The sequence below is a fragment of the Tinamus guttatus genome, unplaced genomic scaffold (assembly GCF_059628265.1).
Source record: "Tinamus guttatus ecotype Peru unplaced genomic scaffold, ASM5962826v1 Tinamus_guttatus_pri_ptg000095l, whole genome shotgun sequence".
Taxonomy (NCBI): Eukaryota; Metazoa; Chordata; class Aves; order Tinamiformes; family Tinamidae; genus Tinamus; species Tinamus guttatus.
In genome coordinates, this window is record NW_028288629.1 from 337,969 (window position 1) to 476,823 (window position 138,855).

The window sequence follows — 138,855 nt, forward strand, 5'->3', positions numbered from 1 at the left end:
GCAGGTGTCCAACTGGGCTCTGTGCCACTGATCACAATCCTAAAGCCTAAACCCCAAACACAACTGCTCACATGGAGGTGACCTCACAGGTGCAAACCCACCACATCCCTGCTGCTGCCTGTGGCCTTCAGAGACAGCAGCTTCCTCAAAGCCCTTCCCCACACAGGAACCACTGCTGCCCTCTCAGCTCCTCTCACCACAGAGACCCCCCACCCACCGCCCACGCCTGCCTGCCTGCTGCCGGCCAATCAGGCACTCACAAAGACATGACGTCACAGCGCCGTCCCGCCCAGCTCTCTGGCCCTGCCCTCCAGGGCAGCAATGGCCTCCCCAGCCCTTCCCCGCCAGGAGCCCAGCCCGGGCTCAGCAGCTGCTCCGCGGAGATGATCTCAGCAGCGCAGAGCCCCGCAGGGCCCGGCTGCTGCCCAATGAGGCGCTGCGGGAGCGGTGACCTCACAGTCACCAGGCAGAGCCAGCCCTGCTGCTGCCCAATCAGCTCTGCCCGCAGCGGGGACCTCCCAAGCAGCAGCCACGCCCTCTCCCTGCAGCTGGCCTATCAGGGGCTGCGGCAGCAGTGACCTCCTCGTGCCCAGCGCAGCCATTGGCTGTGAGGCCCCGCGGGGTTCCTGGCTGTGCTGGGGGCTGTGCGGGGCCGGGGCAGGGAGGGGAGCCCAGCTCGGGGCTGCGGGTGCTGGGGGTGCTGGTGTGGGGGCCTGGGGGGCTGTGTGAGCTGCTGTGTTGGACTCAGCCAGCACTGCCCACCCCGGCGTGGGGGAGAAGAGGGGCAGCCAGTGCCAGGGAAACCTGCCCTGGATTCTGTCCTTCTGCCCCCAGCACCCACACAAGGGTTGGAGCTGCCCCACGGGAGCCTTGGGGCTCGGGGAAGCTCCAGGGGTCCTGGCTGCCACGTTGTCCCCTGAGCAAGGTGGGACCCTCAGGCAGGACTCCTGTGGCAGCCTCCAACCCTGAGCAGCCACTGCCACAGCCCGGGATCCACAGGGGTCTTTGCAGTGACAGTTTCTGTGTGACACCTCAGGAAGGAGCTCCTGAAGCTGGGAGCCTTGGTGGAGAGTGGCAAGATCACTGGGAACAAGAACTGAGGTCCAGGCTGTGGGTGTTGATCCAGCAGTCCCCATCTCACTCATCAGTCCCCATCTCATTTGATTCTATCAGCAGTTTGTGAGATGACCAGCTCCCTGCTCTGCAGCTGATGAAGCTGGCGAATATCCCTGCAACCTCCCTTCATGCTCGTCCTCATCTCTGCATAGTCCTGAGGACCATCTTAAAGAAGAGAAACCCCATCTCCTTGGAACCCTGCCAGAGATGTGGCTTTCCAAGTCACTGCCAAAGGAAGGACTTCTTTGAGTTGCTTATTCAGTCTGTGGCAGCTCATCAGTGATGCTGTGAGCCCAGCTCTTCATGCTGGGGGTCTTGGCCCATGCTCTCTCCTGTCTCCTGTGCATCCACCTAAGTCTCCCATTCCCACATGTCCTTTTTAAAGTGACAATTTCTAACATCCTCTTTAGGGCACTATCTGGACACATTGTGACTCCTCCTGATACTCTGTTCACTCAGAGACCCAGCTACTCGTTTGCCCTTTAGGGAGGTTAAAGCTTGCGCTGTCTTTCTGCAGTCTGTCCCATTAGCCAAGTCCTAATTTTATGTACGGATTGTATGGATTTAGCATACATTCAAAGAGTGTCATTATTTTCCATGAAACTATACACTGCTTTATTTTTTTTATTTCCTTGTAACTAAAAGAAGATCCCCGTGTGCCTGTTGGCAGCCAGTTGTCTAAGTAAAGCAGATGAGAATTGGGGCAGGTGAGCTATAACATTGACTGCAGACTTAGGTGGACTAAGGCCAGCTTTCAACGCGAGTGATTTAAATTCCTGAGAGGCTGATGAGGAAAATGGTAAGGCTGGGTTGATGGGGAGGAAGATTGTGCATACAGTGCCTGATCTCTGGGACACTGCTTTTCCTTCATGTGCTGACTTCATTCCGAGTCACTCTGGATGGCTATGAATTGGACGGTGTGCTGTCACCTGTTCTTTAGAATAATAATAGAAAACTCTACAAAGATGAAATACTTGTATATAATTGTTGTCTTCAGCGTTTAGCTACACTCCCCAAACCTCTCCAATTAGCCATGGACACTTGAAGGAAATTGCAGGGAGAGTCCTGATTTATCAGGGGTTTTGCTTTTTAATGAGCTTCTTGCCGTACATGGAGCCGAGTCCATGAATTGCAGCTATTGAAAGGAGATTGAAGAAATCTGTGAAGAAGTCAAAGTCAGAAGGAAACCCTAAAGTTTTGTAGAGCATTAATGGATCCCACTGAGGCCATTAACTACAGCAACTCACCAGGGGCTGATTAAAGCTAAAAAATATAATCATTCGTAGTAGTTAGGTAGAGGAAATACTCAGGTGGCGCTGATGCTGAATACACCCCTGATGTGTTTTATCAACACGCATTGGCCAAGCACAGGCAGAGAAACCCTGGGAAGGGAGATCCTTTCCTCCATGTGTTGCCCACATCATCTCTGGCATCAGTGTTTGGGTGAGGATGTGCGATGCTGAGTGCAGGACAAACACACGACACCTCCCAGGGTCCCCAGAAGGATAAAGGGGACAAAGAAGTCCTGATGATTTGGGGTAGGCCTCGGTGCCAGGCACAACAGCCATAGTCAAAAGGATAAAGACCTCCATTCTGTTGGGGCCTTGGCAGCGCCCTTGGCCATCTCTACCACGGGTCATCCTACACCTGCTCCTGTGTCCCTGCAGACTATGGACACCCAATCTGCTTCCCCAGCAAGTTCTCACAAGAGGTTCTCCTTCCCTTCCTTGATGGCTTTTCCATCCTCAGTGGCTGTTTCTTGAAACACAAAGCCATTGGTGGTGACAGACTCGCTCTGGGTGCCCTGTAGCACCACTGCTCTACCCCTCAAGTGATATTTCTTCATCCTCTTGCCCAATCTGAGCTTCCCAAGCTGTATTTTGGCCCTGTTTCCTCTTTTCGTGCTGCTTCCCACTACCAAGGAAATCTCTTGGCAGCCCCACAATGTGGGGACGAATATAACCTTGTGTTTCATGACAGAGTGGAACGTGAGGAACTGAAGTGCCAGGGCCTGAAGGACAGGCCCGAGTCGGGGTTGACTTAGAGATGAATACGGCACTGCCTTTGCAGTACACAACACTCGCCTGTAGAACTGCTCATGCCAGCTTGTTAAACTGTAGATTTTTAAGCTCTCATGTGGCTCTTTTTGACCTTGAAGGAAACCCTCCCATCTGAGGCCTGGGTTCTGTCCAGATCCCCATCCCACATGATAGGGAAAGTATGCCACATCAGATGTTGCCGCTCACAAACAAAATGCAAGTTATCATGATTTGCTGATTTTACTCCATAAAAGATGGACACACTTGCTGCGATTTTGGAGACCTCATGGGTGGATGCACCACGTAAGACTTCCCAGTTGCCAGGAAGGTTCTCCAAATCCTTGCCACAACAGGGACTCCCCAATGACTGTCGACTGTATGACAGTAACATATTTTGGCAATTGGTGATGTATCTTTTAATCACTATTCTCTTTCTCATATAGTAATGGTTAGGTGCATTAGCTTTCGTACTTTGTCTGTTGCTAAACCTGAGTGTGTAATAAGCTTATTTTGTTAAATGTGTCATTCTATACTGCCTTAATATTAATAGTGAAATAAGACCATTCTTTCCAGTGGCGTCTCGTTCTTTCCGTCTCCCCATGTGCCGACTGCCCCAGAGCTGTGCTGGTGCTCTTCTTTCTCATCGTGCTCCTTTGCATGCCCCAAGCCCCCGGCCCTTATGGCCCTGAGTAGCAAGTGTGTGTTACAAGCAGAATGCAAATTATTGTCTGATGACTTTTAAAAAAAGGGAAAGATGCCTCTTCTCTTGCTGCTCTCCAAGAAAAAGCAGCCCGGCCTGAACCAGGCAATACCTGTAACAAGACCAAGCAAGGTAGAGCAAGGTCCTTCCTTGCGCTCAGCTTCTTCTATTCCCAGTTGTCACTTTGACCATGCAGGTGGCAGGTGAAGTTGTCTGAGGTGTGAAACACAGGAGTAACACCAGAGAAGAAATTGCCACTTGTGCACTTTGAGATGTGATCATGACACATGCAATGGTGCAGTGTGACAAACAGAGAAGGGGTAAAGGGAAGCAAGCTAACCATCAGGAGGCATGAAAGCAGTGCGAGATGCAGTGTCTTAAATGCAGCATTCCAATGTGAGCCCCTTTTTGCATCTATCAGGCGGTGCTCAGAGAGTCTCTGATGTGTGAAGGTCGCTTGCCAAGGGCCAGAGGTACAAGCAGTGTGACTGGAGGGACTCGATTTCTCCAGTTCATGGAGCTCTGTCAGACATGGACATTGAACAGTGCAAGAGAGTCCCCTCAGAGCCCATGGATTTGTGGGTGTCCAGTTTGCTGAAGTGAGCCCTACCCAGATCCTCCTCCATCAAGGGAAAGTCTTCCTTTCTCCATTTCTCCATGGTCTCCAGGGCCTAGGATTCCTGAGGGTCACTCTTAGCACTAAAGCCTGAGGCAAAGGTGGCCTTTTCTGTGTCCTCTCTCACCAGGGCTCTTGGCCCATTTGGCAGCAGGCCTGTGTTTTCCCTAGCCCACCTTTTGTTCCTGCTGTAGTGCTGTATTGTATTTCAAATAATTATGTTTTATTATTTTATCAGGAAGGTAAGAGTAAGAATTCATAAAGAAATAAATGAAGAGCACATGTTTCATGCCAAGTACATGGGAATGACAAGTGACTGCACACAGGACAGGTTTTGGCACTGACATGGTACCCATTGAGGAAGTTTCCTCAGTGCCTCCTTGAGCTCCTTGTTCCTCATGCTGTAGACAAGGGGGTTCAGTGCTGGAGGCACCACTGAGTACCCAATGGCCAGTACAGAGAGATCCAGAGCTGGGAAGAATATGGAGGGGGTAGGTGGGGGAATAAAGTGGCTAAGGGTGACATTTCAGTACCCCTGTGACCGGGGGTAGGAGTCAGACCCAACCAAAGGGGTATCACGACCTCTAATCCCTCCGGGGGACTGCAGATGACTGAACAGTGCAGGGCACCTGGACTGCAGAGCATTTCCAAGGGTGCTCATTGTGTCCAGTTGTGCCTATACATCCTCCGCCTGGTATTTGATAGATGGTGACCCAGAGGGCTCTCCATTCTCCCTTCTTCCTGGCAGTTGAGTCCTCACTGCCTCTCCTGAGACTGCAGAGTCCTCTTTTGCCTGCAAATACCCAGTGCTTTACCTCTAAGAAACTCCGTCTTTGAGGACCTCTCCCTTTATGAGGCTCTACTCACAGTCCATCCCAGGCAGATGCTGTCCCTGGAGGTTCTCTGTGCTCTCCTGAGACCGCCAGCTTCCCCTGCATGAGAACAGCCATCTGACACTGTGCCTTAATACGTAGGAGAGCTGTGCATGTGTAAATCCATGCCCATTCAGCATCTCCACTATCCTAGGACTCTGATAGGTGAATTCCCAAACCAGCCCTTGGTCTCTGAAAGATCATTACATGATTCTGAGCTCTGTGTTGCTGAACCCATGGAGAATCCTGTGCAGCAGGCCCTTGAGGGGTGCAAGTCCTTGGGCCTATTCTTGACACCAGCTTTGGAGGAAAAGCCCAGCTTTCACGCACGGTACTGATAGAAATTACTTTATTACAGAGATACTGTTAGGGAGCCAGTCCTTGTCCAGCATTCAACACAATTTAGGGTATCAAGTGAGACAGAGCAGACAATGTAAAAAGGGGAATGAATACAAGTAGTTGTGTAGCAACATGATAAAAATTATTATCACTAGTAAAAGTCATAATAAAAATATCATGAAGAAACAATGCTCAATCCAGTTATGGGATACAGAAAGAGTCATTTGGGGAGAGATGTGGAAAAATGACCACTGCTTAAAAAGGTCCATGAAATTACTTTCCTAATGGCGTCCTTGAGCTCCTTGTTCCTCATGCTGTAGATGAGGGGGTTCACTGCTGGAGGCACCACCGAGTACAGAACAGCCAGCACCAGATCCAGAGATGGGGAGGAGATGGAGGGGGGCTTCAGGTAGGCAAACAATATAGTAATGACAAACAGGGAGACCACGGCCAGGTGTGGGAGGCACATGGAAAAGGCTTTGTGCCGGCCCTGCTCAGAGGGGATTCTCAGCACAGCTCTGAAGATATGCATGTAGGACACCACAATGAAAGTGAAACACCCAAAGGCTAAACTAAGGCTAACCCCAAGAAGCCCAACTTCCCTGAGGTAGGAGTGTGAGCAGGAGAGCTTGAGGATCTGGGGGATCTCACAGAAGAACTGCTCCACCACATTACCTTGGCAAAGTGGTAGGGAAAACGTGTTCCCAGTGTGCAGGAGAGCATTGAAAAAGCCACTGGCCCAGGCAGCTGCTGCCATTCTGACACAAGCTCTTCTGCCCAGCAGGGTGCCGTAATGCAGGGGTCTGCAGATGGCAACGTAGCGGTCATAGGCCATGACTGTGAGGAGATAAAACTCTGCTGAAAATAAAAAAAGGAAGAAAAGGACTTGTGTTGCACATCCCAAGTAGGAAATGGCCTTGGTGTCCCACAGGGAACTGGCCAAGGATTTGGGGAGAGTGGTGGAGATGGATCCAAGGTCGAGGAGGGAGAGGTTGAGGAGGAAGAAGTACATGGGGGTGTGGAGGCGGTGGTCGCAGGCTACGGCTGTGATGATGAGGCCGTTGGCCAGGAGGGCAGCCAGGTAGATGGCCAGGAAGAGCGAGAAGTGCAAGAGCTGCAGCTCCCGCCTGTCTGAGAACAGCAGGAGCAGGAACTCATTTAGGGAGCTGCTGTTGGACATCTGTTCTATTGGGCTCAGGAAAACTGTGTAGGGAAAAAAAGGCAATAATAGCTTAGAAGAATTTTCTCTGAAATAAACTTTCCATTTTTCATAGAAATGCTTCTCGACCCTGTCCCAACTCCCAGTCATTTCTTCTTCTCACCGTCACTTTCAGTCAGCTCCTCAGTCTCTGCTCCAGCTGAGTGTTCTGGGAGGAGTCAGAGCCTGAGTTATTCTACATCAATGTGTATAGAGGACTGGTTCTTGATATCTCTCCTTTTCGGAGTTGATGTCACAGGATATCCACCTTTAATATAAAGGGTCTTTTCATTTTCCCACACACACTTCCAAGGAGTTTGGGGTGCCGAAGGGGGTTTTAGCATTTTGTTTTAAAATTACTTATTTTGGAAATTTTTAGATTCTGTCACCATATCTGGTCAGGTTCTTTGCACGTCTTTATTGGCATGCAGATAATGACAGATGTCTCTTTTCCTGCAAATGTGACCATTAAGCAGATTGGAGATGGAAATGGGCTCTCTGCTGCTTAGGGAGCAGTGAGGAGTGCTGTTAAGTCCATCTGCCTTGATCCTCCAGACAACCCTGGACTCTGTGGAGATCATCGAAGACTGGTTTCAAAGCACTCATTTAACTTTACTCTCCCTCTTAGCTCAAGGTGGATATGTGATGGAGACAACAGGACACTGCTACTGACATGGCAAAGACTCTGTACACTGAGTCCACTTATGCAGGGCACCTCACAACCCCAGCAGGACAACAGAGACAGTCACGTGTCCTGACAGTCACAGGGTCTCCTAAAGGGAGAGTCAACCCCTTTGCAGCCCCTCCAATGACGCTGCCCAGTACCCTGGGCACATTGCCCCTCTTCAGACACCTCCATGGCAGGACCTCAGGGTGAGTATCTGAATTTGTAGCTGAAGCCCCAGCTGACTGCCAGGACAAGAGCAGAAAGGAGAGGCAGGGAAACGAGGAGAAACACTGTGACTGCTGCCAAGGGAGGACAGAGAGACAGAGCAGCACCGTCCCCAGGTTGCACCTCCCAGACAGTGTGGACTCCCAGGGCAGTGGTTCTCAGACCCTGTGCCTTGCAATGGGAAATGGGCACATGGCAGGAGAGAGGCAGCTCTGCTGTTCTGGAAATCTGACTGCAGAGGAGGTCAGAAATACCCTGGAGCCCTTCCCCTTGAGAGCAGAGTGAGACTAAGCACAATGAGAATGAGGAGAGCTGCAAAGGGGATATTGCTGCTGCCCACAGGTGAAAAGGCAGTTGAAGGAATATTCTGGGGTCCTCGCAGACCTATTGATCCCTCAGAGCAGCACTGCAGAACTCTTCTTCACGCATCTAAGCCTAAACTGTCCCATTCATTTGCTGCCTTGTCAAAGATACAAAACAAAATCCTATCCTCTGGATATTGCCTTCCCTTCCATAGAAGCTTCCCAAGAGTGTCCTCTTGAAAAGCCCCTTCCAGATATGTGGTGTGGGTGAGGCTGAGCTGTGAGCAGCCCTGACCCCACACAGCAGCCTCTCAGCTGGAGAATGAACCTGCCCAGGGGGGATCTCTCCTCCCACCCAGAGCTTCTCCCTGCAGCGCCCTGGCAGGCTGAGTGCTGATCCTCACAGAATCACTGCCCCGGGCACACAGCACCCTGGGGTGCATGGACACTGCTCTGAAGAACAGGGCTCTGAAGAACCTGTGTGCCCACATTGCCTTCACTGTCCTGCACCAGCTCCAGAAGAAGCAGCCATGATGCCCTGACCTTGTGATGCTGGGACAGGGAATTTCTGTTCTGAAGCATCTCCTCGTATGCAAAGTAGAAGCAGGGAGAACAGTCCTCAAACAAAAAAGTCATCAGCTTGAGGGGTGCTGCAGACCCCTCCAGAAACCTCAGCAGCATTACCCTGCAGCCGGCGACTTACCATGTCACAGATTGCTCCCACCATGATCTCTCCTCTGTCCTCCCACTCCACGCTGCCTTTCACCTCTCTGTCCTCTCTCCTCTGCTGTCTGCAGCAGCAGGCAGTGCCCGCAGCCCTGCTGCTCTTGGCACAGGAGCTGCTCCTGCACTCGGCTGTCTCTGGCAGTGCTGACAGGCTGCCACGAGCTGCGGCCCAGCTCAATTCATGAATTACTCTGTCCCTTGGGATTCCTCCCTCTGGGATATGTTCCATCAAGTAGAGTAACCTGTTTTCCTTCTCTAAAGAGTACAGGGATACAGATTCCAACATTGCAGTTTATTTCATCAGATAATGATTATCTACCAAAGTTAGAAATGTCCCACAGGAAGTCCTGATTCACATCTCTTAACTAGGCAGGACACCCAGACAGGGATAAGAAGGGAGCTTGTTGATACATGGTGCATATATGATTCAGATGACTTATTCAGATGGCTTATTGGGGCTCCACATGTCTGTTCAGAAGTGCCAGGTTTGGAGAAGGATTCAGCTGACTCATGATCTTCACAAGTACATGGCAGGTGGGATTCCCCCTTACCAGGCTAAGCATGCACATGGTCTGCTTGCAAGCTCCTGGCCTAAAGGTCCTAATGGAATCACTGGAGATAGAGCTTCAGTGGGAGGCCAGGTCAGGAATTTCCTTGGACATCTCTAATGACCCTGGATGCCTTCTATCCTACTAGAGCAGCACTCACAAGAAAGCTGAGAGACAGGCAGATCCCTACAACTCAAAAAGCTGATCTATTCCAGTGGAGACCATTTAGGGAATCACAGAATGGTTGAGGTTGGAAGGAGCTTTGCACATGATCTAGTTGAAACCCCTTGATCAAGCAGTGTCACCTACAGCACGATGCACAGGATCCTGTCCAGGCAGGTCTGGAATATCTGCAGAGAAGGAGACTCTACAACCTTTCTGGGCAATCCATGCCAGTGCTCTGTCACCTTCACAGTCAAGATGCTTTTGCTTAAATTCAGGCAGAACTTCCTGTGCTTCAATTTGTGTCTGTTGCCTCTTGTACCATCACTAGTCACCACTAAAAAGAGTCTGGGCCATCCTCTTCTGCTCTTGGCATCCTCCCTTCAGGTATTTGTATACACTGATAAGATCCCCTCTCAGCCTTCTCTTCTCCACGCTAAAACAGGCTCAGTTCTCTCACCTTCTCCTCACAGGAGGGATGCTCCAGCTCCCTGATCAACTTTGTAGACCTATGCTGGTCTCTCTCCAGTAGCTTCATGTCCCTCTTGTACTGGGGAGCCCAGCACTGGACACAGGACTCAAGGGGTGGCCTCCCCAAGACCTAGTAGAGAAGGAGGATGACCTCCCTGGACCTCCTGGCAACAATCTTCCTACTGCACACCAGGACATCATGGACCCCCAGGTCCTTCTTTGCAGAGCAGCTTTGCACCCCTGTGATCTTCAGGGCATGTTCTGCCTATAAGCAACCTTTGGCCTCAGGGGCTGCTCTGCCAGCAGTCTGCAGGTGGGTAGGCAGGCTTCAAGGAGGCTTGAGTGAGAGAAGGCACCTTTCTCTGGTTGCAAGGGACGTTTGGAGATCATCTAGTCAGATGTTGGTCAAGTCAATGTTTGTAAGCACCTGGGAGGCCAGCAGCAGGCACATGGCACTGCTCCTGCTTGGGAGGGGGGTCACATTGTCTGTGCTCCTGACTGGACAGCACCAGGCATTAGCAGGTCCATCCATGTCTGTGAGGGTGAGCGTGAGCTCTGCTCTGTGCTGAGTCCCGGGCAGGCCAGCAAGAGGCGCCTGGCTGGGCAGTTCCTTGGGAGGTCCCTGCTGGCAGAGCAGCTGCGAGGCCAGCGCTGGCCCATGGCTGGGGACGGGCTCTGAGGCCGCTCCTGTCCCAGCAGCAGCGCGGCCGGCAGCGGGGTCTGGTGCAGACACGCGGGGAGGTCCCTTGTGTGCGCGGAGCTGCCGGGGCAGCAGCAGGCGCTGCCTGTGAGGCCAGGGGTGTCTCAGCAGCGGGCAGGGACACGGAGGCCATTGCGGGGACGCTGCCGGGAGGCCCCTGCTCTCTGCAGGGCTGGCTCTGTGCTGACGCGTGGGCGTCGGCTGGTGATGTCACTGCTGCCGCAGCCCCTGATAGGCCAGGCCGCGCAGCTGGTTGTGACGTCAGCAGCCCCTTCCTGGCCGGGGCGGCTCTGCCGAGGAACCTGGTGTCCCTGCAGCCCGCGGCGGCAGCAGCCCACGCTGGGCTGTGCGCGAGCGAGGTCCCCCTGCCCGAGGAGCTGCTGGGCCAGCAGGAGGCTCACGGCGGGTGCTGGCGCTGAGGTCGCTGCTGCCAGAGCAGTGAGGGGCCAGCAGCAGCGGCGGGGACGAGAGGGTTTGCTGAGGGTGCCCCGTGGAGGGGCTGACACCTGCGGAGCTCTGCAGCCCTGGAGAAAGGCAGCTCCTTAATCAAGAGGAGGGAGATGGAGCACTTAGCACCAGGAATTTGTGCCGCTGAGAGCATGATCTTCTCCGTCGAACATGGACAAGGAGTAGAGACTTGCGGCCAGCTACCAGTGGACCAGGGAGTCCAGCAAGATCTTTTAGGCTGCTAATGAACCCAGTGCCTAAGTGAGCATGGTGTAACAAGAGCAGTGGCATTAGTAATTGATGACTGCCAGGCTCTTTGTGCTGCAGTAATTCCCCTCCCTGTCTGATGGGTGAGTTAATGTAGACTCGGCTGAATTGCACTCTGAAGATATGGTAAGGGAAACGATGGGCACTGTCTCCAGCAGCAAGTTCACAGAATCACAGAGTGGTTAACATCGGAAGGGATCTCTAGAGATCATCTAGTACAACTCCCCTACTCAAACTGGGACACCTAGGGCATGTGGCACAGAGCGGCATCCAGGCGGGTTTTGAAGATCTCTAGAGGAGGAGATTCCACAATCTCTCTGGGCAGCCTGTTCCAGGACTCTGTCACCCACACAGTAAAGTTCTTCCTCACATGGAGATGGAACTTCCTGTGTTTCAACTAGCACCCTTTATCCTGTCAGTGGCCACCACCAAGAAGAGTTTGGCCCCATCCTCCCTACAGTCACCCCTAAGGTACTTACTTCTATGTGTTGATCAGATCTCCTCTCGGTCTTCTCTTCTCCGGACTAAACAGACCCAGCTCGCTTAGTCTTTCCTCATAGGATAGAAGCCAGTATCCCATTAGCCTTCTTGGCCACGAGGGCACATTGCTGACTCATGGTTAACTACTTGTCAACCAGGATTCCCAAATCCCTCTTTGCAGATTTACGTTCCAGCAGGTCAACCTCTAATCTATACTGGTGTTTGGGGTTATTCCTCCCCAGGTGCAGGACCCTGCACTTGTCCTTGTAATGAGATGCTGGGCAATATTTCTAAATGCCTCTGCCTTTTTTCTCCTCTACATTGCCCTATTAGCCTGGAGATAAGTAAGGAGATCCCAGTCTACCCAAGGGGTGTTTGCTGGTTTGAGTGCCCTGAGCTATCTGATAGTTTTAGTGAGTATTGGAATGGCCCATCCTTATGCTTGGCAGGTCTGTCCTTAAAGACCTACTGGCATTCCTGAGCTCTGATGTCCTTGAGAGCTGCCTCCCCTGGAATCCCCCACCACTCCCCTGAACAGGCCAGGAAGTCGGCTCTTCTGAAGCTCAGTCTCCATTCTGCTACTGTCCTTCTGCACTCCCCTCAGCATTAGGCACTCCAGATTCTCATGGTCACAGGAGGCAAGGCAGACACTGGCTATCCCATCCCTGATCAGTTTGTCCTTGTTTGAAATGTCCAGATACCAGAAAGCATCATCCTTATCAGCCCATCTGGCAGCTGTGCAAAAAAGTTCTCCTTGATGTCCTCCAGAAGCCTCCAAGACTGCTTGCACCCTGCAGTTTGCCTATCCAGGTCGTGATAGGGGGATTAAAGTCTGCCCAACAAGAACCAGGGTCAGTGATCCACAGACTTTTTTTATACTGCCGGGAAATAGGAGAGCTTCCTCCTGAGATGCTCACCCACAAGCTCTCACTTCAAACCTTGCCTCTTCCAAGGAAGAGCTCCACACATGCAATTTGCTCCTTCACACAAAAGGCATCCTCCCTCATCTTCCATTGATCACCATTCCAATGATATTTCTGGCCTGTGACAGTTTGCACATCTTCACATGCTCCTGCCTCTACTTCAGGCTGCCTACACTTGCATATATTTGGGCTATAGAGCTTGAGATGTGGCACAGAGAACAGAATGGTCACAGAGAAACCTGTTACTAAGAGGCAAAGACACTGGGTGTTCAATGGCCCAGTTCAGAGCAGAGCCATGCTGTCATATATAGCAGGAACAATGCAATGGTGGCAGCAGCTCCACACTAAGAAAGTGAATCCAGCAGTGTTTGAGGCCAGGAAGAAACAGAGCTGGGCCATTGAGAAACAGCAGGAAAGGGGGTTCTGCCTGAGGTGACTCTGTGGCTATACTGGACCTATGACAGACTTCTTGCACAAATCTCCAGGAAGGACAAAGTGTCCCTGAAGATGTCCATGCACCTTGAGAGCCTGTTATCCAGACATGCTGAGGTCCTCATTAGCCCAGTCCCTGTTCATATCATATGAAGAAGAGAGCAGATGTGGAGGGGAGGAGAGCAAGAAGGGTTTGAGAGTGCAAAAAATCTCAAGATACCTCGGTGTGATGTGCCTCTCATTTACGCAGCACACATGCATGTAGACAGGATGGACTTTCCCTACAGACAGTGCTGGATTTCATTTGTTTGGGTTCAGGATGGAAGCCTAGGATTCCCTGGAGTACTTGCCCAGCAAGTGCTCCAAAGGGAATAGTTTCCCTGCAGGTCCAATCTGCTAGAGACATATGGTTGAGCTGGACAAGCCAGGCATCTGACAAGGCTCTTCCAGCACTTTTCAAGGCCATCAAATCAAGTGTCTGCATTGAATTACAAGAGCTGCTGGTTAATACTGGAATCTTCCTATGCCTCAGCTGGAGTGAGTGGGGCTCTAGTTGTGTTTGGCACCAGGAGGTCATTTCAGATAGCCAAGACAATTCCCCACCTGATCCTCACCTCATCCTCTAGGATGATGCAGGTCCCCAGTTCCTGCATCAGAGTAAGCAGACACTGACACCACATCTGTGTGTGGCACATCTGCTTTGGACCACATCTGTCTCTTCAGCTGTCACCAGATATCTGTGTGTAAGAGACTGACTCTTCCATCTCCAATGATTAGAGTGAGATCTTAGAGCACACACAAACACCTCTGTGTTGTGCTCATTTTGTTTTTGGCAAGGGGAATCCCACCAATGGCGTCTGTGGAGTTTACAGGAATAATCTGAATATCACTTCAGACCCAGGCCTCGGGGTCTGAATTCTGTAATGCCCAGATTGATTAATCCTAATCAAAACCTGAACTATGTCTAAGTGATTGGCTTTTGTCCCATCCAGATGTCCCTGTCTGGTTGAGAGATGAAAATCATTCTTCCAGAGTGGGACATTCACAACTTTCATAGCTCCTCATCCTCTGATGAAATAAATTGCAATGTTGGAACCTCTCTCCACTCACGAGAAAAGGAAAACAGATGATTATTTTAGTTTGCTTGAGGGAACATTCCCCAGGAGGAGGGAGCACAAGGGACAGAGAAATTGGTGAGTTCAGCTGGGCCTCTGCTCCTGAGCGGGTCCAGGCTCCTGGGACGGAGGCAGCTCGTGGCAGCCTGGCAGCACTGCCCGGAGACAGCCGAGTGCAGGAGCAGCTCCTGTGCCAAGAGCAGCAGGGCTGCGGGCACTGCCTGCTGCTGCGGACAGGGGAGGAGAGAAGGCAGCGAGAGGGGAACGGCAGTGTGGAGCGGGAGCAGAGCTCATTGTGGGGGAATCTTCACAGCCCTTGAAACAGTGAGTCTCTGTCTGCAGGGCAATGCTGCTGAGGTTCCTGGAGGGGGTGTCTGCATCCCAGCCAAACCATGGCTCATAGGATTTTTAATGGTCTCTCTCCTGGAATAAGCAGGACATAGCAGGAGGAGGAGATGCTTCAGGGCAGGGATTCCCTGACACATGGTCAGAGGATCAGGGTATGCTCCTCTTGGGTATGCCACTTGAACACAGGGCTGCAGGGCTGTGAAGGCAGGGAGTGCACCAAGGTCTGCCTGGGGCTGTGATTCAGAGCAGTGTCCCTGTACCTCATGGTGCTGTTTGCCCAGGACAGTGACTCTGCCACCCGTGAGGGTCAGCACACAGCCTCTCCAGGGAGCTCCCTGTGGTGCTGTGGGGAGAAGCTTTGGGTGGGAAGAGAGATCCCTGGCAGGGCAGGTTCTTTCTGCCTTTGAGAGGTGCTGCAGGGCTCAGGTTCTGCTCACAGCTCCAGCACATGCACAGGACATGTCTGAGGGGTCCTTTCAAGAGGAAAAGCAAGAGAAGAGCTGCTTGAAGGAGAAGGAGCTTTCCTTCAGGTCTCTGCACTTTCACTTTCCTCATTTCGATAGGGAGAATGAAGGAACAAGTTTTCTGTTTTGGCAATGAGCTGGGAGTTGTAAACCTTCCCTCTGAGAGATTAATAGGTCTGTGAGAAACGTCAGTGAGCTGCTTCATCCCCACTTTAGCCTAAAGGCAGCATCAGCATCTTCTTTGCAGCATGCTAGGACTTTCTGTGACCTGCTCATTCCAACCTGCAACCACAGAGCTGGCCCTGGATATTGCCAGAGTTTTCTGCAGGTTAGAACTGAGCACCCAGAGGGTGACATGGGATCTTTGAGCAGTGACAGGGACAAGACACTGGGACAGAAAAAGAACTGCCAGCAGGGACAGCTCCAGGCAGCAGAGATGGGCAGGGAAGGAGAAGGAACTGCAGGGCATGGGACTCTGGCTGAACTCTGCAGCCAGAGCTGTGGCAGAGGAGAGGGGCATCTCTTTGGTGCCTCGCCACCAAGGGGCAGAGAGGGGCAGTGCTGCAATGCCCCCCTCTGCAAGGTGCCATATCCTGCGGGTAAAGTGAAGGTTTTCCAGAATGCCTCTCTGTCCCTCTCCTTGCCTCCCTTGGCAACAGGGTCATGGTGTTGTTCCTTAATTCTTTTCCTGTCAATACTGCTCCTGTTCTTGCTCTCTGCTTCCTGTGGTTGGGAGGATTCAGCTGCAGTTCAGGCACCAAAGCTACAAGTAGCGGAAAAGAGGGATTTTCAAGGGAGTGAGGTCTCCACAGCCCCATTCTGTCCTGTGGAGCTCCGGGAAATGCAGTACAGGGAAATGACTTGACTGCTCCTTAAGGAAAGTCCGTCTAAAATCCTGACAATCATTTGGCTGTTACCCTGTGGTGTCCTGCAGGCTGCCACTTGCCCTCCAGAAAGCCTCTGCTGTCTCATGGCATATCTGTGGTATCCCAGTGACCCATGGGGAACCTATGGAAATCCTGATAGTATGGAAGTGATGGTGGGAGGCTGTAAATGGGCAGCAGAAAAGGGTCGTATGTTTTGTTTGCTAGAAGGGGAGTGTGGAGACCTCCCTCAGGTGCATGTAGAAAGGGTCAGAGATGGGCACTCTGAAACCAGACTCTGCTCTCAGCAGGGGCTGCTCTCTTTTTAGAGTAACATCATCCTCTAGCTAGAAGAGGCAGGAGCCTCAGAGATCTGGGAATGAGACAAATAGATAGATAAGAAAACTTCATTAATTTGTTAATTTTCCTTTTAAGAGTGTCTCCTAACTTGTCTCTGTTTTTTTCCTTGATATGTTTTGGGAGGAAATGTCCAACAGCAGTTCCCTCAAAGAATTCCTCCTCCTGCCATTCGCAGACACGCGGGAGCTGCAGCTCTTGCACTTCTCGCTCTTCCTGGCCATCTACCTGGCTGCCCTCCTGGCCAACGGCCTCATCATCACAGCCGTAGCCTGCGACCACCGCCTCCACACCCCCATGTACTTCTTCCTCCTCAACCTCTCCCTCATCGACCTTGGCTCCATCTCCAGCACTGTTCCCAAATCCATGCACAATTCCCTGGTGGACAGCAGAGCCATTTCCTACTGGGGATGTGTTGGGCAGATATTAAGTTTTACTGCTTTCATATCAACAGAGTATTCTCTCCTCACAGTCATGGCCTATGACCGCTACGTTGCCATCTGCAGACCCCTGCACTATGGGACCCTCCTGGGCAGCAGAGCTTGTGTCAAAATGGCAGCAGCTGCCTGGGCCAGTGGTTTCGTCAATGCTCTCTTGCACACTGCGAACACATTTTCCCTGCCCCTCTGCCAAGGCAATGTGGTAGAGCAGTTCTTCTGTGAGATCCCTCAGATCCTCAAGCTCTCCTGCTCACACTCCTACCTCAGGGAAGTTGGGCTTCTTGTTGTTAGTGCCTATTTAATCTTTGGGTGTTTCATTTTCATTGTGGTGTCCTATGTGCAGATCTTCAGAGCTGTGCTGAGGATCCCTTCAGAGCAGGGCCGGCACAAAGCCTTTTCCATGTGCCTCCCGCACCTGGTCGTGGTCTGTATGGTTGTCAGCACATGTGCATTTGCCTACCTGAAGCCCCCCTCCATCTACTCCCCAGCTCTGGATCTGGTGCTGGCTGTTCTGTACTCGGTGGTGCCTCCAGCAGTGAACCCCCTCATCTACAGCATGAGGAACAAGGAGCTCAAGGATGCCATTAGGAAAGTGATTTCAAGTGATTTTTAAGCAGTGGTAATTTTTCCACATCTCTCTACAAATGACTCTTTCTGTATCCCGTAACTGGATTGAGCATTGCTTCTTCATGTTATTTTTATTGCGGCTTTTATTAGGGATAATAATTGTTATCATGTTCCTACACAACTACTTGTATTCATTCCCCTTTTTACGGTGTCTGCTCTGTCTCGCCTGATACCCTCAATTGTGTTGAATGATGGACAAGGACTGTCTCCCTAACACTATCTCTGTAATAAAGTAATTTCTATCAGTACAGTGCATGCAAGCTGGGCTTTTCCTCCAAAGCTGGTGTCAAGAATAGGCCCAAGGACTTGCACCCCTCAAGGCCCTGCAGCACAGGATTCTCCATGGGTTCAGCAACACAGAGCTCAGAATCATGTAATGATCTTTCAGAGACCGAGGGCTGGTTTGAGAATTCACCTATCAGAGTCCAAGGATAGTGGAGACGCTGAATGGTCATGGATTTACATATGCACAGCTCTCCTACGTATTAAGGCCCAGTGTCAGATGGCTGTTCTCATGGAGGGGAAGCTGGCCGTGTCAGGAGAGCACAGAGATCCTCCTGGGACAGCATATGCCTGGGATGGACTGTGAGTAGAGCCTCATAAAGGGAGAGGTCCTCGAAGATGGAGTTTCTTAGAGGTAAAGCACTGGGTATTCGCAGGCAAAAGAGGACTCTGCAGTCTCAGGAGAGGCAGTGAGGACTCAGCTGTCAGGAAGAAGGGAGACCGGAGAGCCCTCTGGGTCACCATCAATCAAATACCAGGGGCAGGATGTATAGGCACAACTGGACACAACGAGCACCCTTGGAAATGCTCTGCAGTCCAGGTGCCCTGGACTGTGCAGTCATCTGCAGTCCCCCGGAGGGATTAGAGGTCGTGATACCCATTTGGTTGGGTCTGACTCCTACCCCCGGTCACAGGGGCAGTGAAATGTCACCCTTAGCCACTTTATTCCCCCCTCTCCTCCCTCCATATCCTTCCCAGCTCTGGATCTCTCTGTACTGGCCATTCTGTACTCAGTGGTGCCTCCAGCACTGAACCCCCTTGTCTATAGCATGAGGAACAAGGAGCTCAAGGAGGCACTGAGGAAACTTCCTCAATGGGTATTATGTCCATGCCAAAATCTGTCCTGTGTGCAGTCTCTTGTCATTCCCATGTACCTGGCATGAAACCTGTGCTCTTCATTTATTTCTTCCTGAATTTTGACACTTACCTTCCTGATAAAATACGGGCCTGCTGCTAAATGGGCCAAGAGCCCTGGAGAGAAAGGACACAGAAAAGGCCACCTCTGGCTTTAGTGCTAAGAGTGACCCTCAGGAATCCTAGGCCTTGGAGACCATGGAGAAATGGAGAAAGGAAGACTTTCCCTTGCTGGAGGAGGATCTGAGTAGGGCTCACTTCAGCAAACTGGACACCCACAAAACCATGGGCTCTCTTGCACTGTTCAGTGCCTACGTCTGATAGAGCTCTATGAACTGGAGGACATCAAGTCCCTCCAGTTACACTGTCTGTACCTCTGGCCCTTGGCAAGTGACCTTCACACATCAGAGACTCTCTGAGCACCGCCTGATAGATGCAAAAAGGGGCTCACATTGGAATGCTGCATTTATGACACTGCATCTCGCACTGCTTTCATGTCTCCTGATGGTTAGCTTGCTTCCCTTTACCCCTTCTCTGTTTGTCACACTGCACCATTGCATGTGTCACGATCACATCTCAAAGTGCACAAGTGGCAGTTTCTCCTCTGGTGTTATTCCTGTGTTTCACACCTCAGACAACTTCACCTGCCACCTGCATGGTCAAAGTGACAACTGGGAATAGAAGAAGCTGAGCGCAAGGAAGGACCTTGCTCTACCTTGCTTGGTCTTGTTACAGGCATTGCCTGGTTCAGGCTGGACTGCTTTTTCTTGGAGAGCAGCAGGAGAAGAGGCATCTTTCCCTTCTTTTAAAAGTCATCAGGCAATAATTTGCATCCTGCTTGTAACACACACTTGCTACGCAGGGCCATAAGGGCAGGGGGCTTGGGGCATGCAAAGGAGCACGATGAGAAAGAAGAGCACCGGCACAGCTCAGCACTGAAACTGAGCTCTTTTTCCCCTTGGGAGGTGGTCGGGAGGGGGGATTAGCGGGTGGTGTCACAGTCACCCATGGGATGGAAAGCCATGCTGTCACACACAGCATGTGGCCCTTCCTTTACAGTCCTGCACTCCTGCCTTTCACAGGATGGGGAGGTGTGTGCTGAGAGGGATTTCTGGCTGAAAATGAGCCCCGGCAGGATGAAGAGGGTCACAGGGGAAGAGGACTGCTGCTTCCAGGGCTTGTCTGAACCTACAGCAGCTCGTGGATGTTACTAAAGCACAGGTGAGCCACGAGACACTGAACAATCTTGACGTGCAATTAGAACAAAACCATAAGGACTGCTCCTGCTCTTTGTCCTCCTTGACCCTGGCAAAAGGAAAGACAGTTTTACTTGCCGCCAATGCCCACTGCATTTTAAGTGAATAGGCTTTGAGGCAGGACCTGAGGTGACAAGATCCACACCTCCAGGCCATCTGCTGACCGCTAGGCAGAGCCCAGAAATCAGGTTTGGACAAAAGAAAGGACAGAAAGCATGGAGCTCTGGAGAGTTTTCCTTCTTTCTTTACACCACAGCATCCAGGAAGGAGGAATTTGCGACCCAACTAAGAAACATTGCATGAAAACCAGAACGCCCATTTACCAAATGAAGAGTACAGTAACGTCACCAATTGCCTAAATGTGTTGCTGTCATACAGATTGGCAGTCACTGGAGAGTCCCTGTTGCGGCGAGAATTTAAGAACCTTCCCGGCAACTGGGAGTTCTTATGTGGTGCATCCACCCGTGAGGTTTCCAAGATCACGGCAAGAGTGTCCATCTTTTATAGAGCCAAATCAGCAAATGATGATAACTTGCATTTTGTTTGTGAGTGGTAACATCTGATGTGGCATACTTTCCCTATCATGTGGGATGGGGATCTGGTCAGAGCCCAGGCCTCAGATGGGAGGGTTCCCTTCAAGGTCAAAAACAGCCGCACGAGAGCTTAAAAAAGCTACAGTTTAATAAGCCTCCATGCAAGCTGGCATGAGCAATTCTACAGGCGAGTGTTGTGTACTGCATAGGCAGTGCCATATTCATCTCTAAGTCAACCCCGACTCGGGCCTGTCGTTCGGGCCCTGTCACTTCAGTTCCTCATGTTCCGCTCTGTCGTGACGCACAGGGTTATATTGGTCCCCACATAGTGGGGCTGCCAAGAGATTTCCTTGTGAGTGGGAAGCAGCATGAAAAGAGGAAACAGGACCAAAATACAGCTTGGGAAGCTCAGATTGGGCAACAGGATGAAGAAATATCACTTGAAGGGTAGAGCAGTGGTGCTACAGGGCACCCAGAGCCAGTCTGTCACCACCCATGGCTTTGTGTTTCAAGAAACAGCCACTGAGGATGGAAAAGCCCTCAATGAAGGAAAGGAGAACCTGTTGTGACTCGGGCCTGTTGTTCAGAGGAAACAAGACCAAAATACAGCTTGGGAAGCTCAGATGGGGCAATAGGATGAAGAAATATCACTTGAAGGGTAGAGCAGTGGTGCTGTCACCACCCATGGCTTTTTGTTCCAAGAAACAGCCACTGAGAATGCAAAAGCCATCAAGGAAGGGAAGGAGAACCTCTTGTGAGAACTAGCTGGGGAAGCAGATTGGGTGTCCATAGTCTGCATGGACACAGGAGCAGGTCTAGGATGACCCATGGTAGAGATGACCAAGGGCACTGCCAAGGCCACAACAGAATGGAGGTCTTTATCCTCTTGACTATGGCTGTTGTGTCTGTCACCGAGGCCTACCCCGAATCATCAGGACTTCTTTGCCCCCTTTATCCTTATGGGAACCCTGGGAGGTGTCGTGTGTTTGTCCTGCACTCAGCATTGCACACCCTCACCCAAACACTGATGACAGGGAGGACGTGGGCAACACATGGAGGAAAGGATCTCCCTTCCCTGGGTTTCTCTGCCTGTGCTTGGCCATTTTCCTTGACAAAACACATCGAGGGTGTATTCAGCATCAGAGCCACCTGAGTATTTTCTCTACCTAACTATTAACAATGATTATATTTTTTAGCTTTAATCAGCCCCTGGTGAGTTGTTGTAGTTAATGGCCTCAGTGGGATCCATTAATGCTCTACAAAACTTTAGGGTTTCCTTCTGACTTTGACTTCTTCCCTGATTTCTTCACTCTCCTTTCAATAGCTGCAATTCATGGACTCAGCTCCAAGTATTGCATGAGGCTCATTAAAAAGCAAAACCGCTAATAAACCAGGACTCTCCCTGCTATTTCGTTCAACTGTCCATGGCTAATTGGAGAGGTTTTGAGAGTGTAGCATGAAAACTGAAGACAACAATCATATACAAGTATTTCATCTTTTTAAAGTTTTCTGTTATTATTCTAAAGAAAAGGTAACAGCACACCGTCCAATTCATAGCCATCCAGAGCGACTCCTAACAAAGGCAGCACATGCAGGAAAGCAGTGTCCCAGTGATCAGGCAATGTATGCACAATCTTCCTCCCCATCTCCCCAGCTCTACCATTTCCCTCATCAGCCTCTTGGGAATTTAAAACACTTGTGTTGAAAGCCAGCCTTAGTCCACCTAAGTCTGCACTCAATGTTATAGCTCACCTGCCCCAATTCTCACCTGCTTTACTTAGACAACTGGCTGCCATCAGGCACAGGGGGATCTTCTTTTAGTTACAAGGAAACAAAAAAAAAAATAAAGCAGAGCACAATTTCACAGAAAATAATGACACTCTTTGAATGTATGCTAAGTCCATACAATCCGTACATACAGTAAGGACTTGGCTAATGGGGCAGACTGCAGAAAGACAGAGCAACCTTTAACCTCCCTAAAGGGCAAACCAGCCGCTGGGTCTTGGAGTGAACAGAGTATTGGGAACAGTCACAATGTGTCCAAAGTGGATGTTAGAAATTGTCACTTTAAACAGGACATGTGGGAAAGACCCCCAGCACGCAGAGCTGTGCTTACAGCATCACTGATGAGCTGCCACAGACTTAACAAGCAACCCAAAGAAACCCTTCCTCTGGCAGTGACTTGGAAAGCCACATCTCTGACAGGGTTGCAGGGAGATGGGGGTTCTCTTCTGTCAGATGGTAACCAGGAATCTGCTGCAGAGATGAAGAAGAGCATGAAGGGAGGTTGCAGGGATTGTTGTTCACCAGCTTCATCATCTGCAGAGCAGGGAGCTGGTCATCTCGCAAACTGCTGATGGAATCAAATGAGATGGGGACTGGTGAGTGAGATGGGGACTGCTGGATGAACACATGCAGCCTGGACCTCAGTTCTTGTTCCCAGTGATCCTGCTGCTCTCCAACAAGGCGCCCAGCTTTGGGAGCTGCTTCCTGAGGTGTCACACAGAAACTGTCACTGCAAAGACCCCTGTGGATCCCAGGCTGTGGCAGAGGCTGCTCAGGGCTGGAGGCTGCCACAGGAGTCCTGCCTGAGGGTCCCACCTTGCTCAGGGGACAACGGGGCAGCCAGGACTCCTGGGGCTGGGGCTTCCCCGAGCCCCAAGGCTCCCGTGGGGCAGCTCCAACCCTTGTGTGGGTGCTGGGGGCAGGAGGAGAGAATCCAGGGCAGGTTTCCCTGGCACTGGCTGCCCCTCTTCTCCCCCACGCCGGGGTGGGCAGTGCTGGCTGAGCCCAACACAGCAGCTCACACAGCCCCCCAGGCCCCCACACCAGCACCCCCAGCACCCGCAGCCCGAGCTGGGCTCCCCTCCCTGCCCCGGCCCCGCACAGCCCCCAGCACAGCCAGGAGCCCCGCGGGGGTTTAGGCTTTAGGGGTGTGATCAGTGGCTCAGAGCCTAGTTGGAGACCTGCAACTGTTGGTATCAGGAGTCAGTCAAAACCTGTTCAGTTTATTAATCAGTGACCTGAAGGGACAGAGCGCACCCTCAGCAAGTTTGCTGAGGATAGAAAGGTGGGAGGAATGGCTGATAGCCCAGAGGTCTGTGCAGGCTTTAAGAGGGACCTGGGCAGCCTGGAGAGTTGGGGGTAGAGGAACCTCGTGAAGTTCAACATGGGCTAGTGCAGTGTCTTACAGATAGGGAGGAATAACCCCATGCACCAGGCCTGTTCCTCCAGGGTACGAGGAAAAAAAAGCCTATCTCTACCAGGTTATGAGAGTTCCTTGGCAATATCCACAGAATAAGGCATGGAAGGACAGCACGGAAATGAGGAGGGCAACTCTAAATAGAGGAAGTCCTGCTGCCCTCCTGGAATGTGTCTTCAGGAAAGGTGAACTGCCATGGGAAGGCTGCCTCTAGACTTTCCTTCAATTCACTCATGTTTAGTTTTGTGTGTTGGAGCTTTGCATGGAACCATGGAAAGATGTGCTGACACTTGGTTGCCATTTCTCTCATATTAGAGAGATTTGAGATCACACTCTAACCATAGGCACGAGAGCTGAGATCTCCTAAACAACACTGGACCCCTGGTCTCCCCCCACCTGCCCTTGTCCCGCCGTGACTCTGTACCCCAGAGGTCCCTTGGTGTCAGTGCTGGAAAAGACGCTGCAGAGGGAAACTCTCCTCCCTGCACTGGGCACATCCAAGGGAGTTCAAAGAAGTGGCGCAGAGAATCCCCCCTCTCTGCTAGTGAAGGGGGAAGCCTGGCTTCCTGCTTTATCATGGTCTGTGTTTAAGTGATAACGAAGAGATTCCTGTGCAGACGTGACAAAAACTAGGTATCTTTATTTTAGTATTTATTAGTTTAAGATGGATGTAAAAGAGAGAAGTAAAAGAGAAAGAAATTGATAAAATACAGCCTTGATGCCAGATATCCCGGTGAGTGAATGAAACAGTTGTTATCATTGACCTTGTACCCACTGGATGAGTTTCTTCAGTGCCTCCTTGAGCTCCTTGTTCCTCATGCTGTAGATGAGGGGATTCAGGGCTGGAGGCACCACCAAGTACAGAATGGACACAACCATATCTAGAAGTGGGGAGGAGATGGAGGGGGGCTTCAGGTAGGCAAACAATATAGTAATTACAAACAAGGAGACCACGGCTAGGTGCGGGAGGCACATGGAAAAGGCTTTGTGCCGGCCCTGCTCAGAGGGGATCCTCAGCACTGCTCTGAAGATCTGCACATAGGACACCACAATGAAAACAAAACACCCAAAGCCTAAACAGACACTAAGCACAATAATTCCAGCTTCCCTGAGGTAGGAATCTGAGCAGGAGAGCTTGAGGATCTGGGGGATCTCACAGAAGAACTGCTCCACCACATTGCCTTGGCACAGTAGCAGAGAAAATGTGTTCCCAGTGTGCAGGAGAGCATTGAGAAAGCCACTGGCCCAGGCAGCTGCTGCCATTTTGACACAAGCTCTGGTGTCCAGGAGGGTCCCATAGTGCAGGGGTCTGCAGATGGCAACGTAGCGGTCATAGGCCATGACTGTGAGGAGAGAAATCTCTCCTCCAAGTGAAACGATGAAGAAAAATATCTGTGCAGCGCATTCTGAATAGGAAATGGCCCTGGTGTTCCACAGGGAATTGGCCATGGCATTGGGAACAGTTGTGGAGATGGAGCCCACGTCGAGGAGGGAGAGGTTGAGGAGGAAGAAGTACATGGGGGTGTGGAGGTGGTGGTCACAGGCTACGGCTGTGATGATGAGGCCGTTGGCCAGGAGGGCAGCAAGGTAGATGGCCAGGAAGAGCGAGAAGTGCAAGAGCTGCAACTCCCGCATGTGTGAGAACAGCAGGAGGAGGAACTCATTGACGGAGCTGCTGTTGGACATTTCACTGTCTCCAAGTCTTGTGAATTGTTCAGAAAAGAAAAGATAGTGAGCAGTTATCCTAGATTTTTGAAGTTAAATATCTCCCAACTTGTTCCAGTTCTAACACAGTCCCCATATTGCCTCTCTTCATGGAGATCTTTGTGCAGCTCCCTTCCTTGAGCCTCAGGGTGGGGTGGCTCAATGTGCTGTGAGGAGCAGGGGCATCTCCGCATGGGCTCCAGAGAAGTCTGTCCAGCTCTACAGTAGTGGGAAGGAGACAAGAGGGGTGATGAGCTCTGAGATTCACAGTTTTTAAGGTGAAATCCCCCTGGTTTGTAAAAGGGCTTTTCAGTATCTACAGCACCACTTCTAATGAACATGTATTGAGAGCACAATTTGGGGATTTTTGACATTTATTTTGACATATATTTTCTTTGGGATGCCCCGCTCACCTCTGCAGAGTGTTCCTCAGAGGAAGAATTTTTCAGCATTTCTACTGGAAATTGTGAGAAAATGGATTTATAGTCACGCTATGCAGAGTGAGGAGAGCTCCTCTGCCTATTAGCCTTGATTGCAGCTGTTCTGTGCCCAAAGCCCATTGAGGTGCATGATGATCACCCTAATCAGTTGCCTGAGCAAGAACCCAGCCCCTCCTAAGAGCAGACAAGTCCAGTTTCCAAACCTCCGATCTCCAACATCTCTCCCTTTCTCAGGGCACCTGAGGGAGGTCTCCAAGCTTCGCTTCTAGCCAGGAATATGCAGGGCTCTTTTCAGCTGTCCATGTGCAGTTTCCAAACCATTTTTTCATACTCTCAGTCTCAGTAACAGATTCTTCAGAGGTCTCCTGGACATCACAGAGATGGCAGGAGGCAGCAATGTCCCTCCTGAGGGCACCTCCAAGTCTGTTAAGACATTACAGGCAAAAGGGTCAAATGAATTTGCATTGAAGATGGATTCTGCTTAAGGGAGAGTTAGCTCAGTTCCTAAACCCCTGGGCTGCATTTCCTGGAGTTGCACAGGTTAGAGGGCACTGGAGGCGCCTCAGTCTCATCCATATTCCTCTCTTCCACAGCTTGCAGGGTAGGTGTCTGAACTGCATCTGGCGACTCTGCAACCCCAGGGAGCCCAAGAGAAGAACAGGAGGGGAAACAAGGAGCAATCCTGTGATCCTTTTGCCAAGGGGAGAAAGGAAAGACAGGCAGAGGGGCACGCAGGAACACCCATTACCTCACCTATGTGGGCATGCTACCTCACAGATGGTGGCATTGCAGGCCATGCATCTGAAGCCCCTATACTGGGCAGCAGGAAATGTGCCCATAGCAGGAGGGATGACCCTGTCCTTTGCCAGGGATCTGGCTGTAGTGGAGTGGGCTGATACCCTGGACCCCAAGGCTGTCAGCGCAGAGAGGCTGCTGGGTGGCAGAGGAGACGTGGCAGGGCTTGCTCAGAGGAAGGTGTCTGCATTGGAAGGACTGAGCATGACTTCCCCAAATCCATCCTCCCATCATGGTGGGCACTTCCCTCTCCTTCCCTGACCATCTCTGCTGCCCACAGCAGTCCCTGATGGCACCTTACTCTGTCCCAACAATTTTTGTCAGTCTGTGCTCACAGAGACATCACTTTTGTGTGCTCAGTTCTGCCCTACACAAGCCTCTGGGGACAGGGCACTGTCCAGGGGCAACGCTGTGCAGGCACTTTACGGAGCAAGTAAAATAAATTGCACAAAGGCGATGCTGATGCTGTCTGCAGACTAAGGTGGGTTGAAGAGACTCTATAAAATTTCTCACAGACCTGTTGATCTCTGAGAGGGAAGGCTTGAGTCCACTACCTTGGCAAAACAGAATACACTCCTCTTTTCTCCCTGCAGCAGTTAGGGAGATAACGGAAAGTGCAGACAGGAAGAGGAAAGTTCCTGCCCTTGGAAGTAGCCCTTCTCTTGATCTTCCTTTTGAAAAGACTCTTGGGACATGTCCTGTACATGAACAAGGTGAGCAGACTTGACCGAGGCAGCACAGTGTCAACAGGAAGATGATCCTGGCTGATTGGGAGCCAGCCCTGTCAGAGCTTCTCTGGGCAGCACTGACCCTTGCAGGCAGCAGAGTCACTGCCCAGGGTGCTCCCTCGGGTGCAGGGATGCTGCTGCTCTGATTCAGAAACCTGGGGAGACCTATGTGCACACCCAGCACTTGACACCCCTGCAGCGATACCTGGAAGAAAGGAGCAGCATGCCCTGCCCTGTGAAGGTGCCTCAGGGAATCTCTGAGCTGGATCAGCTCCTTCTCCTGCCATGCCCTGGATACTCCAGGAGAGACAAGTCCTATCAGTCATGGGGTGGGATGGGTTCAGAAGATCCCTCCAGGAACCTCAGCAGCATTGCCCTGCAGACAGAGACTTACCACGCAAGGGCTTGTGAAGATTTCTTCCTTCAGTGAGCTCTGCTCTGTCCTGCCGCTCCACACTGCCGTTCCCCTCTCGCTGCCTTCTCTCCTCTGCTGTCCGCAGCAGCAGGCAGTGCCCGCAGCCCTGCTGCTCTTGGCACAGGAGCTGCTCCTGCACTCGGCTGTCTCTGGGCAGTGCTGCCAGGCTGCCACGAGCTGCCTCCGTCCCAGGAGCCTGGCCCCGCTCAGGAGCAGAGGCCCAGCTGAACTCACCAATTTCTCTGTCCCTCGTGCTCCCTCCTCCTGGGAAATGTGCATGAAGCAACCTAAAAGAATCACACTTGTTGTCCTTTCCTAATGAATGGAGAAAAAAGAATTCCAAAATTGCCATGTGTTTCATCAGAGGATGACTATGTATGAAAGTTGGAAATGTCCCACTCTGGAAGGCCCTAGTTATGAAGCCCCTAATAGGCAGGACATCCAGAAAGAGGCGAGAAAGGGGAACTATGTGAGCACCACAATACAGTGCAGTATAATATAGAGACCCTGATGGATCATTACAGCGCAAAAAGTTCATACAATTCAGTGCAGACATTTAATTCAGTGACATAGAAATAGGCTGCAGGGCCAAGATAGATGTCTAGCTTGTCCAGCATAACCAGATGTCTCCTCTAGGAGGCACAGCCTGGGATCTATGGCAAACCATGTCCAATCCCTCCGACAGCTGAGCGTGCTTCATCAGTGGGAGAGGCACCTCACACCAAGGGGTCTGCACTGGTCTCTGCTCTCCTAAAAGCTTCTCGCTTTGTTCCCACACAACCCCTTTGCACCCTGGAAAACACGATGGGGCTAATGATGACCCCAGGATTGGTGGATCACAGTTGGCTCAAGCCCAAGGACATCTTCAGGGGCACCTTCTCCTGCCTGGACATGGGCTCACCTCTGTCCCAGGCCCCAAGGTGCTACAAATCAGCTCCGGCAACAAAACCCTCTCCTGTCGTTCCCTCACAGCCCAGCTCTGTTTCTCCCTGGTCTTGGGCACTGCAGCCTTGGCTCTCTTAGTGGGAACCTCCTCTCACCATTGCATTGACCCCTGCTCTCCACGCCAGCATGGCTCTGCTCTCAAGTGGGGCCATTGCACACAGTGTCTTTGGCTCTTGGTAACAGGTTTCACCAGGACCAATCTGTCTTCTGTGCCACATCCTGATATTTTGCAGCCCAAATATTTGCAAATGCCTGTAGCCTGGCGTGGAGACAGAAGCACAAGCTGTCACAGGACCTCAACATCATTGCAATAACTGAGATGCATTATCACCACTCACACAACTGGAGGCCTGCGCTGCTGGGGTAAAAGCTCTTCAGGGGAGGCTGTGAGGGAAGAGGTGGAGGGGGCAGGTCCTTTGTGTGGAGGGGCCGCTTGGATGGACAAAGTGCTTCCATGGCATGGACAAGGTTTGGGTATGTGCTTGTGGGTGAGCATCAGATGAAGGGTGACATCATGCTGGGAGCTACAGACCATGCATCAGGCTGATGGCGTGGATGACATCTTTAAGCAACATGACAAAGTCTGTGGATCATAGGCCCTGGTTCTTACTGGCAGAACAGGTTGGAAGGCTCTTGAATCCCCCTAACATTCCCTGGAAAGGCAAAGACCAGGATGTAAACAGGCTGTGAGGTTTCTGGAGTGTGGAGACCAAATGCAACAGAGAAGTCTCAGTGAAGGTGGAAGATATGCAACAGTTTGGGTAGCAACAGGATATAAAATACTACTACTGTTAATAAAAAATGAAGTGAAAAAATATTAAAAATGTAATATAAATATTAGGAAAAATAGTGAAGAAACAATGTTCAGCATTGGTATGGGATGCTGAGGGAGTCCTTTTTTAGAGAGGAGTGACAATTTCCCAAGGCTGGAATATATCTGTGAAATTATTTTCCTCATCCTCGAGTGCCTTGTTCATTGTGCCGTAGATGAGGGGGGTTCAGTGCTGCAGGCACCACCGTGTACAGAACAGCCACTACCAGATCCAGAGCAGGAGAGGAGACATAGGGGACCTCAGGTAGGCAAAGATGCCAGTGCTAAGAGAAAAACAGACAATGGGCAGGTGTGGGAGGCACATGGAAAAAGCTTTGTGCTGGCCCTGCTCTCAGCACAACAGCAAAGATCTGCTCGTAGGATAAGACTGTGACAATGAAACAATCAAACATCAAACTGGCACTAATAATAAGATGCCTAACATGGCTGAGGTAGGAGTGTGAGCAGGAGAGCTTGAGGGTCTGAAGGCCTTGGTCTCCCTGTTTGTCACCACTGTCATGTTTGTCTGCCTGGAGGCCCCCTTCCATCTTCTCTCCAGTTCTGGATCTGGTGGTGGCTGTTCTGTATCAGTGGTGCCTCCTACACTGAACACCCTCATCTACAGCCTAAGAAACAAGGAACTCAAGAATGCCTGAGGAAACTTGTCCAATCGGTCTAATGCCAGCAACAATAGCCTTACCCGGAAATTTGACATCAAATGCATGTGTTGTTCATTTCTTTCTTTCTTCCTTTTTTTTTTTTTTTTAACATGCTATTTCTCCACAGGTTTCTCGCATTTGAATCTGCCACAGGGACCATGTTGAAGCAGAACGCCAAACCTCCCCCTTCACCAGCAAGGAGCGGGGAAACTGAGAGCCCACTGCTCTGAGCAAGCTCAGATCCCCCATGATGTGAGGAGAGTTTCCCTGTGCAGTGTCTCTTCCAACATTGACCCCAAGGGAGCTCAGGAACACAGAGTCAGGCTCACACGAGTACAGACAGGGCAAGACCAGGGCTCCCGTGTCCATTAGGAGAACTCAGCTCACCTGGCCACAGTCGGGGGGTGATTTTACATGCCCTGCCGTGGAGGTCAGAGACTCGTGTCGCTGTACGCTGGTCCCTTCCCTCTACACTGCTCCAACAGTCCAAGTGGGGCATGAGTGGAGGGGAGGAGAGGCTGGATGCAGGCTGTAGGGACAGAGCTCTGCTGCTCTGGGCCATCCCCACACTGCCATAGCAGGTATTTCCTTGCTACCCCCTTCTATGGGGGATGCAGCTTTTCTGCCAACATGCCCACCAACAGCAGCAGCTCTTTCTTTTTTCAAGGCTCTTCTCATTTCCACACTGTACTGCTGTGCTATCTTGTGTTTATTTGCCCTAAGTGCTCTTGTAACATGGGGCTTCCTGGTGCATTTCTGTGCTCTTCAGCAGCACCAGGCCCTCGGCACCCTCATGCCAAACCTGGCCTCCACAATCACTTTTCCTCTAATAAAAGAGCATCTCCGCTGTGATCTGCCACAAGTGTGGCCTCTATTCAAAGATTCATCTCAAAGAATTGCACAAAAAGGGTTCTTGGTGTTCTGTTTGTGAACTCCATGGAATCCAGGGGATGAGCTCTGGGGATGTTTGATCTCTGTCATCTCCTAGGGACCGAGGGCAGCGCTCAGAGTTCATCTCTCCATGACCAGTGCCAATGGAGGTGGGAAATGGTTTCTGAATCACCCATACCAGGCTGTCCCACAGCTGACAGTGCTGATGGGAGATCCAGGGGATCCCAGGAGAGCTCAGGAGACCTCCACAGCCCAGGTGAGGGCAGTGAGTAGAGCCCCCAAAAAGAGGGATGCTCAACCAAGGAGTAACCAGAAGGTAGAGCTTTCAATCCAGGCGCACGTGGGGAAAGAAGGGCTCTGCAAGTGCAGGAGAGGTACTGGGGAGCCAGGAGGCCCAGGGAAGGAGCACTGCAGGGTCAACCCTGCACTCACTGTGAAACAACAGACCTGTCAAGTCAGGAGCAGGCCCTTGGCCTGGATGTTGGTTATGAGGTCATTGCTGGGCCAGTCCCTAATAGGCCAGCAAGAAGCACATGATATGAATGTTGATTATGAGGTCAGTGCTGTGCTAGTCCCTGATAGGCCAAAAGCAGGGACATGGTTCTGATGGTGACTGTGAGGTCACATCCTTCTCTACAGACCTCATGCCATCTCTGTGTTGCTGAGGTTTCTTCTGACGTCACCTCTGTCCCTGCTGCTGATAGGTCAGAGCCAGCTGAAGGTTCCAGAGCACATTGTGAGGTCACTGCTGCCGCCGTGCGGGATTGGCCAGCAGCAGAACCAGCCCCAGCCAAGGGCCTGTGAGGTCCCCTCAGAGTGAGCAGCTGATCAGAGGACAGGGCTGTGACACGGACTGTGCGGACGTGTCTGTCTGTGCAGAGGACAGGCTGGAAACGCGCTGGCTGTGCAGGGCTGTCCCCAGAGCGAGTCCTGGAGATGGAGAGGGAGCAGCAGGTGAATGGCTGCTCCTCATCCATGGATGGGATCCATGGAGTGCAGGAGTGCACGAGGGAGGTGAGCGGTGGGGCTGGAGGGAGAGGTGGGCGGCAGGGATGGGACCTGCACGGAGAGCATGAGGATGGTAGGGAAGGACCTGGGCCAAGATAGCCAGGCTGGAGCTTCTCCAGTGAGGGGACACCTATTCCTGGCCATGGACATTTCCTCTCACACAAAGCAGCCCAACGGGCACTCTCTCCTGTGCCTGACGCTGGTTCAGGAAGAACAAGGTGCCACCAAAGATGTCCATGAGCCTTGATAGCCTTTGATGCAGCCACCCAGAGGTCCTTATTAGCCCATTGCCTGTTCATGTCATGTGATGGGATGAAGGGGAGTTCAGGGGAGGAGAGCTAGAAGGGTTTGAGAGTGCAGAGCCTGGAGCAGAGACGTGGCGGGGTTGGGGTGCCTCCCATTTATGCAGCACCCTGGATGTAGACGGGATGGGCTTTCCCTACAACCAGTGCTGGAATGTCTGTGTTTGGGTACAGCATGGAAACGCAGGATGCCCTGGGGCACTTGCCCAGCAATCACTCCAAGGGGACATGGTTTTCCTGTGGTGCCCTGATCTATCTGCTAGAGACGTGTGGTTGTGCTGGACACTCCAGGCTTCAGACAAGGCCCTGCCAGCACTTTTCTGTGACATAAAATCAAGACTCTGCATTGAATTACAAGAGCTGTTGGTTAATCCTGCAATCTTCCCATACCTCAGCTTCATGGGGAGTGTTGCTGTTGTCATAGTTGGCATCTGGGGTCATTTCAGATGGCCAAGATGGCCAATTCCCCAACTCGTGCTCTAGGATCATGCAGGTCTCCTAGTAGCTCTATCAGAGCAAGCAGGCACTGACACACGCCTTGGACCTCCTCAGTCTCTTCTGCTGTCACCAGGTGTTTCTGTGGGAACTGCTGACTCCCACCCTGCATCTCCAGTGATTGTGGTGGAGCTTTGACAAGGACCTCGTGGGCAGATCTCTGTGCTCTGCTCACTTCAGTTTTGGCAAGGGCAATCCCACCATTGCTGTATTTGTGGAGTTTACAGGAGGGATCTGAATACGACTTCTGACTCACACCTAAGCAGGTACAGCCCAGATTGATATTTCTGAATCAGCACCTAAACCCTGTGCCAATGACCTCCCCACTTGTTCACTCCTCAGTCTCCTGTCTAGTTAAGGGATGTGAAATGAGCCTTGCAGAGTGAGACATTTCCAATTTTGATAGATCTTCATTCTCTGATTAAATAAATTGCAATATTAGAATCTCTCTCTCTCCACTTGTTAGCAAAGGACAACAGGTGATTATTTTAGTTTATTGAAGTGCACTTTTCCCAGGAGGAGGGGGCACGAGGGACAGAGAAATTGGTGAGTTCAGCTGGGCCTCTGCTCCTGAGCGGGGCCAGGCTCCTGGGACGGAGGCAGCTCGTGGCAGCCTGGCAGCACTGCCCAGAGACAGCCGAGTGCAGGAGCAGCTCCTGTGCCAAGAGCAGCAGGGCTGCGGGCACTGCCTGCTGCTGCGGACAGCAGAGGAGAGAAGGCAGCGAGAGGGGAACGGCAGAGTGGAGCGGGAGCAGAGCTCATTGTGGGGGAAATCTTCACAGCCCTTGAAAAAGTGAGTCTCTGTCTGCAGGGCAATGCTGCTGAGGTTCCTGGAGGGGGTGTCTGCATCCCAGCCAAACCATGGCTCATAGGATTTTTAATGGTCTCTCCCCTGGAGTAAACAGGACATAGCAGGAGGAGGAGATGCTTCAGAGCAGGGATTCCCTGACACATGGTCAGAGGATCAGGGTATGCTTCTCTTGGGTCTGCCACTTGAACACAGGGCTGTAGGGCTGTGAAGGCAGGGAGTGCACCAAGGTCTGCCTGGGGCTGTGATTCAGAGCAGTGTCCCTGTACCTCATGGTGCTGTTTGCCTAGGGCAGTGACTCTGCCACCTGTGAGGGTCAGCACACAGCCTCTCCAGGGAGCTCCCTGTGGTGCTGTGGGGAGAAGCTTTGGGTGGGAAGAGATCCCTGGCAGGGCAGGTTCTTTCTGTCTTTGAGAGGTGCTGCAGGGGTCAGGTTCTGCTCACAGCTCCAGCACATGCGCAGGACATGTCTGAGGGGCCCTTTCAAGAGGAAAAGCAAGAGAAGAGCTGCTTGAAGGAGAAGGAGCTTTCCTTCAGGTCTCTGCATTTTCACTTTCCTCATTTTGACAGGGAGAATGAAGGAACAAGTTTTCTGTTTTGGCAATGAGCTGGGAGTTGTAAACCTTCCCTCTGAGAGATTAATAGGTCTGTGAGAAACATCAGTGAGATGCTTCATCCCCACTTTAGTCTAAAGGCAGCATCAGCATCTTCTTTGCAGCATCCCAGGACTTTGTGTGACCTGCTCATTTCAACCTGCAAACACAGAGCTGGCCCTGGACATTGCCACAGGTTTCTGTAGGGCAGAACTGAGCACCCAGAGGGTGACATGGGATCTTTGAGCAGTGACAGGGACAAGACACTGGGACAGAGAAAGAGCTGCCAGCAGGGACAGCTCCAGGCAGCAGAGATGGGCAGGGAAGGAGAAGGAACTGCAGGACATGGGACTCTGGCTGAACTCTGCAGCCAGAGCTGTGGCAGAGGAGAGGGGCATCTCTTTGGTGCCTCCCCACCAAGGGGCTGAGAGGGGCAGTGCTGCAATGTCCCCCTCTGCAAGGTGCCATACCCTGCAGGTAAAGTGAAGGTTTTCCAGAATGCCTCTCTGTCCCTCTCCTTGCCTCCCTTGGCAACAGGGTCATGGTGTTGCTCCTTAATCCTTCTCCTGTCCATGCTGCTCCTGTTCTTGCTCTCTGCTTCCTGTGGTTGGGAGGATTCAGCTGCAGTTCAGGCACCAAAGCTACAAGTAGTGGAAAAGAGGGATTTCCAAGGGAGTGAGGTCTCCACAGCCCCATTCTGTCCTGTGGATCTCCAGGAAATGCAGTACAGGGAAATGAGTTGACTGTCCCTTAAGGAAAGTCCATCTTAAATCCTGACAATCATTTGGCTGTTACCTTGTGGTGCCCTGCAGGCTGCCACCTGCCCTCCAGAAAGCCGCTGCTGTCTCATGGCGTATCTGGTATCTCAGCGACCAATGGGGAACCTAGGGAGATACTGATAGTATGGAAGTGATGGTGGGAGGCTGTAAATGGGCAGCAGAAAAGGGTCTTATGTGTTGTTTGCTAGAAGGGGAGTCTGGAGACCTCCCTTAGGTGGAAGTAGAAAGGGTGAGAAGGTCAAAAATGGGCACTCTTAAACCCCACTCTGCTCTCAGCAGGGACTGCTCTCTTTTTAGAGTAACATCATTTTCTAGCTAGAGGAGGCATGAGCCTCAGAGATCTTGGAATGAGACAAATAGATGAGAAACCTTTATTAATTTGTTTATTTTCCTTTTGAGAATGTCTCCTAACTTGTCTCTGTTTTTTTCCTTGGTGAATTCCCCATATGTATGGGGAGGAAATGTCCAACAGCAGCTCCCTCAAAGAATTCCTCCTCCTGCCATTTGCAGACACGCGGGAGCTGCAGCTCTTGCACTTCTCACTCTTCCTGAGCATCTACCTGGCTGCCCTCCTGGCCAATGGCCTCATCATCACAGCCGTAGCCTGCGACCACCACCTCCACACCCCCATGTACTTCTTCCTCCTCAACCTCTCCCTCCTTGACTTTGGCTTAATCTCCACAACTATCCCCAAATCCATGCACAATTCTCTGATGGACACCAGAGCCATTTCCTACTTGGGATGTGTTGGGCAGGTCTTAAGTTTTACTATTTTCATATCAGCTGAGTATTCTCTCCTCACAGTCATGGCCTATGATCGCTACGTTGCCATCTGCAGACCCCTGCACTACGGGACCCTCCTGGGCAGAAGAGCTTGTGTCAGAATGGCAGCAGCTGCCTGGGCCACTGGTTTTCTCTATGGCCCCCTGCACACCATGAACACATTTTCCCTACCCCTCTGCCAAGGCAATGTGGTGGAGCAGTTCTTCTGTGAGATCCTCCAGATCCTCAAGCTCTCCTGCTCACACTCCTACCTCAGGGAAGTTGGGCTTCTTGTGGTTAGTGGCTGTTTATCCTTTGGGTGTTTCATTTTCATTGTGGTGTCCTATGTGCAGATCTTCAGAGCTGTGCTGAGGATCCCGTCAGAGCAGGGCCGGCACAAAGCCTTTTCCACGTGCCTCCCGCACCTGGCCATGGTCTCCTTGTTTGTCAGCACAGGTGCATTTGCCTGCCTAAAGCCCCCCTCCATCTCCTCCCCATCTCTGGATCTGGTGCTGTCTGTTCTGTACTCTGTGGTGCCTCCAGCAGTGAACCCCCTCATCTACAGCATGAGGAACAAGGAGCTCAAGGATGCCATTAGGAAAGTGATTTCATGGACCTTTCTAAGCAGTGGTAATTTTTCCACATCTCTCCACAAATGACTCTTTCTGTATCCCGTAACTGTATTGAGCATTGTTTCTTCATGCTGTTTTCATTATGCCTGTTACTAGTGATAATAATTGTTACCGTGTTGCTACATATCTACTTGTATTAATTCCCCTTTTTACGGTGTCTGCTCTGTCTCACCCGATACCCTCAATTGTGTTGAATGCTGGAAAAGGACTGGCTCCCTAACAATATCTCTGTAATAAAGTAATTTCTATCAGTACAGTGCGTGAAAGCTGGGCTTTTCCTCCAAAGCTGGTGCATACATATAGGCCCAAGGACTAGCACCTCTCTAGGGCCTGCTGCACAGGATTCTCCATGGGTTCAGCAACACAGAGCTCAGAATCATGTAATGATCTTTCTGTGACCAGGGCTGGTTTGGGAATTCACCTCTCAGAGTTCAAGGATAGTGGAGACACTGAATGGTCATGGATTTACACATGCACAGCTCTCCTACATATTAAGGCACAGTGTCAGATGGCTGTTCTCATGGAGGGGAAGCTGGAGGTGTCAGGAGAGCACAGAGATCCTTCTGGGACAGCATATGCGTGGGGTGGATTGTGAGTAGAGCCTCATAAAGGGAGAGGTCCTCAAAGATGGAGTTTCTTAGAGGTAAAGCACTGGGTATTCACATGCAAAAGAGGACTCTGCAGTCACTGGAGAGGCAGGGAGGACCCAACTGCCAGGAAGAAGGGAGAACGGAGAGCCCTCTGGGTCACCATTTATCAAATATACCAGGGGCAGGATGTATAGGCACAACGAGCACCCTTGGAAATGCTCTGCAGTCCAGGTGCCCTGGACTGTGCAGTCATCTGCAGTCCCCCAGAGGGATTAGAGGTCGTGATACCCGTTTGGTTGGGTCTGACTCCTACCCCCGGGCACAGGGGCAGTGAAATGTCACCCTTAGCCACTTTATTCTCCCCTCTCCTCTCTCCATACTCTTCCCAGCTCTGGATCTCTCTGTACTGGCCATTTGGTACTCAGTGGTGCCTCCAGCACTGAACCCCCTTGTCTACAGCATGAGGAACAAGGAGCTCAAGGAGGCACTGAGGAAACTTCCTCAATGGGTACAATGTCAGTGCCAAAACCTGTCCTAGGTGCAGTCACTTGTCATTCCCATGTACTTGGCATGAAACATGTGCACTTCATTTATTTCTTTCCCAAGGTTTACTCTTACCTTCCTGATAAAACAATAAAAAACAATTATTTAAAATACAATACAGCACTACAGCAGGAACAAAAGCCTGACTAGGGGAAATACGGGCCTGCTGCTAATGGGCCAAGAGCCCTGGTGAGAGGGGACACAGAAAAGGCCACCTTTGCCTCAGGCTTTAGTACTAAGAGTGACCCTCAGGAATCCTAGGCCCTGGAGACCATGGAGAAATGGAGAAAGGAAGACTTTCCCTTGCTGGAGGAGGATCTGAGTAGCGCTCACTTCAGCAAACTGGACACCCACAAAACCATGGGCTCTGAGGGGACTCTCTTGCACTGTTCAGTGCCCACGTCTGACAGAGCTCCATGAACTGGAGAAATCGAGTCCCTCCAGTTACACTGCTTGTACCTCTGGCCCTTGGCAAGCGACCTTCACACATCAGACACTCTCTGAGCACCGTCTGATGGATGCTAAAAGGGGCTCACATTGGAATGCTGCATTTATGACACTGCATCTCGCACTGCTTTCATGCCTCCTGATGGTTAGCTTGCTTCCCTTTACCCCTTCTCTGTTTGTCACACTGCACCATTGCATGTGTCACGATCACATCTCAAAGTGCACAAGTGGCAGTTTCTCCTCTGGTGTTATTCCTGTGTTTCACACCTCAGACAACTTCACCTGCCACCTGCATGGTCAAAGTGACAACTGGGAATAGAAGAAGCTGAGCACAAGGAAGGACCTTGCTCTACCTTGCTTGGTCTTGTTACAGGCATTGCCTGGTTCAGGCTGGGCTGCTTTTTCTTGGAGAGCAGCAAGAGAAGAGGCATCTTTCCCTTCTTTCAAAAGTCATCAGACAATAATTCGGATCCTGCTTGTAACACATATTTGCTACTCAGGGCCATAAGGGCAGGGGGCTTGGGGCATGCAAAGGAGCACGATGAGAAAGAAGAGCACCGGCACAGCTCAGCACTGGAACTGAGCTCTTTTTCTCCTTGGAAGGTGGTCGGAAGGGGGGATTAGCGGGTGGTGTCACAGCCACCCACGGGATGGAAAGCCATGCTGTCACACACAGCATGTGGCCCTTCCTCTGCAGTCCTGCACTCCTGCCTTTCGCAGGATGGGGAGGTGTGTGCTGAGAGGGATTTCTGGCTGAAAATGCGCCCCGGTAGGATGAAGAGGGTCACAGGGGAAGAGGACTGCTGCTTCCAGGGCTTGTCTGAACCTACAGCAGCTCATGGATGTTGCTAAAAAACAGTTGAGCCACGGGACACTGAACAAACTTGACTTGCAATGAGAACAAAACCACAAGAACTGGTCCTGCTCTTTGTCCTCCTTGACTGTGGCAAAAGGAAAGACAGTTTTACTTGCCACCAATGCCCACTGCATTTTAAGTGAACGGGCTCTAAGGCAGGACCCGAGGTGACAAGATCCACACCTCCAGGCCATCTGCTGACTGCTATGTAGAGCCCAGATACCACGTTTGGACAGAAGAAAGGACAGAAAGCATGGAGCACTGGAGAGTTTTCCTTCTTTCTTTACACCACAGGATCCAGGAAGGAGGAATCTCTGACCCGATCAACAAACATTGCATGAAAACCAAGACACCCATTTACCAAATGAAGAGTACAGCAACACTTGCCTCCTCACTATCCTGCAGCAGGCAACTGCTGCCTGAGAGAACTCCAGGTGCAACTTGTGTCCTTAGTCACCTCTTCAGAGCTGGCTCGAAACACTTGTGGCCCCCTCCAACTGGTCTTGATTTGAGGGTGACCAACTGCAGGAAGCAGCACCAGACCAGAAGTACAGCTGCCTTCAGAAATGCTGTGGCCTGCAAGACTGAAAATCAGAGGCCAACCTTGCATCCTGAGAGCTGCAGTGGGCATCTGCAAAGAACATGGTGTTTTGCCAATTGACTGGGGCAGACGGGGCGACGGAAAGAACCAGACGCCACTGGAAAGAATGGTCTTATTTCACTGTTAATATTAAGGCAGTACAGAATGATACATTTCACAAAATAAACTTATTACACACTGGTTTTAGCAACAGACAAAATAAGCAAGGTAATGCACCTAACCATTACTATATTAGAACAGTGATTAAAAGATACATCACCAATTGCCTAAATATGACATCATCTGTCATCATCATCCAGATCTGCACTCGCTGGGGAGTCCCTGTTGTGGCGAGGATTTGGAGAACCTTCCCGGCAACTGGGAGGTCTTACGTGGTGCATCCACCCGTGAGGTCTCCAAAACCGTGGCAAGAGTGACCATCTTTTATAGAGCCAAATCAGCAAATCATGATAACTTGCATTTTGTTTGTGAGCGGTGACATCTGATGTGGCATACTTTCCCTATCATGTGGGATGGGGGAGGGTGTGGGCGGCTCCCTTTACACATTTTTATGTTGTTCTAGAGCTTTTTCACAAGCAGCATCTCTGCCCTGTGAGTACTTGTTCTCCCTTCTTGTCCAGAAAAGCCAAAATATTTGATTTCAAGGGGGAACAAGTCAGCTTTCCTAGTGAAAGGCAAAGCAAGCACATCTCCAAGACTCTTTTCACTTGGTAGATCCAAGTTCGTCTTGCCCACAGGGCTTTAAAAACTTTGCTAGAGTGGGAGGAGCTGCGGACGGGAGCGCGGCTTGAGCAGGGCAAGCATAAAGGAAGAAGTGGTGAAGGGGCCTCTCCATATGAGCTTTGAAAGGGGGGACACGCACAAAGCAGGAAAGCAGAAATACAGCATTTCCTTGCTCGACCTGGAGATAATCAATCTCATGCAGCAATCTCATGCAGACAAGAAGAAGCCTCCCCAGCCTTCAAGAACAAGTCCTCTGCCAAGCAACAGAGGAGTGATGTGCTTTCAGGGTCCGTTTTGCACGGTGGTGGACGTGGGGCCGCAGGCAGCAGCGTGGGGTGAGCATGTCCCAGTTTGTCATCTCACTAGGACTGATGCCACCTCATGGGCTTCTGTGAGCTCACAGCCAGATGCCCTTTATCAGCCCACACGGCCGCAGCCACCCTCAGTCCGCTGCAGGGACCTGGCTGTGGCTTCACGGCTCACTGGCCCTAGCGGACGTGCTCCTCTGCATTCTGGGTGCCGTCTTTTTGCCCAATTGGCAAAGAGCCCCTGCCTAGCAAGGAGCAAGTGATTGGCAGCTACCGGTTTGTGCCCAGCAATGGGCCCAAGAAGGGTTGCCCCGTGGCGAGCATGCCGCTCCAAGTCACGGGCAGCCGCAGCTGAGCGGGACTCTCCGCTGCTGCTGGAGGCCCAGGTGACCGGGGCTGTTGGCAGTGCGGTGGGCGAGCTGCCCGCCACCAGGAGCCAGGAAACCAGCAGTGTCGCTGGTAAGTGTGCGCCACAGCGCCCTTTGGCTTGATTCTGCCTCAGTGCTAAGTCGGCTATGCCGCTGCTTCGGGTCCCCTCTGGGAGGCTCCACATCTGTCCAACCCATCCCACCTTGCCCAGGCCAAGCGGCCCTCAAATAACAATGCAGTCATGTTCAGAGAGGGAATTCTGGAGACACCACATGTGCTACCTACAAATGGCATGTCCTTGTGCGGTCTGGTGGCACAGCCGAACTGCTGCTCCGGAGTGGGGCTCAGGACATTCCTCCCGAGGGCACAGGGCTACACGCGAAGACCCTGCTCATGGCACCGTAGCAGCCAGACCTCACTTCCCTCTGCTTTGCTGCCTCAGGGAGGATGTTCCACCTTCCGGAGCGCCTGGCCATGCTGCTGACGGTTTTATGGAGCTGGCTTCTTGCGTGTCTTTCGGCCATGTGAGTATCATCCCTTCTGCCCCTCTGGAGCACAGAAGAGCCCTTTGCTTTGATTTCAAGGGCAAGCTGGTCTGCTATCCATCTGCTTGTCCGTGTCTCTCCACGCTTTGCCTGGAGCCCTGGCTGCCAGCAAGCTCTGCCTGTGCTGATGGAGGCAGATCACGGAAAGCAGGGGTGTGCTGCCCCCAGCTTGAAACTTGTCTAACCCACACAACTCCCCCTTTTCTAGGCAAAAATCCATCTGCAAGAAGAGGAAGCTCTTCGGAATCCTCATGGCGCTGATCCCTGTGGCTCTTGGTGAGTCTTTGTGAGCAAAGAGCTGTCAGCTTTGCTGTTCTGCACTCCAGGGAGCTCCAGGCGTGCTCTCCACAGTCCAGGGACTCACCCTTGCCCTAGGCCATGCTCCAGATGCTCTCAGCATTAGGAAGCGCCACCCCCTTGGGCACAGAGCTCCCTCCTCCTGTGCAGCTTCCCTCTTTGGTTGGCATGTGCAACCTCGCGTGGCCCAACGCCTGCCTCAGGATGTCCAAATCAAAGCTAGGCTCCTCATCTCCCACCCGTGCCTCCAAGTGTTGCAACACGGGGGGACTGTGCCAAGCCTGCAGGGCTGCAGCCACGTCTCTCACATGCCACTGTGCCTCTCTCTGCAGCATTTCCCTACCGACTCCCTACCGCAAAGCTCTTGGCACCCATGGTTGGCAGGAAGCACCAGGCCTCTAGCAATCCATTACCATTACTCTAGCGGTCATTACCAAGACCATTACCATTAATGGTAATGACCAAGGTCATTACCATTTTTTGGTGCTCCGAATTGCAGTCGCTCTTTATTGGCCCGTGAGTCCTGAGAGTCTCCATGGCTGGACGACGTGGGCACAAGACAAGCCACAGGTCAGTCAGTGCGGGACAGGCGCCTCCTGCAAAGGCCACTCAAGGCCCAAGCGCTCCAGAGACTTGCAGAGTGAAGCTCTGCAAGTTTCCCTCTGCCAAAGGCATGCAACAGCTTCTGCTGGGCCTTCCTCCTGAAGGCTCCCTGCGAAGCCCCACAGCTCTCCCAGGATTTCTGTTCATGGAGACCTTTTGCCTTCCAGGAGATCTTGAAATTGTTTACACCAGCACCGGACCCAAAGGCCAACGGGTGAGACGCTTGCTGGCGCAGGACTCGTGGCATGCACTAGTGTCAGCGGAGCGTGCGCCGCTTGCCCTCCCAGGCTGTCTCTCTTTTCCTTGCCTCTGGCTTTTGTTTAGGCTGGAGGGAGTGGGGAGGGGAGCACCACAACATCAAAAGGGCACAAAACAAAAGGCACCAGGCACGGGCCCCTCTCCTCTTCTCCAAGCTCGCACGTGCTCCTGGCAGGGGTGACACCTCGCTAACAGCTGCTGCTCCTGTCTGCAGGGACTTGCTGAATAGGCTGCAGGAGCAAGACAGGGAGATGCAGCTTCTCAGGGAGGAGCTGTCTCTCCTCACCAGGCAGCTCGGACATATGAAGCAGGTGATGCTCCATTTTGTGCCTGAAGCCTTGCATGGGCAGACTTTGTTGCCTTCTTGCTTGGGCTGACTCTGCTTAATGCAAGGAAACCTAGTCTCTGGAAGTTACCTGAATGCATGGGGATGCTCTAGGAGCATTTCCTGCCTGCCTTTCCTGCACGTATGCCTGGCCCTCCTGCTGCTGCAAAGTTTTCTGCAGCGGCACCTGCTCTTGCCTTTTGCTCTGCTGTGTGGCCTTGTTCAGAATCAGCCTTGCCTCTGTTGCTTGCTTTAAGAATGGGCCGCTCGTAGCTCGTAGCTCTGGCCTGGCCCCGGGAGCAGTGGGGAGACACAGGCGCCCTCGTGTGCCCAGTTGGCCCTGGCAGGGCCTAAGTCCATCTGCAGCCTGAGCGTGGAGGAGGCTGGAGAGACGGCTGGGGTACCTGGCTTATGGGGCACAAGGCTTGCAGACAGGCACATGCTTGCCGAGGGCTCGTGCTTCTCCTCAGGAAGCCCTGGGCCTTTGGGCTCTAGCCACAAGGTCTGCATTGGCCTTGTGGACACAGGCTCTCCCCTCACATCTGTGCTAGGACTCAGGAGTCGTGCAGCACTGCCTGCTGATGTGGTCCTTTTCTGTGTTCCCTTGTGTCTTTGCCAGCAAGTGCAGCAAATGAGGGAGGCCATGGTTGCGGAGCCTGCAGGACATGGCTTGCCGATGGCAGACTGGGCCCTGCAAACCTCAGGTATGGCGCCACAAAGGCAAGGGTGCCAGGGCTGTGCTCGTGTATGGCACTTGCCAAAGGGTGCTGTGCTGCAGGCTCTGCTCAGCAGTGCCCACTCCGATGCCGTGAGCCATGGGAGCTCAAGAGACAGGCGGTCACGACTGCCGCCCTGTGCCGCCTTCGCGTCCTTTGCTGCTGCCTCTGGCACCGCCCTGCCACATTTCTGTGCTGACATAGGTTCTCCTGCTTTGTACAGCATTGCCCTGGGGATCAAGCGGGAAGGGCTGCCCTGTCCTCTGCTGCCCACACAGCAGGCCCCGCGCTTTGCTCTGCTCTCCTTCTCACTGGGATGAGCCCTTGCTGTCTGCCCCCACCTGCAGAGCTCTCTTTTCCTGCCTCTGTGGGAGACAAGCTGAGGCTGCTCTCAAGGAATCTCCCTTCTCCTAGGCAGCAGAGCCCCTCACAAGGGATGTAACTGCGTGCAACAGTGACAGGCACAGCTGGCACGCAGGCTCACAAAGACCCCTTGAGCACCAGGCGTGCGTGCCCCACGGTGAGCACATGGGTCTCCTTTCAGGTGCCACGATTGATGTGCAGAGAACCTCCAGCAATGCCGCACTGACAGAGAATTGGCTCTGCAGCGTATTTTGGCTGCTCTGCACCACCAACCCTCCCGAGACTATTCTAAAGGTACTGTAGCAGAAAAACCACATCCTTGCTGCCCGAGTTGCTTCCTCTGAAGTGGCGGAAGAGCAAGGCCCAGGGCATTGGCCCTCCTTGCAGCACTCTTGCTCGACTCCCTGCCATTGCTCGTGCTCCTGGCACGTCAAGGCTGACTTGCTGGAAAGCAGCGCTCCCCTCTGCGGCAGGACTCACATGAACTCATCTGTGTGGCCGCAGCATGCCCACAAGCCTTGTGGCCCTGGCTCACAGCTGGGGGAAGCCGTTTTTCCCTACATTGCCCGCTTGCCTACCTGCTCTCTGACAGTGCCTTGGAGGATGTTTCTGTGCCCGGGCCCAAAGTCAGCTGCATACTAGCCCCTCTTCTATGCCCTACCCGGCTTCCTTTTGTAAGCAACACTGAGAGTGCACTTAAGCAGGTGGGGAAAAAGGCCTGCTGCTTCTGCCCCTTGCCTCCCACCCACGGGGCAGCAATACGAGCCAGTGACAAAGGGTTGCCGTCTTCCTGCCTGCAGGAGCAGGAGCAGGTGCTGTTGCTGGCACTCCTTCACCATTCATTGCTGTTGCCTTCTGCTTTCAGACGGACCTCGCTCCAGGACAGTGCTGGCCCTTCCAAGGCTCTCAGGGCCACGTGGTCATTAGGCTGCCTGCACCAGTCTGGCCCACTGCTCTCGCTGTGCAGCACATTGCAAAAGCGCATTCACCCTCTGGCAGTGTCAGCAGTGCCCCCAAAGACATCGCTGTCTCGGTAAGCGCCTGTCGTGCAGAGCCGCCTGCCAGCTGGCTGTGGGGAAAGGGCCGAGCAGGGGCTGTCTTGTCCCTGCCCCCCTGCTAGGAGAGGCTACGCACTGCACCCTGCTGAGCCCGGCACTGTCCTAAGGGCACCTTTCAAGCCCTGGGCTGCCTTTGGGCTCTCAGGATGTGCAGCGCTTTGCGGACAAGCCTCTGAAGGGAGGGCTGCAGGCGAAAAGGCCCTCGGGAGGGGCAGCTGCATCGCAGCCCATGGGCAGGCTGCTGCTGCAAGCGAGGGTGAGGGCAGGGACGGGGCATCCCGGGCCCTGAGAGCGCTGCGCCTTTGCCCTTGCTGGCGTCGCGCCTCACGTGCTGCCCTTGTGCTTGTCTCGCAGGGACTGGACGACGAAGGACACGCCACTCTGCTCGGCACCTTCGTCTACGACATTGAAAGAGAGGTCCTGCAGCTCTTCCCACTGATGGTACGGCAAGGGTGTGCAGACGACACCGGGGAGAAAGGCGGCTGTGTGGGCAAGTCTGTGGCAGAACGAGGGCCCACAATGGGTGGCTGTAGGGGCAGAGCATGCTGAGTCCTGGATGAGAGGGACACGTGCCACTGCAAAGGCTGAGCAGAGGCCAGCTGTGTTAAGGAAAGTGAAAGCAGATGGCAAACAGGGCCAAGGCATGGGCACCCACATCCCCGGAGCTCCCCAGCTGCGCCCATCACTTTTGGCAGAGCCAGTGGTGCCCGTGGTGCTTCACCCGCAGGGAGCCTGTGCTCTGTCCAGAAACGTGGGTGTCTGACAGGAAAACGCAGTGCGCAGCATCACTGAGCCTCAGGTTTCCACAGGTGCTCTTGCCACCTTCCTGAGAGCAGGAATTTGCTTTTGAGCTGCAGGGGAGTCTTTGCGAGCCCGAGGAAAGGAGGGCCAAGAGGGAGTAGGAAGCTCCCTCTCTTGAGAGCGTTGGCCTCATTTCCTGAGCACAACTGTGGCTTAAAAAGGATCTTTGCTGCTTGCTCTTATTGCTCTTTATGTCCCAGTAATGCTGTTTCTTTTGCTTACTTTCTTGTTGCAGAGTCATCATCACAAAGTGTTTCAGTACATAAAAATCCAGGTGGAGAGCAACTGGGGAAATCCGGACTACACCTGTATCTATCGAGTGCAGGTGCATGGAAAAAGAGCATTGCAGCACTAATGCTGCTGGCTTTTCTTCAAAAGAATAAAATAAAGAAAAGGAGAAAAGAAAGAGTGTTGTGTCTCTTGTGTTTGGGGTGGAGCAGGGCATTTCCTAGGTGCTCTCCAAAGGAGCAGGTTGCCTCCTTTCACGCGCCGCTTGGTCTGTTCTTGCTGTGGACGGGAGTGCAGCTTGAGCAGGGCAAGCATAAAGAGAGGAGAGGTGAAGGGGCCTCTCCATATGAGCTTGGAGGACACATGAGCTTGATCGACATGCGCAAAGCAGTAAAGCAGAAAATACAGCGTTTCCTTGCTTGGCCAGGAGATAGTGTCATACAGCAATCTCATGCAGACAAGAAGAAACCTCTCCAGCCTTCAATAACAAGTCCTCTGCCAAGCAACAGAGGAGTAATACGCTTACAAGGGGGACTTCGACTGTGTGTCTTGCTGCCCAGCAGTTCTGTTCTTCGCCTGTTTGTTCTTCATTGCACCCCTGCTCCACAAGGATTGGTCCCAAAACAAACAGATGGCGTCATGCTAGGAAATGTGTTGAAGCTTGGAGCAGCCCTTTCTCTCGTAGAGAGAAAAGAGTGCATGTGAGCTGCGTGCAGGATGCTGGAGGGAGCATCTGTTGGCAAAGGAAACCTTGTGGTAATCTTCTCCTCACTGCTCTTCTTCCCTCTTGTAGGAGCATCTCTTGCTGGAGAAAAAAAATGGCCTTTCAGCTCCAGAAAGGGCAAGCTCTTCTTGCCCTCGGTGCAGAGCGTGAAGTCAATGTGAAATCCTTGGGCAAGCATCTGTCTCAGGACCCATCACCTGAAGCCACAGATAGTGGTAACGCCAATGGGATGTGGAACAAACTCTTCCTCATGGGTGCCTGGTTGCCAGCTCTCACTTGCAAAGCTTTAGCCTCTGGAGGCAAGGAGTGAGTTGTGAGTGGTTGGGACTGCAGCTCTTTTTTGGACTTTCTTTGACTTTTTAGGTGTGCGGTGCTGTATGTTGCCTTGAGCAAAAGGATATGTTTTCCTTGTGGAGGGACATCAGGACATGCTCATGTCCCTCTCACCTATGAATCCAGAAGCGACTCTTGGGGAGCACTCAGGACGCACAGGTTCATGCTGTAGTCATTCAGTGTTGCCTGACAGGACGAGCATTTTGTGGCCAATCTCTTTGTGTGCTTCTATGTTGAGCATTTGCTGTGCCAGCCCCTGGCATGGGACAGTGCTGGCCTCCAAGGAGAGCCCGCCATATTAAAAGCCTCAAAGAAGCAAGCTGCAGGGGTTCATCCTGCTTGGTCTGGGTACAAGCCCATGGCAGTGCTCTTGCAGTCCCAGGAGAAGCCTCCTGATGAGCCCCCAGAGTTAAAAGTTCTTTGCTACGTAAACCTTAACATATTGAAGCTTGATTTCTTTTTCCCCATAGGAGCTAAGCAGCCTGGTCTATCGCTTTGGGTCGCGCTGGTGTCGGTTCTGGCTCGGGGCTGGGGCGGTGCTGTGGTCCAACCGCATGCTGGTCGTGACGCGGCTCTCCGCGGGGACCCCCTGCCTGGCGACCGCGGCGAGGAGGCCAACCATGAGCTCCCCCCGCCACGCAGCAGCCCTCGTGCCTGGGCCCACCAGGGCCCGCCGCTGCCGCCACCTCGGATGGCGCCACGGAGGAGCCAGCGCCGAGAGCGGAGGAGCAGGGAGTGAGCACGGCAGAGTGCGGGCGGCTGCAGGAGGGCGTCCCAGAACGTGCGGAGGGGCCATGGCGGCTCCAGGGCAGCCCCTCGCCCGCCCCCTCTGGTTGTGGGACCCCAGGGCAGGGCTGCCCGTGAGGGAAAGCGAAGCCTTTAAAGGAAGTTTCCACAGGGCTTGAGCGCCTGCAGCTGGAAAAGCCCCTGTTCTGCATCCGCCTGGTGCAGAGGGCATCAGCATCACCCAAACGGATGCAGTTTTGCTGCGCAAGGAGGGCAGCTCCAGGCAGCCTGAACTGATCCCTGCTGACAGGCAGTCCCTGAGCTGCCTGCAGCGGCAGGAAATGCTCCAAAGCAGGTCTGAGTACCGTAATTCAGTGTAATTTGCTTCCTGATCACAGCTTGCTTTGGTTAGCTTCATTCCTCGGTGGGGGGAAAAAATAATAAAAAAAAGTAATCATCCTGAAAAGACCTTAGAAACCTTTTAAGATAACCAAGGTGACACTTACAGGGAGAGTTTGTATCATTTTAATGGCTTATGTACATCAAAAATAATGTTTGACATGGGGTGTTTTATCTGTAACTGCTTTCCGGTGGGCAATGGGAGTTAGGTGTGACACACGCTCCAGGGAAAAGTGTAGAGTTACCATTGAGGGGCTTTTAAAGCAAAGCAGTGCTTAGAAATCATGTTTACTTTGTACTTAATTACATCAGCCATTTGCATAGCCCAAAATGGTTAAAGATTTTTTCTTCTTATTATTTTTTAAACAACCTAAGGGCAAAACCTTGGGAATCACCAACTTGCGCAGTTCTAAAGGGGGTTACGTGTCTGTGCTGTCTACATCCCAGTGCTGTTACCACTCCTAAGTGAACAATTTCAGGTGAAAAAGCTCGTTGATTTTAATGCATCTTTCAAAATCTGCCACCTCCCTGCGTTCTTCCCAGGCAGGGCTCTTCCCAATGGGATGTTCCACACTGCCGAGGCAACAGAGGGCCCATCGGATACAGACCGAAACCCTGCTCTTCCGGGGAGCCCTGCCCTGGAGCCCTGCTTGTTGTGCAGCCCAGTTTCCACACAGCAGAACTAGAGGGGTTTTAGTTGCTTACATTGGTTGTGAGCTGATAAACAAACTCCTCCTTTAAATGTTGCTCCTCATTTGAAAGTTTGTCAGGAGTGGTTGAACCTGGGTGCCCTATGGAGGTGCTGAAGTTTTTTCCTTGGAAAAGCTGAACAGGTTTTCCTGCTTACTTCATCTACAAGAAAAGCTGAAGGGGAAACACTAACTTTGAAAGATTTTTTTTAATGTGTTGTTTTTCTGAAAGCTGCTTGTAGGTGCAGAAGTGGATCAGCATTTACCAGCTGTTAGTTGCCCCTCTACCAGTCAGGAGAATTTTAGAACCAAAGTGCCTCAGTCAGGCAGAAATTCCTTCTCAGCTGACTGTACATGATTCAGATAAATATATTTGAATGTCCTTCTTTTCTCAGGAACCTTCATTAAGACAATATCTCAATGAAAATACGTCATCATCAATGGAAGAAATGATTCCATCTCTTTCAGATACGTCATTGTCCTCAGACATGCTTCCACCCTTTTCCTTTGTGATGAAATTTAACTTTACCAGGTAATATATTCCTATGTTTCCTATGTCTGGTCATTTAATACCTTCAAAAAGGAAGTGTAATAGTATATACAGTGAACGGCATGGCCACGTAAGGATTCCTGCTTGAATTCTGGCTGATCAGTCATGCCCTGCGGGGTGGGGAGAGACCACAGCATGGCCTTGGAGAAGAAGGGCCTTGTAGGAGAGAAATCACCAGGTGCCAAAGCCTCATCTGAAAGGTGTCAAATCTCTGGGCAAATAATGCAAAGGAGAGACTCCAGCATCTTCCTGCTGGTACATTTGGCTTCTGCAGGCAGTGGCAGTGAAGAGTTTCCTCCATGGAGGCGCTGGAGCCTCCAGTGCCCGGTCAGAGCTCTAGGCTGTGATGCACAAGTGTCTGCAAATTCTAGGAAAGTTCTGTGGTGCCGAGCCACAGGCACTCGCAGCCCTTGGTGTGCAAAGGAGAGCCCAGCGGCTCCTGCTCTCGCAGTGCAGGAGGGGAGGCTGCAGGGGAGAGCAAGGGGCACAGCCTTGCCTCTTGCCGCAGAAAAGTTTCTCAGCATGGGAGCTGGCTTGGCTGCTGTAGCCAGAGCACTGCAACAGCCTGCTCCCCATCCTGGGCTTGGCCACTGTAGAGGGATGGCTAGAGAGCCGCGTACATGGCTGCCCAGCAGGCCTGCTCAATTCCAGCCTTCAGGTTTCAGTGAAAGAACAAAGCGAGTGCTAACTAGGAGATAAGGAAGTAGACCAAGGTCAGAGGGAATAAAAGAGCTGTTGAACTAAAAGGATGAGCTAAACAAGTAAGGGGGGCTGTAAGGGTCTGAGTTAGATCATTGTCTACCAATTAGGAGCCTGTGTAATTACATCACTAATTGTTAAGAATCATATAAATGTACTGCATGAAAAGCTAATAAACGAAGTCAGTTCCAGCTTCTATGAAGTTGATGTCTGGCATTCCTGACCCGCTCCAAGCTGCAACAAGTGGCGCCCGAACAGGGACCAGATTCCGAACAGGGACTGGTACAGGGACCTGGCACAACGGTGCGGGATTCCGGAGGAACAGGGACCAGATTCCGAACAGGGACTGGTACAGGGACCTGGCACAACGGTGCGGGATTCCGGAGGACGACGTACGGGTGCAGCCGAGTGATCCGACCAAGAAGGGGACCGGAGCGGGTAAGCCGGCCGTGATTGCGCACACGGGAAGACGGTGTGGGGTAACAGTTAGAAGCAGAATTCCCAGTGCACGTGTACATGGAGCGAGAAGCTGCTGAACAACTGCTGCTGGACTTATTAGCAAAAAGGGAAGCAGCAGTGAGCACGAAGAAGCTGTATGAGTTGATTAAGTGGGCAAGGGAGAAAGGACATTTAAAGGAGCCACAATTTGTTTTTAGTATAACAGAGTGGCGTGAGATAGGGAACTCATTATGGGAAGCCACTCTGGAGGGCAACAAAGCTGCCAAAGAACTGGGTCAAACTTGGTGCGAGGTGGCGAATCAGCTCAAGTGTATGCAGGCTGAAAAGAAAATGGTAGCAGCCGCGACGCAGATGCTGCAAGGGGAGGAATCAACTCCTGAGGGATCGGCAGTGCAGAAGGGCCCCCTTGGACGAGGCGCCACTGCAGTCCCAAAGAGCACCGCCAAGGAGTTGATCGATAGCGTTCTCGGAGGTGGGTCGTCGCAACTTCAGCGTCCCTTGGAGTCATCACCTCCACCACCGGAACCTGCGCCAGCCGAATCGACCGCGACTCCCGAATCGCCACAGCAGCCATCGGCGCCATCACTCCCGGCAGGGGCAGCTGGAAATAGACCACAGGAGCAACCACCAGAGCGAAGCCGGGACCGACCCTCTGATAGGCTGTTCCGAGAAGCCTCTAGAGCGCTGGTTCAAGCCCAGGCAGATGGGCGAGCCACAGATGGGGGGTGGTCGGGGGCTTCCGGGGGGCTTTCGGGTCCGCGGGTTTCCTCTTCGCGTTGGTCTGGGGTTATCAGGGATGCAATTCTGGAGGGTCAATGGGAGCCGGCTATGAGGGTAGCGTGCCCGGTAACCTTTGAGCCGGATGGTCAAGGGGGGGCAGCGGGTAAATGGGATCCGTTTGACTGGAAAATTCTGAGTCAATTGAGGGATACGGTCGTGCGTTGGGGGATCAAAGGCGAGCCCTCCAGACAAATGCTATCCTACATTTTTAACAGCGATATGCTTCTTCCTAGTGACTGTCAACAAATTGCAAAATTAATCTTGACACCAGGTCAGTTACTGTTATGGGAAAGAGAGTGGGCAGCTCATGCGGCACGGGAATGCGCTGTGCCGCGGGGGCAGGATGATCCGTTGTTTAATTTACGGCCCGAAACGGTCATCGGACAGGGAAACTTCGCGGATGTGGGATTCTTCGGTCTAGATGGACTAACGGACTGGTTAGGAATTGGGGGATGGATAAAATCATTGATGAAATCGTTGTTAATGTTGTTACTATGGGGACTGTTGTTTGTAATTGGCTTAATGATTGCTTGTACCTGTTTGCGCGCTTTAATGTCACGGTTATTAACTGCTTTTTCACGCAATCCGAATCTGACGCCTCAAGGCTGGCTTGCTTCCCGGCGTCACCTAATCTAAAGAAAAGGGGGGATTTGATTTCTCTTTTAAAGTGGGGGTTGAAGAATTGTAATGCTTTAGACGAGGATAGCAACCGCTAGTAGGGCTAGTATTTCTATTTGCTATGTTCCTCTTTATCATGTGTTTCATCCTATGTATATTGATGCTGACATGAGGTATGGTTGAAGGCTGGAAACTTGTACGATCCGTAGAATCATAAAACTGTTGTACAAAACAGAACCTAAGACCTTGAGAAAGAAGATGTTTGCCTGCCCGGGTTGAGAGATAAGGAGTGCGGAGGCGACTGCTTAGCCAGGCTCACAGCCGACCTCCTCAGAAAAGCAGTTGAAGGCGACTGCTTGACCGGGCTTGTAGCCAACTTAACTGCAAACATCCTCTAAATTAATTTGAAGGTAAAACATCCGAGAGGGAGGGAGATGAGAAAGGCAGGACCCTCGGACTGACGGCTGGGACCACTTACTGGCATGCGCACCTGTGCAGCCAGGAGGGATGGTTATGTGACTGAAGGTGGAGTTTGTCCGCCCCCTGGTCTGCCTGCTGGCACGTACTGGCCCTACGTGGCAGGATGCACCGGGCATAAACAGATATTGCAGAGAGAAAGGGCGGGGGGGGGTGAGACTCCTAGCACCGAGACCCACGTTGTCTCTGCGGGGACGCCCGCCGAGTTAGGAGCCTGTCAGCAACCCTCCAATCTGCCAACTCGAGAGAATGTTCAGTCTCAGTGTCCTGCCAGCAAGTATTACCTCACAAGTAATTAGGCATACTTTGCTTCTCTAACGTGCTTTCACCTGAATAGCCGTAGCCACTTTGTTCTGTGTGATTATTGCCGAATCCCAAACCCATTTGCAACCTAATTGGCAGCGAGGATGGGATTAGGCAATTGAGACAGTGGAACTCACTAGTGGAGTGCACAGCTACGTGAGGTCGTGCCACTGGATGGAAATTGTGTTTGTGCTGTTTGTATCTGTGGTTTTTAGATCTTTATTGTGTAATATATATATCAGCAGAGAGGGCTAAATAAGACAACAAGAAAGTCCAGAATTTGAAAGTGGGAAAGTCAGGAATAACTCAGACTACGACGTCCCCCCCCACCTCCCCCGCCCACCCACCCCACCGATGGAGGACTGGGAGCCGTACTCTGACTTGTATCCTTGGAAAGAGACTAGGGAAGTACTTCAGCATGGGAAACAAGAATGAAGCGATGGCCACGCTCCAGTGCAACTGACACGGAAGGACCTGCAACAGTCCTTACAAATTGTAAAAGCCTCAATGCTACTGGAGCGGGCGCCTCCTTAATATACAGAAATCCCAAGCAATTTCTGGGGAGGAAACCAAATTGAAGCTATGCAAACATAAATAGAAATGGAAATCGAGAACCTTTCAAAATGATTTGGACATCTTAATAATCGATTTAAAAGATTGTTTTTTCACCATACTATTGCATCCTGAGGACCATGACATAGTGGAACATATGAACCAAACGCTGAAACGCCAGCTACGAAAAACGAAAAATTGGCAAGAGCAGAATATGTTTTAAAATTTTGAGATTGCCCCAGGATAGCCTAGTCCCTCTGATGGTCAAACACAGGGCTGGGCTAAAGGGAAGCCTGACAGAAGTAAAGTCGGGTCCGAGTAAGGTGATGCTGAGAGACTGGAACACGGGAAACTGGATGGGACCCTTGGGCTTAATAACCTGGGGAAAAGGGTATGCTTGTGTCATTACAGATACTGGAACCAGATGGGTGCCAGCAAAAATGGGCGAGACCTTGGCTGGAAGCAAACTCGCATACATCAAACGTAGCAGGCAGGCAGCTGGTACCCTAGCTGTGGAAAGTGTGAGCCTGCAGAAGAACAACATGGGAGGAAGAAGTGTTACTGTTATTATTAGCTGTATATTGTGGCTTTTAGGAGGTAATATTACTTTTAACGCTATTATAGAAGCTGATGCTACTTTTAACACTAATGGATATGTTATGCTACTTAGGCGTATTGTTAATTATACCCAAATTAAGAGTTGTTGGCTTTGTGGGCAGCGGATCAATTGATGCACTGGTGTTAGGTATTCCTCAAAGCAACTGGACAGACCTGAATCCATATAGCCTACTCAATACATCATATCAGTGCACACAGGAGAATGTATGGGTGGGCACGCCAATAGCCATCATGCTGGAGGAGGCGCTGCAACAGCGCAGCACCACAGCCTCCATAGTCCATGTGAGAAGTCATGCCAGTATACAGGGATATTATCAGGAAGGCAACAATAAAGCTGATGCAGCAGCCAAGGGTGTACGGACAATAACACAAGCTCGTGCTATACACGAGCACCTCCACATAGGAGCGAGAACCCTCGCAAAGCATTGCAACATTCCCCTTGCAGCAGCCAGGGATGTGGTAGCCACTTGCCCGTATTGCCAACGATCGACTCTATGGGGTGCTGGGGTGAATCCCCGTGGCCTAAAGGCAAATCAAATCTGGCAGTCAGACTTCACATTATGCCCTTTATTCAAACCACGACCCTGGTTAGCAGTTACAGTGGATACATGCAGTGGACTGATCATAGCCACACAACACCAGAGGGTTACTGCGCATGCAGCTCACCAGCATTGGATAACGGCTATAGCATGGTTAGGTGTTCCGCGAATAATCAAAACAGATAACGGCTCCTGCTTCACAGCCCAATCTACGCAAGACTGGGCTGACAAATGGGGAATTCAACTGCAACACGGAATTCCTCATAATAGCCAAGGACAGGCAATTGTAGAGAGAGCAAATCAAACCCTCAAACAAAAAATCAAGATCCTTGGGGAGGGGGAAGGTCATACCCAAAGAATTCCCAGTATGAAGCAACCAGAAATTTTGATGCGAGCGCTATATTCGCAGAATCATTTCATTCGTGGAAATGAGAACAAGGCACCAGTGGATAAGCATTGGGCGGTCACAGCTATAGGGGATGGGCCCCCAGTTCTGGTCAGGTTCCCAGAGAAAGGGATATGGGAGTCTGGGTGGAACTTGGTAACCCAGGGAAGGGGCTACGCGGCCGTAAGACAGCAGGAGGTAGTGAAATGGGTACCCGCAAGGTGGATAAGACCGAACCTCAAAACTCATGGCAACTATGAGCTTACCCCTACAGGAACAGCTGATGGGACGACCCCCACAACCCATACACCTCAGTGATGGAGGATTCGACTGGACCCCGACCTCCTAAGAAAGCACCTTGTCCGGTTGAAAAGGAAACAGCAAAACAAACAATCGACATGGCAAGACGAGGAAAGGCTCTCTTTGCATTACCCTGCTGATACAGGTTGTATGGAGTCGACCAGGAAACACAGAATCCTAGGCCCGACAATGGGCGAGAGGCGCATCCCATTATTGCCTCCCCACCGGGGTGGAAAAAGGGGAAAGTCCTGATCTCAACCTGTGTTGAAAATGTTGCAGTTTGAAAGCCGTAGTGGTAATGGTGGGGGGGGGGAAGGAGGTATCAAAAAAGGTCTAGGCTTTCATGACTAATTGGAGAGGTTTAGGGACTGTAGCTGAAAGGTGGAGACATCAATAATATACAAGTATATCTGATTTTACAGGTTTTTATTGTTACTATTAACATCCAGCTTTCAGAGTAATCGACAGCAATATTCTGCAATTGGAATCAATCCAGAATGACTGTCTGTCAACTGCAGGTCCGATTGCCCCCCCGCAAACAAATAGTCGAGTTCACAAACAGTATGATTTATTCAAGTGCAGCATTTACAAAGCAGGTTTCGATGTTAGTACAGGAAATTCTCTACTAGAGCATGGGGTTTTTAGCTAGCTCTGATGTACAAATGTGCAATCATCACTCACCCCAGAAAATGGGAGAAGACGTCCAGTCTCGAGTCTCCTCGGGCAGCGTCCCGGCGCAGGGGGAGGGAAGGGGGCTCAGCCTCTCGACTGACCCAGGAGTTACGATGAATTCTTCCCTCCAGACTTTTCATCCTTAGTTCACCTCTTATACTTTTCTTTACATTCAGGTGGAGCTTGAGTGACTAAAGTCATACTTAACCTTGTTGTTGATTGGTGGAAAAGTTTCTCGCTTTCATTTAAAGGTACAGTCAACCGAAAATCTAGAGCGCATGCTCAGTGAGGGGTGGTCGTACCTCGGAGGCGGGTAACTTCTGAGATGGAGGTACGGTTTTCACATTATAATGAGCAAAGTTTAAGCAAAGTTCATCATTTGCCACTTTTGCTGGCACAGCACCGGACATGTTATCGTATATCTCTCATTAGACAGCCACTGTGCAGCTTATCAGCAGCCCAGCAAAGGGAGTGCAACAGAGTTTGGCCGTGGAGCTTTCATCCCGCTCCATCCTCCGTTACTCCCTTTCGCAGCTGCGAGGAGGGCAGATTGCGTTGCCCAGGGAACCGTGGAGGAGCAGAGTCCGTGCGTACCAACCATCCTAGAAGTGGCAACTGTGTAGCACCCTAAGCAGGCCTCTGTAATGCCAGAGCTGTGTGAGGCCCTAGTTTTCCTCTCAGTTCCTGCTTTCAAACAATTCTTCTACAAACGCTCCTTCCACACAATCCACTAACATGCTTTGCTTTTGTAAGCTTTGCGGCTTCGCTAACAGATAACGCTTTATGCAAATTAATGGCACAAAGAGCAGCAAATCTCACAATACTGCCTAGTGGGACAGTGTATGGGGAATCATGGTCACCATATGGGTCATATGTTAATGTGACATACCGCTCCCATCATGTGAATTTCACAGGGTACCTAGAGATAGTCACTCAGAAGGCTCAGAAATGGGAGAGAAAGATTACATCAGACCCCTCTGCCACCTGTGAAAGTTATAATACAATAAATATAGGCAGAGGTGTGGGAAGATTTAGCTGCGGGGATGATGAAGGAAACAGGGAGTGGATTATACCCGAAGACTTGTTTAGACACTCAGGTACAAGATGGACGAACGGTACTATAATTCTCCCCACCTGAAACGTTTCCTGCTCTAGCGCGCTATGCTTGCTGGCTGCTGCATACCTACCACCAGACAAAATACCCCCAACCCTTGTAAAATTTTTTGCCCCCATGTCACCTGATGTCTTTTACCGGGTAATATGAGCGAGGCACCATTCCTCGTCCTGGTGAATGCTAATATTACTTGCCTCGGCCCGATCTTAGGATCAACAGGGCTATACAAAATTCAAAGCTCGACCTGTCACTTGTTGCGGACGAATAAAGCAGTAAACACGTTGTCTCAACAGATAGCGGCAGGTTTTAGGGATGTCAACAAGATACTCAAAGCACATCACGAGGCCATCAACGTAATCTTCGAGATTCTCCAGGTGGGGGCAGGCCGGTCCAGAACATTCAAAAACCTAAAATTTTGTTGCCTGACCACAGAAGACTACGAGAAGATCGGCAAGAGGTCGGAGGACATTCAAAACGTAGGATCAGATCTGCTACAGATGATAAGACGTAACCCAGGAAACTGGAGATGGCTTGAGAACATAGGCAACAGTATCTGGACATGATTACTATCCTGGCTCAATTGAATTGATTGTGGAAGCTTGGGTTGATTATCATTATGGTATTGATTGGTGTCTTTTGCAGCATGCCTATTTTGTCATGTATAATCCACTATGTATTGCATCAGCTACGACGCTCACAGAAACAAGGCAGTCACAATGTATGCGATTAGCAGCTTGTTCAAAGTAGTGATATTTAGGATATTTAGATTAACATGGGGGGGAGATGTAGGGTACGGCGCTCGGAAGATCTCGCGATGTACGGGAAGAATAGGGAACTAAGGCATATGCCATATTAGGTAAAGAGCAACGCTTATTGGCTACATAGGCATGCTTCCGCCTTTGCTACCTTTATAAGGTCCAACCTGCGTATATTAAACGCCATTTGCAGCATCCTCATATTGGTGTCTGTGCTCTCTGGCCCGGGCACGGGTTGGACGTGCCTGGCCGCCTCGGCGGACGGAGTTGATTGCCGATGTCAGGCAACAATTCAGCATGAAATATACCATGGGGCTCATTAGAATGCAAAAAGCTCTCACAGACCATGTCTCTCTCTGCAATTTTTGTCTAGGCTTTCATGACTAATTGGAGAGGTTTAGGGACTGTAGCTGAAAGGTGGAGACATCAATAATATACAAGTTTTTCTGATTTTACAGGTTTTTATTGTTACTATTAACATCCAGCTTTCAGAGTAATCGACAGCAATATTCTGCAATTGGAATCAATCCAGAATGACTCCCAATGAAGTCTGGACATCTAGGAGAACCAGTGTCCCAGAGCTCAAGCACTGTATGGACACTCTTCCTTCCCTCCCCAACCTGCCATTTCTCACATCAGCCACCTGGGACTTCCATCACTCTTGTTAGGAGCTTCTCTGTTCTATTGAATCAGCAACTGAAAGTTCGAGCTCATCTGCTGCAACTCCCGACTGCTTTCCTTAGAGAGTTCCTTAGAGAACTAGCTGCAAACAAACACAGGGTTTTTCTTAATCGCAAAGAAACAGAAATAAAGCTTGAAATAATTTCACAAATAATAACTGTGCTCTTTGAGTGTAGGCTAAGCCCAGCATGTCAACAATGAGGTTCCCTTGCTACAAGGAACAGTCTTCCTGAAAGACAGAGCAACCTTTAAACTCCTTGAAGTGCAAACCAGCAGCTGGGTCCCGGAGTGAACAGAGAGTAACAGGGGGAGTCACAATACTGCAGTTCTACAATGGCCAACTTGTGGCCTGTAAAGATGGTGTTAGAAATTGTCAAATTTAAGCAGGACATGTGGGAATGGGAGAGCCACACAGCTCCTGGGGGTCCTGGGTCATGATGTGGGCCATGCTGCTTTTGGAGATCCCAGACCTGCCTGCGCTTCTCTACAAAAGTAGGGAAAAGGCCCTGATGCAAGACCCTAGAGAAGAGGGATTTTCCTGGCTGCTCACAGCAACCCAAAGAAGGACTTGGGGATGTCAAAGGAAACCCAACCCACCAACACCAAAAGCACTGGACCCTCCTGGACCCTTAAGATGGGAGCAGGAGCGGGCAGGGGAAACAGCCACGTCCCAGACTTCCTCCATCAGGCCTTGAGCTCTGCAGCTTCTCATGGCTTCAGGGGAGCTCCCTAAACCAATACTTCCCATGACCCGGGTGCATCGAGCAGACTGAGCAGACACAGAAGAGGCAGGAGAGAGAATGGGGAAAGACCCCAGGGTGCAGATCGTGCCTTCCTGTGCCAAAGACAGGATGCTAGAGGCTGAATAGGCAACCGAAAGAAAGGAGGAAAGGCGTGCTTTGCTTTTCAGTGTCTGGAATGCCACATATCTGAAAGCTTCAAGAGGGATGCAGTCTCCCTTCTTCAAGATTTGCTCCAGGACTGTGCAAATACTACGGAAAGAGGAATGTTGGTTGTTGGAAGCTTCAGCAGTAGGGGAGTGGGGAGATGGTCATCTCACCGACTTGTGAACAAGTCAAAATTCAGCTCCTGAGGCATGGCAGTGCCTTACAGGCTCCATATGGGAGCCTGGACAGCAGTGATGCACTGGGTGAGCCTGTCCTGAGACACCCAGGGTCAAAGTGTGGGAGATGCAGGGTGCCAGGGCTCTACAGATCCCAAAGAGAGGCAGGTGCCAAGAACTATACCCAGGGGAGAAACACTACTTGGAGGTGTAACAGAAAACCCCAAAGCATAAGTAAGGTGCAAAAGAGAAATGGCTTTCCTCGGGGTCAGATGAAAGAAAGCTGGGCAAAATTCACAGGATTTGGAGAAACTTCTTCAGATTTTCTACCTGGCCTGACCCATGGTTTTGGAGCCTGTCAGGAACCAATGTACCATTTCAAGCCCTCTGGAGGGAAGACATGTATTAAGAATATGTTTGCTGTTTTCTGACATATCATCTCTATCTTATCACAGATCAAGAAACCTTCCTGAGGGCTTTTAAAAGCGAAGAGCATGTAGACCCTTTTTCAGAAGAGTAGATTCCTTGGAGTTGCAGCAGGGGATCCTGCTGAAGGCAGGTCCCAGCAGGCAGGTCCTTAGGGCCTTTTCCAGTGAACTTTGGGTTATCTCCGAGGATGGAGATCTGAGAATCTCTCTGGATCCTGTGCCAGAGTTTGGCCATGCTCATAGAGAAAATGGGATCTGGTGTACAGGCATGGTCCCCACTGAGCCAAAAACAGAGGTAGAATGTGTCAGTGGCCCTCCTGGTTGTGTTCTCCCAAATACAAATCCAGGATCGTGGGCAAAATATGGCACAAGGACCCGGAGAGGTTCTCAGAAATCCTCCTATCCTCAGAGATAATGTAAATTTCACTGGAAAAGGCCTAAAGACAACACCTCTACTGGGAAGTGTCTTCAGCAGGGTGTTGGATCCCCACCTCCAGATGGCTCCCTAAAAGCAGGCTCAAGGAATCTGCTATTCAGAGACTATTTCCAAAGGGATCTGTGGATTTCAAACTGCCACCTCCACCACTGACCAAGAACAGGTATTGCAGAGCCATCCACCACCCTGAGAAGCCTGATTCTTGTGAGGGGGCATCTCTCTGTCTGCAAGTGTCTGCATATCCACAAAGTGCAGAAATGGCTCTGACTGCTTTGTTTAACTACCAGTTTGTATGAGGGATCACAATGGATTAGGGTCTGCGATGGGAAGATGTAATGAGGGTCCAGCTTCAACAGAAAGCCCTTAAAGGAGTGAGAAGATAACTTAGTCCACCAGAGTGACTCAAATCTCAAAGACTCAGATAATCATCAAGACGATCAGAAACTGCAAGCCTGAACACCAGCTGACAGAAACCATGAAACTGTGAGAACTCCTGGGTCGCACCAGGATGCTCCAAGGAGAGAACAGGGTAACCAACAGTCCTCCCTCTGCTCTCCCAGCAGGACCCTGGGATGGCAGGCTGGGCTCTGGAGCAGAGCACTGCAGCACGCCACTACCTGCACACCTAAACAGAGGGTCCTCAGCCTACACCTGCCTCTGCATCAAGGACGCACTGGGATAAGCACCACACTTCTGGTGCCATCCTTGTTTTTCCCAGCCTTCAAGGCCCAGGTCTGGCCTCAGGCAAGCAGTGGCCATGCTCTGGAATTGCCTGGTGGGGAACACCAGCATCTCGCTTGGCTTTTTGAAGGGCTGGCAAATCAAGAGACATGGACTCTTCCAGTCTCTTCCCGCACTCCAGAGACATCACAGCACCCCCAGCAGCCCCCGAGGGTTCCCTGGCAGCAGCTTCCCTGCAAGTTATTGCCACTCTCTCTAATCCTTCCATCACTATGTCCACCAGTCTCCTGGCCACATCTTGTGTATCAATGGCCTTGGTCCTGCACCTGGCAGAGGCTCTGGAGCAGGCAGCTTCTTTTTCCCTGTAGACCCTGGTGTTTTACATGCAGGAGCCTCCAGGCCTCCATGTGCCTGGCTGGCTGCCCTGGCAGTGCGCGGTGGTTTGGGAGGCAGATGTGGCACCTCCGCTCTTAGCCCAGCCCTGCTGGGCAGGGTCTCCCTGAGCATCACAGGAGTCGTCTTGAGAAGGGCAGCGGTCAGGCAGGGCCTTTGCCGGCCTCACTGCTCAGCTCTGTACCTTTGCGATGGCCTGATCAACATCTTCAAAGCCCTGGGGGTCAGACAGCAAAGGCCGCCTGTCCTTTTGTGGGGACAAAGTTGGCATCCGCCTGCGTCGCCTCACTGCGTGCGGCTCCTGCTTGCCCACATGCGGGAAGAAGGAGGCACATGATGGAGAGGGTTGTGTTGCTACAAGCAACCCCTGAGGCACAGGGAGCCCCAGCCCCATGTCACAGGGAAGCTCATGGTCGAGCACAGCCCAGCTACACATGGTCCAAAGAGGATCTCTGACTCTCTGCACAGGGCTCCCAGGATCCATATGGGCCTTGGAGCATCCCGGTCATGCTTTGTGTTCGAGAAAATCCCCACAGCCAGCAAGAGGCAGCTCCTGGATGGAGAAGGTCACACCTGGCTGGCTTGGCCCCCCATCCTTGTGCTCTCCATGCAGCTCCCATCCCTGCTGTCAGCCATCCCCTCCAGCCCCAGCACTCACCTTCCTTGTGCTCTTGCGCCTGGCAGGACGCCCATTGCTGGGCTGGGAGCAGGCGTTCGCCTGCCTCTCCTTCTCCATCTCCAGGGCACTCGCTGCACCTGGGGACTTGCTGCTCTGGGGACCAACGCGAGCTGCTCCTTCTGCTGGAGCTGCTCTCCTCAGAGTGCGACCCCGAGGGTGGTGCTCTGGCCCAACACAGCCTTGGTTGCCATGGGCACTGTCCCATCACAATGGCCTTGGGGACATGATGCCAGCCCCATCACAAAGCCCTGGCCGTTGCCATAGGGACTCCCACGGGGTATATCCTGGTGGTGGCCAAGGGCACCCACATCTCATCTCAGTGCCTTAGTGGTCAGCAAGGGGAGGCCCTTCGGGTCCCTGTGCCATAGTTTGGCCATCCTCACAGATTTTTATTGGGGAGAGCACGGCCAGTGGGGCCACATGCGTGTTCTACCACTCTTTTTGGCACAGTGGACACCATGCCTCTATACCGGATCCCATTTGGGCTCTCCAATTCTGCCAGGAAACAAACAAACGGGATGGAGTTCAGCACAGGGACAACAAGTTGGTCAGGGGCTGGAGCATGGGGCAGGTAAGGAGAGGCTGGAAGAGGGATGTTTGTTCAGCCTAGACCAGAGAAGGACAGGAGAGATCTTCATGCTGTGCACAAATACCTTGTGGAGGGCACAGAGCAGCAGGATTTTCTTGGAAGGACACACTAATTGCATGGGAGGCAGCAGGGAAAAGATGGACAATGGGAAATTTGCAGCGTATGGAGGATTCACAGACTGCAGTGATGTGAAACCAAAGACCTTTATTTAAATGCAACTTATAGAGCTCCTGACCCCAGAGAAAGCCCCCGCCCTGCCCAGCAGGGCGCGAAGGTCCCCACAGGATCGAGGGGGGAAGTTCTGTGTGGGAAGATCATCCTCTACCAGGACAGGCTCCTTCTCCTGCTGGGAGGGCGCTGCAAGGCTCAGGTCTGCTCATGGGTCTAACTGTGAGCACATTTCAGAGGGCACTTTTCAAAAGGAAAGGCAGGGCAGGCATTTCCTGAAAGAGTCGTTTGACACATTCATTTACACCTGCAGCACAGCAGAAAAAACTGCTTTGGAGCCACGGGCAGGGGTCCCTGCTGCACATGACACATTCAACCAGGGCAGAGCAGAGTCACAGAAAAGAGAGGTGAAATAAGGGAGAGAGAGGAAATATGGGCGTTTCCTTGAGAAACGGAAAGGATTTCTCTTCCCAAACCCATGGCCAATTGTGTGTGGAACAGCAGAGCTATTTCCTACTCAGGATGTGCCGCCCAGGTCTTCCTGGTAGCATTTTTGTTTTCAGCAGAGTATTCTCTCCTCACAGTCATGGCCTATGACTGCTACGTTGCCATCTGCAGACCCCTGCACTACAGGACCCTCATGGGCAGCAGAGCTTGTGTCAGAATGGCAGCAGCTGCCTGGGCCAGTGGCTTTCTCAGTGTACTCCTGCACACTGGGAACACATTTTCCCTACCCCTCTGCCAAGGCAATGTGGTGGAGCAGTTCTTCTGTGAGATCCCTCAGATGCTCAAACCCTGCTGCTCAGTCTCCTACCTCAGGGAAATTGGGCTCATTGGGGTTACTGTCTCTTTGGGCTTTGGGTGTTTCATTTTCATTGTTATGCCCTACGTGCAGATCTTCACTGCTGTGCTGAGGATCCCCTCTGAGCAGGGCTGGCAGAAAACCTTTTCCAGGTGTCTCCCGCACCTGGTTTCCCTCTTGATCAGCACCACAGTTTTTGCCTACCTGAAGCCCTCCTCAATCTCCTCCCCAGCTCTGGATCTGGTGATGGTTGTTCTGTATGCAGTGGTGCCTCCAATGATCAACCCCCTCATCTATAGCATGAGGTACAAGAGTCTCAAGAATGCATTGAAGCAATTAGTACAGTCAGTGCTAGAAATAAGCTCCCCATCCCTCCTAACAAGGGGTTTCTAATGCGTTTCAGAGAGTTCTGTGCTTTGGGAATTCTCTCTGTGTTTATAATTTTTTTTTAACATAAGGTTTTTAATTCATGCTACTTTGCCAGAGGGGTGAACCCACTCAGTCTAATTGCCATATGTGCTGTAAATATGTCTGTCCTTGTGTCTCTGTGTCAGTCATGGCTTCACTCAAATAAAAATGGATTTCCTCAGGACGATGCTTAAAGGTCGGCCTCTCCTTCCAAAGCTGGAGTCCATAATGTGCTCAAGGACTTTAAGCTTCACAGGGTCTGTTGCTCTTCTGGGACTCTCCAGGGCCCCCTGGCAATGGTGTGTTAGGTAATGTGGGTTGGATTCAGTTTCCAGCTGTGGGTGCTCAGAGCTCCTGCAGGTGGTGAATGCTCAAGCCATATCTGTCATATGACAGGGCTGGAGATGGATATGGTGCTTCCAGGAGAGCACAGGGCATCTTCAAGGGCACTGTGTTCCTGGGAGCGAATGGAGCTTCAGGAACTCAAGGAGAGCCACCCAAATGGAAGGGGCTAAAGCAATGAATGTCTACGCTAGGGAGAGCTCTGCAGTCCCACAAGAGGCAGTGGGGACCCAGGAGGCCCAGGGAAGGGAGCCTGGAGAGTCACTGAGGTCACCTTCAGTGTCAGTGTTTGGCTGCCTGGGCAGCTCCTTCCTGCCGGCCTCGGTGCCTGTAGCCAGAGGACCAGCCGGCCCTGCCCAGCCTCCCTCCCAGCTCAGAGGCCAAGGACGGCTCTGCACCAACCCCAACGTGGTACAAGGCTGGGGCCAGCAGGGTTTGTGGGGGGACAGGGCAGTGCGGGCTGTCATGGGGACCATGTCAGAGGGACATTTCCCCAGGGCTGAGCACCCTGCACTGAGTGCTGTCTGCACAGTGGAGCCAATGAGCCGTGTGCGGGTGCAGGGATGGGCACACATGGAAGCCCCCATGTTCCGCCTGGGAGAAGGGAACCTGCCAAGAGCTCTCCCAGCCCTGCCCCACCAGCACCAGTGATGACCAGCGCTGCTGCTGCACCCACACTTTCTCGGTGCTGAACTCAACCACGTCCCCAGGCTGCTCCCTACAGGTGGCTGCAGGGGCACCCATGGGACCTGGCCATTCCTGCTCCTCACAAGCTGCTTGTCCAAGGCAATGTTGGAAGAACAGGCTGGCACCATCCTCTTGGCCCTGCACTACCTGTGGCTGTGACAAGTGAACAGTCCCCTCCAGAGAACGATTCTTGGGACAGGCACTTGGGAACAAGCAGCCGGCAGTGTTGATGGGAGTCCATTCTGGAAATGTCCTCTGGGTGGACAAGGAGGCCTCAGGCTCCCTCAGCCTTTTGGGGAGGAGTTGTCTATTGGGAGGAGTGTGGGGAGGAAGGACATGAGTCCTCCTGTGGTTTGCGAGGTGAAGGTGCTGACATGTGGTGGACACCAGGGCACTGCTGCCTCCTCGGCCCTCTCCCAGCTCCTGGGAGCTCATTGCAGGAGCCAGCCAGTCCCCAAGAACAACTATTCCCACAACTTTGCAGCCATTGCTGGGAGGCTGTGTGCACGTGGGGTGCCCTTTGAGCCACACACTTGTTCACATTGCTTAAAGGGGACTCTATGCACCTCCTCACCCTGCCTGGGTGCTTGGTCACTCCCATTGTGGTCTCACCCTTGTCACCTACAAACTTGAACTCAGGCCCTAGCCCTCATGTTCAAAGAGCTCCACACAGCTGAGCTGCCCCTTCACACTAAGGGCAGCCCCCTGGCTTATCTTGCTCCGCTTACTCCTGAAGATCTCCTACCCTACTACTGTATGAGATGTAGAATCATGTGTGAGATTCCACCATACCTCAGCAATATTTCTCAGTTGGATGGGTACCTCCATCTGCTCCTCTCTCTGCTCCAGGCTTTATGCACTTGTGCATGTTTTCATTGCAGAGCTTCAGCTGTGGCACAGAGAACAGGTTGGTGGTGGTAAAACTTGTTCTACCAAGGGCCAAGGACACAGCATTTCTGGTGCCTGCCCTCCAGAGCACGGGCATGCTGCCATGGAGAGCAGGTGGCAATGAGATGGTGAGAGGAGATGCCCACTAAGGGAGCAAAGCCTGCAGAGCCCAGGGCCAGGGGGAAACAGAGCTGTGTTGCTAAGCCCTGGAATGAGAGGGTTTTGCTGCCTGAGCTCCCTCTGCAGCACCTTGGCGCCTGGGACAGAGCTGAATTGACCTCCCTGAAGGACAACACACCAGTGAAGAAGGTCCTGGCTTGGACTACCATCCAGAGACCCTGTGAACATCACTAACACTGTCCTTGCTCCTGTCATCCAATGGTGGAAAGAGGTCTCTTCTCTAGTAGCCTCTCCCTTAAAATCTTGTAGCTCTCCCTCTCCGGAAACTCTTCACACCCTTACATGAGGGAAATGGGCTAACGATGACCTCCGTGTGGTAAATCACAGCCTGCCCAGGTCCAGGGCCTTCTTCAGTGGCACCTTGTCCTTCCTGGAGAGAGGTTCCCCTCTGTCACAGGCCCAAGTTGCCTTTAATTACCCCTAGGAGGCAAATCCCTCTCCTGTTTCTCCCTGGCCTTGGGCATTCCAGAGTTTGCTCTCTTTGTGGGAACCTCCTTTCACCATAGTCCTGACAAGTTCTCTCTACACAAGCAAGTCACTGCTGTCAAGTGGGGCCATTGCACACACGGTGTCTTTGGCTCGTGATAACAGGTTTCTCCATTGCAGACCTCTTCTTTGTGCCACAGCTGAGGCTCTCCACCCCAATATTGTACACAAGTGCATGCAGCCTGGGGCACAGAGGAGAGCAGATGAAGAGGCACAAGCTGTCACTGCATTGAAAGACGGTTGGAATAATGGAGATGCCTTGAGACCACTCACATGACTAGATGGCTGTGATGGCAGAGGACAAGCTCCGCAGGCAGGAAGGGTAGCAGGGAAGAGCAGGATGGGGTGGATGTCCTTGATGTGAAGGGACAGCTCAGATGGAAGAAGCTCTTGCATGGGATGGATCAAGGTCTAGGGGAGAGCTTGCATAGGCTCCCTCCCCATGGGAGAAACTGACAATCTGAAGGGTGGTGGAGCTTAGGAAAGCCAGCAGGTGTTTAAGGAGCACAGCCACCCAGCACAAGGATGGTCTATCCCGATGCTCATTAAAACTACAAGACACCTTAGGATATCAGGTTGGTGACAGAGGATAGTATGGTCTGTTTTGTAGTGATGGTGTTCCAATAAGGACAAAAACCAGGTCCTGCCCTTGGCACAGACCAACTCTTCCAGCGATGCGGGCTGGGGAATGTCTGTGTGGGCAGCAGTTCTTTGGAGAAGGACCTTTGTGGGCAGAGAGTTGCATGTGAGCCAGCAACGTGCTCTGGAGGCCACCGTGTCCTGGACTGCATGAACTGGAGTCCCCCTACTCTGTACTCGTTAGAGTACCTCTAGAAACTGCATGCATTTAGGACCCTCTGTAGAAGAACTCTGCTCATCACATGAAGTGAGTTCAGTGTCAGGCCTCCAAGGTGGTTGGGGGCTGGAGCACCACTTATCCTCCTGTGAGGACAGGGTTTGGGTTTGTTAAGTGCAAAGAAGTTAAGACTTCTACTGATGTTTTTGTTTTTCTTTTTTCGTTTATTTTTTTTTCTGCATATGGGTCAGTACCTGAAGAACTGGCCTCCCCAGAGTCAGGACCTTCTGCTGGGGTGAGGTTGCTTTTACAGGTCTGGTCAGCACATAAGCTGCATGGAGAAGCTGAGGACCATGAGCTTCTTTAGCCTGCTGAAGTGCCACAGCTAATGGGAAGAGAGCAGGAGTCTGTGACTGCCTGCAGGGTGGTTTCAGAAACGATGGATGTTTTTCTGGTAGTGGGAAAGAAATTGCGAATGAGAAAGAGCCACAAACTGCTTATTAAGGTACAGGCTTGATTTGAAGAAAAGAGAAATGTCACTTCAGACCAGTTCTGTGGTGCAAGAGGTCACCTGGAGGGGACCTGGGAACAAGGTGGGGAAGCAGCCTGGGTGTCTACAAGCTGCAGGGAAACAGGCACAGGCATGGGAAAATGTGGGACAGCCCAAAGGGGAGACAGCCGAGAGCAGGGCCACAACCAAAAACCTCCTCAAGAACTAGGTCTGTGTCCTCTTGGCCATGGCTGGTGTCTCTACCATTGAGGCCTAGAAGAAGAAACTTCTTCCTTCTGGCAACAGGGCCTCCTTGCCTGCTTTCCCCCAGGCACACAAGGTGTCCTGGATCAGTGTTCTGCCCTAGGCCTTGAACACTCCCACCCACACACTGCTCCAACCAAAAGCCTTGGGCAAAGCATGGTGGAAAAGATGTCCGTACTCAGGGAATGGGCACCTCTATTTGGTCATTCTGCTTGTTAACACACATGAAGGGTTGACCTGGCATCAGAGGCACCTGCACATTGCCTTTTCCTATCTGCAATCACGACTTCAAACTCTCTGCTCTAATCAGCCCCTGGGGAGGCTTTGCTTGGTAATGAACCGCAGTGGGACCCATTAACCCTCCAAGAAACTTGGGGATGTGCTTCTGACTTGAACTTCTGGAGAAGTTTCTTCAGTCTCTTCTCAGCCTAAGAGGTTCGTGGACTCAGCTCCAACTACTCCCAAAGCGTCAGTCAAATGCAAAATCCCTCAGGAGCCATGATTCTTGCCAGAATTTTCTTCAATTTTCAAATCTTCTCTAGCTAATTGGAAAGGGGTGTCTTAACATTAAACTGATTACAATGAGCACCTGGAAAAGAAAGATAGATATATTTTTTGAGCTTTCTGTATTGTTCCATGTTCTGAATCAGCCATACGCACTTTCTCCACTTCCTAGAGTGTCTCCCAGTAAAGTCTGGACATGTTTGAAAAGTAATGTTTTTGAGGGGAGACCTGGATGAAGAACCTTCTTGCTCAGCTCCCCAGCCCTGCCACTTCTCTCATCAGCCACTGGGGACTTGGATCACTCTGGCTAAAATCAAACTGTTTTTCTCACTCCAGTAGCTGAATGTTACAGCTCATGTGCACCAATTCCCACCTGAACTAGCTGCAAACATGTAAAAGTATTAAGTATGATAAAACAAGATAACCTGGATCCTATGTCAACAGGAAACAAAATCCAAACCTCAACTGTAGGTTGAATCCCGAGTCGCCTCCAGGGAGCTTCACAGCCTACAAGGAATAACCTTCCTTGAACCTCTTTTCACAGTTAGTAAAGGCTGGAGAGACACACGGTGAAGGAGCTGGTTAAGAGACAACAAGAGTCTCCTGAAAGACTCCCTGAAGCTCAAAGCAGCAAGGGAAGAGTTGAGAGGTGTCTGAATGATAAAGAGCAAGGGGAGGAGGAAGACTTAAAAAAAAAAATGGAAAGTGCAGATGTGCAGATCATCTGAATCAAAGCTGTCTTTCAAAAAGTTCAGCTTAATCAGGCTTGTAGAGATATGTGAGGGATTGGTGAAAGGGTGTATATGAGGAGGGAGATTCCGCCCGATGTCAGACTCCATCTGGACAGATGTCTCTGTCAAATCCAGTTATCTGGACTTTCCTTTCTAGTCAAAGGAGGGAAATAAGTGCTCTTAACAGACTTTTGATTTCAGATGTGTTTCCTAATGACAAGCTAAGAGCCTGCAGGAACCGCCTCCAAAATTTTCAGCACTGCAGGGGAACACAACGAGCCCAAGGCATCTCCAGCAGCACCAGCCTGTCTATGTGATCAAATGGAATCAATCCCCTAATGCAGATTATAGTCATAAATGAGACCATTCCTAAAGAATAACAAAGATTGCCTTTTTCCAAAACCTTAGGCAGTTTTTAACATTATGAAATACATATTCATTTTTCTAATTTGGCAGCACCATGTTCCTGCACTACTTTCACTGTGGCCATGAAGTAAGGCAGGAAGCAGAGCCCTAGATAAAGTTCTCAGGAGGATCTGTGCTAAGGGCACGTTTGCTCTTTTCTGGACTATCATCTCTATCTTAATCAGCACAGTGCATGAAACCCTGCTGAGGAACTGAAGAACAGCGAGCCTGCTTTGGTGCCTCCAGGAGGAAGACTGTCTTCTGCCACAGACTGTCCTCCATCCCACTTCTACCCAAAGAGCAGCCCACAGCAGTTATCATGGAGCTGAGGCTCACCCTCATCTCAGCCTGTGCTCAGACTTTGTGCTCTTTCATCCCACAGGCCTTTGATCCTGTCTTACCAAACACCAAACCCCCAAACCAAGCCCCAATCCCAGGCAATCCCACAGGTCTGCCCAGGGCACACACTTGCCAGGGCAGAGAGGGAGAATTGACCTCTCCAGTTGCCCCTTTCAGACATTTCTCAGGCTTCACCTTGTTGGGGAAGGTTGACTGAAGCCAAGCAGGGCTGCACTTGCTAGAATCCCAGTCCCATTCAGCCATGAGCCCACATTTTCCTTCTTCATTCTTTTACTCTCACTGAAGCAGGAGCAGGGAGATTTGGCTTTCCCCAAACCATCCTTACTTTACCGGACAATATTTCTGACTTCCTCCTTTGCAGTCCCTCCCTTCTTCCCCTTACCACATGCTGCCTTACTGACTTGAAGGCCACATGCCAGTTCCCTGTTTAGTCAAGCTGGGCTCCAGAGATGTTTCCTAATTTTACCAACTGTTTGTATGGAGCATTCTTCTTCTTGACAGATGCTTACTTAATGGCTGCCTTTCCTGAGGTCCTCCACCCTTCAGAGCTGCTTGGAGCTGCTCTCCTCAGAGTGGGGAACCTGGGGCCTTAGCCCCCAACAAGAACATGGTCACCGTGGGGACCACCCCCTCACAATGGCCTTATGGGCAGGCTACCACTGCCATCACAAAGCCCTGGTGGTTTCCATGGGGACCCTATCATCATGCCCTGCTGTACACCATGGCAGACTCCATCATGATGCCTTTGTGGGGACTATGGAGGTCCCATCATGATTCCTTGGTGGAGACCATGGAGAAAGACATCATCACAATGTCTTGGTGAAAACCATGGGGATCCCATCATGATGCCTTTGTAGAGATCCATAGCAGAGATCTACACAAGGCCACCTCTGTTGCTCTGCCCACTAATCCTCATCCCTACAATCCTGACAGGCTCTCTGTTCGTCCCTAAGCAGAGCTCCCTGCATCCCACTGCTCTCTCCAGGGGTTCCTTTGTCCACATCACTTGCACCTTTCCCTGCCAACCCAGGCCATCAATTCCTCACTCTTGCTGGAGTCTTCTCCCCTGAGTCACTCCCAGTTTAAGGATCTCATCATCATCTTGGCCACCTGGTTGATGACCATCAGGCCAGCAGATGGGAAGAGCCTCCATCCAAAGGATATGTGACAACCTGCAGTCTTGGTGCCCTGCTGTGGGCTCAGCTCCAGGTCCTTCTCCAACTCCTACTGAAAAAATAAACTGAAAAAGAAGAGAAAAAAAAAGGGGGAGGGAGCGGGAAAGACCCTTGCTATTTGTCCTCTCCAATTTAATATTGTAATAAACCGGTATGAGGGTACATGTAAGCAATATGATTTAGGGTATCTGAAATGCAGAATTAAACCATGAATCCTTAGGACATTTTTCTCCTTCTTGCATCAGTGCATGCCCAGATGTGCAGGGATGCTGCTGCTGTGCATCACTGTGCCAGAGCAAAGGCCACCCCAAAGGAACTGACTGAAGACTCCAAAGCCCATGGAGAGACCAGCAGGTTGTGAGGAAGCTCCAGAAGGGCCTTTGCCCACTCTGGCCCATGGACAGCACCAGCAGCCCCTTTGCTGGCCCCCTGAGTCCACGAAGCAGGGTTAAGGAGATAACGAAGGGATCCTAGGCACCCAAGGGCCATGCCAGTGCCGTAGGGACCACGGGTGTGCGTGTGCAGGGGTTGCAGGTGGGCACGGGGGCCACTGGAGACTATCACAGCTGCCTAGCCTGCGGGACAGGGCAGGATGGCAGATTTCTTGAAGCAATCTCTGGGAAAGCAAAGGTGCTACTGCAGAAGTCCCTAGGCCAGGGCAGCCAGCGGTCCATCCACCCTCAGGCCCTCATTAGCCCAGTCCCTGTTCATATCATCTGGCGGAGTGAGCAGAAATTCAGGGGAGGAGAGCTAGAATGGTGTGAGAGTTCAGAGACCACAGCACAGAGCTCAGTGTGATGTGTCTCCTATTTCTGCAGCACGCTGTGTGCAGGCAGGATGGATTTTCCCTACAGTCAGTGTGGGAGTTCATTTATTAGCATAGAGGTAGGAAACCCAGCATAACCTGGGGCACTTGCCCAGCAAGCACTGCAGTGGGACATGGTTTCCTACAGGTGCCCTACTGTACCTGTTCCTGTCCCCACTGCTAATGCTTTCCTGTTTTCTTTCTGTAGAAACAACTCTGTGGACAGTTCTTGTGTGAAATCCTTCAGACCCTCAAGCTCTCCTGCTCACACTCCTACCTCAGCCATGTTAGGCATCTTATTATCAGTGCCAGTTTAATATTTGATTGTTTCATTTTCACAGATCTTTGCTGTTGTGCTGAAAGCAGGGCCAGCACAAAGCCTTTTCCATGTGCCTCCCGCACCTGCCCGCTGTCTGCCTTTCTCTTTAGCACTGTCATGTTTGCCTACCTGAGGTCCCCTATGTCCCCTCTCCTGCTCTGGATCTGGTAGTGGCTGTTCTGTACACAGTGGTGCCTGCAGCACTGAACCCCCCTCATCTACGGCACGAGGAACAAGGCGCTCAAGGAGGCTGAGGAAAATAATTTCACGGATATTTTTCAGCATGGGGAATTGTCATTGCTCTCTAAAAAATGACTCCCTCAGCATCCCATACCAATGCTGAACATTTTTTCTTCATTATTTTTAATATTTGTATTATATTTTTAATATTTTTTCACTTCATTTTTATTAACAGTAGTAGTATTTTGTATCCTGTTGCTACCCAAACTGTTGCATATCTTCCACCTTAACTGAGACTTCTCTTTTGCATCTGGTGTCCACACTCCAGAAACCTCATGGCCTGTTTACTTCCTGGTCTTTGCCTTTCCAGGGAATGTTAGGGGGATTCAAGAGACTTCCAACCTATTCTCCCAGTAAGAACCAGGGCCTATGATCCACAGACTTTGTCATGTTGCTTAAAGATGCCATCCACGCCATTAGCCTGACTGCACAGTCTGTAGCTCCCAGCATGATGCCACCCTTCATCTGATGCTCACCCACAAGCACATACCCAAACCTTGTCCATGCCATGGAAGCACTTTGTCCATCCGAGCTGCCCCTCCACACAAAGGATCTGCCCCCTCCTCCTCTTTCCTCACAACCTCCCCTGAAGAGTTTTTACCCCAGCAGCGCAGGCCTCCAGTCGTGTGAGTGGTGATAATGCATCTCACTTATTGCAATGGTGTTGAGGTCCTGTGACAGCTTGTGCTTCTGTCTCCATGCCAGGCTACAGGCATTTGCATATATTTAGGCTGCAGAACATCAGGATGTGGCACAGAAGACAGATTGGTCCTGGTGAAACCTGTTACCAAGAGCCAAAGACACTGTGTGCAATGGCCCCACTTGAGAGCAGAGCCATGCTGGCATGGAGAGCAGGGGTCAATGCAATGGTGAGAGGAGGTTCCCACTAAGAGAGTCAAGGCTGCAGTGCCCAAGACCAGGGAGAAACAGAGCTGGGCTGTGAGGGAACGACAGGAGAGGGTTTTGTTGCCCAAGCTGATTTGTAGCACCTTGGGGCCTGGGACAGAGGTGAGCCCATGTCCAGGCAGGAGAAGGTGCCCCTGAAGATGTCCTTGGGCTTGAGCCAACTGTGATCTACCAATCCTGGGGTCATCACTAGCCCCATCATATTTTCCAGAGTGCAAAGAGGTTGTGTGGGAACAAAGCGAGAAGCTTTTAGGAGAGCAGAGACCAGTGCAGACCCCTTGCTGTGAGGTGCCTCTCCCACTTATGAAGCACGCTCAGCTGTAGGACAGATTGGACATGGTTTGCCATAGATCCCAGGCTGTGCCTCCTAGAGGAGACATCTGGTTGTGCTGGACAAGCCAGACATCTATCTTGGCCCTGCAGCCTACTTCTATGTCACTGAATTAAATGTCTGCACTGAATTATATGAACTTTTTGCACTGTAACGATCCGCCAGAGTCTCTACATTATACTGAATGGTGCTCACGTAGTGCCCCCTTCTTGCCCCTTTCTGGGTGTCCTGCCTATTAGGGGCTTCCTAACTAGGGCCTTCCAGAGTGGGACAAGTCCAACTTTCATAGATAGTCATCCTCTGATGAAACAGACGGCAATTTTGGAATCCTTTTTTTCTCCATTCATTAAGGAAAGGACAACAAGTTACTTACTTCATGCACATTTCCCAGGAGGAGGGAGCACAAGGGATAGAGAAATTGGTGAGTTCAGCTGGGCCTCTGCTCCTGAGCGGGGCCAGGCTCCTGGGACGGAGGCAGCTCGTGGCAGCCTGGCAGCACTGCCCAGAGACAGCCGAGTGCAGGAGCAGCTCCTGTGCCAAGAGCAGCAGGGCTGCGGGCACTGCCTGCTGCTGCGGACAGCAGAGGAGAGAAGGCAGCGAGAGGGGAACGGCAGTGTGGAGCGGGAGCAGAGCTCATTGTGGGGGAATCTTCACAGCCCTTGAAACAGTGAGTCTCTGTCTGCAGGGCAATGCTTCTGAGGTTTCTGGAGGGCTCTTCTGAACTCAGTGCATGTAATCACGGATTGGGATTTTAATGGTCTCTCTCCTGGAATATGCAGGGTTTAGCAGGAGGAGGAGATGCTTCAGAGCAGGGATTCCCTGCCACACGCTCACAGGGACAGGGCATCCTGCTCCCTTTTCTTAGGGAAGATGGGGGGGGTATGAAGCCATGGTCTGCACCCAGCTCTGCATGGGCTGTGATTGAGAGCAGCATCCCCCAGGCCCAGGGTGCTGTGTGCCCGGGACAGTGACTCTGCAGCCTGCGAGGGGCAGCACTGCCCAGGGTGCTCCCCACAGCGCTGCGGGGAAGCGCTGCGTGGGGAGACAGACACCCGTGAGGGCAGGTTCATTCTGCTGCTAAGAGGCTGCTGCAGAGTGCAGTCTGCTCACAGCTCCAGCTCATACACAGGCCATGTGCGAGGGGTCCTTTACAGGAGCAAGATCAGAAGGGCCACTTGGAAGGGAAGGATCTTTCCTTCCTCTCTCTGCTCTTTCAGCCTCCTTAAAATTGCAGGGGGAATGAAGAAACAAGCTTTCTGTTTTGGCAGGGAACTGGGAGTCCTAGATCTTCATGCCTAGAGATTCATAGGTCTGTGAGAAGCCTCAGCAAGCTGCTTCATGCCTACCTTAGCCTACAGGTAGCATCCATATCGTCTTTGTGGACTGATAGGACCTAAAGTGACTGACTCCTTAGGATGTGCAACTGCAGAGCTGCCCCTGGACATTGCCCAGAGGTTTCTGCAGGGCAGAACTGAGCACACAGAGGGTGATACCATATGGGATCTGTGAGCAATGGCAGGGACAGGACACTGGGATAGAGGAAGAGCTGGTGGCAGGGACAGCTGCAGGCAGCAGAGATGGGCAGGGAAGGGGCAGGGGGTGCAGGGCAGGAGCCGCCTCCTCTGCAGCCAGACCTGCAGCAGAGGAGAGGGGCAGCTCTCCTGCCACAGGTCATTGCCTGCCGCCCCACCAAAGGGCTAAGAGGGACTGCCCTGCGACGTCCCCCTCGGAGAGGTGACATACCCAGCCGGTAGAGTGAAAGGTTTCCAGAAGGCCTCTCTGTCCCTCTCCTTGCCTCCCTTGGCAGCACATTGATGGTGTTGCTCCTTGTTTCCCCTCCCGTCCATGCTTTTCCTGTTCTTGCTCTCAGCTTTCTGCAGCTGGATGTTTTCAGCTGCAGTTCAAACACTGATGCTACAAGTTGTGGAACAGAGGGGTCTGCAAGGGAGCGAGGTTTCCCAAGCCCCCTTTTGTCCTGTGGAGCTCCTGGAAATGCAGCCTGTGAGCTTAGGCATTGCATTGACTCTCCCTTAAGGAGAGCCCTTCTTCAGTGCTAATGCTCCCTTTGCTGTTTCCCTGTGGTGTTCTGCCAGGCTGCCACCTGCCCTCCAGAAAGGCTCTGCTGTCTCATGGCCTATCTGTGATATCTGAGCGATGTGTGAGGAAGCTGCAGAGATGCTGAGGGTACGGAGGTGGTGGTGGGAGGCTGTCCATGAGCAGCTGAAATGAGCCCTGTGTGTCTTTGGCTAGAAGAAGATTGTGGAGACCTCCCTTAGGTGTGCGGAGAAAGGGTGAGAAATTTGGAGATGGGCACTTGGAAACTGCACAGCTCTGCTCTCAGCAGAGCCTGGTCTCCTTTGAGGGCAGCATAATGAACATGATGATCTTCTAGCTCAAGGAGACATGAGTACAGGACAGATGGGAACAAGACTGATAGACAAACAAGATAAACTGCACTAAGATACTCTTACTAAAGGGAGGTAATGGAGGATGGTGTTGGACAACTGAATGAATTCAGGGCTTTTATATTCAAAAGTTTATCTTAACTACTCCATATCTTCTATTCTTTAGACAGTCCCACACGCCTGGAGGGAGCTAATGTCCAACAGCAGCTCCCTCAACGAGTTCCTCCTCCTGCTGTTCTCAGACAGGCGGGAGCTGCAGCTCTTGCACTTCTCGCTCTTCCTGGCCATCTACCTGGCTGCCCTCCTGGCCAACGGCCTCATCATCACAGCTGTAGCCTGTGACCACCGCCTCCACACCCCCATGTACTTCTTCCTCCTCAACCTCTCCCTCCTCGACCTGGGCTCCATCTCCACGACTGTTCCCAAAGCCATGGCCAATTCCCTGTGGAACACCAGGGCCATTTCCTACTCGGAATGTGCTGCACAGATATTTTTCATGGTCTTCTTGTTTGGAGTAGAGTGTTCTCTCCTCACAGTCATGGCCTACGACCGCTACGTTGCAATCTGCAGACCCCTGCACTATGGGACCCTCCTGGGCACCAGGACTTGTGTCAAAATGGCAGCAGCTGCCTGGGCCAGTGGCTTTCTCAATGCTCTCCTGCACACTGGGAACACATTTTCCCTGTCACTCTGCCAAGGCAACGTGGTGGAGCAGTTCTTCTGTGAGATCCCCCAGATCCTCAAGCTCTCCTGCTCACACTCCTACCTCAGGGAAGTTGGGCTTCTTGTTGTTAGTACCTCTATAGTCTTTGCGTGTTTCATTTTCATTGTGGTGTCCTACATGCACATCTTCAGAGCTGTGCTGAGGATGCCCTCTGAGAAGGGCCAGCACAAAGTCTTTTCCATGTGCCTCCCACACCTGGCCGTGGTGTCCTTGTTTGTCAGTACTGTATTGTTTGCCCACATGAAGCCCCCCTCCATCTCTTCCCCACTGCTAGATAAGGTTGTGTCGATTCTGTACTCAGTGGTGCCTCCAGCCCTGAATCCCCTCATCTACAGCATGAGGAACAGGGAGCTCAAGGAGGCACTGAAGAAACTCATCCAGTGGGTACAAGGTCCGTGGTAATAACTGTTTCATTCACTCACCAGGGTATCTGGTATCAAGGCTGTATTTTATCCATTTCTTTCTTTTTACTTCCCTCTTTTACACTCATCTTAAAATAATAAATAATAAAATAAAGATATATAGTTTTTGTCACATCTGCACAGGAATCTCTTATGTAGGACTTAAACACAGACCATGATAAAGCAGGAAGCCAGGCTTCCCCCTTCACTAGCAGAGAGGGGGGATTCTCTGAGCCGCTTCTTTGAGCTCCCTTGGATGTGCCCAGCGCAGGGAGGAGAGTTTCCCTCTGCAGGGTCGTTTCCAGCACTGACACCAAGGGACCTCTGGGGTACAGAGTCACGGCGGGACAAGGGCAGGTGGGCTGAGACCAGGGGTCCAGTGTTGTTTAGGAGATCTCAGCTCTCGTGCCTATGGTTAGAGTGTGATCTCAAATCTCTCTGAGAGAAATGGCAACCAAATGTCACCACAGGTTTCCATGGTTCCATGCAAAGCTCCAACACACAAAACTAAACATGAGTGAATTGAAGGAAAGTCTAGAGGCAGCCTTCCCATGGCGGTTCATCTTTCCTGAAGACACATTCCAGGAGGACAGCAGGACTTTCTCTATTTAGAGTTGGCCTCCTCATTTCTGTACTGTCCTTCCACGCTTTATTCTGCAGGTATGGCCCAGGAACTCTCAGAACCTGGTAGAGAGAGGCTTGTTTTCCCTCGTACCCTGGAAGAACAGGCAGGACTAGTCCTTGGGCTCCCTTAAGACATAGCTGGATTCCAGAATAATATTTCCATAATAAAAGGGGATCTGCCCTATGATGGTCCTGCATCTGGCCTCTCTTTAGAAACTGAAATCAAAAAATATGCCCAAGGGTGTGCAACCACAAATGGGGCTGCTCTTCTGCTTGTGAACTCCATGAGATCCAGGGGATGACCTCAGCATTCCAGGGTGATCTGTTGGCCTCAATCCAGGGTTCATCTCTCAGTGACCACTGCAGACAGGCAATGGTCTCTGCATTGCCTGTGCCAGGCTGCCCCACACGTGACTGTGCTGATGAGAGAACCCCCAGGGATCTCCAGGCACAGGGTTTGCCTGGGAGTGGGCACTGAGTGCAGCTTTAACGAAACAGGGATGACTCACAGTGCAGGGACCAGAAGGTACAGCACTAAACCCAGGTGCACATGGGGAAAGGAGGGCTCTGCAATCCCCAGAGAGGTACTGGGGACCCAGGAGGCCCAGGGAAGGGGCAGTGGAGGGCGATTCCTGCACCCGCAGTGAAACACCACAGCCTGGAGCTAGTGGCCACCAAAGACATCTCCTGCCATTGCAATATTGTGGGGCACTCTGAGTACCGTCAGACCTCAGCCACCAGTATCAGTGGCCACAAGGGCACACTGATGGCTCATGCTCAATTTGTTGCCAGCCATGATTCCCAGGTCACTATTTGCGGAGCTGCTCTCCAACAGGTCAACCCCCAGCCTGTCCTGGTGCACGGGGTTATTCCTTCCTAGCTGCAAAACCCTGCACTTGCCCATGTTGAACTTCATGAGGTTCCTCTACACCCAACTCTCCAGGCTGTCCAGGTCCCTCCTAAAGCCTACACAGACCTCTGGGCTATCAGCCATTCCTCCCACTTTTCTATCCTCAGAAAACTTGCTGAGGGTGCACTCTGTCCCTTCAGGTCACTCATTAATAAACTGAACAGGTTTTGACTGACTCCTGATACCAATAGTTGCAGGTCTCCAACTAGGCTCTGCACCACTGATCACAACCCGAAAGCCTAAACCCCAAACCCAGCTGCTCACATGGAGGTGACCTCACAGGTGCAAACCCACCACATCCCTGCTGCTGCCTGTGGCCTTCAGAGACAGCAGCTTCCTCAAAGCCCTTCCCCACACAGGAACCACTGCTGCCCTCTCAGCTCCTCTCACCACAGAGACCCCCCACCCACCGCCCACGCCCGCCTGCCTGCTGCTGGCCAATCAGGCACTCACAAAGACATGACGTCACAGCGCCGTCCCGCCCAGCTCTCTGGCCCTGCCCTCCAGGGCAGCAATGGCCTCCCCAGCCCTTCCCCGCCAGGAGCCCAGCCCGGGCTCAGCAGCTGCTCCGCGGAGATGATCTCAGCAGCGCAGAGCCCCGCAGGGCCCGGCTGCTGCCCAATGAGGCGCTGCGGGAGCGGTGACCTCACAGTCACCAGGCAGAGCCAGCCCCGCTGCTGCCCAATCAGCTCTGCCCGCAGCGGGGACCTCCCAAGCAGCAGCCACGCCCTCTCCCTGCAGCTGGCCTATCAGGGGCTGCGGCAGCAGTGACCTCCTCGTGCCCAGCGCAGCCATTGGCTGTCAGCTGCCATGGCAACGCTGCGGCCTCCTGCCCAGCCAGCAGCTCCGCCCTCCCCTGCCGCAGGTGGAGCCATCTTGTGGGGTTGGGGGCAGCGGGGCCCCGTGAGTGGGGCAGGTTGGGGCCCTGGGGTGCGTTGGCTGCCCCGGCGGGGCTGGGGTCTGCCGCAGGGGCCCTGTGAAACAATTACTTTTACAATTACTTTTACAATTCCTTTTGCAATTTTATAATTACAATTACTTTGTTTGGCGATTTTAGATTCTACCCCATCACATCTGGTGAGGATTCTTCATGGGGACAGATGTTTTTAGCTCTGCAAGCATAAACATTAAAGAGACCAGACACAGAGATGGGTTCTGTGCTGCTCAGTGCACAGTGCAACACACGCACAACACCTGAAGAATGGTGGGTAATGCGCGGGCAACACACACAGAACACTAGGAAAACGCACGTGTGGTGTGTGCAGAACCCTTGGGCAGCATGCGTGCAACATGTGTGCAACCCATGCAGAGCGTGTATGTAAGACACCTGCAGTGGATGCATGGTGCACGCGGAACACCTGCAAGATGCGCACATGGTGAGCACGCAACACGCGCGCCTCATGCTGGGTGCGTGTGCGCTGCACACGCAGCCCCACTGCAAGGAATAACCCCAGACACCAGTACAGGCTGGGGACCGACCTTCTGGAGAGCAGCTCTGCAGAGAATAACTTGGGCATCATGGTGGACGACAAGTTGACCATGAGGCAGCAGTGTGCCCTCGTGGCCAAGAAGGCCAATGGGATCCTGGGCTGCATTAAGAAGAGCGTCTCCAGCAGGTCGAGGGAGGGGATCCTGCCCCTCTACTCAGCTCTGGTGAGGCCACATCTGGAGTATTGTGTCCAGTTCTGGGCCCCACAGTACAAGAGGGATGTGGAGCTGCTGGAGAGAGTCCAACACGGGGCTACGAGGATGATCGGGGGCCTGGAACATCTGCCCTATGAGGAGAGGCTGAGGGAGCTGGACCTTTTCAGCCTGGAGAAGAGAAGGCTGAGAGGGGATCTGAGCAGTGTCTAGAAGTACCTCAAGGGAGGCAGTGAGGAGGATGGTGCTGGTCTCTTTTCACTGGTGGCCACTGACAGAACTAGGGGGAGCGACCGGAAACTGAAGCACCAAAAGTTCTACAGGAACTTAAGGAACAATTTTCTTAACAGTGAGGGTGCCATAGCCCTGGAACCGGTTGCCCAGAGAGGTTGTGGAGTCTCCTTCTCTGGAGATCTTCAAACCTGCTTGGACACAGTCCTGTGCCATGTGCTCTAGGTAACCCTGTGTGTGCAGAGGGGTTGGATTAGATGATCTTTAGAGGTCCTTTGCAACCTTAAGCATTCTATGAAATGGCATTGTATGAAATGGATCCTGGCAACAGGGCCCTGCGGCTGCTGTGGGGAGGATCACACTGGGGAAAGGGAACCCAAGGGTCAACGGTCCTGAGAGTGGGGGCACAAGTGGGATGGTTCATAGGGCCTATGGATGAACTCTGCTAGCGGGGGGATGGGCACTGAGGACAAGGACCCCCAGGTGAACTGTTCTGCAAGTGGGAGCCTGTGGGTGGTGGCTCCTGGAGGGGGTGGACCCGAGCAGATGGGGACCCCCTGGCTGCAGTGTTCAGGGGTTTGGGCCCCTACGGAAGAAGGGTCTGGGGAGCTGGGACCCACGGGGAAAGTGCTTAGGAGATGGGGGCCCATGGGAGAAGGGGCCGGGAGGTGGGCGCCCACGAATAAAGGGTCCAGGGAAGCAGGGTCCATGGATAAGGGTCTAGGGAAGCGGGGCCCATGGGTAAAGGGTCTAGGGAAGCGGGGCCCACGCATAAAGAGTCCAGGGAAGTGGGGCCCATGGGCAAAGTGTTCAGGATGTGGAGGTCTGTGGGTAAAGGACCCAGGGTAGGGGGACCTACTGATGAAGGGTCCAGGGCTACTGATGAAGGTAGGGCTGCTGATGGGGGGGACCCTTGGTGGTGGGTGCTGCCGTTTTGCGCCCACAGGAGACGGGTCCTGCAGACTGGGGGACACCAGTTGTGAGGCCTTGGGTCTGAGGTCCATGGGGGATGGTTGCTGGCAGTGGGGGCCCACAGGTGAAGGGTCCAGGGCAGGGGGCACTATGGAAGAATGGTGCAGGGAAGCAAGGCCTACAGGTGACAGGTCTGAGAGTTGGGGATTCATGGGGGAAGGAGCTGGGGGGGGCGGGTCTGGAAATAAGGGTCCAGTATACCAGGCCTCATGGGTGATGGGTTCCATAGGTGGGGGTCAATGGGGTCCTGGGAATGGGGGTCCATGGCTGAAGTGGTCCTGGGGGAGCCTGGCCCATGGATGAAGGGTCCTCTGGGCCTAGCCCTGGGACTGAAGCAGCCTGATGGTCAGAGCAGGTGGGTGAGGGATCCTGCAGACTTCTTCCCATGGGTGAACTGTTCCTCGGCCATTGGCCTTGGGTGGGGGGTCTTGTGGGTGGGGGTCCTATAACGATGGAAACATGGGCTGAAGTTTTAGGGATGAAGGAGTCTGGGGTCGGGAGCCCAGGGTTGAGGTGCCCAGGTGGGACGTGTCCCTGAGTGGGGGGCCCTGGTGTTGAGGGCCCGAAGGTGACAGCTCCTGCTGGTTGGGACCCAGCAGGGAGGGCTCCTGGTGCAGGTGGCCCCACAGCGAGGGCTCCTCGTGCTGGGACCCCCAGGGTGGCAGGTCCCGGTGGCAGCGCCCCAGGGTCACTGGGTGCCGGGGGCCGCAGGGCGAGGGGCACCGCGCGCGGGGGCACCTGTGCGGGGGCTCGCGGGGCCGCGGGCCCCGTCTGCAGCTGCAGCTCCGGCACGGGGGGGGCGCTAGGCCCCACGGCCCCCTCCAGCTCCTTGGAGCGCAGCACCCGCGGGGAGCCCTGTGCCGGGCTCGGTGTCACCAGGAGGCACCCAGCAGTGCAGGGGGGCAGGGCCCCCTTCCCCCTGGAGCTCCAGCCACTCCATGGAGTTTCCCTCCTGCCCCAGGAGCCCCTGGCAGCTCTCCAGACCCACTAGAACCCCCAGCTGCACCACAGGGCACTTATGGGATCCCCTCCATACCCATTGGGATTCCTTTGCCTGCACCCCAGGGCAACCACTGGAGCCCCAGACGCCTTGGGACCCGCCTGCACCCTGGAGCAGCCTGGGAACCCCACAGACCCACTGGGATCCCCCCGTTGCACCTTAGGGAACCCTTGGTCTTCCCCAGACTTCTTGACACCCCCACCTGCACCCTGGAGCACCCATTGGACCCCCAGATCCCTCAAGACCCCCTGTGGCACCACAGGACACTCTGGGGATCCCTGGTCCCTTGCAACCCGCTGCCGGCACCCTGAGTCACCCAGGGGACTCCACCAGATCCTTTGGGACCCCCTGTTGCAGGAGAGGGCACCTTTGCCCCCCTCGCCCCCGTGCAGACCCCTTGTGACCCCCAGGGCTGCACCCTGAGATACCCTCCTTCCCCTCCAGACCCACTGGAACCCCCCAGCAGGTACCCTGGGACTCCCTTGATCCCCCAGATCCTTTGGGACTCCCCTGCTGCACCCTGGGGCACCCATGGAACCCCCAGAGACCCATCAGAACCCCCTGCCCACACCCTGGGGAACCTATGGGACCCCATCAAACCCCGTGGGATTCCCCTCTTGCACCACAGGGCACCTTTGGAACCCTCCCCCACTACAGATGCCTCGTAACCCCCTGCCTACACCCTGGGCACCCTTGACCTGCCCCCCCTGCCCCACACACCCCCATTGGGACCCACTCTTGCACCCTGGGATCCCTTGGAACCTCCCAGACACACTGAGATCCCCCCACCTGTACCCTGGGCATCATTCCCCACCCCCAATCCATTGGGACAGCCTCTGTTGCACCCTGGGGCACCTATGGGACCCTCCAACCCCTTGGGACCCCCCTGCCTGCGTCCTAGGCCACCATTACACATTGGGATCCCCGTGTTGCACCATGGATACTCCAGACCCCTTGGAACCCCCATGTTGGACCCTGGGACACTCATGGGATCCCCAGACCCCTTGGAATCCCTCTGTTGTAAACTGGGGTACAAATGGGACACTGCTGACCCCTTGGGACCCCCCAGCCTCCACTCTGAGGCACCCATGGGCCCCACCAGACCCTTTGGGGCTCCCCTGTTGCACCCTGGGGCATCCTTGGGACTCCCAGACCCATTGGGTCCATCCTGCCCATGTTCTATGGTACCACTGTGCCCCTCAAGACCCGCTGGGAACCCCTGGGAGCACCCTGGAGCACCCATGGTCCCTTCAGACCGTTTGGGACTCCCCCTGTTGCACCACAGGGCACCACTGAACCCTCCTGTCCCACCCCAGATCCCTTGGGACACTCCTGTTGCACCCTGGGATCCCCCCCAGACCCATTTAAACGCCCATGTGGGACCCTGGGGCACCCACGGGACACCCCTCCAATCTTTCTTGCCCCCATGTTGCTCCCTTGGAATCCACTTGGGACCCCTCTACCTGCAGCCTGGGGCTCCCCTGGGCCCCTGCAGACCCCTCAGAACCCCCCTCTTGCAGCATAGGGCATCTTGGGAAGCCCCTGGAAACATTTCCCAACCCCTGCCTGCACCGCAGGACAGGATCCTTGTGCTCTTTGGACCCCCCAGTGCTCTGAGACTCTCGTTAAAAGCCCCGATGATCCACCCCATTGGTACCCGCTCCCACCAGCTCTGCCCTGTGACAGCCATGGGACCCCCTGGACCTCAAGTGCCAGGGGCCCCTTTGGCACACTCCCCACAGACCTCTTTAGACCCCCCAGATCCCCTGGTGTCCCCCTCAGGGGAAGGAACCTTTCGGTCCCGGCTCGCCCACCCACGGGACCTTGTTGCATCTCACTTGGGATTTGGCAGTGGTGGCATCAGGGTCCTTGGCCACCTTGCGCACCATCAGCAGCTTCTGCAGGGAGGCTCTGAAGAGCCTGGGGAGGATGGGGGTGTCGACGGACGGAGCGGGGACCTGCAAGCCTGTGCCCATTCCCATAATCCCAGAAGAAGAGATGGAGACCCCGGGCAGGGTGCGCACGAGCACATGTGTGTGCTGCAAGCGGGAGTCATGGACATGTGCATGAGCACCAGCATCTCACACACGGGTGACATGAGGTTGACCACAGGCACCCATGTGTCGTGACCATATGCATGAGAACACGTGTCCTGCCCACGCAGGACGCCAGTGTGCTGAAGAGCACACACGTGTCACAGGAGGCACTGGTGGCCGTGAAGACTCGCACACCTGCCGTGCGTCTCCCGTGTGCAGCGCACACACTCACCAGCTTGCACGCACCGCGCACATGGGTGGCCGGGCTCACGCACAGCCCCTGTGCCATGTGGGCCCCTGCCACGAGGAGACAGGAGTGGGAGCAGCGCACGTGAACACATGGGCACATGCACACACAGATGCACACACACATGGGTACACATGCACATCCGAGCACACGCATGTACATGCACATGCATGTCTGAGCACACGGAGAAGCTCCTGGGATGGAGCGGGATTACGAGACCATGTCTGTAAACCAGATCCCATTCGGTCTCTCCAGTTCTGAACAGGCACTAAGAAGTGAGAGGGAGTCCAGCACAGGGACAAGAAGATGGTCAGGGGCTGGAGTGTGGGGCAGAAAAGGAGATGCTGGGAGAGTGAGGTTTGTTCAGAGTAGACCAGAGAAGTCCAAGGGGGATCTTCATGCTGTGCACAGCTCCCTTGTGGAGGGCTCAGAGCAGCTGGATATTCTTGGAGGGTCACACTAATGGCAGGTGAGGCAACAGTGAGCGAAAAAAAAGGACAATGGGAAATTCTTCTTAGATGTTAAGAACCAAAGTTTTGTCTATGAGCATGACCAAACTCTGGCACAGGTTCCAGAGAGATTCTCAGATCTCCATCCTCGGAGATAACCCAAAGTTCAATGGAAAAAGCCCCAAGGACCTGCCTACTGTGACCTGCCTTCAGCAGGGCACTGGATCCCCTGCTGCAACCTCAAGGAATCTACTCTTCTGAGAAAGGCTCTACAGGCTCTTTGCTTTTAAAAGCCCTCAGCAAGGTTTCTTGGTCTGTGGTGAGATAGAGATGATATGTCAGAAAAGAGCAAACATATCCTTAACACGTGTCTTCCCTCCAGAGGACTTGAGATGGGACATTGGTTCCTACTAGGCTCCAAAACCATGGGTCAGGCCAGGTAGAAAATCTGAGGAAGTTTCTTCAAATCCTATGAATTATGTCTAGCTTTCTTTAATCTGACCCCGAGGAAAGCCATTTCTCTTTTGCACCTTACTTATGCTTTGGTGATTGCCATTACACCTCCAAGTAGTGTTTCTCCCCTGGGTATAGTTCCTGGCACCTGCCTGTCTTTGGGATCTGTAGAGCCCTGGCACCCTGCTTCTCCCACACTTTTGACCCCACCTGCTTCTCTTTGGGATCTGTAGAGCCCTGGCACCCTGCATCTGCCACACTTTTGACCCTGGACCCTGTCTCAGGACAGGCCCACACACTGCAGCACTGCTGTCCAGGTTCCTGTATGGAGCCTGTAAGGCATTGCTGTGCCTCAGAAGCTGCATTTTGACTGTTCACAAGTGGGTGAGATGACCATGTCCTGGGTCCTCTACTGCTGAGGCTTCCAACAACCAACATTCCTCTTCCTGTAGCGTTTGCATGGTGCTGGAGCAAATCTTGAAGAAGGGAGACTGCATCCCTCTTGAAGCTTTCAGATATGTGGCATTCCAGACACTGAAAAGCAAAGCACACCTTTCCTCCTTTCAGTTGCCTGTTCAGCATCTAGCATCCTGTTTTTGGCACAGGAAGGCCCTTTCTGGACTCGGGAGTCTCTACCTATTCTCTCTCCTGTTTCTTCTGTGTCTGCTCGGTCTGCTCGATGCACTAGGGTCATGGGAAGTATTGGTTTAGGGAGCTCCCCTGAAGCCATGAGAAGCTGCAGAGCTGAAGGCCTGATGGAGGAAGTCTGGAACGTGGATGTTTCCCCTGCCCACTCCTGCTCCCATCTTAAGGATCCAGGTGGGTCCAGTGCTTTTGGTGTTAGAGGATTGAGTTTCCTTTGACATTCCCAAGTCCTTCTTTGGGTTGCTCTGAGCAGCCAGGAAAATCTTTCTTCTCTAGGGTCTTTTCCCTACTTTTGTAGAGAAGCTGAGGCAGGTCTGGGATCTCCAGAAGCAGCATGGCCCACATCATGGCCCAGGACCCCCAGGAGCTGTGTGGCTCTCCCATTCCCACATGTCCTGCTTAAACTGACAATTTCTAACACCAACTTTACAGGCCACGAGTTGGCCATTGTAGACCCGCAGTATTGTGACTCCCTCTGTTACTTTCTGTTCACTCTGACCCATCTGCTGGTTTGCACTTCAAGGAGTTTAAAGGTTGCTCTCTTTCAGGAAGGCTGGCCCTTGTGGCAAGGGAACCTCGCTGTTGACATGTTGGACTTAGCATACACTCAAAGAGCACAATTATTATTTATGAAATTATTTCAAGCTTTATTTCAGTTTCTTTGCAATTAAGAAAAATCCTGTGTTTATTTGCAGCTAGTTCTCTAAGGAACTCTCTAAGAAAAGCAGTTGGCAGTTGCAGCAGATGAGCTCTAACTTTCAGTTGCTGATTTCAGTAGAACAGAGAAGCTTCTAACAAGAGTGATGGAAGTCCCAGGTGGCTGATGTGAGAAATGGCAGGTTGGGGAGGGAAGGAAGAGTGTCCATACAGTGCTTGAGCTCTGGGACACCGGTCCTTCTAGATATCCAGACTTCATTGGGAGTCATTCTGGATTGATTCCAATTCCATAATATTGCTGTCGATTACTCTGAAAGCTGGATGTTAATAGTAACAATAAAAACCTGTAAAATCAGAAATACTTGTATAAAATACTTGTATATTATTTATGTCTCCACCTTCCAGCTACAGTCCCTAAACCTCTCCAATTAGTCATGCAAGCCTAGACAAAAATTGCAGGGAGAGACATGATTTGTGAGAGTTTTTTGCATTTTAATGAGCTCCATGGTGTATTTCATGCTGAATCCATGAACCTCAGTTACTGAGAGGAGAATTCAAAGTCAAGATCAACCCCCAACATTTTGTTGAGTTTTAATGGGTCCCACTGATAGTTGTTAGCAGTAAAGTGTCTCCAGGGGCTGATTAGAGCAGAAAATTGTCATCACTGATAACAGGTAGGCAGAGGAAACGTAGAGGTGGCTCTGATGCCACATTAACCCTTGAGGTGTTTTATCAGGCAAAATGTCCAAGCTCAGCCACTGAGCTTCTGGGAAAGGAGATCCTTTCCCCCACATGTTTTCCAGGTCCTCTTGGGGACAGTGTGTGGGTGGGGGTGTGCAGTGCTCAGTGCAGGACAATGATATGACACCTTTTGGGGTGTCAGCAAGAGGGACACTGAGGCCCATGTGTCCTGACAGGCCTTGGTGGCAGAGACAACAGCCATAGCCAAGAAGATGCTGACCTGCTCTGGTGTCTTTGAGCCTTGGCAGTGCCTTTGTCTGTCTCCAGCAGAGCCTGTCCTGTGCTGTCTGATGCCTGCAGCTGTGTCCATGCAGCCTGTAGACACCCACCCTGCTTCCCCACTTTGCTCTCACACGGGATCTCCTTCCCTTCACTGTTGTCTCTGCATCTCCCCTGGCTGTTCCTTCCCAAAGCCGTGGGATGATCCTTGGTTCCTCCTGGGTGTCCTGTTGCACCACAGCACCAGCCTTCAGGTGTCATTTCTTCATCCTTATGTCCAGTCTGATATTCTCTAAACTGGCGATTTTTTTGGTTGTTTTGGCTATTCATACTGCCTCCCACTACCAAGTAAATCTCCTGGCAGTACCACAGTGTAGGGAAGAATCTGTCAGGACAGATAGAAACTTGAGGAACTGAGGACAGGGCTGAGGGGAAGGGCCTTGGTGCTACGAGGGATGCCATAGGAGGCAGTGGTGCATGGTCATGTGAATAATGCCAGATGCTTGTGGGGCTGCATTAGTAGTAGGATGGCTAACCAGAGGAGGGGAGCTGTTATCTGTCTCCAAGGGGGACTTTTCCTGAAGGCAGTGGTGGCACTCAACTTTGGGGGAGCATGTATGAAACCCAGGTGTCCTAGGTGGTTGCCAACTAATTTGAAGGGTCCGATTTTCCTGATGGTTCCCTCTTAAATATGCTAGGAATGTGGCGGCTTTGCTGGATACCTCAGGCATCTGACACGGCCGAGCAGACCCGTTTTCCTTGCATGAAATCAAGTGTCTGCACAGAATCATGCAAGCTCTTTGCAATGGACATGGATCTCCTCATTGCTCTGTCGGAACAAGTGGATATTTGCACCTGTCTTGGACCAGCTCTGTCCAACGTGGACTGCCTCCCCCTTGGAAAAAGTCCAAAGGGGCGAGTGTGTGTGTACAGCTGATTCACTTCTCCCAGTGACTGCAGTGGGAGCTCAGAAAACCAGCTCCCATACAGGCAGCCGTTTTGTGCACCCCAGCAGCTGGACAAAGGGAATCCTCCTCTGAGTTTGTGGAGTGCACAAGAGCAAACTGAATCCTCCCGCGCTCCTGGAGCTTCTCAATGGGCATTAGCTGTACTGCTGAACTGCTCTAAATCACCTCCTGAAGTATGAGGGTGTTAACTCACTTCTTGCCCCTGTGCAAGTGTTCTGAGTTCTTATGGGATGGAAGCAGAGGCTTCAACAGCAGGACATGTCCACTCTCCTAGACAACCATCCTCTGATGAGGCCAGCTGCATGCTAGATTCGTTCCACGGACTCTCTCTCTTTACATCAGTGGACCTTTGCCAGGGATGACCTTGCTGCCTTGCAGGAACTGTCAGCCCTGGAGCCCCAGACCTGCCTGGAGGCTGCACAGGGGACAGAAAATGTCCCATCTGCAGCTGGGTCCCTGCTCCTGAGCTGGGCCTGGCTCCTGGGACTGTGGGAGCCCATGGCAACCTGGCAGGAGCTGCAGAGAGACAGCTCTGCCCAGGAGCAGCTCCTCATAAAGGAGCACCAAGACTCAGGGCACTGCCCGCAGGCACCAAGCTGGGATGAGTCGCTCATAAGTGAAAGACAGTTGGGAATGGGAGGACGGCTGAGCTCACTGCAGGCAGAAACCTCCCCAGCCCTTGACACGGTAAGTCTCTGGCTGCAGGGGTACACTGCTGCGGTTCCTGGAGGGATCTTCTGAACCTGGCGCCTTCAGCAGCTGATTGGATTTGTCAGGGTGGCTCTCCCAGCTTCTCCTGTTTGGAGCTGGCCCTGCTTTAGAGCAGAGACTCCCAGACACACATTCAGAGGGATCACGGCTGCCTTCGCCCACCCCTCAGCCTGCAGACACAGCCAGCATCCCCTCCCCAGCCTCAGCAAGGTTTGTCTCACCTGCTCTTTTGCACCTGCAAACACGGAGGTGCCCTGGGCAAGGTCCTGCCCCTGGCAGGTGTCTACAGGGCAGAGCTGAGCACCCAGCGGGTGCGATGTGGTCTATGAACATGGACAGGGCAGAGACGTGGGGACAGAGAAGCAGCTCCTGCAGGGACAGCTCCAGGCTATGGAATCATGGTGAGAGGAAAGTGCCTCCTGCAGCGCCCCTTCCCACCAGCACAGCCCTCTGCACTCCAGGCCATGGGGGCCAGGGCAGGAGTTGTCCCAGAGCAGCCAGATGTCCAGGAGAGGAGACACATCTGAGTGCCCCTCTGTCCCTGCCAGGCCCTGCCTCCCTCGGCACAGCTATCATGGTGTTACTCCATGATCCCACCTGCCCATGCTGCCCTTCTCCTTCCCTTGGACTCTGTGGGCAGGGGGTTTCTGATGCAGGTCAGACACTGGCCCTGTGGGTCCTGCCATGCAGATGGGTCCTGGACTGTGAGGTGCCCAAGTGCCCTCTAAGATGTGGGGCTCAGGGCAGTGCGGTTGGAGGAGCTTGGAATGAGCCACCTCTCTCATCAGGACACCCCATCCTCAGGACGTCCTACCGTCTCTCTGGGTGCCTGTCTGGGCTGCAAGTTGCCCTCCGGAAGAGCTCAGCTCCCCCGTTACAGCAGGTGCTGTCTGGGTGCCCCAGGGAGAAGCCTCCTGGAAACTGAGGTCACAGAATCGCTGCAGGGAGGTGGATGTGGGCAGCTGGCAGGAGCCCAAGGTGTTGCTGGCTCCAAGGGGAGGGCGGAAACCTGCCTGACACCCCCTCCAAAAGAGTGCTGTTGGACATGATGTAGAGGAATCCTCTGCTCCCCATGGTGTCATTTAATTGAGGGGTAACATGAGTGCAAGTGTCCTACAGCTCCAAGGTGAGAGCACAGGGTAATTGGGACCAAGGCAGATGGAGAGGCCAGCTCTGCTCCCCCAGCATCGAGGCAAAGAGCTGAAGCCATAGAGCTCAAGGATGGTCCTGCTAAAACTGAGGGGGAGGCAATGAGTGTGTGTTTGGGCAAGGATATGAGAAAGCTTTGCTCAGAGAAGTTTTCTCTAACTTGTCCATGTCTTTTCTTCCTCAGATATTGCCCCTATGCTGCAAAGGAACAAATGTCCAACAGCAGCTCCCTCAAAGAATTCCTGCTCCTGCCATTTGCAGACACATGGGAGCTGCAGCTCTTGCACTTCTCGCTCTTCCTGGCCATCTACCTGGCTGCCCTCCTGGTCAACGGCCTCATTATCACAGTCATAGCCTGCGACCACCGCCTCCACACCCCCATGTACTTCTTCCTCCTCAACCTCTCCCTCCTCGACCTTGGATCCATCTCCACCACTGTCCCCAAATCCATGCACAATTCTCTGTGGAACATCAGGGTCATTTCATACTTGGAATGTGCTGGGCAGGTCTTTTTCTTCCTTTTTTTCATATCAGCAGAGTATTATCTCCTCACCGTCATGGCCTATGACCGCTACGTTGCCATCTGCAGACCCCTGCACTACAGGACCCTCCTGGGCAGCAGAGCTTGTCTCAAAATGACAGCAGCTGTGTGGGCCAGTGGCTTTCTCTATGCTCTCCTGCACACTGGGAACACATTTTCCCTACCCCTCTGCCAAGGCAATGTGGTGGAGCAGTTCTTCTGTGAGATCCCAAAGATCCTCAAGCTCACCTGCTCAGATTCCTACCTCAGGGAAGCTGGGATAATTGTGGTTAGCGCCTGTTTATTCTTCGGGTGTTTCGTTTTCATTGTGGTTTCCTAGGTGCATATCTTCAGAGCTGTGCTGAGGATCCCCTCAGAGCAGGGCTGGCACAAAGCCTTTTCCATGTGCCTCCCGCACCTGGCTGTGGTCTCCTTGTTTGTCATTACTGTATTGTTTGCCTACCTGAAGCCCCCCTCCATCTCCTCCCCACTTCTAGACATGGTTGTGTCCATTCTGTACTCTGTGGTGCCTCCAGCCCTGAATCCCCTCATCTACAGCATGAGGAACAAGGAGCTCAAGGAGGCACTGAAGAAATTCATCCAGTGGGAACAAGATAAATGATAACAACTGTTTCATTCACTCACCAGGATATCTGGCATCAAGGCTGTATTTTATCCATTTCCTTTTTTAATTCTCTCTTTTACATCCATCTTAAACTAATAAATACTAAAATAAAGATGCCTAGTTTTTGTTACGTCTGCACAGGAATCTCTCATTTAGCACTTAAACATAGACCATGATAAAGCAGGAAGCCAGGCTTCCCCCTTCACTAGCAGAGAGGGGGGATTCTCTGAGCTGCTTCTTTGAGCTCCCTTGGATGTGCCCAGTGCAGGGAGGAGAGTTTCCCTCTGCAGCGTCTTTTCCAGCACTGACACCAAGGGACCTCTGGGGTACAGAGTCACGGCAGGACAAGGGCAGGTGGGCTGAGACCAGGAGTCCAGTGTTATTTAGGAGACCTCGCTCGCGCACAGCCCAGCGTGGGCTGCTGCCGCCGCGGGCTGCAGGGACACCAGGTTCCTCGGCAGAGCCGCCCCGGCCAGGAAGGGGCTGCTGACGTCACAACCAGCTGCGCGGCCTGGCCTATCAGGGGCTGCGGCAGCAGTGACGTCACCAGCCGACGCCCACGCGTCAGCACAGAGCCAGCCCTGCAGAGAGCAGGGGCCTCCCGGCAGCGTCCCCGCAATGGCCCCCGTGTCCCTGCCCGCTGCTGAGACACCCCTGGCCTCACAGGCAGCGCCTGCTGCTGCCCCGGCAGCTCCGCGCACACAAGGGACCTCCCCGCGTGTCTGCACCAGACCCCGCTGCCGGCCGCGCTGCTGCTGGAACAGGAGCGGCCTCAGAGCCCGTCCCCAGCCATGGGCCAGCGCTGGCCTCGCAGCTGCTCTGCCAGCAGGGACCTCCCAAGGAACTGCCCAGCCAGGCGCCTCTTGCTGGCCTGCCCGGGACTCAGCAAAGAGCAGAGCTCACGGTCACCCTCACAGACAGGTATGGACCTGCTAATGCCTGGTGCTGTCCAGTCAGGAGCACAGACAATGTGACCCCCCTCCCAAGCAGGAGCAGTGCCATGTGCCTGCTGCTGGCCTGCCAGGTGCTTGCAAACATTGACTTGACCATCATTTGACTAGATGATCTCCAAACGTTTCTTGCAACCAGAGAAAGGGGCCTTCTCTCACTCAAGCCCCCTTGAAGCTTGCTTATGAGCCAGCAACGTCCCCTTGCTGCCAAGAAGGCCAGTGGTCTTCTGGTGTGCAGTAGGAAGACTGTTGCCAGGAGGACAAGGGAGGTCATCCTGCGTCTCTACTAAGTCCTTGGGATGCCACCCCTTGAGTCCTGTGTCCAGCGCTGGGCTCCGCAGTACAAGAGGGACAGGAAGGTACTGGAGAGAGCCCAGTATATGTCTATCTATGTCTGAAGTTGATCAGGGAGCTGGAGCATCTCTCCTACAAGAAGAAGATGAGAAAACTGAGCCTCTTTTAGCCTGGAGAAGAGAAGGCTGAGGGGGGATCTTATTAGGGTATGCAAATACCTGAAGGGAGGATGCCAAGAACAGAAGAGGATGGCCCAGACTCTTTCCAAGGGTGACCAGTGACAGCACAAAAGGCAAACTGTAGCACAGGAAGTTCTGCCTGAATTTGAGGAAAAATATCTTGACTGTGAAGGTGACAGAGCACTGGCATAGGTTGCCCAGAAAGGTTATGGAAACCCCTCCTCTGCAGATATTCCAGACCTTCCTGGACAGGATCCTGTGCATCGTGCTGTAGGTGACACTGCTTGACTAAAGGGATTGAACTAAATCATCCCCAAAGTTCCTTCCAAACTCAACCATTCTGTGATTCCATAAACGGCCTCCACTGGGTATATCCGCTTTTTGAGCTGAAGGGATCTGCCCGTCCCTCACCTTTATTGTGAGTGCTGCTCTAGTAGGATAGAAGGCATTTGAGGTGTCCAAGGAAATTCCTGACCTGGACTCAGCGGAAGCTCCAGAAGGATGCGGGTATCACACTTGCTCCATCAGAGTAAGCACACACTGGCACATGCTTTGGGCCACCCCTGTGTATTCCAGTGTCACCAGGTATTCTTGTGTGAACAAGTGACTTCATCTGCAGTGATTCTATTAGGAGCTTAGACAAGGAACTCGCAAGCAGATGTCTGTGTTGTGCATGTTTACCTTGCTAAGGTGAATCTCACCTTCCATGTGTTTGTGGAGTCCATGGACGTTAGCTGAATCCCTCTCCAACCCAGGGGCTGCTAAATAGGTATGTGGTGCTCAGAATAAGGCACCTGAATCCACACCTGCACCATGTGTCAGGGAGCTCCCCACTTATCCCTCTCTGGGTATCCTGCATAGCTAAGAGATGTGAATTGTGGCTTCCAGAATGGGACATTTCCAACTTTCATAGTCATTCCCTGATGAAAGAACTTGAAATGCTGGGATCAGTCTCCCTTTACTCTTTAAAGATGAAAAATAGATGATTACTTCAGACTATTTGAGAGAACATTCCCCAGGAGGAGAGAGCACAAGGGATGAAGACATTCACGAGTTCAGCTGCTCCTCTGCTCCTGAGCTGGGCCAGGCTCCTGGGACGGAGGCAGCTCGTGGCAGCCTGGCAGCACTGCCCAGAGACAGCCGAGTGCAGGAGCAGCTCCTGTGCCAAGAGCAGCAGGGCTGCGGGCACTGCCTGCTGCTGCGGACAGCAGAGGAGAGAAGGCAGCGAGGGGTGAACAGCAGTTTATAGAGTGGAGTCGGGGGAGAGATTGCTGTGGGTGAAATCTTCCCAGCCCTTGGCACGGTGAGTCTTTGGCAATGCTACTGATGCTCCTGGAGGGTCTGCTGAACCCATCTCAGATCTTCACGAGTTTGTTTGTTTGTTTTTTTAAGCCTCAGTCTCCTGACTCGACCAGTGCAGAGGAGGAGGTGATCCTTCATAACAAGGTTTCCCTACCACACTGTCATAGAATCTGGGGAGAAGCTCCGGGTGAACCAGGAGAGCAGATTCCTTCTCCTGCTGAGAGGCTGCTGTGTGGGTCAGGGCTAACCACAGCTCCATCTCGCCATTTTGAGAACAGAGTTTTCCAGACTTGTCTCTGCATGGTGGGAATGGATTTGTAGCAGCCAGAGTTAAAAAAGGGTCACAGTTTATTCACAATCACACTGGAAGATAGATAAGCTTACAAGGAACCTCATCAAGTGCCTATAGCCCCTCTCAGCCTACACACAGCACCAAAATCCCCTTTCCAGTCTTAAGATCTGCTCTGTAGCACCTGCAATCAGGGAGGTGCCCCAGGAAGTTTCCTGCTCTTCAGAACTTTCTGTAGCCAAGCTGAGTGCCCAGTGGGATGGGGTCTGTGGGGACAAAGGAACAGCTCTCAGCAAGGACATCTCCAAGCAGCAGATATACAGCTCAAGGCAAGAGGAAGCTAATGTCAAAATCTCATGTGAGGTTGGAGTCCAGGAAACTCTCTGCCAGCTCCTGCAGTGCAGATGCTTCCCCCTCCGCCAGCACCCTGCACCTTTCCTCTGGCACCCAGCAGGGCCTCTGCCCTCAAGGCCATGGCATGGAGGGCACAAGCTGCCTTTTTGGCAGTGAGAGCCCCCGAAGAGGAGAGGGGCAGCTCTTTTGCCACGAGCCCCTTTCCTAAACACCAGCAAAGGAGCTGAGAACAACCACCCTGTGATGTCTCCATCCAGGAGCTGCTGTGTGCAGCCAGGTTAGGGCAAGGCCTTCCTCAGTGTGCCTCTCTCTTGCTGCCTGTGCAAGGCCAGGCAGAAGCAACAAGGTGTTGCTGTTTGTTTCCCTCTTGGACTGGGATACTCTCGTTCCTGTGCTTGGGCTTTGTGGGGAGGAAATTTGCAGCTAGAGCCTGACACAGATGCTGTGGTTTCTCTTGCAGGGCTGTCTCCAGTGGAGATAGAAGACAAGGCTCCCTTCTCACCCTGGGGGCTCAAAGCAGCACAGTCCATGAGGCTGGGGAAGAAGCTCAGTGTCCTTTCAGGAGACCTCACATTTAAGACCCTTGACTCACCTTGGGGTGTGCTGCTGGGATGTGTGCTGCCCTTTGGAGGGACACAGATCTTCTCCAGAATGTCCGCGATGGCTGAATGTGCTATGCAGAAGCCACAGAGGGTCTAAGGTAATGGAAATGCTGCTGGGGTGGGGGGCTTTATGTTGGCAGCCGAGCCAACAGCACTGTGTGTCTTTGCCTACAAGCTGGGTGCTGAGTTCTCTGTCCCTACCAGAACCACATCACAGTGTCCCTATTCTAATCATTGGAGCCATGTGCTGTGTCACACCCTCTCCATCACTTTTTGGACAGCTGAGAAAGGGAGGTGAATTCACTGTTCTATAAGATCTGCAGATCTGTGTTGTAAGTGGACACTAAAGTCATCACAGGCTGACACAAGAGATGTCCCCTACCTAGAGAGGTGCTCACCCACAAGCACCTCTGGGTGGTGGGAATGGAAGCGATGAAAGACCAGTGTGTTGGCACTGTGGTAGGGCACAAGGAGAGCTTTTGTCTCTAAGGTCTCAATAGTCTTCACATGGAGAGCAGAGGAAAGGGTGTGTATTCCTGCCGTGCAGAGCAGACAAACAAAGCACAGACTCTCCAAAAAAATGAAGTAATTGCTTTTATGGTCAAAATGCCTCATAAATGAATGTGAAAATGTTGAACTGCCCTTACACATCATAGCAGAACTGATCCCTCTGGAGCCCATAGATGGAGATTCCTGCTGCTCGTGGCACACTCAGCCAGTATGAGCTGGAACTCCAGACAGAGAGCTGAACTAAGATATTGACAAGAAGGAGCATGTGTCTACATCTGCATCTCTGTCTGCATAGGTGGAAGAGGATGTGAAAATGTCAAAGAGTTTTGATAAGAAAGGTCTCTCCTGACATGTCACTGTCTTTACCTCTTTGCACAGTCCCACGTAACTGGAGGCAGCTAATGCCCAACAGCAGTTCCCTCAACGAGTTCCTCCTCCTGCCATTCTCAGACACACGGGAGCTGCAGCTCTTGCACTTCTCGCTCTTCCTGGCCATCTACCTGGCTGCCCTCCTGGCCAACGGCCTCATCATCACAGCCGTAGCCTGTGACCACCGCCTCCACACCCCCATGTACTTCTTCCTCCTCAAACTCTCCCTCCTCGATCTTGGCTGCATCTCCACCACTGTCCCCAAATCCATGCACAATTCTCTGTGGAACATCAGGGACATTTCCTACTGGGGATGTACTTCACAGTTTTTTTTCGTATTTTTCTCACTTTCAACAGTTTTCTCTCCTCACAGTCATGGCCTATGACCACTATGTTGCCATCTGCAGACCCCTGCAATACGGAACCATCATGGACAGCAGAGCTTGTGTCAAAATGACCGCAGCTGCCTGAGCCAGTGGTTTCCTCAATGCTCTCCTGCACACTGGGAACACATTTTCCCTGCCACTCTGCCAAGGCAATGTGGTGGAGCAGTTCTTCTGTGAGATTCCCCAGATCCTCAAACTCTCCTGCTCAAATTCCTACCTCAAGGAAGCTGGGACTCTTGTGATTAGTATTTGTTTAATCTTTGCATGTTTCGTTTTCATTGTGGTGTCCTATGTGCAGATCTTCAGAGCTGTGCTGAGGATCCCCTCTGAGCAGGGCCGCCACAAAGCCTTTTCCATGTGCCTCCCGCACCTGGCCGTGGTCTGTATGGTTGTCAGCAGTGGCACGTTTCCCTGTCTGAAGCCCCCCTCCATCTCCTCCCCAGCTCTGGATCTTGTGGTGGCTGTTCTGTATGCAGTGGTACCTCTAACAGTCAACCCCCTCATCTACAGCATGAGGAACAAGGATCTCAAGAACGCCCTAATGAAACTGGCTCGGTGCTAGAAATAAGCTCCCTGTCGTTTCTAACAAGTGGTTCCTAATGCATCTCAGATAGTTCTGTGCTTTGAGCATTCTCTCTGTGGTTATAATGATTTTTTTACATAAGTTTTTGAATGCATCCTGCTTTGCCAGAAGCATGATCCAGCTCTGTGTAATTGCCATACCTGCTGTAAATATGTCTGTCCTTGTGTTTCTGTGTCAGTCCTGGCTTCGCTCAAATAAAAGTGGATTTCCTCACTGCAGTACTTGAAGGTTGGCCTCTCCTTCCAAAGTCAGATTCTAAAATGTGCTCAGGGACTTTCACCATCAAAGTGTCTGTTTCTTTCTCAGGGCTCTTCAGGACCTCCAGCAATGGTCTCATGGATGATGTGTTAGGGAAGGAGGGTTGGATTCAGTTCTCACTGTGGGTGCTCAGAGTTCCTCCAGATGGTGAATGGCCAAGCCATATATTCCATGTGACAGGGCTGAAGATGGATATGGAGCCTCCAGGAGACCACAGGGCATCTCCAAGGGCACCATGTTCCTAGCAGTGAATGGAGCTTCAGAAACTCAAGGGGAGCCACTCAAATGGAAAGGGCAAAAGCAATGAATGTCTACGCTAGGGAGAGCTCTGCAGTCCCACAAGAGGCAATGGGGACCCAGGAGGCCCAGGGAAGGGAGCCTGCAGAGTCACTGAGGTCACCTTCAGTGTCAGTGTTTGGCTGCCTGGGCAGCTCCTTCCTGCCGGGCTCGGTGCCTGTAGCCAGAGGACCAGCCGGTCCTGCCCAGCCTCCCTCCCAGCTCAGAGGCCAAGGACGGCTCTGCACCAACCCCAACATGGCACAAGGCTGGGGCCAGCAGGGTTTGTGGGGGGTCAGGGCAGTGCGGGCTGTCATGGGGACCATGTCAGAGGGACATTTCCCCAGGGCTGAGCACCCTGTCCTGGGTGCTGCCTGCACAGTGGAGCCAGGGAGCCGTGTGCGGGTGCAGGGATGGGCACACATGGAAGCCCCTGTGTTCCCCTTGGGAGAAGGGAACCTGCCAGGAGCTCTCCCACCTCTGCCCCACCAGCACCAGTGATGACCAGCCCTGCTGCTGCACCCACACTTTCTCGGTGCTGAACTCAACCACGTCCCCAAGCTGCTCCCTACAGCTGGTGCAGGGACACCCATGGGGTCTGGCCATTCCTGCTCCTCACAAGCCGCTTGTTCAAGGCAATGCTGGAAGAACAGGCTGTCACCATCCTCTTGGCCCTGCACTGCCTGTGGCTGTGACAAGTGAACAGTCCCCTCCAGAGAATGGTTCCTGGGACAGGCACTTGGGAACAAGCAGCTGGCAGTGTTGATGGGAGTCCATCTGGGACATGACCTCTGGGTGGACAAGGAGGCCTCAGGCTCCCTCAGCCTGTTGAGGAAGAGTTGTCCGCTGGGAGGAGTGCGGGGAGGAAGGACGTGAGTCCTCCTGTGGTTTGCGAGGTGAAGGTGCTGACGTGTGGTGGAGACCAGGGCACTACAAGCTTGAACTCAGGCCCTAGACCTCATGTTCAAAGAGTTCCACACAGCTGAGCTGCCCCTTCACACTAAGGGGCATCACGAAATTTGCTGGGAGTGCATTCTGTTCCTTCTTCCAGGTTACTGATGGAGAAGTTGAACAGGATTGGACCCAATACTACTCCCTGGGGGACACAGCTGGCTCCAGGCCCCCAGTAGACTCTGTGCAAATGTCTGGGCACAAGTAGGAAAACCTGAGAGAACCTGGAGTCTTTTCCTAGCAACTACTAAAGAAAGGCAGAGTTTCCTCATAGCTCCTGCCCATGCAGATGTGCTAAAAATCCCAGGCATGTATCATGGCCTTGCAGGCCTACTTCAGTGTGAATGAATCAAGTGTCCAAAATGAATTACAGTCACAGTTTACATTGTCAACATCTCCACATGTCTCAGCTTCCTAGTGAGCGTGGCTCTAGCACTAGTGAGCATCTAGTGCTATTTCAGATGGCCAAGGAAGATGCCCACCAGGCCCTGACCAGGCATTCTAGAAAGATGTGAGTATCACATTTCCTCTATCAGAGCAATAGGCACTAGCCCGTGCCTGGGACAACCCTGTCTCTTCAGATGTCACCAGGCAATTGCCTCCCACCCGAACTGCCACAGGAAGGCGGCCTCTAGGCTTTCTGTCAATTCACTAATGTTCAGTTTTGTGTGTTGGAGCTTTGCATGGAGCCATGGAAACCTGTGGTGACACTTGGTTGTCATTTCTGTCATATTAGAGAGATTTGAGATGACACTCTAACCATAGGCACGAGAGCTGAGATCTCCTAGACAACACTGGACCCCTGGTCTCAGCCCACCTGCCCTTGTCCCGCCGTGACTCTGTACCCCAGAGGTCCCTTGGTGTCAGTGCTGGAAAAGACGTTGCAGAGGGAAACTCTCCTCCCTGCACTGGGCACATCCAAGGGAGCTCAAACAAGCGGCTCAGAGAATCCCCCCTCTCTGCTAGTGAAGGGGGAAGCCTGGCTTCCTACTTTATCATGGGCTGTGTTTAAGTGCTAAATGAGAGATTCCTGTGCAGACATGACAAAAACTAGGAATCTTTATTTTAGTATTTATTAGTTTAAGATGGATGTAAAAGAGAGAATTTAAAAAGGAAAAAAGCGAGAAGTAAAAAAGAAAGAAATGGAGAAAATACAGCCTCAATGGCAGATATCCTGGTGAGTGAATGAAACAGTTGTTATCACTGACCTTGTACCCACTGGATGAGTTTCTTCAGTGCCTCCTTGAGCTCCTTGTTCCTCATGCTGTAGATGAGGGGATTCAGGGCTGGAGGCACCACCGAGTACAGAATGGACACAACCATGTCTAGAAGTCGGGAGGAGATGGAGGGAGGCTTCAGGTAGGCAAACAATGCAGTAATGACAAAAAAGGAGACCACAGCCAGGTGCGGGAGGCACATGGAAAAGGCTTTGTGCCGACCCTGCTCTGAGGGGATCCTCAGCACAGCTCTGAAGATCTGCACATAGGACACCACAATGAAACTGAAACACCCAAAGCCCAAAGAGAAAGTAACCCCAATGAGCCCAACTTCCCTGAGGTAGGAGTGTGAGCAGGAGAGCTTGAGGATCTGGGGGATCTCACAGAAGATCTGCTCCACCACATTGCCTTGGCACAGTGGTATGGAAAATGTGTTCCCGGTGTGCAGGACAGCATTGAGGAAACCACTGGCCCAGGCAGCTGCGGTCATTTTGACACAAGCTCTGCTGTCCATGATGGTCCCGTATTGCAGGGGTCTGCAGATGGCAACATAGCGGTCATAGGCCATGACTGTGAGGAGAGAAAACTCTCCTCCCAACAAAAAGATGAAGAAAAATATCTGGGCAGCACATTCCGAATAGGAAATGTCCCTGGTGTTCCACAGGGAATTGGCCATGGCTTTGGGAACAGTTGTGGAGATGGAGCCCAGGTCGAGGAGGGAGAGGTTGAGGAGGAAGAAGTACATGGGGGTGTGGAGGCGGTGGTCGCAGGCTACGGCTGTGATGATGAGGCCGTTGGCCAGGAGGGCAGCCAGGTAGATGGCCAGGAAGAGCGAGAAGTGCAAGAGCTGCAGCTCCCGCCTGTCTGCGAATGGCAGGAGGAGGAACTCGTTGAGGGAGCTGCTGTTGGACATTAGTTCCTTAGGGGCACAGGAGTCCTGTCCAAGGAAGGAAAGAAAGCGGAAAGTTAGGGCAGGCATTTCTGAGCCAAAACATTTCAGTTTCTCAAGGAACTCCCAACATTTCCTCTCTCCCTTATTTCAGCTCCATTTCTGGTGCTCCACTTTGAACTGGCTGAGTGTGTCAAGTTCAGCAGGGACTCCTGCCCATAGCTCCGGAGGAGTTGTTTCTGCTTTGCTGCAGGTGGAAATAGATGCACTAGTCTTTGACTGGTATTTGTGGAGATGCCTTGGAATGGCATATTGCATTGCTTGGCATGGACTTAGTCCAGAGACCAAGTGGGAATATTCTCCATTCACCAGCATAAAAGCGGAATACAGCCCTCACAGCAGTTGTATCTGAAGGAGAAGAGCTCTGTGAGGGAATCACCCCCATCACTCTTGCCCTCCTCAACAGAGATATTTGTATCTGAGTCTGCCACACCAGATCTCACTCCAACAAGGGAGAACAACAGTCAAAGGGAAACAAGGATAGACCTTACCCTTTCTACATGTCGAGAGGTCTAGAGATAGACCTTGTCCTCATGCCTCTTTTAACCTTGCACCCTGCACCCTTATTCCAGGCACTGCAGAGAGAAGGAGTAGCTTTGATGCACACAAGCTGCAGGAGACGATGTCCACCCCTTCTATGGCAGGGCTCTTCAACATTTAGAAATCAAGTCATCTCTGCAAAAGGATAATTGGAGGAGTCTGTTGATATATAAGTGTGCGTATAAATAATATATATGATGGTGCACACACGAACACACAGTTCTACACACACACAGTGCCTACTCACTGTGGGAACATATTTTGATACAGCAGAAATCTTTGGTGCCTCAGTCGTTCTCAGCACAAATCCTTGTGCATCCCAACAGGAAAAAAAAAAAAAAAAAACCCTTGTTAGGACTTTGTCATGGGACCTGCTTTATCACCGAGCCTTGTCCCTCACTGTCATGTACTTGTACCTCACTCAGATGAAGGACAACGACACTCAGAAGTAAGCCCAGTTCTTCCTGCAGAAACCTCCCAGGAGCAGGACACTGTCCAGGGGCACCCCCATGTCTGCAGGTGTTAAGAGCAAATCAGATACACCCTGATGCAGCAGCCCAGGAGAAGCTGGTGCTGTCTATGCACTAAGGGATGGATGAGGGGACATTCGGATGTCCCTGGCAGACTCTTTGCCAGCTCCTTGAATCTCTAAATGAGTCTCAGTCTCTTGTCCAAATCTGACAGTTTTGTTTCCGTTTTACCAAGTGGAAGGAAATTCTATGCAGCATCACATTGGCTTCTCTTCCAGGAAATACCTGCCTTGCCTTTCCTTTTGCAAAGTGTTCCCTGAAATGTGCTCACAGCTAGACCTGTGAGCAGAGCTGACCCCCGCAGCACCCTCCCAGCAGGAGAAGGAGCCTGTCCTGGTAGAGGATAATCCTCCCACCCAGAACTTCTCCCCTCAGTCCTGTGGGGAGCTCCCTGGGCAGGCTGAGCGCTGACCTTCACAGGCGACACAGTCACTGCTGCGGGCACACGGCACCTTTGGGTGCAGGGACCCTGCTCTGAAGTGCAGACCTCTCACCCTGTCTGCACACCCCGGCTTCACATCACTGCTGTTTCTGTTGGGGAAGGCAGCAGGATGCCCTGCTCATAGGTGGTATGGTAGAGAATCCCTGCTCTGAAGCAGCTCCTCTTCCTCTGCACTGCAAAAGCCAGAAGAAAGAAGAGAAAAATGCTGCCAGCCATGGGGTGTGATGAGTTCTTATGTCCCCTTCAAGAAGCTCCGTAGCATTGTCCTGTAAGCACAAACTCACCGTGTTAAGAGCTGTGGTCTCCTCTGTCCTCCCACTCCACACTGCCGTTCCCCTCTCGCTGCCTTCTCTCCTCCCCTGTCCGCAGCAGCAGGCAGTGCCCGCAGCCCTGCTGCTCTTGGCACAGGAGCTGCTCCTGCACTCGGCTGTCTCTGGGCAGTGCTGCCAGGCTGCCACGAGCTGCCTCCGTCCCAGGAGCCTGGCCCTGCTCAGGAGCAGAGACCCAGCTGAACTCACCAATTTCTCTGTCCCTTGTGCCCCCTCCTCCTGGGAAATGTTCACTGGAATAGACTGAAGTAATCACCTGTTGTCTCTTCCCATCGAGTGGAGAGCAACTCTTTCAAACCTTGCAAATTCTTTCATCAGAGGATCACTACCTATGACAGATGGAAATGTGCTCCTGTGGAACACCCAATTCTCATCTCTGACCTAGGCAGGACACCTAGTTAGGACATGAAGGGAGCTCCTTGACACATGGTTCAGGGATTGACTCAAATGTGTCAGTCTGGGCATCTCTTGCTGGTCTAGAAGACCCTGACATGAAGTGGGATTCAGAAAAATCCTACAAGCTCCACAGGCAGCTCAAGTGATTTCCCTTTCAAAACTGAAGTGAGCTCAACATAGAGGTCTGCAAGAGAGTTCCTTGTCTAAGCTGCAATTGCAGTCACTGGAGATGGAGGATGGGAACCAGTTGCTCCCACACAAACACCTGGGGACAGCTGAGAAAACTGAGGAGGTCCAAGGCATGTGCCAGGGCCCACTTGCTCTGATGCATCTCCTTGGAGACCTGCATCATCCTAGAGCATCAGGGTGGGGGCCTCAGGAGAATTGCATTGCCCATCTGAAATGACCCCAGACGCCAAATACAATGGCAGCCCCAGGAACTATGAAGATGAGGCGTATAAAGGTTCTGGCATGAAGCAGCAGCTCTGGTAATTCAGTGTGGATACTTGATTTGATGGCATAGAAAAGTGCTTGCAGGGCCTTGTCAGATGCTTGGGGTGTACAGCACAATCACATGTCTCTGGCAAATGCAGCAGGGCACCTGCAGGAAAATCATGTCCCTTGGTAAGGGCTCCAGGGCACCCTGCGTTTCCATGCTGTAGCCAAACAAAGACATTCCAGCACTGGCTGTAGGGAAAGCCCATCCTGTCTACATCCAGGGTGCTGCATAAATGGGAGGCATCCTCACCCCGCCATGTCTCTGCTCCAGTCTCTGCCCTCTCAAACCCTTCTAGCTCTCCTCTCCTGAATTTCTGCTCCCCCTGCCAGATGATATGAACAAGGCCTGGGCTAATGAGGGCCTCAGAGTGGATGGAGCACTGGCTACCAAGGCCTAGGGACTTCTTCAGCAGCACCTTCGCTTTCCCAGAGATTGCTTCAAGAAATCTACCATCCTGCCCTGTCCCTCAGGCTAGGCAGGTGTGACAGTCACAAATGGTTCATGTGCCCACCTACAGCACCTGCACACACACACACCCATGGTCCCTAAGGCACTGCCCTGGCCTTTGGGTGCCTGGCACTCCCTGGGTATCCCCTTTCCCCTGCCTGGTGGCCTGATGGAGCCAGTAAAGGTGCTGCTGGTGCTGTCAAAAGGCAGAGTGGGCAAGGGCACTTTTGGAGCATCCTCACAACCTGCTGGTCTGTCCATGGGCTTTGGAGTCTTCAGCCAGTGCCATTGTGGTGGCCTTTGCTCTGGGATAGAGCAGTGATGCACAGATGATGCCTCCAGCAGCAGCATCCCTGCACATCTGGACATGCACTGATGCAAGAAGGAGAATGTGTCCTAAATATTCATGATTTAATTCTGCATTTCATATACTGTAATTCATATTGCTTTCATGTACCCTCATACCAGTTTATTACAAGATGAAATTGGAGAGGACAAACAACAAGGGTCTTTCCTGCTCTCCTTCACTTTTTTTCTCTTCTTTTTCATTTTATTTTTTCAGTAGGATTTGGAGGAGGAGTTGGAGCTGAGCCCATGGCAGGGCAGCAAGGCTGCAGGTTGTCACATATCCTTTGGATGGAGGCTCTTCCCATCTGCTGGCCTGATGGTCATCAGCCAGGTGGCCAAGACGGTGAGGAGAGCCTTAAACTGGGAGTGACTCAGGGGAGAAGACTCCAGCAAGAGTGAGGAATTGATGGCCTGGGATGGCAGGGAAAGGTGCAAGTGATGTGGACAAAGGAACCCCTGGAGAGAGCAGTGGGATGCAGGGAGCTCTGCTTAGGGACAGACAGAGAGCCTGTCAGGATTGTAGGGATGAGGATTAGTGGGCAGAGCAACAGAGCTGGCCTTGTGTAGATCTCTACTATGGATCTCTGTAAAGGCATCATGATGGGATCCCCATGGTTTTCACCAAGACATTGTGATAGCGTCTTTCTCCATGGTCTCCACCAAGGAATCATGATGGGACCTCCATAGTCCCCACAAAGGCATCATGATGGGGTCTGCCATGGTGTGCAGCAGGGCATGATGATAGGGTCCCCATGGAAACCACCAGGGCTTTGTGATGGCAGTGGTAGCCTGCCCATAAGGCCATTGTGAGCGGGTGGTCCCCATGGTGACCATGTTCTTGTTGGGGGCTAAGGCGCCAGGTTCCCCACTCTGAGGAGAACAGCTCCAAGCAGCTCTGAAGGGTGGAGGACCTCAGGAAAGGCAGCCATTAAGTAAGCATCTGTCAAGAAGAAGAATGCTCCATACAAACAGTTGGTAAAATTAGGAAACATCGCTGGAGCCCAGCTAGCCTAAAGAGGGAACTGGCATGTGGCCTTCAAGTCAATAAGGCAGCAAGTGGAAAGGGGAAGAAGGGAGAGGCTGCAAAGGAGGAAGTCAGAAATATTGTCCGGTAAAGTAAGGATGGTTTGGGGAAAGCCAATTCTCCCTGCTCCTGCTTCAGTGAGAGGAAAAGAATAAAGCAGGAAAATGTGGGCTCATGGCTGAATGGGACTGGGATTCTAGCAAGTTCAGCCCTGCTTGGCTTCAGTCAACCTTCACCAACAAGGTGAAGCCTGAGAAATGTCTGAAAGGGGCAACTGGAGAGGTCACTTCTCTCTCCTTGCCCTGGCAAGTGTGTGCCCTGGGCAGACCTGTGGGATTGCCTGGGGTTGGGGCTTGGTTTGAGGGTTTGGCGTTTGGTAAGACAGGATCAAAGGCCTGTGGGATGAAAGAGCACAAAGTCTGAGCACAGGCTGAGATGAGGGTGAGCCTCAGCTCCACGATAACTGCTGTGGGCTGCTCTTTGGGTAGAAGTGGGATGGAGGACAATCTGTGGCAGAAGACAGTCTTCCTCCTGGAGGCACCAAAGCAGGCTCGCTGTCCTTCACTTCCTCAGCAGGGTTTCATGCACTGTGCTGCTTAAGAGAGAGATGATAGTCCAGAAAAGAGCAAAGGTGCCCTTAACACAGATCCCTCTGAGAAATTTATCTAGGCCTATGCTTCCTGCCTTACTTCATGGCCATGGTGAAAGTAGTGCAAGAACATGGTGCTGCCAATTTAGAAGAATGAAATTGTATTTCAAATTGTTAAAGACTGCCTGAAGTTTTTGAAAAGGTTGTCTTTGTTATTCTTTCAGAATATTCCTACTTATGACTATAAGCTGGTTCAGGGGATGGATTCAATTTGAGCACTCAGAGAGGCTGGTGCTGCTGGAGATGCCCTGGGCTAATTCCCTTGTGGTGCTGAAATTTTTGGAGGTGACTCCTGCAGGCCCTTATCCTGTCATTAGGAAAAATATCTGGAAAAAAAAAAAGTCTAAGACCTCTTATTTTCCCTCCATTGACTAGAAAGGGAAATGCAGACAACTGCATTTGACAGAGACATTTGCATGGATGGGGTCTGTCATGGGGTGGAATCCGCCCGCTCGCAGACACACTTTGACCAATTCCTCACATATCTCCACATGTCTGATTAACTTGGACTTTTTGAAAGTCAGCTTTGATTCAGATGATCTGCACATCTGCACTTTCCATGGTTTGAGTATTCCTCCTCCCCTTGCTCTTTATCATTCAGACACCTCTCAACTCTTCCCTTGCTGCTTTGAGCTTCAGGGAGTCTTTCAGGAGACTCTTGTTGTCTCTTAACCAGCTCCTTCACCGTGTGTCTATCCAGCCTTTACTAACTGTTTGTGAAAAGAGGTTCAAGGAAGGTTATTCCTTGTAGGCTGTGAAGCTCCTTGGAGGCAACTCAGGATTCAACCTACAGCTGAAGTTTGGATTTTCTTTCCTATTGATATAGGATCCAGGTTATTTTGTTTTATCATACTTCATACTTTTACGTATTTGCAGCTAGTTCAGGTGGGAATTGGTGCACATGAGCTGTAACTTTCAGCTACTGGAGTGAGAAAAACAGTTTGATTTTAGCCAGAGTGATCCAAGTCCCCAGTGGCTGATGAGAGAAGTGGCAGGGCTGGGGAGCTGAGCAAGAAGGTTCTGCATACAGGTCTCCTCTCAAAAACACTGCTTTTCACACATGTCCAGACTTCATTGGGAGACACTCTAGGAAGTGGAGAAAGTGCATGCCTGATTCAGAACATGGAAAAAAATAAGAAAGCTCAAAAAAAAAAAAAAACCAATAACTTTCTTTTTCAGGTGCTCATTGTTATCAGTCTAATGTTAAGACACTCCTTTCCAATTAGCTATAGAAGATTTGAAAATTGAAGAAAATTATGGCAAGACTCATGGCTCCTGAGAGGTTTTGCATTTTACTGACCCTTTGGGAGTAGTTAGTGCTGAGTCCATGAACCTCTGATGCTGAGAGGAGTCTGAAGAAACTTCTCAAGAAGTTCAAGTCAGAAGCACATCCCCAAGTTTCTTGGAGGGTTAATGGGTCCCTCTGTGGTTCATTACCAAGCAAAACCTCCCCAGGGACTGATTAGAGCAGAGAGTTGGAAGTCATGATTCAACATAGGAAAAATGCAAAGAGCAGGTTCCTCTGATGCCAAGTTAACCTTACATGTTTATTTTCAAGCAGATTGACCAAACAGAGGCCCAGACCCTAAGTAGGGGGATCCTTTCCATGAGGCTTTGCTCAAGGCTTTTGGTTGGAGCAGTGTATAGGTGGGGGTGTTTAAGGTCTGGAGCAGGACACTGATCCAGGACCTCTTGTGTCCCTGGGGGAAAGCAGGCAAGGAGGCCCTGTTGCCAGAAGGAAGTTTCTTCTTCTAGGCCTCAATGGCAGAGACAACAGCCATAGCCAAGAGGACATAGTCCTAGTTCTTGAGGAGGTTTTTGGCACTGCCCCCAGTTGTCTCTCCCTTGGGCTCTCCTACACTTTCCCATGCCTGTGCCTGTTTCCCTGCAGCCTGTAGACATCAAGCTGCTTCCCCACCTTGTTCTCACCCCAGCATCTCTCCATCTTTCCTCATGTCTCTCTGTCCTTAGTGACTGTTGTTTGAAACACAATGGCATGGCTTGCTCTCAGGTCCCCTCCAGGTGACATGATGCACCACAGCACTGCTCTTAAGTGACATTTCTCTTTTCTTCAAGTCAAGTCTGTACCTCAAGAGGCAGTTTGTGGCTCTTTCCCCTTCTCAGTTTCTTTCCCACTACCAGAACAACTTCCATCATCCCTGAAACCACCCTGCAGGCAGTCACAGGCTCCTGCTCTCTTCCCATTAGCTGTAACACTTGAGCAGGCTAAAGAAGCTCATGGCCTTCAGCTTCTGCATGCAGGCCATGTGCTGCCCAGGCCTGAAAAAGCAACCTCACCCCAGCAGAAGGGTCTCGCTCTGGTAATGTCAGCTGCTGATCCAGAGGAAAAGAACAAAATATTCAGCAGAAACCTTAACTTCTTTGCACTGAACAAGCCCAAACCCTCTCCTCACAACCCTCTCCTCACAGTGGGGCAAGTGATACTCGAGCCCCCAAACACCTTGGGGGCCTGACACTGAATTCACTTCATGTGATGAGCAGAGTTCTTCTACAGAGAGCCCCAGCTGGATGCAGTAGTTAGAGGCACTCTAACGAGTACAGAGTAGGGACTCCTCTTCATGCAGTCAAGGACACTGTGGCTTCCAGAGCACGTTGCTGGCTCACATGCAGCTTACTGCCCACAAAGGTCCTTCTCCAAAGAACTGCTGCCCAGCCGGACATTGCCCAGTCCATATCACTTCAAGAGTTGGTCTGTCCCAAGGGCAGGACCTGGTTTTTGTCCTAACTGGAACACCATCACTACGAAGTATGCAATGCTATCCTGCGTATCCAAGCTGATCTCCCAAGGCGTGTTCTAGTTTTAATTAGCGTCGGGATGGACCATCCTTTTGCTGGGTGGCTGTGCTCCTTAAACACCTGCTGGCTTTCCTAAGCTCCACCACCCATCAGATTGTCAGTTTCTCCCATGGGGAGGGAGCCTACGCAAGCTCTCACTCAGACCTTGATCCATCCCATGCAAGAGCTCCTTCCATCTGAGCTGTCCCTTCACATCAAGGACATCCACCTCATCCTGCTCTTCCCCCCTAACCTTTCTTCGTGTGGAGCTTGTCCTCTGCCATCACAGCCCTCTAGTCATGTGAGTGGTCTCAAAGCATCTCCATTATTCCAACCGTGTTTCCATGCAGTGACAGCTTGTGCCTCTCCATCTGCCCTCCTCTGTGCCAGCCTGCATGCACTTGTGTACGATATTGGGGTGGAGAACCTCAACTGTGGCACAAAGATGAGATCTGCAATGGAGAAACCGGTTACCAAGAGCCAAGGACACCGTGTGTGCAATGGCCCCACTTGACAGCAGTGACTTGCTCATGTAGAGAGCACTTGTCAGGGCTATGCTGAAAGGAGGTTCCCACAAAGAGAGAAAAGCCTGGAATTCCCAAGGTCAGGGAGAAACAGGAGAGGGATTTGGCTCCTAGGGGTGATTAATGGCAGCTTGGGCAACTTGGGTGAACCTCTCTCCAGGAAGGACAAGGTGCCACTGAAGAAGTCCCTGGACCTGGGCAGGCTGTGATTTACCACACGGAGGTCATCGTTGGCCCATTTCCGTTAGCCCATTTGTGAAGAGTTTCCGGAGAAGGAGAGCTCCAAGATTTTAAGGGTGAGGCTACTAGAGCAGAGACCTCTTTCCACCATTGGATGACAGGAGCAAGGACAATGTTAGTGATGTTCACTGGGTGACTGGATGGCAGTCCAAGCCAGGACCTTCTTCACTGGTGCGTTGTCCTTCAGGGAGATCAGTTCAGCTCTGTCGCAGGCCCCAAGGTGCTGCAGAGGGAGCTCAGGCAGCAAAACCCTCTCCTGCCAAGGCTGGGCAACCCAGCTCTGTTTCCCCCTGGCCCTGGGCTCTGCAGGCTTTGCTCCCTTAGTGGGAATCTCCTCTCACCATCACATTGCCACCTGCTCTCCATGACAGCATGCCCATGCTCTGAAGGGCAGGCACCAGAAATGCTGTGTCCTGGCCCTTGGTGTAGAAGAAGTCTTACCGTCACCAACCTGTTCTCGGCGCCACAGCTGAGGCTCTGCAATGAAAACATGCACAAGTGCATAAAGCTTGGGGCAGAGAAAGGAGCAGATGGAGGTGCCCATCTGACTTAGAAATATTGCTGAGGTGTGCTGGAATCTCACACGTGATTCTACATCTCATACAGTAGCAGGGTACGAGATCTTCAGGAGTGTGCGGAGGAAGATGAGCAAAGGGGCTGCCCTGAGTGTGAAGGGGCAGCTCAGATGTGTGGAGCTCTTTGAACATGAGGGCTAGGGCCTGAGTTCAAGCTTGTAGGTGACAAGGGTGAGACCACAGTGGGAGTGACCAAGCACCCAGGCAGGGTGAGGAGGTGGGTACAGTCCCCTTTAAGCAATGTGAGCAAGTGTGTGGCTGAAAGGGCACTCCATGTGCACACAGCCTGCCACCACTGGCTGCAAAGTTGTGGGAATAGTTGTTCTTGGGGACTGGCTGGCTCCTGCAATGACCTCCCAGGAGCTGGGAGAGGGCCGAGGAGGCAGCAGTGCCCTGGTCTCCGCCACATGTCAGCACCTTCACCTCGCAAACCACAGGAGGACTCACGTCCTTCCTCCCCGCACTCCTCCCAGTGACCAACTCCTCCCCAAAAGGCTGAGGGCAGCCTGAGGCCTCCTTGTCCACCCAGAGGACATGTCCCGGATGGGCTCCCATCAATACTGCCAGCTGCTTGTTCCCAAGTGCCTGTCCCAGGAGTCATTCTCTGGATGAGACTGTTCACATGTGACAGTCACAGGCAGTGCAGGGCCAAGAGGATGGTGCCAGCCTGTTCTTCCAACATTCCCTTGGACAAGCGGCTTGTGAGGAGCAGGAATGGCCCGGCCGCATGGGTGTCCCTGCAGCCAGGTGTAGGGAGCAGCTTGGGGACGTGGTTGAGTTCAGCACCAAGAAAGTGTGGGTGCAGCAGCAGGGCTGGTCATCACTGGTGCTGGTGGGGCAGAGGTGGGAGAGCTCTTGGCAGGTTCCCTTCTCTCAAGCGGAACATGGGGGCTTCCATGTGTGCCCATCCCTGCACCCACACACGGCTCCGTGGCTCCACTGTGCAGACAGCACCCAGGGCAGGGTGCTCAGCCCTGGGGAAATGTCCCTCTGACATGGTCCCCATGACAGCCCGCACTGCCCTGTCCCCCCACAAACCCTGCTGGCCCCAGCCTTGTACCACATTGCGGTTGGTGCAGAGCCGTCCTTGGCCTCTGAGCTGGGAGGGAGGCTGGGCAGGGCCGGCTGCTCCTCTGGCTACAGGCACCGAGGCCGGCAGGAAGGAGCTGCCCAGGCAGCCAAACACTGACACTGAAGGTGACCTCAGTGACTCTGCAGGCTCCCTTCCCTGGGCCTCCTGGGTCCACACTGCCTCTTGTAGCACTGCAGAGCTCTCCCTAGCGTAGACATTCATTGCTTTTGCCCTTTCCATTTGGGTGGCTCCCCTTGAGTTCCTGAAGCTCCATTCACTCCCAGGAACACAGTGCCCTTGAAGATGCCCTGTGCTCTCCTGGAAGCACCATATCCATCTCTAGCCCTGTCATATGACAGATACGGCTTGACCATTCACCACCTGCAGGAGCTCTGAGCACCCACAGCTGGAAACTGAATCCAACCCACATTACCTAACACACCATTGCCAGGGGACCCTGGAGATTCCCAGAAGAGCAACAGACTCTGTGAAGGTTAAAGTCCTTGAGCACATTATGGACTCCAGCTTTGGAAGGAGAGGCCAACCTTTAAGCATCGTCCTGAGGAAATCCATTTTTAATTGAGTGAAGCCATGACTGACACAGAGACACAAGGATAGACATATTTACAGCATATATGGCAATTAGACTGAGTGGGTTCACCCTCTGGAAAAGTAGCATGAATTAAAAACCTTATGTTATAAAAAAAAAAAACCATTATAAACACAGAGAGAATTTCCAAAGCACAGAACTCTCTGAAACACATTAGAAACCACTTGTTAGGAAGGATGGGGAGCTTATTTCTAGCACCGACTGTACTAATTGCTTCAATGCATTCTTGAGACTCTTGTACCTCATGCTATAGATGAGGGGGTTGATCATTGGAGGCACCACTGAGTACAGAACAGAGAGCACCAGATCCAGAGCTGGGGAGGAGATGGAGGGGGGCTTCAGGTAGGCAAAAACTGTGGTGCTGGGCAAGAGAGAAACCAGGTGCGGGAGACACATGGAAAAGGTTTTCTGCCAGCCCTGCTCAGAGGGGATCCTCACCACAGCAGTGAAGATCTGCACGAAGGGCACAACAATGAAAATGAAACACCCAAAGCCCAAAGAGACAGTAACCCCAATGAGCCCAATTTCCCTGAGGTAGGAGACTGAGCAGCAGGGTTTGAGCATCTGAGGGATCTCACAGAAGAACTGCTCTACCTCATTGCCTTGGCAGAGGGGTAGGGAAAATGTGTTCCCGGTGTGCAGGAGGGAATTGAGAAAGCCACTGGCCCAGGCAGTTGCTGCCATTTTGACACAAGCTCTGCTGCCCATGAGGGTCCTGTAGTGCAGGGGTCTGCAGATGGCAACGTAGCGGTCATAGGCCATGACTGTGAGGAGAGAAAACTCTGCTGAAAACAAAAATGCTACCAGGAAAATCTGGGCGGCACATCCTGAGTAGGAAATAGCTCTGCTGTTCCACACGGAATTGGCCGTGGATTTGGGGAGAGAAATCCTTTCCATTTCTCAAGGAAACACCCATATTTCCTCTCTCTCCCTTATTTCACCTCCCTTTTCTGCAACTCTGCTCTGCCCTGGTTGAATGTGCCATGTGCAGCAGGGACCCCTGCCCATGGCTCCAAAGGGTTTTTTCTGCTGTGCTGCAGGTGTAAACGAATGTGTCAAACTACTCTTTCAGGAAATGCCTGCCCTGCCTTTCCTTTTCAAAAGTGCCTTCTGAAATGCACTCATAGTTAGACCTGTGAGCAGATCTGAGCCTTGTAGCACCCTCCCAGCAGGAGAAAGAGCCTGTCCTGGTAGAGGATGATCTTCCCACACAGAATTTCCCCCCTCGATCCTGTGGGGAGCTTCGTGTCCTGCTGGGCAGGGCGGGGGCTGTCTCTGGGGTCAGGAGCTCTATAAGTTGCATTTAAATAAAGGTTTTTGGTTTCACATCACTGAAGTCTGTGAATCCTTCATACGCTGCAAATTTCCCATTGTCCATCTTTTCCTTGCTGCCTCCCATGCAATTAGCGTGTCCTTCCAAGAAAAACCTGCTGCTCTGTGCTCTCCACAAGGTATTTGTGCACAGCATGAAGATCTCTCCTGTCCTTCTCTGGTCTAGGCTGAACAAACATCCCTCTTCCAGCCTCTCCTTACCTGCCCCATGCTCCAGCCCCTGACCAAGTTGTTGTCCCTGTGCTGAACTCCCTCCGGTTTGTTTGTTTCCTGGCAGAACTGGAGAGCCCAAGTGGGATCTGGTATAGAGGCATGGTGTCCACTGTGACAAAAAGAGCACTAGAACACGCATGTGGCCCCACTGGCCGTGCTCTCCCAAATAAAAATCTGTGAGGATGGCCAAACTATGGCACAGGGACCCCAAAGGCCTCCCTTGCTGACCACTAAGGCACTGAGATGAGATGTGGGTGCCCTTGGCCACCACCAGGACATACCCCTGGGAGTCCCTATGGCAACGGCCAGGGCTTTGTGATGGGGGTGGCATCATGTCCCCAAGGCCATTGTGATGGGGCGATGCCCATGGCAACCAAGGCTGTGTTGGGCCAGAGCACCACCCTCGGGGGTCGCACTCTGAGGAGAGCAGCTCCAGCAGAAGGAGCAGCTCGTGTTGGTCCCCAGAGCAGCAAGTCCCCGGGTGCAGCGAGTGCCCTGGAGATGGAGAAGGAGAGGCAGGCGAACGCCTGCTCCCAGCCCAGCAATGGGCGTCCTGCCAGGAGCAAGTGCACAAGGAAGGTGAGTGCTGGGGCTGGAGGGGGAGGCTGACAGCAGGGATGGGAGCTGCATGGAGAGCACAAGGATGGGGGGCCAAGCCAGCCAGGCCTCACCTCCTCTGGCCAGGGGCTGCTTCTTGCTGGCTGTGGGGATTTTCTCGAACACAAAGCATGACTGGGATGCTCCAAAGCCCACATGGATCCTGGGAGCCCTGTGTGAAGGATCAGAGAGCCTCTTTGGACCACGTGTAGCTGGGCTGTGCTCGACCATGAGCTTCCCTTTGACAGGGGGCTTCCCATGACGCAGGGGCTGCTTGTAGCAACACAACCCTCTCCATCAGGTGCCTCCTTCTCCCTGCAGGTGGGCAAGCAGGAGCCGCACGCAGCGAGGCGACGCAGGCGGACCCTGACTTCGTCCCCACAAAAGGACAGGCGGCCTTTGCTGTCTGACACCCAGGCTTTTGAAGATGCTGATCAGGCCATCGCAAAGGTACAGAGCTGAGCAGCGAGGCCAGCAAAGGCCCTGCCTGACTGCGCGGCACTGCCGGGAAGCAGGCGGGAAGCGGAGGGAAGAGCAGCAGCAGCGCGTGCTCTGCACGGCACTCTGCAAGGCCAAGCTTCACGCTGGGTCATGGTGCTGCTCCATGTGCCCATCTTCTGCCTGCCCTACAGTGACGAGCCCTCTCCAGAGGCCTCTCCCAGCCTTTGGCAACAGGCTCCAGCTGCCCGTGTGCATGGGAGAGCACTGCGGTCATGAAGGGCATGAGGGGCCACAGGAAGGTTCCATGTGGAAGGCTGGAGAGTGGAGCAAAGGCCATCGGGAATTCTCCTGTGCGCTTTCATTGCAGATGGCAGAGGACACTGTCAATGATGTTCTTTCCACCCTGCAAGCTGCTCATCCCTCTGCTGCCCTTCTGAAGAAGACTCCTGTGAGGCTCAGGGAGACCCTGCCCAGCAGAGCTGGGCTAAGAGCGGAGGTGCCACATCTGCCTCCCAAACCACCGCGCACTGCCAGGGCAGCCAGCCAGGCACATGGAGGCCTGGAGGCTCCTGCATGTAAAACACCAGGGTCTACAGGGAAAAAGAAGCTGCCTGCTCCAGAAAAGCCTTGCAGAGCTTCTGCCAGGTGCAAGACCAATGCCATCGATACGGAAGATGTGGCCAGGAGACTGGTGGACGTGGTGATGGAGGGATTAGAGACAGTGGCAATAACTTGCAGGGAAACTGCTGCCAGGGAAACCTCAGGGGCTGTTGGGGGTGCTGTGATGTCTCTGAAGTGCGGGAAGAGACTGGAAGAGTCCATGCCTCTTGATTTGCCTGCCCTTCAAAAAGCCAAGCAAGATGCTGGTGTTCCCCACCGGACAGTTCCAGAGCATGACCACTGCTTGCTTGAGGCCAGACTTCGGTCTTCTGTGCTGGGAAAAACAAGGATGGTGCCAGAAGATGGTGTCAGGAAGAAAACTCTTCCTATGAAAAGCCAGCAGCTCCCAGGACACTCCTCCTCTGTGCTGGGAACACAGGTTCTGCCTCAGCCCTTAAGTAAGGTATCAGTGGCCCATGCTGGAAACCTGCAGCCTCCTGAATGGCAAGTGGCCACCTCTGAGAATGTCCTAGGAGGAACATCCTCCTCTGGCCTCGAGCAGCTCCTATGCTGGGAGACAATGGCTAGAGGGGTTTCAGAGGCGTTGAAAGATCCAAAGATGAGCAGCCCCCACATTGCAGAGGGACCAGCCAGCTCTGCCAGAGCCATCGCTGTCAGCTCCCAACAGGCAATGGCCTCATTGGAGTCCACATCAGCTTTCCAGCCTCAGCTCGCTGCCCTGGCTGACAACATTCTCGCAGAGGTCTGCACAGAAATGAGTGCCGAGAGACACAGCCCTGCCCCGCACAGCTGTGTATCCCCTGCCGCAGCATGGCTGGACGCACTGCTGGCACTCGTGTCTGCAGCCTTGAGGCCTTCTGAGGGCACAAGTGCGGCCCATGGCCGGGAGCTGAGGGGAGCAGTGCTGCAGAGGACACTGGCGCACACCATGGCGCGAGCAGCACTGGCAAGCGCAGCCCAGAGGGAGAGCGCAGAGCGTGGTGAGAGCAGTGTCTGCCGTGGAGAAAGGAAGGTCCTGGTGGCCGGTACACAAAGTTCCTGGGGCAGTGGCTATGGGCCGGTGCCACTGCGAGGGCAACCTGCATGGCGGGCCTCAAAACAGCAGCCGTTGGGAATCCTCTGCTGCCTTTGAGACGCGCCGCAGCGCATACACAGAGACAACCCAGCGAAGTACCTGTCCGTGCTCTCAGTCACAACGGAGCCGCTGGAGGAGCTCGAGAGGAGCTGCCTGGCACGCACTGGACAGAGCTTGGCGCAGCTGCGAGAGGCCAGCCTTGAAAGGAAGGAGCTGAGCCCAAAGGAGAGCGAGGGCCAGGAACTGGAGGCCAAGGGGAAACGTTTCTCGCTGACAGTGTCAGGATGCCTCAATGTTCGACCTAAGGAGGTGAGTGCAAGGCATGGGCTGGGGCACCTGGAAACACTCCCTGTGCTGAGGTCAGCCACTGTGCCCTGCTGCAACAGCCACATTGTCCCAGGGCTGACATGGCCACAGGGGCATTTTCTGGTGGAAAACCAGCTCCCTTCACCAGTCCCCCTCTCTCCCTTCAGCTGTGCGCCAGAAACTCCTTCCACAACCTGTGGCAACCGGAGCTGACGCGAGTGGAGCTCCTCAAGGACGCGAGTTCCAAGTGGGAGGTGCTGGAGCGGCTGTGCGCCCATGCCCCCAAGGGCCATCATGAGGTGGGAGCACAGCAGCATGAGCGAGTGGAGTGGAGCGATGAGGAAGAGGAGGCTGAGGAAGAGCTCTTGCAATGGGACCAGACGGAGAGTAACAACCGCATGTGCATGCACTGGGTCACACCGAGCCTCAGGAGCCTTTTGGCAGACCCGCCAATGTGCCACACGGAGCTGTCTGGCTCCAACAGCATCCAGGAACAAGATGCTGCCAGGGAGGCAGCCGGTGACCTGCAGAGCTCGCCTCTCACCCCAGCACTGCCCCAGGGAGCCGAGGCAGCAGCATTTCCTCTGGCTGGAGAGTTGCAGAATGCGGGAGAAAATGCATCGGTCGCTCCATCAGACACCAGCAGAACAACGGCCGACGCTCCCCTGGCACTCAAAGAGCCCCAGGACACTGTGGAAAATGCAGCTGCCAGTCCAGCACTTCCCACAGAGCAGGAGGCAGAGGCCTCTCCCCTGGCCGCGGGCCCTTGTGCTGGGAGCGACAGCCCCCCTGTCAGAACACGGCTGCCTGAAGGTGCCGGGTCAGACGGCTCTGCCTTGCCCGGAGGGCCTCCTCAGCAGGTGAGCGGGGAGCTTGTCGTCAGCAGCCAACCCCAAAGGGAGCCGCCACACGAGCAGTGCTGGGGGGCTGCAGGGGGGCTGTGCAGAGCTGCCCCCGGCCACGTGTCCCCCTGCATGTGGTTGGAAGCTGCCACCCCCAGCCCTTTACCCATGGGCCTGTCTGCCGCGGGGAAACTGCCTGCTGTCCCTTTGCAGGAGCCAAAGGCGCAGGGCTGCCGTGCCCTCTGCCCCCTGCATCCTGGGGCACAGACGCGGAGCCAGGAGGGAAGGGGCAGCCCCAGCAGCAGCCCCTTCCACACCCACCCGCCCAGCCCCCTTGTGCCACACGCCAGCCACCTCCACTCCCGGCGCCCATCGGAGCCCGCACCGCGGCCCTGCTGCTACAGCCCCAAGACAACCTTGTCCCCTTGCCGAACAGCCCCCGCTCCCTCCCGTGGGGACTCGCGTTCGTTCGCAGCAGCCCCCGCAGCAAACCCTTCCCCCGGCCATCCCGGGCAGCAGCACCCTGAGCATGGCCAGCTCATATCACACAGCTCTGTGTCCTCCCTCTCCCCACGCAGGCTGCCCCCGAGCCCCAGGGGCAGGAGACGCCGCCGTCTTCCTTCAGGCACTCGCCAGAGGTAGAGGCAGGTACGGAGCCAAGGGCAGAGCCCTCCTGGGCATGGGGAGCCCGTGCTGGGACAGCGATCGGCGCTGAGGCCGGCAGCAGGCAGCGCCCTGGGGCTGCCATGCCCAGGCCAGGAGCCTCGGGAAAGCCCTGGGTGGGGGACAGGCAGGCGCTCGCCCTGCCCTGCGCAGCCCCTCGCCCACGGCTCTCCTTCCCCCACAGGCACCAGCGCTCTCCCGCCCGCTGCGGCTCCCCCGCGACGGCTGGGGCGGCTCAGGACAGCGCTGCGAGCCCTGCACAGAGCCTTCTGCTGCTGCCGAGCCGCGGGGCACTGAGAGCTGCCCTGAGACGGGGCCAGCGCCGAGCAGAGAGCCAGAGCGACGGGGATGCTCTGCGAGCGGCTACAGCAGCGCGGCCGCACCATGTCCTACAGCTCTGTTACTCCAGGGGAAATCTAAAATGGGAGCAAATAAAAGCTTGCAGACATATTTTGGAGAGCTGAAACAGTACTACTGCACATGCCTGTTGTTTAGTTTGCGTGTGGTAAATACACTTTGTCCTCTGGCCTAGAGCCCCGTTCACTGAGGATCCTTGTGAGCTCCCATAAAACACACTTCTGTGGGTGACATTATTCACTGGAGTCCATAGAGGGATCCTATGACTGAAAATACCTGACTCCAAGGGACCTGAACTCTCCTGTTGGCTCTTCCCAGAGATCTCCTGGATCCTCAGGTGAGCAGGAGTATGCATGGGGACAAAGCCACATCCCAGACAGTCTCCATGGCACCTTCAGCTCCACAAAGTGTCAGAGCTTCACATGTACTCCCTGAATCAACATTTCCCATGGCCTTCGGGAATGGTGAAGACCTTGGGTAGAAACACAGGAGATGGGAGAGAAAGGGCCAAGGCCCCAAGACACAGAGCTGGGCTCCACAGCATCATGAATGAGGTGCCACAGACTTAAATGAGCAACCCAAAGAAGTCCTTCCTTTGGCAGTGACTTGGAAAGTCACATTTCTGACAGAATTCCAGATGGGTGGGTCTTCTGTTCTGTAAGACTGTCTCCAGGATTCTGCAGAGATGAGGAAGAGCACAAAGGGAAGTTGTGGGGATGTTCTTCAACTTCATCAGCTGCAGAGCTCACAAAATGCTGGTTGAATCAAAATGCAGATCTTGCAGCATTGCACCACCTTACAGGCTATGCACCAAGCCCAGACAGCAGCACTGCAGTGTGTGGCCATGTCCTGAGATGTCCAGGGTCAAAAATGCAGGAGATCACAGAATGGTTGAGGTTGGAAGGGGCCTCTAGAGATCACCTAGTCCACCGAGATCCAGAGTCCCGGGGCTGTGCAGCCCCCCAGGACAGGATCCCAAGTCCCAGGGAAAAGTACACTGAAAAGTCCAAGGAGCACTTAAGGTCCAAGATAAGGAACAGCAGTTTTGGAAAATAACATCACTGGCAGGAGGTGACTGCTTCCTGGAGACAGAGGAAAATGTCTCTGCTGTCCCCCTGCCTCGTCCATCCCCATGGCAGTGACCCCAGAGGACACACTGGGACGTGCCCCACCACAGGGCAGTCTCCCTGGTGACATGGGTGCAGACCTTTGTTTTCCGATGGGTCCTTGTTGCTCCTGAGTGCCGCTCCCACACACCCCATGGCTGTTCTTTGCAGCAGCTCTATGGCATGGAGTGGGGACAGAAGGCAGCGGGGCTGCACTGGGAGACCCTTTCATCAGGACAAGGAGCAGGGGCATGTTGGAAAAGGAAGAACATCCCTCCTCTCCAGCTGCAGAAGTAACCCAAGAGCAAGGAGGAAAGTGAGATGGGGACTGCTGGATGAACACCCACAACCTGGACTTAAGTTCTTGTTCCCAGGGATCCTGCTGCTCTCCAACAAGGCTCCCAGCTTCAGGAGCTCCTTCCCGAGGTGTCACACAGAAACTGTCACTGCAAAGACCCCTGTGGATCCCAGGCTGTGGCAGTGGCTGCTCAGGGCTGGAGGCTGCTGCAGGAGTCCTGCCAGAGGGTCCCACCTTGCTCAGGGGACAACGTGGCAGCCAGGACTCCTGGGGCTGGGGCTTCCCCGAGCCCCAAGGCTCCCGTGGGGCAGCTCCAACCCTTGTGTGGGTGCTGGGGGCAGAAGGAGAGAATCCAGGGCAGGTTTCCCTGGCACTGGCTGCCCCTCTTCTCCCCCACGCCAGGGTGGGCAGTGCTGGCTGAGCCCAACACAGCAGCTCACACAGCCCCCCAGGCCCCCACACCAGCACCCCCAGCACCCGCAGCCCCGAGCTGGGCTCCCCTCCCTGCCCCGGCCCCGCACAGCCCCCAGCACAGCCAGGAGCCCCGCGGGGCCTCACAGCCAATGGCTGCGCTGGGCATGATGAGGTCACTGCTGCCGCAGCCCCTGATAGGCCAGCTGCAGGGAGAGGGCGTGGCTGCTGCTTGGGAGGTCCCCGCTGCGGGCAGAGCTGATTGGGCAGCAGCAGGGCTGGCTCTGCCTGGTGACTGTGAGGTCACTGCTCCCGCAGCGCCTCATTGGGCAGCAGCCGGGCCCTGCGGGGCTCTGCGCTGCTGAGATCATCTCCGCGGAGCAGCTGCTGAGCCCGGGCTGGGCTCCTGGCGGGGAAGGGCTGGGGAGGCCATTGCTGCCCTGGAGGGCAGGGCCAGAGAGCTGGGCGGGACGGCGCTGTGACGTCATGTCTTTGTGAGTGCCTGATTGGCCGGCAGCAGGCAGGCAGGCGTGGGCGGTGGGTGGGGGGTCTCTGTGGTGGGAGGAGCTGAGAGGGCAGCAGTGGTTCCTGTGTGGGGAAGGGGTTTGAGGAAGCTGCTGTCTCTGAAGGCCACAGGCAGCAGCAGGGATGTGGTGGGTTTGTACCTGTGAGGCCACCTCCATGTGAGCAGCTGCGTTTGGGGTTTAGGCTTTTGGGTTGTGATCAGTGGCTCAGAGCCTAGTTGGAGACCTGCAACTATTGGTATCCGGAGTCAGTCAAAACCTGTCCAGTTTATTAGTCGGTGACCTGAAGGGGCAGAGTCTACCCTCACCAAGTTTGCTGAGGATAGAAAAGTGGGAGGAATGGCTGATAGTCTAGAGGTCTGTGCAGCCTTTAAGAGGGACCTGGACAGCCTGGAGATTTGGAGGCAGAGGAACCTCGTGAAGTTCAACACGGGCAAGTGCAGGGTCTTGCAGCTAGGGAGGAATAACCCCATGCACCAGGACAGGCTGGGGGTTGACCTGTTGGAGAGCAGCTCCGCAAAAAGGGACCTGGGAATCGTGTTTGGCAACAAATTGAGCGTGAGCCATCAGTGTGCCCTTGTGGCCACTGCTACTGGTGGCTGAGGTCTGACGGTACTCAGAGTGCCCCCACAATATTGCAATGGCAGGAGATGTCTTTGGGTGGCCACTAGCTCCAGGCTGTGGTGTTTCACTGTGGGTGCAGGAATCACCCTCCACTGCCCCTTCCCTGGGCCTCCTGGGTCCCCACTGCCTCTCTGGGGATTGCAGAGCCCTCCTTTCCCCATGTGCACCTGGGTTTAGTGCTCTACCTTCTGCTCCCTGCACTGTGAGTCATCCCTGTTTCGTTAAAGCTGCACTCAGTGCCCACTCCCAGGCAAACCCTGTGCCTGGAGATCCCCTGGGGGTTCTCTCATCAGCACAGTCACGTGTGGGGCAGCCTGGCACAGGCAGTGCAGAGACCATTGCCTATCTGCAGTGGTCACTGAGAGATGAACCCTGGATTGAGGCCAACAGATCACCCTGGAATGCTGAGGTCATCCCCTGGATCTCATGGAGTTCACAAGCAGAAGAGCAGACCGCTTTGTGGTTGCACAGCCTTGGGCATATTTTTTGATTCCTGTTTCTAAAGAGAGGCCAGATTCAGGACCATCATAGGGAAGATCCCCTTTTATTATGGAAATGTCACTCTGGAATCCAGCTGTGGCTTAAGGGAGCCCAAGCACTGATCCTGCCTGTTCTTCCAGGGTATGAGGAAAAACAAGCCTCTGTCTACCAGGTTATGAGAGTTCCTGGGCCATATCTGCAGAATAAAGCATGGAAGGACAGCACAACTAAATAGAGAAAATTCTGCTGCCCTCCTGGTATGTGTTTTCAAGAAAGATGAACTGCCATGGGAAGGCTGCCTCTAGACTTTCCTTCAATTCACTCATGTTTAGTTTTGTATGTTAGAGCTTTGCATGGAACCATGGAAAGCTGTGGTGGCACTTGGTTGCCATTTCTGTCATATTAGAGAGATTTGAGATCACACTGTAACCATGACCACAAGAGCTGAGATCTCCTAAACAACACTGGACCCCTGGTCTCGCCTCACCTGCCCTTGTCCCGCCGTGACTCTGTACCCCAGAGGTCCCTTGGTGTCAGTGCTGGAAAAGACGCTGCAGAGGGAAACTCTCCTCCCTGCACTGGGCACATCCAAGGGAGCTCAAAGAAGCGGCTCAGAGAATCCCCCCTCTCTGCTAGTGAAGGGGGAAGCCTGGCTTCCTGCTTTAGCATGGTCTGTGTTTAAGTGCTAAATGAGAGATTCCTGTTCAGACGTGACAAAAACTAGGTATCTTTATTTTATTATTTATTACTTTAAGGTGGATGTAAAAGAGAGAAGTAAAACAAAAGAAATGGATAAAATACAGCCTTGATGCCAGGTATCCTGGTGAGTGAATGAAACAGTTGTTATCGTTAACCTTGTACCCACTGGATGAGCTTCTTCAGTGCCTCCTTGAGCTCCTTGTTCCTCATGCTGTAGATGAGGGGGTTCAGGGCTGGAGGTACCACAGAGTACAGAGTGGACACAGCCATATCTAGAAGTGGGTAGGAGATGGAGGGGGGCTTCAGGTAGGCAAACAATATAGTAATGACAAACAAGGACACCAGAGCCAGGTGTGGGAGGCACATGGAAAGGGCTTTGTGCCGGCCCTGCTCGGAGGGGATCCTCAGCACAGCTCTGAAGATCTGCACGTAGGACACCACAATGAAAACGAAACAGCCAAAGCCCAAAGAGACAGTAACCCCAATGAGCCCAACTTCCCTGAGATAGGAGTGTGAGCAGGAGAGCTTGAGGATCTGGGGGATCTCACAGAAGAACTGCTCCACCACATTGCCTTGGCAGAGTGGCAGGGAAAATGTGTTCCCAGTGTGCAGGAGAGCATTGAGGAAACCACTGGCCCAGGCAGCTACTGCCATTTTGACACAAGCTCTGCTGTCCATGATGGTCCCATAGTGCAGGGGTCTGCAGATGGCAACGTAGCGGTCATAGGCCATGACTGTGAGAAGAGAAATCTCTCCTCCAAGTGAGGCGACGAAGAAAAATATTTGGGCAGCACATTCCGAATAGGAAATGGCCCTGGTGTTCCACAGGGAATTGGCCATGGCTTTGGGAACAGTGGTGGAGATGAAGCCCAGGTCGAGGAGGGAGAGGTTGAGGAGGAAGAAGTACATGGGGGTGTGGAGGCGGTGGTCGCAGGCTACGGCTGTGATGATGAGGCCGTTGGCCAGGAGGGCAGCCAGGTAGATGGCCAGGAAGAGCGAGAAGTGCAAGAGCTGCAGCTCCCGCGTGTCTGAGAATGCCAGGAGGAGGAACTCATTGAGGGAGCTGCTGTTGGACATTTCACTCTCTCCAAGCTTTGTGGATTGTTCAAAAAAGAAAATGTATTGAGCAGTTATCCCAGATTTTTAAAGTTAAATATCTCCCAACCTGTTCCAGTTCTAACGCACTGCCCATATTACCTCTGTCCATGGAGATCTTCGTGCAGCTCCCTTCTTTGAGCCTCAGTGTGGGATGGCTGAATGTGCTGTGAGGAGCAGGGGCATCTCCCCATGGGCTCCAGAGAAGTGTGTCCAGCTCTACAGTAGTGGGAAGGAGACAGGAGGGGTGATGAGCTCTGAGATTCACAATTTTTCAGGTGAAATCCCCCTGGTTTGTAAAAGGGCTTTTCAGTATCTACAGCACCACTTCTAATGAACGTGTATTGAGAGCACAATTTGGGGATTTTTGACATTTATTTTGACATGTATTTTCTTTGGGATGCCCCCTCTCACCTCTGCAGAGTGTTCCTCAGAGGCAGAAATTCTCCACGTTTCTACTGGAAATTGTGAGAAAATGGATTTATAGTGACGTTACGCAGAGTGAGGAGAGCTCCCCTGCCTATTAGCCTTGATTGCAGCTGTTGGGTGCCCAAACCTCATTGAAGTGCATGATGATGACTCTAATCAGTTGCCCTAGAAAGAACTCAGCCCCTCCTAAGGGCAGACAAGTCCAGTTTCAAAACCTCGGATCTCCAACTTATCTCCCTTTCTCAGGGCACCTGAGGGAGGTCTCCAGGCTTTGCTTCTATCCAAGAATATGCAGGGCTGTTTTTAGCTGCCCATATGCAGTTTCCAAACCATTTTTTCATGCTCTTAGTCTCTATCAGGAGGCAGCAATGTCCCTCCTGAGGGCACCTCCAAGTCTGTTAAGACATTACAGGCAAAATGGTCAAATGAAGCTGCATTGAAGATGCTCTGTGCTTAAGGGAGAGTTCCTAAACCCCTGGGCTGCATTTCCTGGAGTTGCACAGGTTAGAGGGGGCTGGAGATGCCTCACTCCCATCCATACTCCTCTCTTCCACAGCTTGCAGGGTAGGTGTCTGAACTGCATCTGAAAACTCTGCAACCCCAGGGAGCCCAAGAGAAGAACAGGAGGGGAAACAAGGAGCAATCCTGCGATCCTTCTGCCAAGGAGAGAAAGGAAAGACAGGCAGAGGGGCACCCTGGAACACCCTTACCTCACCTATGTGGGCATGCTACCTCATGGATGGTGACACTGCAGGCCATGCATCTGAATCCCCTATACTGGGCGGCAGGAAATGTGCCCATAGCAGGAGGGATGCCCCTGTCCTTTGGCAGAGATCTGGCTGCAGTGGAGTGGGCTGATACCCTGGACCCCAAGGCTGTCAGTGCAGAGAGGCTGCTGGGTGGCAGAGGAGACGTGGCAGGGCTTGCTCAGAGGAAGGTGTCTGCAATGGAAGGACTGAACATGACTTCCCCAAATCCACCCTCCCATCACGGTGGGCACTTCCCTCTCCTTCCCTGACCATCTCTGCTGCCCACAGCAGTCCCTGATGGCACCATAGTCCGTCCCAACAATTTTTGTCAGTCTGTGCTCACAGAGCACATCACTTCTGTGTACTCAGTTCTGCCCTACACAAGCCTCTGGGGACAGGGCACTGTCCAGGGGCATCGCTGTGCAGGCACTTTACGGAGCAAGTAAAATAAATTGCACAAAGGTGATGCTGATGCTGTCTGCAGACTAAGGTGGGTGGAAGAGGCTCTATAAAGTTTCTCACAGACCTATTGATCTCTGAGAGGGAAGGCTTGAGTCCACTACCTTGGCAAAACAGAATACACTCCTCTTTTCTCCCTGCAGCAGTTAGGGAGATAACGGAAAGTGCAGACAGGAAGAGGAAAGTTCCTGCCCTTGGAAGTAGCCCTTCTCTTGATCTTCCTCTTGAAAAGACTCTTGGGACATGTCCTGTGCATGAACAAGGTGAGCAGACTTGATCGAGGCAGCACAGTGTCAACAGGAAGATGATCCTGGCTGACTGGGACCAGCCCTGCCAGAGCTTCTCTGTGCAGCACTGACCCTTGCAGGCAGCAGAGTCACTGCCCAGGGTGCTCCCTCGGGTGCAGGGATGATGCTCTGATTCAGAAACCTGGAGAGACCTATGTGCACACCCAGCACTTGACACTCCTGCAGCGATACCTGGAAGAAAGGAGCAGCATGCCCTGCCCTGTGAAGGTGCATCAGGGAATCCCTGAGCTGGATCAGCTCCTTCTCCTGCCATGCCCTGGATACTCCAGGAGAGACAAGTCCTATCAGTCATGGGGTGGGATGGGTTCAGAAGATCCCTCCAGGAACCTCAGCAGCATTGCCCTGCAGCCAGAGACTTACCATGCAAGGGGTTGTGAAGATTTCTTCCTTCAGTGAGCTCTGCTCTGTCCTCCCGCTCCACACTGCCGTTCCCCTCTCGCTGCCTTCTCTCCTCTGTCCGCAGCAGCAGGCAGTGCCCGCAGCCCTGCTGCTCTTGGCACAGGAGCTGCTCCTGCACTCGGCTGTCTCTGGGCAGTGCTGCCAGGCTGCCACGAGCTGCCTCCGTCCCAGGAGCCTGGCCCCGCTCAGGAGCAGAGGAACAGCTGAACTCACCAATTTCTCTGTCCCTTGTGCTCCCTCCTCCTGGGAAATGTGCATGAAGCAACCTAAAAGAATCACACTTGTTGTCCTTTCCTAATTAATGGGGAAAAAAGAATTCCAAAATTGCCGTCTGTTTCATCAGAGGATGACTATCTATGAAAGTTGGAAGTGTCCCACTCTGGAAGGCCCTAGTTATGAAGCCCCTAATAGGCAGGACACCCAGAAAGGGGCAAGAAGGGGGAACTATGGGAGCACCATAATACAGTGCAGTATAATGTAGAGACCCTGGCTGATCATTACAGTGCAAAAAGTTCATACAATTCAGTGCAGACATTTAATTCAGTGACATGGAAATAGGCTGCAGGGCCAAGACAGATGCCTGGCTTGTCCAGCATAACCAGGTATCTCCTCTAGGAGGCATGACCTGGGATCTATGGCAAACCATTTCCAATCCCTCCTACAGCTGAGCGTGCTTCATAAGTGGGAGAGGCACCTCACACCAAGGGGTCTGCTCTGGTCTCTGCTCTCCTAAAAGCTTCTTGCTTTGTTCCCACACAACCCCTTTGCACCCTGGAAAACATGATGGGACTAATGATGGCCCCAGGATTGGTGGATCACAGTTGGCTCTAGCCCAAGGACATCTTCAGGGGCACCTTCTCCTGCCTGGACATGGGCTCACCTCTGTCCCAGGCCCCAAGGTGCTACAAATCAGCTCTGGCAACAAACCCCTCTGCTGTCATTCCCTCACAGCCCAGCTCTGTTTCTCCCTGGTCTTGGGCACTGCAGCTTTGACTCTCTTAGTGGGAACCTCCTCTCACCATTGCATTGACCCCTGCTCTCCACGCCAGCATGGCTCTGCTCTCAAGTGGGGCCATTGCACACAGTGTCTTTGGCTCTTGGTAACAGGTTTCACCAGGACCAATCTGTCTTCTGTGCCACATCCTGATGTTCTGCAGCCCAAATATATGCAAATGCCTGTAGCCTGGCATGGAGACAGAAGCACAAGCTGTCACAGGACCTCAACATCATTGCAATAACTCAGATGCATTATCACCACTCACACAACTGGAGGCCTGCGCTGCTGGGGTAAAAGCTCTTCAGGGGAGGCTGTGAGGGAAGAGGAGGAGGGGGCAGGTCCTTTGTGTGGAGCGGCAGCTCGGATGCACAAAGAGCTTCCATGGCATGGACAAGGTTTGGGTATGTGCTTGTGGGTGAGCATCAGATGAAGGGTGACATCATGCTGGGAGCTACAGACCATGCAGTCAGGCTGATGGTGTGGATGACATCTTTAAGCAACATGACAAAGTCTGTGGATCATAGGCCCTGGTTCTTACTGGCAGAACAGGTTGGAAGGCTCTTGAATCCCCCTAACATTCCCTGGAAAGGCAAAGACCAGGATGTAAACAGGCTGTGAGGTTTCTGGAGTGTGGACACCAGATGCAACAGAGAAGTCTCAGTGAAGGTGGAAGATATGCAACAGTTTGGGTAGCAACAGGATATAAAATACTACTACTGTTAATAAAAAAATGAAGTGAAAAAATATTAAAAATACAATATAAATGTTAAAATATAGTGAAGAAACAATGTTCAGCATTGGTATGGGATGCTGAGGGAGTCATTTTTTAGAGAGCAATGGCAATTTCCCTAGGCTGAAAAATATCAGTGAAATTATTTTCCTCATCCTCCTTGAGTGCTTTGTTTCTCGTGCTGCAGATGAGGGGGGTTCAGTGCTGCAGGCACCACTGTGTACAGAACAACCACTACCAGATCCAGAACAGGGGAGGAGACATAGGGGACCTCAGGTAGGCAAACATGCCAGTGCTAAGAGGAAAACAGGCAATGGGCAGGTGCGGGAGGCACATGGAAAAGGCTTTGTGCTGGCCCTGCTCTCACGCAACAGCAAAGATCTGCTCATAGGATAACACTGTGACAATGAAACAATCAAACATTAAACTGGCACTAATAATAAGATGCCTAACATGGCTGAGCTAGGAGTGTGAGCAGGAGAGCTTGAGGGTCTGAAGGATTTCACACAAGAACTGTCCACAGAGTTCTCTCTACAGAAAGAAAACAGGAAAGCGTTAGCAGTGGGGACAGGAACAGATACAGTAGGGCACCTGTAGGAAACCATGTCCCACTGCAGTGCTTGCTGGGCAAGTGCCCCAGGTTATGCTGGGTTTCCTACCTCTATGCTAATAAATGAACTCCCACACTGACTGTAGGGAAAATCCATCCTGCCTGCACACAGCGTGCTGCAGAAATAGGAGACACATCACACTGAGCTCTGTGCTCTGGTCTCTGAACTCTCACACCCTTCTAGCTCTCCTCCCCTGAATTTCTGCTCACTCCGCCAGATGATATGAACAGGGACTGGGCTAATGAGGGCCTGAGGGTGGATGGACCGCTGGCTGCCCAGGCCTAGGGACTTCTGCAGTAGCACCTTTGCTTTCCAAGAGATTGCTTCAAGAAATCTGCCATCCTGCCCTGTCCCACAGGCTAGGCAGCTGTGATAGTCACAAGTGGCCCCTGTGCCCACCTCCAACCCCTGCACACGCACACCCGTGGTCCCTACGGCACTGGCATGGCCCTTGGGTGCCTAGGATCCCTTCGTTATCTCCTTAACCCTGCTTCGTGGACTCAGGGGGCCAGCAAAGGGGCTGCTGGTGCTGTCCATGGGCCAGAGTGGGCAAAGGCCCTTCTGGAGCTTCCTCACAACCTGCTGGTCTCTCCATGGGCTTTGGAGTCTTCAGTCAGTTCCTTTGGGGTGGCCTTTGCTCTGGCACAGTGATGCACAGCAGCAGCATCCCTGCACATCTGGGCATGCACTGATGCAAGAAGGAGAAAAATGTCCTAAGGATTCATGGTTTAATTCTGCATTTCAGATACCCTAAATCATATTGCTTACATGTACCCTCATACCGGTTTATTACAATATTAAATTGGAGAGGACAAATAGCATGGGTCTTTCCCGCTCTCTCCCCCTTTTTTTTTCTCTTCTTTTTCAGTTTATTTTTTCAGTAGGAGTTGGAGAAGGACCTGGAGCTGAGCCCACAGCAGGGCACCAAGACTGCAGGTTGTCACATATCCTTTGGATGGAGGCTCTTCCCATCTGCTGGCCTGATGGTCATCAACCAGGTGGCCAAGATGATGATGAGATCCTTAAACTGGGAGTGACTCAGGGGAGAAGACTCCAGCAAGAGTGAGGAATTGATGGCCTGGGTTGGCAGGGAAAGGTGCAAGTGATGTGGACAAAGGAACCCCTGGAGAGAGCAGTGGGATGCAGGGAGCTCTGCTTAGGGACGAACAGAGAGCCTGTCAGGATTGTAGGGATGAGGATTAGTGGGCAGAGCAACAGAGGTGGCCTTGTGTAGATCTCTGCTATGGATCTCTACAAAGGCATCATGATGGGATCCCCATGGTTTTCACCAAGACATTGTGATGATGTCTTTCTCCATGGTCTCCACCAAGGAATCATGATGGGACCTCCATAGTCCCCACAAAGGCATCATGATGGAGTCTGCCATGGTGTCCAGCAGGGCATGATGATAGGGTCCCCATGGAAACCACCAGGGCTTTGTGATGGCAGTGGTAGCATGCCCATAAGGCCATTGTGAGGGGGTGGTCCCCACGGTGACCATGTTCTTGTTGGGGGCTAAGGCCCCAGGTTCCCCACTCTGAGGAGAGCAGCTCCAAGCAGCTCTGAAGGGTGGAGGACCTCAGGAAAGGCAGCCATTAAGTAAGCATCTGTCAAGAAGAAGAATGCTCCATACAAACAGTTGGTAAAATTAGGAAACATCTCTGGAGCCCAGCTTGACTAAACAGGGAACTGGCATGTGGCCTTCAAGTCAGTAAGGCAGCATGTGGAAAGGGGAAGAAGGGAGGGACTGCAAAGGAGGAAGTCAGAAATATTGTCCGGTAAAGTAAGGATGGTTTGGGGAAAGCCAAATCTCCCTGCTCCTGCTTCAGTGAGAGTAAAAGAACGAAGAAGGAAAATGTGGGCTCATGGCTGAATGGGACTGGGATTCTAGCAAGTGCAGCCCTGCTTGGCTTCAGTCAACCTTCCCCAACAAGGTGAAGCCTGAGAAATGTCTGAAAGGGGCAACTGGAGAGGTCACTTCTCTCTCCCTGCCCTGGTAAGTGTGTGCCCTGGGCAGACCTGTGGGATTGCCTGGGGTTGGGGCTTGGTTTGGGGTTTTGGTGTTTGGCAAGACAGGATCAAAGTCCTGTGGGATGAAAGAGCACAAAGTTTGAGCACAGGGTGAGATGAGGGTGAACCTCAGCTCCATGATAGCTGCTGTGGGCTGCTCTTTGGGTAGAAGTGGGATGGAGGACAGTCTGTGGCAGAAGACAGTCTTCCTCCTGGAGGCACCAAAGCAGGCTCGCTGTTCTTCACTTCCTCAGCAGAGTTTCATGCACTGTGCTACTTAAGAGAGAGATGATAGTCCAGAAAAGAGCAAAGGTGCCCTTAGCACAGATCCTCCTGAGAACTTTATCTAGGGCTCTGCTTCCTGCATTACTTCATTGCCATGGTCAGTGTTGTGCACCAACATGGTGCTGCCAAAAAAGAAGAATGAAAATGTATTTCATAATGTTAAAAATGGCCAGAAGTTTTGGAAGGGTTAATTTTTGTTATTCTATGAGAACGTTCTGACTTATGACTAAAATCTGCTGAAGGGGTTGGATTCAATTTGACCACATAGAGAGGATGCTGCTGTTGGAGATTCCCTGGAGCGGTTGTGTTCCCCTGTGGTGCCGAAATCAAGTGTCTGTTAAGACCACTTATTCCCCTCCATCGATTAGAAAGGGAATTCCAGACAACCGCATTTGACAGAGGCAACTACATGGATGGGGTCTGACACTTATCACTTTGAAAGTGCACATCTGCACTTTTCATGGTTTGAGTATTCCTTCTCCCCTTGCTCTTTATCGTTCAGACACCTCTCAACTCTTCCCTTGCTGCTTTGAGCTCCAGGGAGTCTTTCAGGAGGTTATTCCTTGTAGGCTGTAACATTCAGCTACTGGAGTGGAAAAACAGTTTGATTTTAGCCAGAGTGATCCAAGTCCCCAGTGGCTGATGAGGGAACTGGCAGAGCTGGGGAGCTGAGCAAGAAGGTTCTGCATACAGGTCTCCCCTCAAAAACACTGCTTTTCACAGATGTCCAGACTTCATTGGAGACATTCTAGGAAGTGGAGAAAGTGTGTATGGCTGATTCAGAAAATGGAAGAATAAGGAAAGCTCAAAAAAAAAATAGCCATGTTTCTTTCCCAGGTCCTCATTGTAATCAGTCTAATGATAATACACTCCTTTCCAATTAGCTAGAGAAGATTTGAAAACTGAAGAAAATTATGGCAAGAATCATGGCTCCTGAGGGGTTTTTGCATTTCACTGACCTCTTCGGAGTAGTTGATGCTGAGCCCATGAAACACCAATGCTGAGAGGAGACTGAAGAAACTTCTCAAGAAGTTCAAGTCAGAAGCACATCCCCAAGTTTCTTGGAGGGTTATTGGGTCCCACTGTGGTTCATTACCAAGCAAAGCCTCCCCAGGGGCTGATTAGAGCAGAGAGTTGGAAGTCATGATTAAACGTAGGAAAATGCAAAGTGCAGGTGCCTCTGATGCCAAGTCAACCCTACATGTGCGTTATCAAGCAGATTGACCAGAGGAGTCCAGTCCCTGAGTACGGACATCCTTTCCATCAGGCTTTGCCCAAGGCTTTTGGTTGGAGCAGTGCGTACGTGGGAGTGTTCAAGGCCTAGGGCAGGACACTGATCCAGGACACATTGTGTGCCTGGGGGAAAGCAGGCAAGGAGGCCCTGTTGCCAGAAGGAAGAAGTTTCTTCTCCTAGACCTCAATGGCAGAGACACCAGCCATGGCCAAGAGGACATAGACCTAGTTTTTCAGAGGTTTTGGCACCACCCTCAGCTGTCTCTCCCTTGGGCTCTCCTACACTTTCCCATTCCTGTGCCTGCTTCCCTGCAGCCTGTAGGCATCAAGCTGCTTCTCCACCTTGTTCTCACCCCAGCATCTCTCCATCTTTTCCCATGTCTCTCTGTCCTTAGTGACTCTTCTTTGAAACAATAAGGCATGGTTGATCTCAGGTCCCCTCCAGGTGACATGATGCACCACAGCACTGCTCTTAAGTGACATTTTTCTTCAAGTCAAGTCTGTACCTCAAGCTTCCGTTTGTGACTCTTTCCCCTTCTCTGTTTCTTTCCCACTATCTAAATAAGTTCCATCATCCCTGAAACCACCGTGCAGGCAGTCACAGGCTCCTGCTCTCTTCCCATTAGCTGTAGCACTTCAGCAGGCTAAAGAAGCTCTTGGCCCTCAGCTTCTCCATGCAGATCTTGTGCTGCCCAGGCCTGAAAAAGCAACCTCACCCCAGCAGAAGGGCCTGACTGGGGAAGCCAGGTCAGGTACTGACCCATAGGCAAAAGAGAAAAAAAAAAGGAAAAAAAAAAACAGTAGATGCCTTAACTTCTTTGCACTGAACAAACACAAACCCTCGAGCCCCCAACTGCCTTGGGGGCCTGACACTGAACTCACTTCATGTGATGAGCAGAGTTCTTCTACAGAGAGCCCCAGCTGGATGCAGTAGCCAGACGTACTCTAAAGAGTACAGAGTAGGGGGACTCCTGTTCATGCAGTCCAGGACATGGTGGCCTCCAGAGCATGTTACTGGCTCACATGCAGCTTGCTGCCCACAAAGGTCCTTCTCCAAAGAGCTGCTGCCCAGACGGGCATTCCCCAGTCCATATCACTGCAAGGGTTGGTCCATCCTAAGGGCAGGACCTGATTTTTGTCCTTATTGGAACACCATCACTACAAAGTAGACAATACTATCCTGCATAGCCAAGCTGATCTCCCAAGACGTGTTCTACTTTTAATGAGCATCGGGATAGACCATCCTTGGGCTGGGTGGCTGTGCTCCTTAAAGACCTGCTGGCTTTCCTAAGTTCCACCACTCTTCAGATTGCAGGATTTCCCCAGCGGGTGGGAGCCTACGCAAGCTCTCACCCAAACCTTGATCCATCCCATGCAAGAGCTCCTCCCATCTGAGTTGTCCCTTCACATCAAGGACATCCACCCCAACACCTTTCTTCCTGCAGAGCTTGTCATCTGCCATCACAGCCCTCTAGTCATGTGAGTGGTCTCAAAGCATCTCCATTATTCCAATCATGGTTCAGTGCTGTGACAGCTTGTGCCTCTCCATCTGCCCTCCTCTGTGCTCCAGCCTGCATGCACTTGTGTATGATATTGGGGTGGAGAGCCTCAGCTGCGGCACAAAGAAGAGGTCTGCAATGGAGAAACCTGTTACCATGAGCTAAGGACATCGTGTGTGCAATGGCCCCACTTGACAGCAGTGACTCGCTTGTGTAGAGAGCACTTGTCAGGGCTATCCTGAAAGGAGGTTCCCAGAAAGAGAGAAAAGTCTGGAATGCCCAAGGCCAGGGAGAAACAGGAGAGCGATTTGCCTCCTAGGGGTAATTAATGGCAACTTGGGCCTGTGACAGAAGTGAACCCCGCTCCAGGAAGGAGAAGGTGCCACTGAAGAAGCCCCTGGACCTGGGCAGGCTGTGATTTACCACACGGAGGTCATCGTTAGCCCATTTCCTTCATGTAAGGGTGTGAAGAGTTTCTGGAGAAGGAGAGCTACAAGATTTTAAGGGTGAGGCTACTAGAGAAGAGACCTCTTTCCACCATTGGATGACAGGAGCAAGGAAAATGTTAGTGATGTTCACCGGGTGACTGGATGGCAGTCCAAGCCAGGACCTTCTTCACTGGTGCATTGCCCTTCAGGGAGATCAATTCAGCTCTGTCGCAGGCCCCAAGGTGCTGCAGAGGGAGCTCAGGCAGCAAAACCCTCTCCTGCCAAGGCTGGGCAACCCAGCTCTGTTTCCCCCTGGCCCTGGGCTCTGCAGGCCTTGCTCTCTTAGTGGGAATCTCCTCTCACCATCACCTGCTCTCCATGACCGCATGCCGGTGCTCTGAAGGGCAGGCACCAGAAACGCTGTGTCCTTGGCCCTTGGTAGAACAAGTCTCATCATCACCGATCTGTTCTCGGCGCCACAGCTGAGGCTTTGCAATGAAAACATGCACAAGTGCATAAAGCCTGGGGCAGAGAGAGGAGCAGATGGAGGTGCCCATCTGACTGAGAAATATTGCTGAGGTGTGGTGGAATCTCACACATGATTCTACATCTCATACAGTAGCAGGGTAGGAGATCTTCAGGAGTGAGCGGAGGAAGATGAGCAAAGGGGCTGCCCTTAGTGTGAAGGGGCAGCCCAGCTGTGTGGAACTCTGAACATGAGGGCTAGGGCCTGAGTTCAAGTTTGTAGGTGACAAGGGTGAGGCCACAATGGGAGTGACCAAGCACCCAGGCAGGGTGAGGAGGTGGGTACAGTCCCCTTTAAGCAATATGAACAAGTGTGTGGCTCAAAGGGCACCCCATGTGCACACAGCCTCCCAGCACTGGCTGCAAAGCTGTGGGAATAGTTGTTCTTGGGGTCTGGCTGGCTCCTGCAATGAGCTCCCGGGAGCTGGGAGAGGGCCGAGGAGGGAGCAGTGCCCTGGTCTCCACCACATGTCAGCACCTTCATCTCGCAAACCACAGGAGGACTCAACGTCCTTCCTCCCCGCACTCCTCCCAGCGGACAACTCCTCCCCAACAGGCTGAGGGAGCCTGAGGCCTCCCTGTCCACCCAGAGGGCATGTCCCAGATGGGCTCCCATCAACACTGCCAGCTGCTTGTTCCCAAGTGCCTGTCCCAGGAACCATTCTCTGGAGGGGACTGCTCACTTGTCCCAGTGAGCACAGGCAAGAGGATGGCGCCAGGCCTGTTCTTCCAACATTACCTTGAACAAGCGGCTTGTGAGGAGCAGGAATGGCCAGGCCCCATGGGTGTCCCTGCAGCCACCTGTAGGGAGCAGCTTGGGAACGTGGCTGAGTTCAGCACCAAGAAAGTGTGGGTGCAGCAGCAGGGCTGGTCATCACTGGTGCTGGTGGGGCAGAGGTGGGAGAGCTCCTGGCAGGTTCCCTTCTCCCAAGGGGAACACGGGGGCTTCCATGTGTGCCCATCCCTGCACCCGCACACGGCTCCCTGGCTCCACTGTGCAGACAGCACCCAGGGCAGGGTGCTCAGCCCTGGGGAAATGTCCCTCTGACATGGTCCCCATGACAGCCCGCACTGCCCTGTCCCCCCACAAACCCTGCTGGGCCCAGCCTTGTACCACGTTGGGGTTGGTGCAGAGCCGTCCTTGGCCTCTGAGCTGGGAGGGAGGCTGGGCAGGGCCGGTTGGTCCTCTGGCTACAGGCACCGAGGCCGGCAGGAAGGAGCTGCCCAGGCAGCCAAACACTGACACTGAAGGGGACCTCAGTGACTCTCCAGGCTCCCTTCCCTGGGCCTCCTGGGTCCCCACTGCCTCTTGTAGCACTGCAGAGCTCTCCCTAGCGTAGACATTCGTTGTTTTTGCCCTTTCCATTTGGGTGGCTCCCCTTGAGTTCCTGAAGCTCCATTCACTGCTAGGAACATGGTGCCCTTGGAGATGCCCTGTGCTCTCCTGGAAGCTCCATATCCATCTTCAGCCCTGTCACATGGAAGATACGGATTGACCATTCACCACCTGCAGGAGCTCTGAAAATCCGCAGGTGAGAACTGAATCCAACCCTCCTTCCCTAACACATCATCTATGAGACCATTGCCTGGAGGCCCTGGAGAGTCCTAAGAAAGAAACAGACACTTTGATGGTGAAAATCCCAGAGCACATTTTAGAATCTGACTTTGGAAGGAGAGGCAAACCTTCAAGTACTGCAGTGAGGAAATCAACTTGTATTTGAGCGAAGACACAGAGACACATGCTCAGACATATTTACAGCAGGTATGGCAATTACACAGAGCTGGATCATGCTTCTGGCAAAGTAGGACGCATTCAAAACCTTACATTAAAAAATCATTATAAACACAGAGAGAATGCTCAAAGCACAGAACTATCTGAGATGCATTAGGAACCACTTGTTAGAAAGGACAGGGAGCTTATTTCTAGCACTGACTGAGCCACTTTCATTAGGGCATTCTTCAGATCCTTGTTCCTCATGCTGTAGATGAGCGGGTTGACCGTTGGAGGCACCACTGCATACAGAACAGCCACCACCAGATCCAGAGCTGGGGAGGAGATGGAGGGGGGCTTCAGGAAGGCAAACGTGCAACTGCTGAGAAACAAGGAGACCACGACCATGTGCGGGATGCACATGGAAAAGGTTTTGTGCCGGCCCTGCTCAGAGGGGATCCTCAGCACAGCTCTGAAAATCTGCACGTAAGACACCACAATGAAAATGAAACACCCAAAGCCCAAAGAGATCGTAAGACCAAGGAGCCCCATTTCCCTGAGGTAAGAGACTGAGCAGGAGAGCTTGAGCATCTGGGGAATCTCACAGAAGAACTGCTCCACCTCATTGCCTTGACACAATTGTAGTGAGAATGTGTTCCCAGTGTGCAGGAGAGCATTGAGAAAGCCACTGACCCAGGCAGCTGCTGCCACTTTCAAACAAGCTCTGAGGTCCAGGAGGGTCCCATAGTGCAGGGGTCTGCAGATGGCAACGTAGCGGTCATAGGCCATGACTGTGAGGAGATAAAACTCTGCCGAAAACAAGAATGCTACCAGGAAGACCTGGGCGGCACACCCTGAGTAGGAAATGGTCCTGTTGTTCCAAAGAGAAATGCTCTTGGATTTGGGGACAGTGGTGGAGATGGAGCCAAGGTCGAGGAGGGAGAGGTTGAGGAGGAAGAAGTACATGGGGGTGTGGAGGCGGTGGTCGCAGGCTACGGCTGTGATGATGAGGCCGTTGGCCAGGAGGGCAGCCAGGTAGATGGCCAGGAAGAGCGAGAAGTGCAAGAGCTGCAGCTCCCGTGTGTCTGCAAAAGGCAACAGGAGGAGCTCATTGAATGAGCTGCTGTTGGACATTAGTCCTGTCCAAGGAAGGAAAGAAAGCAAAAAATTTAGAGCGGACTCGTCTGAGCCAAACCATTTCAGTTTCTCAAAAATCCTCCATATTTCCTCTCCCCCTTAATTCAGTCCCATTTCCGGTGATCCACATTGAAATGGCTGTATTCTCTGCAGCAGGGACCCACTTTCCCATGGCTACAAAGGAGTTGTTTCTGGTGTGTTGTAGGTGTAATTGGATGTGTCAAGCTACTCTTTTATTAGTATTTCTGGAAATGCCTGGGAATGGTGTCTTGCATTGCTTAGAAGGGACTTGTCCCGGAAAACGCACTGGGAATATTCTCCATTCACCAGCATGAGAGCTGAATACAGCATTCACACCAATTGCGTCTGAAGGAGAAGAGCTTTGTGAAGGATTTGTCCCCATCAATCTTGCCCTCCTCCACAGAGATATTTGTATCTGAATCTGTCACACAGATGTGACTCCAGCCAGGGGGGAGAACAGTCAAATGGAAGCAAGGAAAGACCTTACCTCATTTTAGATGTCAAGATGTCTAGAGACAGGCCTTGTCCTCATGCCACTTCCCCTTCTGCACCTGTATTCCAGAAACTTCAGAGAGAAGGAGTAGCTTTGCTGCGCAAAATTTGCAGGAGTCGATGGCCTCCCCTTCTATGGCAGGACTCTTCAATATGCAGAAATCAAGTCTTCTCTGAAAAAGGGTCACCGCAGGAGTCTGTTGATATAGAAATGTGCGTATATATAATACATATGATGGTGCACACATAAACACACAAAGGTGCCCCCTCAATGTGGGAACATTCTTAGATAGAACAGAAATCTTTGGCATTTCAATCACTCTCAGGAGAAAAAGTTATTTGTCATGGGACCTGCTTCATCACTGAGCCTTGCCCCTCACTTTAGTGTACTTGCACCTCACTCACATGAAGTACAACGACACTCACAAGTG

General features: G+C 52.6%; 1 protein-coding gene across 1 annotated transcript; it reads left to right on the top strand.

Moving 5' to 3' along the window:
• Positions 1–40,697: 40,697 nt before the first annotated feature.
• Positions 40,698–118,792, top strand: LOC148595479 (uncharacterized; the record flags this gene model as incomplete). The annotated part of the gene is given in 12 exon segments (XM_088520632.1): positions 40,698–40,866; positions 41,219–41,300; positions 41,530–41,597; positions 44,065–44,177; positions 44,851–44,916; positions 45,087–45,197; positions 45,296–45,382; positions 45,978–46,067; positions 115,668–116,363; positions 117,024–117,305; positions 117,470–118,162; positions 118,723–118,792. Coding segments are annotated over 12 exon segments (2,527 nt in total), but the record flags the coding sequence as incomplete, so codon positions are not given.
• Between the last annotated feature and the right edge of the window lie 20,063 nt (positions 118,793–138,855).